The sequence below is a fragment of the Python bivittatus genome, unplaced genomic scaffold (assembly GCF_059951505.1).
Source record: "Python bivittatus isolate LINGU-HERP-01145 unplaced genomic scaffold, Pbiv_v1 ctg000020_np1212, whole genome shotgun sequence".
Classification (NCBI taxonomy): Eukaryota; Metazoa; Chordata; class Lepidosauria; order Squamata; family Pythonidae; genus Python; species Python bivittatus.
Genome location: NW_028277030.1, coordinates 101212118 through 101356296, shown reverse-complemented (window position 1 = coordinate 101356296; position 144179 = coordinate 101212118). Strand labels below are relative to the sequence as shown.

Below are 144179 nucleotides of genomic sequence, written 5' to 3'. Positions count from 1 at the left end.
CATTAACATTTAACATGCTAACTGAGGCCTGTAGAATCTGAGGTGCAACTCTTGGATTTTTTGCAGTTTCTCTGAGCATTGCACAATCTGACCTTGGGGTGAATTTGCTGGGACATCCACTCCTGGGAAGATTGGCAACTGTCTTGAATGTTTTCCACTTGTGAATAATCTTCCTCACTGTAGAATGATGGATTTAAAATTGTTTGGAAATGGCCTTATAACCCTTCCCAGATTGATGGGCAGCAACAATTGCTTCTCTAAGATCATCGCTGATGTCTTAACTCTTTGACATTGTGTTAACACATACCCCAATGCTCAAGACCAGCAAACTCCTAAAACTTCAGTTTTTATAGAGGTAATCACACTTGCTGATGATCAGTTGATCAAGGGCATTTGATTAGCAGCACCTGGCTGCTACTTAGCCTCTTCATACCTATGGAAGCAGTAAGGGTGTACTTAGTTTTTCACACATGACTTCTTCATTTTGGTTAAACAATGATTGCATGATACAAAAGCCCAACTGAGATACTAAATGCATATACCTCCATCAGTAGGTATGTTAGCAGTGGAGCTAATCAGTATGCAGAACCTGCTTCCAGACATCAGTATTATTCTTTGGGGCAAATTAAGTATGCTTTTGAACCAGGATGCTTGCAGGATATTGTTTATAATAGTTCTGTACCTAATCTCACCCCACACTTATGATCAATATATAGATAGTATTTAATAAATGTTTAAAAATTACCTTAATTCCTAACGAAATCAAAGTTGTTCACAAATTTGTAGCAGGTCTCTGGGATTCCTTTTGCTTAGCAACTTTTGATTTAGGTTTCCAGTGTAAGGCACCGCAGTTGGATCCTGGGACTAACTTTGGGTTTAATTTTCTGGAATAACTATATTAAAACATACTCCTATACAACTTTTCTTAAAGTATATGCTAGACAATTCTAAATTGTAATCAGTTATATTTTCCATTCTTCAATTTCCAGCTGGACATCTTGCAAAATTACATGTGGCAAATATGTGCTAACTTTTTCCAAAATTGTATTATTATTTTTTATTCTTCCATGGTTTAGAACTACTTTTTGTAATTAGTTATATCTGTGGAATTCTTTACTAGCTTATTTTTAATCAGTAGAGTTATTACTGATTTGATTTCAGACATCATCTCATGTAAAATTATAATGGCCATCCCATATTTCATGCAGGGAATATCACATATATATCTATAGCAAATGAGATTATGTCAAAAGGTGCACAGTGACATCATAATGCAAATCCTGTGTTTCTATACTTGCACCCTGATGTCTGTTGTAAATGCATCATGACATCATGCTTTGTTATTTGCCCCTCCCTCTCATGGATCTCTGTAGAATAGCCTTTTGGACCTTTCTCATTGTGGCCTCCTTTTTTTCTTCTTTTCCTTTTATGTATAAGTTCTCATGTGTACATTTTCATGTAACACATAGAATAAAAATATATATTTTAGCCAACACGTTTTTTTTTCCAGTAGAATAGCCATAATTAAAACTTATTCTGGAATCTTTTGTGCTCTCACATTTATCATATATGTTCCCCAGGAAGCTAGGAATTAGCATGGATCTTCTAATACTAGCAAAAACATTATTTACAATGAAATTATCAATATGATTTGAACCCTTATGGTGTATCTTTTTCTCCTCCAGCTGTAATCCAATGTAGAATATAAATGAATGCTCCCAGAAAGCTGTTTCAGTTCATTACATTTTTATGACAAGCAAACTGGATCGGGTTTTAGAGTTTTATCCATTTCTTAAAAAATGCTCTTTTTATTTAAAAAATAAGTGAGAGATACACAATTAATTTCTTCAGTAATTAAGTGCTTTAGATGGCATTTATTAAAAGTTTACAAGTGTCTTATGAAAGTTTGACATAAGGAATGAAAATTAGTATAGAATATATTTAGGAACTATTAAATGATCAGAAGGAAAGAAAACCTGAAGATCAGATTCTTCATGTAGGCCCTTTTTGCTTCAAGAGTATATATTGTGAGGCAAATTCACAGCTAGGCAAAATTCTGGAGAAGGGACTACCGCTCAAGTACTATTTGAGGGGAAGGACCACAGCTTAATGGTAGAGACAGATTAAGTCCCAAGCATTTCAAATTAAAAGGAACAATACCACAAACATTTATAATAGCCTTTGGAATATGCCATTATTTTAGGGCAGTATTGAGGCTAATAATGTAGTTTCCATTACTGTTGTTAATATGTTCCTGGGACTGCATGTTGCTTGACTTGCAGATTTTCATGTATATAGGTGTTATATAGCAACAAGCACCACTGTTGCCATTCTCATGGAACATTTATTTTCAGAATATGTACTAAATAATGTTTCTAAACATATTAGCATAGTCAAAGTAAAGAGAGAGATCTCTTTATTAGTAATCTCTGGGGTCAATGCAAGGGAGTAAAAAGTATACAAAGTTATTATTTAAACATTGAAATCTGAGATGCTGAAAATTCTCTAAGTGATTTGGACTCTGATTTTCACACAGATCATCTGAAAGAAGAGATAACCCAGCGGCACATGCAAAAGGCCGCACAAGGTAAATATAACATTCCAAAACAAAGTCCCCCCCCCAATGGAATTTAAGTTCACATGATGTTAATCTTGCGCTTCTTTTTCTTTCATGCATTTCTTTCATGTTGTTATAGGTCATGCAACAAAACTTTCACATCCTCTTCCCTCATTGTAGACAAATGTACCACCGTATTTAGATTAGCAACTGCAGCAGAAGATTTAGCTCTTTAAAATTCACTGGGGCTGCTCTTTACCACAAGTTACAGAGCTAATCTGCTGAGGCCAGTTGGGTCATGCTGATTTATGCCTGGGTTTGTTTTAGTTAAACGTTATCCTGGGATGAACTGTGACACAACAGTCTGAGAGAGCAGACAAAAAAAGCAGGTGCAATCAGTGTTTCCAAGCATCTCCATAAACAGGTAGCGTCTTCTCAAATGTTTATTATTCTCCATTTTTCTCTGAAGATGATGTGGGAAATGCTACATGAAATACCCATAAAGAAGTCTGCTTCAGGATCAGCACATAATTGGCAATTTTGAGCAGATATTGACCATCTAATAATTTATGCTTCCATCAGTATAATCAAATAATCTTCCTTCATATATCCTTCTTGTATATCTATGGGAAATCATAGTGTTTCATATATTAATACCAGATGCATAGTTGTTTTGCTAATTCTGCATCGCTGGGAATATCTTCCAGGCTTGTTGTTTTAAAAGCTCATTCATCCTTTTAAATATATTGTAACACAGTGGGCTGATATTTATTGTGTGATTTAAGTACTGTCATTTGCTTATTGTGCTCTGACAGATGAAAACAGGTGTCCATTCTTCTGATTTGTCTTGATAACTATAAAAGTATGAGGCAGTAATGAAAGAAACTGCTTACTAGTAAACATAACTAAACTATATTTTAAAATCCCAAAATAAAATGCAATATAATGTTTCTATTGGAGATCTTGGTGTTAATATTTTCCAGTTATCTTTTTTTTATTTTAAGTGCCTTTCTTGATGGAGATAGATTACCAACATTTTGAATAACAGCAATCTATTTTCCCTGTGGGATATGCTTAGGATGCAGAATTCTCATTTAAGAATAGATATTTATTCAGCCCTTTCTGTTTTTTAGAAAGATGATTTAACTAGAGATTCTTTTCATGCCATCTCCACATGCCAGGTGACTGATGGTTAGATAAATAATTGGCAATTCCCAGTAACATACTACCAGTTATGCAGGATATTAGTCTACATCTGCTTCCATATTTAGAATACAGGACAGAAAGTGTTGCGGTCCCATTCCCAGCCATTTGGAGGGCAGAGACCAAACTGCAAATTATATCAAAGTTATGAAAAGAAAATTTCCAATGATTTGCAGTAGACGACAAGATAAATATCAACACTTACTAAATGTGGGTTGATATTAGGATTCTAGATTACATTGACAGTGTTCTCTGCCTTTTGTACACTGACCACAGATAGGTAGTGCCCAGTGCAACATTTTTGTGTATAGTTGCATTGACCACTAGGGGACAGGCATTACATGACTGGTTTTGTCCTAAACATCCTTGAATTCAATTCCTGATGGAGGATTTGAACCCCATAGCATAACATCTAGCTACTTATGTCCCACAAGTCCAAAATAGGATAAAACCAGTCACATGAGGCCTGCCTCCTGCTAGCCAATAAAACTGAAAACAACACACAAGATACACACTGTGTAAAAAGGAATCTCCTTCCCCCTTCCAAGGGGTGGTGGTGGTAGTGGAGGTAATGTAAAATCCTGTGCATGGGGGCATAACATAATGACACATCCTGATCTCTGTGATCTGAGAGCTTAAGGGAAGACGAACTGTAAACACCATTTTGATAATTTTTATGCCTAAAAGGACTGTGAGAACATGAAAGGTCAATGAAGTTCTGAGCCCAGATAGTTAAATCCTACTGTCTGCAACAGCTGCTGGTTGCTAGGCAGGTTGAAATAATTAGTTAAATAGAATTAGAAATTTGACCAGGAAGTGGGGAACTTTTTATCTGTTGATGTTCTCATCTGTTGGGAACCACAGGTCACTAGTGGATAGGATTAAAACAAGCAGTAAGCTAGGGCAGTGCCAAAAGAAGCCCTATAACTTCTTTTTCTGAGGCTCCCTTTTCTTCGTTTTGACCCCTTTTTCTTCTATTTCTGATACTCTCTTATTTCACTTACAATAGCCACTAACAGAAGGGGCAGTTCTGTAAAATGCTTTTGAAATTCAGCTGAGGGTATGTTAAATTAGCTGAGAAATACATATGGTCCTAGGTTGCAGCTTGCTCACCCTAGTTTAGACTAACAAAAATTGAAAGCCTTTCCCGGATTTTTATTAATATTGCTGTGGTATATTTATATATTATTGCAAACCATTTTTATTTCATCATCAGAGGCTATTTTAGTATGTGCCCATAAAGGAGGTCTCTCCTGGAATAACATTTTATCAGTTATGGAAATATATGTACACCCTTTTTTTTCCCCCTGATTTTTGTTGAATAAGTGACAAGGTATGTAACTCAGAGCCCAAGGGGAAGTTACTGTGGAGCAGCAACATGGGGGGCCAAGCAATAGGAAAAGTAGTGATTGTGCTGCATGTGAAGATTGAATATGAATTGGATCTATCTCAGTATTTCACAGATAATTTCATTTCAGTGCTGTAGTACATTCTGCTGTTTTGAATATTTGTGTTTCAAATTGAAATAATAACAATCCACATCTGTCGGTGTTAGCTAAATATTTACAGCTATTGTTTATCATCACTTTCAATAGTGACTCCTAGTGGCATTTTAGGGCATTCCTTCAATATTAAAAAAAAATAATCATTTTTTCCAATATTTCTGTAAGTGTAGAATAAAGCAATTGGCATTACTTAGTTCTAAGGGTTATTCTTGGAATTCTGAGACTAAAAAAATAGGTTGATCAGATGATGTTTGTTAAGAACATAGATTTTCCATTAATTCTGGAACAAGATTGTGGTACCATATCTGGATATGCACCTCAAAACATTCCATGAATATTTGCCTTAGGGAAAATTTGAATTTATTTTGACTAATTTAAATGTTAAGAGGTTCACATTTCTTCAGTGCCACAGCAAATGAGTTTATTGGCAGGAAATCTGCAAAAACAGCAATATGAGGAAAAATAAAAAAGGCACAGAAAGTAAATTTACTTCATTAAAATGATTGCTTGTGTATTAAGCTTAAGTTTAAGATAATTCTTCATGTTCCGGGGAGGGGTGGGGAGCAGTACTATATGTTCATGTATCCTAGAGTAATAATTGTAATAATTATGTGCTTCAATTAGGTATATAAAAATAACTGCAAATCCATCATAATAAATGTGTTATCAAAAAATGTTGATTTGCTGAAATAAGTCTAAGAAAGCTGGCATTTTGGGACAAGGTTAAGGAGAAGCTAAGTTAACAAAGATGTTAATGGATTTAATTAATAACAACCTACTTCCAGTCAGTGTTTATATCTATAAATGCAGTGTTCACACTGACTTTTTACAGCTATCATTTTCAACCTGGCATTCTCCAGGTGTATTGAGACTGCAATTCCCAGAAGTTGCAGCCAGAATGATGGGATTTTGAGAAGTTAAATTCACATCAGACTTGAAGGCATCAGGTTGGGGAAGGCTATTACAGTACATTAGAATATTTATTAAAACTCTGTGTGTTAGTTGAAATTTCCAATAAATTTAAAATATAAAATGAATTAATTATAAGGGCAAAGCAAGGGTAAATGGAAGTGTTCCTCTGAATCGTACATATTGCTCTGCTTTTACAGTTCGTGTCAAATTTCAGAGAAAATTATGGCTGCTTCAACAGTTGCGAAGTGTTTGTCTCTTGTATAGCAAGGCTTTCCTCACCTGGCTGTTACTGGAGATATTGCTTTGGCTCCAGCCAGTAGATACACTGGGGAAACAAAGGTGTTTAAAATCCCTTCCTGGAACTATATTCTCATGTGGTAATGTGGCATCTTTCAGTAAAGAAAAATTGATCTTAAATGGTATAAATGTATAGATTGCATACACTTTATTAGTTAACCTATATACTGTGCATTTTAATAGACTTACCAGCTTCATTTAGGTGTAATGGACCACTTCTATTGTAATCATTGATAAGTTGTAATGGCTGGTGTGAATATATAAACATATCAACTGTGGAAGTTGCTCAGAGATGAAGAGATATGTCTAAGAGTTCAGTCTTGAAGTAGTCTCTAAACAAGACACATGATTGTATATTTAGACAAAAAGCATCTGACTTGCTTCATTGTAAATTCATATAACTCAGTACCATATAACTGAGGTAAGCAATGCACATTATTCTGAGCCATTTTTACATCTTTACCAATTCAAAAGATCAGCATCACTATATTAATTTTGGCATAGTATTTATATTACAATTTTAGCTGGAGTGTTTTCGTTTTAACCAATTGTTCTAATTTTTTCTTCGCATCTTTGGTGCAATCTTTCCCAAAACTTCATTGTTACAATCTTACTTTCCTTTTTCTCCCCCCCCCCAGGTTATCAACTACTTTATCAATTCTTTTTCTGTTTCTGTTTTCTTGCCTCCTAGTTTCTACCTACAATCTGAAGTAGTGATGTCCAAACATTGGTTTATTGTGTCATCTACTGTTTGTTTAAACTAGGTGATTCTATCTCTCCCCCTCCCCTCCTTTCTCTCTCTCTCTCCCCCCCCATATATCTCTCTGAGCCTCCATCTGTTTTCCTTTCTCTCTTTCCCCACTACTGTTCTGTTTCTTTTCAATTTCTATTTCTGTAACTCATCTATATGTTTAATGTATTCTTTAGCTTAAGTCTGGAGTGATAACTAGAATGTGAAGCAGGCTGGAAAACTGGTACCAACTGCACTGCACATGTCTCAGTTTAGGAAGAAGATGATCCATTCAAACATAGCAATCTGAGCCTTCTCCCATTCACATCGTACATTTGATTGGCTGGGTAAGCCTCAGATATTTCTGTAAAGAAGTAGGGAAGGACCATGAACAAATAGTGTTCTTGTGGGGTCACAAAGAGATTGAATAGGGCCCCAGCAAAAACGCTGCAGATCTTAGGTTCAGCAGGTCTGATTTATAATACCCTTGAAGTTGAAATTCGGTGAGGTTAATGTTATTTTACTGGCATAGTATTCTCTAAATAAATATCCTTTTCAGTTGGTGATTGGCCAAGTTCTAAGAATGTTGCTGCTGTAGCCCTTGAAAAACAGTTGTGATAAAATCTAATAACTATGTTGTGGTTTTTTTATTCGGGTGTAAATGAAAACCAGAACAGAAAAATAACTTAAGAATCTTATATACTACAGACTCCAACATCTTAGGTCTATACAAAATGGTCCTGATGCAGGGAAAGTTAGGCACTTCCCAAATGTGGCTTTCTCACACGTGGCCATAAAAATGTCTCCAAACTATTCATTCTTTATTTAAAAAAAAAAAAAACTCTTCTGAGTCTCTTTCAAAGGTTTTGGGAAACACTGTTTCATCCAGATGCAAGAACATTGCAGTAATGGGGCTTTTTTAATCATCTTGAAAGAAGCGGGAATAAAGAACAATTCTTTTGAACAAGAAAATATTCATAAGGAAGAAAAAACAAAAAGTCATTTGAAGGACTTTTAGAAAATGCTTGAAAACTAGTATGGGGCAATTCAGAAAAACAATCTGTATTGTTAGCATGAAATCAAACTTTATGGTATGTAAAGCATAACAATAGGAACAAAACAGCTCTATTACACAAAAATAATGTAAGAAGCATAAAAAGAAGCTCATTTGCCAACAAGTATGTTTTCAGTTTTGCATTGTCTTGTTAGCATAGCGTTATTCTGAGTCTAGAAGCAAAAGAGTTCCTCATCTTCACTTTTACTATATTATTGATTCTCAGTGCCTTTTGGAAAGATTTCATAATGTTACCATGTCTGTAGTTTGTTCAAATGTCTTCCAGAAGAATTTCTAATACCATTAAGTTTGCTTCACTTTTTCATTTTTTAGTTGTAATAAGGAAGTTAAAAAAAATTAGTGTACATGTATGCCTTTAATCCTGAAAATTATCAGGAATGTTCATACATTTGTCCTAGAGCAGTCTATTAATTTTTAATATTTCATTGAACCACTGTCATATTTGCTTCTTCCATCTATATTTCTTTATTTACTAATTTATATGGCCGTCCATCTCAAGTACATGATTGGGCAGCTAACACTTAAAAACAGAAACAAGAAACAAAATTATAAATAGCATAAACAGCAGCCAAGCAACCAACCTACAACAACACAAACAGTCATCCCAGTTAACACAACCAAGAAATGGGCTCACCCACACCATCAGAGCCTCAGGCTCGATGGCAAAACCCTGTCTCTAAAGCCTTGCAAAAAGCCAGCAGGGTTGGGGCAAGTTTGAGGGCAGATGCCAGAACAGAAAACCTACATTTATTGTATTATTGTTGATACCTACAAATGTATGTTTAGCAGATGCTATCTAGATATCATCTGATTCCAAATATTCATCTCCACTTGATCAATTTTGTGTAACGTCTTTGCCAAGAACAGAAAGGATGGAAGTAAAATTTATTGTAAAGGAAATCCCAGATCTTTTCTCAGCAGTGTCACTGGGGGAAAACCCATGCAAAATAGAAATGTTAAAGACAAATAATTTTGCTGTAGATGGGTAGGGGGAGAATTCTAGGAGACCAACTGGAACAAATAATCCATATAGAACTAATATGATATAATGTATCAGGTGTTGAACAAAAACTGGGGAGACAAATTTAAGTCATCCCTCAGTTATGGAAGTTCCAGGGCCAGCTACTTTGTCTTAGCCTACCCTATAGGTTTGTTGTGGGAAGAAAACTGGAAGAGAGTGTTCTATACACCGCTCTGTGCCTTTTTATAGCACCTCTTTCTACTGTGTGTGTGTGTGTGTGTGTGTGTGTATTCTCCTCTCACCCCTATGGGTGGTATGTATCTTCCTCAATCTTGGGTCCTCTACCAGATGCAGTATCTTAGCTGTTCCTAGCACTGCACTCTTCTGGACACAGAGCTCTGAAGTTCTTCCTGGGATCTGTTGGAGCCACTCTCCAAGCTTAGGAGTCACAGCCCCGAGTGCTCCTACCACCACTGGGACCACTTTGGCCTTTACCTTCCACATCCTCTCTAGATCCTCTTTCAGGACCTGGTATTCTCCAGCTTCTCATACTCCTTCTTCCTGATGTTGCTGTCATTTGGCACTGCTACATCTATCGCTACCACTGTCTTCTGGTCTTTGTCTACTACCATGATGTCTGGTTGATTGGCCAGTACCTGCCTATCCATCTGGATCTGGAAGTCCCACAGGATCTTAGCCCTGTTATTCTCCACAACCTTCTGTGGAATCTCCCATCTCGACTTGAGAGTGTCTAGCCCATACATTGTGTAGATGTACCTGTACACAATGCCAGCTACTTGGTTGTGCCATTCAGTATATGCTGTTCCTGCCTGCATCTTACACCCTGCCACTATGTGTTGGACTGTCTCTGAGGCCTCTCTGCACAGTCTGCACCTTGGGTCCTGTCGAGTGTGGTAGACCCCTGCTTCTATGGATCTGGTGCTTAGTGCCTGTTCTTGTGCTGCTATGATCAGTGCCTCAGTGCTGTCTTTTAGTCCAGCCCTTTCCAGCCACTGATAGGATTTCCCAATGTCAGCCACCTCTGCTATCTGTCAGTGGTACATCCCATGCAGGAGCTTGTCTTGCCATGGTACTTCCTCCACTTGAACTTCCTCCCATGTCTGCTGCTGCCTCATAGATAGATAGATAGATAGATAGATAGATAGATAGATAGATAGATAGATAGATAGATAGATAGATAGAGTAATTATTCCACTACATAAATTTTGTCCTTTGGCTTTATTTCTGTAATTGCTAACACTGAGTGATTATAACTTGCAGCTGTAGTCAGTCCTCGAGAAATGAATCAACCTGATCCAGTAGAAGAGGCACTTCGAACACAAATTGAACAGAAGAAAATAAGGTTCTCTTAGCTTGATTATTATATGTTAAAAAGTATGTATGTTTTCTGTGTACAGTATGTTGTTAAGAATTAAGTAACATGTATACATTTCAGATGTGCTATGAAGTTAGCTTAATAGCTAATTATATGTGGACCATATTTCAGCAATGGGAAAATATAGATTTGGCTAGATTGTCAGTCAATTTAAGAAAGATCATAAATGTTCTCTTTTCTCATAATTAGCTAATATCCTTTTTCAAGCAGAGCCTCCCCAAGCCTTGGTGCCAATTGCTTGCTTTGGGCTTCTTGCTAAACTGGAACACAGAAATAGTGGAAGCTGGCAAGAGAACAGTTGAAGGTTGTTCTAGGGGCAAAGACCAAAGATAGTTCAAGGTCAGAGCACATGAGAAAATCCAAGGCAGTATGGTGAGACTGAAATCAAAGAACTATAGAATAGACCTCATTCAAGCAACTCGTTCTATAGAACTGCATACACTTGAGTTCTCAGAGCCCTTCTCAGGGTTTAGCCACAACCTCTGAGAATAGACTTGGAGAGTTCCTGCTTGCCAAGGGGATCTTATCACGAGTATTTCTTTATTCAGTGAGAATTCTGTTTGACCTCTCTGATGGGCATTTCTTTGCCAGATGAGTATGCCACTAATATTTAGAGGAAGATGTTTCTATTCATATATTGCATGATTTGCTTTCCAAACTCTTTATAATTTTTTTCAAACAAAGGAGACAGAGAAAGAGAAATACCCAACAAGGAACAAATCAGTCTTTCCCATCTTGTCATCTATGGGCAGGGTAGCAAATGGAGAGAGATGTTAACATTTGGCAATAGTTTTTTTAGTTGCCTCAGATTATCGTTCTGTAATACCTTTTCTATTTTGCAGTTATAAAACAATGTTTACTCACTTGAAAGGGCTGAAGATAGAGATTGAACACTTGCAGCTCCTTATGGAAAAAGGAAAGCTGAAGTTGCAAAAAGACTTTGAAGTTTGGTGGTCTGAGGAAACAAGAAGCTTGCAGGTATTTTGGTGTCTTAATTTTTACTTTTAGAATAACTTTTGCATTTGTCAGCTGAAAACAAAGTTGGGATATCTAAGTTTGATAAAGTATTGAATGCAGATTTTGCCTCCATCTTAATTTGACACAAAAGCAGTAATCATTCCACAGCTGGAAGATCTAATAAAGCATTTGAACAACCCAGATTTTAAGCTATGTAAAATTCTATGCCCTCACAGTAAGTGACTCTTATCATCTGACATAAACTGATCCATTGCGAAAGTTTGAAACTTGAGTTCTATATTTCAGCGCATTAAGAATTTCTGAATGTAGTAATATAATGGGAGACATAAAATACATAAATTGTGTGGAAGTAAGGATTTCAGTACTCGGATTCAACATTAACATTAATGAGATGAGGGTTAGCCTATGGTTCATTCTTTATCCTATGGTTTCTTTAGAGCCAAGAAGAAAAGCCATTTTTGCAGAATTCAGCCAGTGTCTTAAAGACTCCTTCCTCATTTTTTGAAAATCAGCTACATCCTTGTACTATCAGGTAACATGGTTGTCTTTTTGCACATGTGTTTTCTGATATATCTGCGTTTCTGAGTGATGAGTAGGTAAAGTGATGAGCAATTCTATATGGCTATTTTGTAAATCAATACCATGCAGTGAATCCATATTATGGATTCATACAATGAGATTAGAATCATAGAACTAGAAGATGTCCGCATTGCAACATGTAACCCCATTTGTCCTCTGCTTAAATATCTCCTGTTTGCACTTCAGTTCCCAGTGCAGTTTATTTCTCTGTCAAATGTTTTGTTCCCATTAGGAAAATTATGCTGGTGTTCTGCTAAAATCTCTTCCTGCATAATTTTTAGGTTTTGGTTCCAGTCCTACATTTGGAGAAGCAATAGACATTTACAGTGCCTCAGTATTAAAAGACCACGTCTCTCTTTTTTCTGCTTCAGTCTTTCAAATTATTTCTTGCAGTAACTTGTTTCCAACCATCTCACAGCCCTTACTTTTTCTGTACCTGCTTCTATATGCTGATGTCATTCTTAAAATGAACATAGTACTTTATATGTGTCCTGACACAGAATACATTGCAACTATTGCCTCTCATAAGCTGGACATTATTTTTTTATTAATCCAGACTAATCATTCACTTTATTTTTTTTTATCAACTACAGTATATGGCTGTAGTTGTGGTTCATGCTCAACTAAGACTCTTGTGTCTGTACATCATTGCCATCTAACAAACTGGTCTTTCCATCTAGTTGTACCTTGGATTTTTTGTGTCTAATTGAAGGATATTGTAATTACCTATCTTAAATTTCATGTCATTGGTTTAAGGAAAGTGTTTCAACTTGTTATCCTAATTTCAAATTTATATTCTGCCTTCTAAAGTATTTCCTAACTATTTGTTAACTATACCTGTGATCTGGTAAATATTTCCTTTACGTTTTTGTCCAAATAATTTTTAAAATATATTGAATAGCATTAGACTATTTATTTATTAGATATATGACAAGAGGCCGTTCAAGACTTGTGAGGTATGTTTGTTCAGCTTATTGTAGATTCAGCTGTGAATCTACCTAATAGCAGTGACTTCTGGCCCATATTTTATCAGCTGATAAATAAGGGTTTCATGTTATTTATTAGATTTCTAAACTGCCATAATCATATGACTCCCAGCCTTATTTATTTATTTATCATATTTATATAGCTGCCCATCTCACACAAGGTGGCGTACAACAATTAAAAAGAATAAATACATAAAAACAATTACACATAAAAAACTGTAAAAACACACAAAACAGGAGGGGATAAAATTAATAAGGGAACCATCATAAAATCTCCCCAGTCCCCTGGGAGCCCCAGGCCTGATCACATAACCAGGTCTTGAGGGACTTACGGAATGTTAAGAGGGATGGAGCTAACCTCACTTCTTGGGGGAGAAGAGTCCACAAGGCAGGCGCCACAGCAGAGAAGGCCCTCCTCCTGGGAACCGCCAAATGTAATTCTCTAGCAGATGGGATCTGCAGTATGTCTTCTCTGCCAGATCTGATGGGACGGGCAGATGTAATCGGGGAGAGGTGGTCCCTCAGGTATTCCGGCCCCATGCTGTGAAGGGCTTTAAAAGTCAAAACCAGCACCTTGAATTGGACCCAGAAACAAACTGGCAACCAATGCAGCTCACAAAGCAGAGGTGTAACATGTACTGCCCTAGGGGCACACATAACTGCCCATGCATTTTGCACCAGCTGAAGCTTCCAGATACTCTTCAAGGACAGCCCCATGTAGAGCACATTACAGAAATCCAAATGGGAGGTGACCAGGTCATGAGTGACAGTGATTAGGTCCCTCTTTTAGGAATGGGCGCAACTGGTGCACAACACGAACCTGTGCAAAGGCCCTCCTAGCCACGACTGCCGCCTGCTCTTCAAGCAGGAGTCGTGAGTCCAGGAGGACCCCCAGATTGCGCACAGGATCTGTCTGGGGAGTGCAACCCCATTCAGTACCAAAGATGGCATAACTCTAGCACCAGAAAGCCCCAGAACCCACAGCCACTCAGTCTTGCCAAGGTTCAGTTGAAGCCTGTTGTTCCCCATCCAGACCCTCACAGCCTCCAGGCACCAGGATAAGATATTCACACCATTGCTTAATTCACCAGGGGCAGAGATGTATAATTGGGTATCATCAGCATACTGATGATACCTCACCCCATGGCGACAGATGAGCTCACCCAGCAGCCTCATGTAGATGTTAAATAGGAGGGGGGAGAGCACCAAACCCTGTGGCATCCCACATAACAGGGGCTGAGGGTGGGATCTCTCCTCCCCAACCACCACTGACTGGAATCAGCCCAGGAAGAATGAGGTGAACCAGCACCACAGTGCCGCCCACCCCCAATCCTCTGAGCCAATCCAGAAGGATACCATGGTTGATGGTATCGAAAGCCGCTGAGAGGTCAAGTAGGGCAAGGATGGATGCACAATTCCCATCCCGCCCTCACCAGAGATCATCCAAAAACACAACCAATGCTGTTTCCATCCCATACTCAGGCCTGAATTCCAACTGAAAGGGATCCAGATAATCTACTTCATCCAAGGTCCTCTGAAGCTGTTGCGCAACCACCTTCTCAATCACCTTCCCTCAAAACAGGAGGTTAGACACTGGATGAAAATTGTCCAGGATAGTGGGGTCTAGCAATGGCCTCTTGAGGAGGGGGCAAACCAAGGCCTCCTTAAGAGGTGAGGGAACAACCCCCTCACTCAAAGATGCATTAACCATCTCTAGAACCCACTCGCATGACACCCCCTGGACTGCTTTCACAAGCCAGGAGGGGCATGGATCTAAAGAGTAGGTGGCTGAGCTCACAGCCCCAAGGACCCTGTCCACTTCCTCAGGTCCAACAGGTTCAAACCATTCCCAGATAATAGGGCAAGACTCCTCCCCAGCAACTCCATGGGACCTGCAGTAAAGCCAGCTGAGAATGAATCTGAGCAATTTTATCTGACAGATGCCGAGAAAATTCCTCCACACGTCCCTGCAGAAGGGCCTCCAAGCCATCCTTACCCGGGAGGACTCGTGTCACCCAAAACAGGGCTGCGGAGTAGCTCTCTGTGGACACAATAAGAGCAGAGGAGTAATGATGCTTTGCCGCCCTTGTCGCCACTAAGTAGGCATGAATAGCTGCTCTAACCCGTGTTCAGTTGAGTTTATCCCTTGTCAAATGCCAGTGATGCTCTGTACGTCTCTTCTCTCGGTTCCTCTCCCTTAGCTCTTCCGTAAACCACAGAGAGTGCCGGGATCCCCGAGAGGAGAGAGGTTGCATGGGCGTGATCCAATCCAAAGCCTCAGCTGCCCCTTTATTCTAAGCGGCTACCAAGGCTTCAAATGGACCGTTCAGCAGACCAACAGGAACAACCCCCAGCTCCCACTGGAACCCATCCAGGTCCATTAGTCGGCGGGGGCAAACCAATCTAATAGGTCCAGCCTCCCTGCAGTGGATAGCAGTGCTAGGGAATCCCATTGTAATCAGGGCATGATCTGACCATGACAAGGGCTACACCAAAAGCTCCCCCAATTTCAAATCATGTAGCCACTACTGTGACAGGAACACCAGATCTGGTATATGACCACTGTTCCATGTTGAGCTCTGGGTGATTTGGGATAGGCTCATGGCTGTCATGGTGGCCATGAACTCCCGAGCCCCCTCAGACCCCATCCCTAGAGAAGACAAATGGAAGTCCTCCAAGACCATAAGTCTGGGGAATTCCACTGCCAACCCGGAAATCCCATCAAGGAGCTCAGGCAGAGAACTTGCTGTGCAGCAGGGAGGCTGGTACAACAGTAGCAATCCCAACTGATCCCTAGAGCCCAACTTGATGAACAGGGTCTCACATCCAGTGACCTGTGGTGCAGCGCCCCTGAAAGCTGCAAGAGATTCCTGGATGACAATTGCCACTCCTCCACCCCTGCCCCAGACTCTTGGCTGATGCCACACTCAAAACCCAGCTGGGCATAACTCTGCGAGGGCTACCCCCTCCTCCAAATCCAGCCAGGTCTCAGTGATGCATGCCAGGTCAGCCCTCTCATCTGGGATTAAATCGCTGATGTGGGATGCCTTATTACAAACTGACCTGGCATTTAGAAGCAGCAGTCAGAGACCAGAGCCTCTGAAGTTCTGCTGACAGGGTACCAGGGCTGAGACTGAGGAGCTGAGACACGAAACCAACAACAAACAGTTCCACGGTCCCAGGGAATGGCCTGCTCCCCATCTCCTGCCATATCTCCTCATGCCCATCACCACCATAATATTTTGGTTCACCCCCAAAACCAGGGAGCATCTGCTGTCCTTACCAGCCATACCTGGGAGGGGAACTGGGCACCCCGAGGCTCTTTAGATTACTAGCTCTCAGAGCCCAGTAACCACCTCCCCCACTTCATTACCACAGCCTCACACACAAACAGACACAGGGATCCCTCCCTTGCTGCTCCCACCAGCAGACAGTGGGCACCCTACCCATTCACCCTTCATCAATTTCCTCCTCCGATTCTCACCCAGAGAGAGGATGAATACATTCAAACCCACTCACACTCACACACACCCCACTCAGCATCCAGGACCTCCTACCCCAGCGCTCCCACCAGCTGGCAGAGGCTCTAACCATTCACCCTGCCCACCTCTGGCTCTCACCCACAGAAAGGCAAAGAGGGGGAATAACGTTCAATTTCCAATGGGAAGCCCACAGTCCAACTCCCAGGCACGTCACCATTAAATGGGAGTAGTGGTGTCTCCTTCTCCTTCCTACCAGAGGGAAGCAGAAAGGCCTCTGCAGGGGAGGGGGGTCTACAGCTGTCTGCCACTCCACCACAACCCCCCCACCCCACCTAGCCCCCACCGATACCTCCATACCCCAGCATCCAGATGACGAGCCAATGATAGATGGTAAAAGGCTACAACACCCCAGAGCTCCAAGGCACAGTTGGAGCAGCTCCTCAGTCCATTCCCCAAAGAAACATTTTGGGCAGTTCTCCAAAGCAGTGCAAAGAAGTGCCTCCAGCAGCAGCAGACTCCTCCAGCCAAGCCAGCTAAGCCAATCCAAGAAAACTGCTTATATAATACAGATATATTATTATAAACTTATAATAGTATAAATGTCCACAGTTTGATTATGACAGATTTATACAAAAATTAAAACCAATCTAATTGAAACAATATAAACATCCCTATGACATTCTCTTAGCTGATTAAAAAAAGCTCTCCAGAAGAACTCTGTTTAACTTACCTCCATAAGGCAAAAACTGTTAGGGCTAATCTAGTTTCTTGGGAAAGGCTGTTCCATAATATAGGAACTATCATAGAGAAGCATTTCCACCTGGCCGCAGTTCTCCTGATTTCATGGTAATAGGGAAGTAGAAGCAACTTTTCCCAAAATGTTCTTATCAGGCCAGTCAATTTTTCCATGCAGAAGGCTCTCTTGAAGGTACCTCAGCATCATACTATACCATACAAGGCTTCTAGGTCAAAATCAGCTCTTTGAATTGCACGTAGAACCTATTGTCAGCCAATGTAGGGCCTGCAGCACATATATAAAGCAATGCCAGTTAACATCTGGACTGCTGCATTTTAAATCAATTGAAGTTTCTGAATTATCTTTAAAGGCAACCCCACATTGAATGCATTGCAGTAGTCTAAACAAATGGTGATAACAGAATGGTTTTCTGTACACAATCCAGAGCTGGGCAAAGGCCCTCCTGGCCACAACTCCACCTGCCCATCTAGCTGGACCCCCAGTTCATAGACCTCCTGCCTCAGGGCAGTACTACTCTGGTAGAAAACCTTGTTGAATAAACAACAACTCCATCTTGCTTGGATTCAGTCTTAGCCTATTTCTTCCCATTCAGGCCCCAACAACTTCTGAATACTGGGAGCAGTGCAAGGTGGCAACGTTCACCATATTGATTATACCATTCCCTTAACCTTGGATGGCCTCTCCTAATGGCCTCATGTAGATATTTAAAACTAAAGGGAAGAGAACCAACCCCTGCAGGATTTCACATGTAAGAGGCTACTGGGCTGATCTCTCTTTACCTATAACCATCAACTGGAACTTTCCACTGAGAAATGAACAGAACCAATGGAGTAAGACTTCCATTAGATTCTGTACTGACATTAAGATATATTATTTCTATAATATAACTATAATCTGACAAGTTAATAACTTTATCAAAAGGAGAAGTTTAATGAGTTAATTTTGCTAAATCCACACTGGTTCCTAGCAATCAGTGCAATATTTTCCAAAAATACTTTAACTGCTTAATAGTGTTAGAATTTTGGTTGAGATGTCTATCAAACTAATATAGAGTTTCCTTTGCCACTTTTAAAATATACGTATAGTATTTACATGCTTCTAGTCTTCCACCATAGTTCCCATTTACAAAGAATTTTTGGAGATGACAGGGAGTATCTATCGTCTGGGTTCACTCACTGAACTAACCTACAATATAGTTTGTTTGGTTTTGGCTTAGCATGTTGCATGAACTCAGTTGCTGTGATTCTTAAACCATAGTTTAATAAATAAATAAAACCAGTTTTGAATTATTCAACAGACCATAGTAAAGCAAACCAAGGTTTAATATGATACGTGAAGTGCAAATTCTTTCAGCACCAAGTAACAGTATTCAAAGCTATTTTTTAAAAAGTCAATTATATCTCTCTGTTTTACTTAAACCATTAGTGTAACAGTTACTGGCACATGTGGAATTTTTTGAAGTATATTTTGAAAAGGTTATGTATCTGCCTGAGATCTTAAATACACTGATTTATTTTTAAATCATTTCCTGAAACAAAAAAAGGATCTTTCTGTTTTTTTTACTAGAACACATTACTATTAGAAGTTAAAGTAGACTAAAATTATTAGAAAGTTAGCTTAATACAACAGAACATTCACACAAACAATAACATATTTCTGCATTAGGCTTCTAAAGTAATTGTTTAACAGCATACACAAGTAAGAATTTAACTATACACAAGAATTTAAGCATACAGAAGTAAGAATTTATGTTGTCCATTTCATATAGATCAAATGGCTTTAGCATAAATTTCCTTTTTATACTTTTTTCCCCAATCTAATGTTTATTTAATACTGTAGTTTACATCTCATTTTTATATTTATGGGTAAATAAACTAAAAGAACATTTTCTCTCCAAGATGCACGTCAAGCATCTTTATCAATATATATTTTCCTGATAAAGATAAAAATCATATTTCCAATATCTGTAGTTTCCTTAACAATTTTTGTCACTTTGCAAAGATCTGTATATTTAAGAATCTAACAAGACATATATGACTTTCATAGTCTTTCCTGGCTCTCAGTTCCACTAATATTGTGTCATTAGATAACAGAGTCAGAAGGAAAATAAATGTAGGTTGCTGTCTGTCTCATGGCTGACAGGTTCTTCTTTCAAGCATCCTTTTTATTTCTTTGGTCTGTGATTAAACTGTTTTTCTTGGAGATTTTTTGTATTTGATCTACCAATATTCTAATTCAAATTTGCAATCCTTCTCTGGCTTTTGTTGGGCCACTGGGGATGCAGGTAAGTGCTGGTGCAAATGCTTCTTTAAGAGAGAACAAGATGCCATCAACTTTTATAGAAATGATGGGGTACCCTCATTTGAAGAAGCTAACTCTTGATCTGCCCTTGTTAGATAATTGTCACTCTATCTCTAGCCTTCTCTCTCCTTCCATGGAAAAGCTTGTGGAAATGACAGTGGTGGCTCAGCTACCACTGAAGAACATTCAGAAGCTTCAGCTGGTTCAGAATGCAGCATCATGTACAGTATTAGGCGCTCCCTCGTATGCCCACATAGCACTGCTGCTATGTGAGCTGCACTGCCTCCCAGTAGACTTCTAGGTACAATTCAAGGTGCTGGTTGTCACTTTTAGAGCCCTACATGGCATACGGCCTGGCTATTGCAGGACTGCCTCTCCCTGATTGTATATGCCTATCCCATCAAATTGGGCAGAGAGGGCATGTTCCAGGTCCTATTGGTGAAGCAATGTCACTTAGTGGGCCTAGGAAGTGGGCCTTTTCTGCCATGGTGCATGTCCAGGTGTGCCTGATATGTGGACACTGAGATTATTTTAGGGGCCTCAAACTGGTTTTTCTTCAGTGAATTGTAAATTTAGTTTGGCTTTTATCTTTGTTCACTGCCGAGGGTTTCTTTGGTAGATATATGCCCATATCTACTTACTAAACAAGGGAGGGAAGGAAGGAAGGAAGGAAGGAACCATTGTTTTTGGAAACTGCAATAGAGTATTTAGCACCAACCAATGAACACTCAGTGGTCAGTGGCTATTAGCCATTCCTGAATGTTATTCCTGGCCACATTTTCTATGGCAATGCTACCATTCTTTCTTTCTCTTTTATATCAACTTTCTTAGTGTTTGTGATGCATGGTACTCAGCATATTAATTAAGTCATTCTGGGATTCTGTGGCTTTGACTTTACATGCAGTTATTTGAGGATTATAAACATAATTTGTAAAACTTCTACAACTCTGAATTGTACAGTTAAAACATGCTATCAACTAATTTTTGTATGTTTTAATGACTAATGACAGCAGAAGCTGGTTTGTAGCTTTGTTAATTTAAGTCAGTTTTCCTTAAATCCCAGTGACTGCCACATCATCCTTCCACTCCTTCCTTTGATTTTTTTTTAAAGATAATCATCATAGCCAAGGACTTTTGTGCCTCATTAACTTTTATGTTTGGTCATAATACAAAGAAGTATAATTTTATCTCTGCAAAACTAGTTCTGGCTTCTGTGAACCAGGTTCCATATTTTCGCATTAAATATTTCTCAAGTCAGCACAATCTCAGAGTAAACTCTTTCAAGCTAATTCTCAAGAACTCTAATATATGCCTAGAGTTCACTTATAAGAAGTGCACTTGCACATAAAGCAAAAAGTGTTCCCTTCTACATAATTAAATACTGTACTCCTCACTGAAGGGGTTCAAAATATATATTGGGAACACCTATGTAAACAAGAAAATTCAGAAACTCCAGTAGTGATAACTGCTGTAAAAGTATGCAGATCAATACATTTTATGGAGTTCATTCCAGTTGTGAGCCAGCTCATGTGACTTTTTGATATGCTAATTGTATGGAATGTCTAGAGATTAGGTACTAATTGATATGCCTATTTTTCTTGACTATAATTTAAATATACGGGGCAAGCAACACTTACTTTGGCAAATGCATCCATGGCTAGGTATTTCTGTTGTTGATCTTGGTCCTCATTTTTGGCTGCTAAGTACCTTGGAAGTTATGATTATGATACATGTAGAAGATAAGAATCCAAGAGCATGAATCAAATGTGAGATTCTGTGAGAGGCAGACTGTAGAGTTCTGTTTTTATTTGCAGACATTTGATATCTATGTTGTTACACTTGTAATGACCCTTTTAAGTTTGCTATGAACATTTTCTCTTCAGATAGTCCAAGCACTTTTATATTATTGAGTGTTAAGTCTTATGCCCATTTTTTGCAGCTATGTTCTCAATGTGACAAGCGAAGAATTTGTAACGGAGCTCTTGACATTGTGATAGAGAACAGCAACCTATATCCCGCTGTGCTGAAAATTTATTCTAGACCTCTTGAAGCCTGTTTGAGGCATTAACAATTCATAGCAAGGTTTCTGGTTTCCTACATTTAAGGATATAAAATAACAAAACACTCACTTCCTAAGGAGTGCATTGAATCTAAGTGACACAGTGAACTTATTTATTCATTCTCATAGTTACATATGATGAGATTTTTGGGCTTTATATGTTTCCTCAGTTCCTTGGACTAGAACACAAAAACCTCTTTGTTGCTAAATCCATCCAGAAGCAAACTGGTAATTTACTCAATGAACAGGATTTAATCATAATCTTCTATCTGTCAAATAAATTGTAATAGTAAAAATTTACACGAAGCATATGGTATGTAACAGTTGCTGTCATTCAGTATTTATTTGAAGGAATTTAGATAGCAGAAGAGAATATAAAAGTTAAACTTTAGTAGGCCTGATGTGAAAACCATATGAATATACCTCTACTGCTGAAACAAGGAATAACATAACTTTTTATGACAATTTAAATCGTAAATACTTGTGCTTAAACACTTTTCAGCACTCTGAGATATAGAGTGTGTTTTAGTGCCTATTACAAACTATGATATATAAGCAAATGGTGGCACTTTTCAATATTCTAAAATCTACATAGAATTTATAATATTTAGTTTGACATGTACACTGTGTATATCATTATACCTTAAGTCAGGTGTTTATGTCTAGCAAATAATAATAATAGTATTCATGGAACATGCCATAAGCACAATGGATTTTTAAAATTGTCCTTCCCTTATACCAGCCCCAAACTTCCCACAAATATATTCTGGAGATTAAGGTTGGCTTCCCATACAATTTCTTACATAGTGTAAGAAGGGATGGGCAGAAACAAAGTTTTATGTAATTTAACTAATGTCAGTTTTAGCAGTTTGATGTGGTATTAGCTGATAGCATTTAACAGTCATGGAGAAAAAGGAATAAAGCACTTTAAATTAAATAAATTATCTAAAATAAATAATGTGACCCATAGTATAACTTTGCAAATTATACATTGCATTGAACAATAACTAAGGGTAAGAACTGGATTCAGGCTATAACCTTATACCTATTTGCTTGGAGTAAATTCCATTTATTCAGTGGGAGTTAAATCTCATTACATATGGATAGATCTGCACTATTAATATTGCAGATGTATTTAAAACATATAAAAGCTATTTGTAGCACACATATAGTTGACACAGTGGAAATTCAGTGAGGGCACTACAGTATGAAATCGAATCAGGCAAAGCATAAGCAGGAAATATTACAGCTGAGATATTGCCTTCAAAGGGATTCAGACAATCCAACAATGAGAATTCTTGTTAACTGGTAAGTGATTATAAATAAATGAAGAGTAAAGAAGCTAATAAAGGTTAACCTTCCATTTTGGTATAATATGGGTTCTATTCCTTGGGTAGGTAAAATAAATCATACTATTAAAAGATAATTAAAATACAAGGCACTTAAGTAGAGCATGATAATGCTTTATGATAAGGGTTGCCAAGGCATAAGGTGGGAAATGTTAATGTATGTGGCAAACAGTCTGAGCCTTGATATTAAGGTGCTCGTGTCTGTGAAGTATTTCAAAAATATTGTCAATATTCGGTACTTGGTTAGGAAGTCTAAGAAAGCTTTTAGACATTTTTTCATCAATGCTCGAGCTGAATCATATTTAAAGCTACCTTTCACACAAGTAGCTTACTGAAGCAATAACTCTTTCATATGCCCAGAGTGAAGTGACTAAGTTATAGTGATGGTCCTTGTGAAGAATTTGACATAGAGAGAAAAGTTAATAAATCTTTTGTGTTTCAGTTTCCATTTGGATTTCTCTTAGCAACCTATTTTGAAATATGTATATTGAGAAACTGAACAAAATAGTGATATATTGAGAAGAGGGCTTTTTTTAAAAAAAGAATCCCTTCTTATCCCTCTCATATAACCCTCAGACTGCAACCTAAAATTTGATTCAATAAAATTTCAAAGGATACTGCGGCTGAGCTCTTCCTTCCATGCTACTATTATCTTCACTTTGATTTGTTGGACATAAGAGGGCAAAATACAAGAAAAGTTCACAATTTCTTTCATTCATTTTGGTCTAAATAGCAAACAAGAAAGCAAATAGAAAGGTAATGTGACCATCTCTGCCTTATATCGTTTTTGCTGTACTATACCAGGTGTGTTACTTCTCGTGAAAGAAATCTCATATTGTTGCAAAACCAGGTTTCCAATGGAATTTACATCAATTCCCAGATTTTCCTATAGGTGTTGTAAATTAAAGGTAGAACTGTAATTCTCTTTAATCCTGTTTGATATTACAGAATGGCTTCAGGAAGTAGATCATAATATATTTTGTTTAGTCAAAGGAAAAAATTTAAGGATACACATATCCAGAATAGACATACAATTTTCTTCAAACTTGCAATAATAAAGTACCACTTTAAAGGGTATATTGATGTTATATTTTTTTTAAGAAAACTTGTGTGGCCACCCTTAAAAGTGTAAGCCAACAATATAGGTATAAAGTTTTTATTTTAGAATGCATTGGTTATTATTTCTGGAATTGTAAATATCTCCAGTTATAAATATTATCCCCAATAATATCCTACTCTTTTTGCTCTCTAGCAACAGAAGCTTTTGAATCTGGTTCCATATTGTAATCATGATTATTAGCTGCTTATACACTTATCCTAAATGAATGTGTTCAATTTCCTTTAAAAGCCCTTTAAATTAATTATAATGACACTTTATTGTGAAAAGATCTGTAAGTTAATTAATATATTAAGTTAAGAAGTACTTTGTCCTGAATTATCTGCCAAACAGTGATCTAGATGCTACTAAAACTCTCATGTTTGTTTGTCTGTTTGTAACCTTCAATTGGGCAAAACAGTCCATCATACGGCAATAATTTTTAAACCAAGGTACCTCAAATGGGCTAATTTACAGAATGTGTACAAAATCCAGGAGCCATTACTCCCTTGGGACTGGAATTTGGCAAAGTTGTGGCTGCTTCAGCACCGCCACACTGCCGCTGCTTCAGTGCTGCCACAGTCAGCCATGGTTAGATGATAATTATTTCCAGTGTTCCTGACAACCTTCCACAAGTCAGTGGGGAAGCTGGCAGGAAGTCTAAACTTGATCGTGATTGCCAACTCTCCCTGCCAGCTTCCCACAAGCAAAGTCAGTGGGGAAGCTGGCAGGAAGGTGCAACTCCAAGGCCAGCAGGCAAGTAAGTGGCTGCTGCCAGGTGGGGGAGGGAGCGAGGGAGGGAGCAAGGGGGTGCACAAGAGGCATGGTGCAGATCAGGGAGGGTGTGTGGGGGTGCAGGTCGGGGAAGGTGCACTGGGTTGTGGCATGGGTTGGGGAGGGTGCACTAGGGTGTGGTGCGTGTGGGGAAGGGTGCGCGGAGGGGAGGGGAGGGAGGGAGGGAGGGAGGGAGGGAGGGAGGAAGGAAGGAAGGAAGGTTGGTTTCCGACAGTCCCTGCCAGCTTCCCACAAGGAAAGTCAGTAAGGAAGCTGGCAAAAAGTCAGAAGTTACTCCCGCTCCCACTGCTTTTTTGCCCACCCATGGTCATTCTATTTCTCTGTTTAGATAAGGAAATATCTCTGAAAAGTGAACCCAGTGGGTCGCAGGTTGTCTAGTACTCAATAATTACACATTCCAGTTTTATGAAAGAGGAGGGAAATTTATTTTTGTCCACTTTTTCCATTCTGTACATATTTTATAAACATCTGTTTTCTAAATGAGAAAACACAAAATGCCGCAGTCTTTCTTCATAAGAGAATTGTTCAGGTTCCTTGATCCTTCTATTTGCCATTTTCTGCATCTTTTTTGACAGTGCAGCACTTGTTAGGAAATGGAAGAACTAGAACAACATTCAGTATATTAAATGTGGTTGCATTATAGATTTTATAGAAGGATGTATCAATAATACTAATATTCCTAGCACTGAAATAAGGTTTTTCACATCTGCAGTGCATTAGATTTTAATGGAATAATCTGTTATATCTAAATTATCTTTTTCTTTCTTTCTAAATCTTCAGCTTACTCATGCACTTGCAAAAAAGAAAATGGTACTGCTTTAAAGAGTCTACCTTTTAAAGTTAATTTCAGAAGTCTGAAAAAAAAATTAGGTTGCTTTTATGAAGAGCAGAGAGAGTGCCTGCTTTGAGAGGTCCAAAACATTTTTTCTGAGTAATTTTCACAGTCCTAGTTTTTCTCATCTGAATCATTTGGTATTATCCACAGACCTGGATGCTACCTTGCTTACTTTAAACTCCAGATAATTTCTGTACAAATTAAGTATTGCAGATCCCAATCCAGAATCTTGAGAAACCATTTTTCATTTCCTTCCATTATAGGAACTAATTCTTACTATTAGTATTTGCTTACTATTAGTATTTAAATAATTACCAAATAGTTACCATAAAAAGACACCTTCTTTTATTCCACAACTGCTAATTTACTCTAGTAAAGAATTTTGTCAAAAGCTTTTGACAAAATCCATAGATACAGTACAAGTAGTCCTAGTTTAGTGACCACAATGGGGACTGGCAACTTGGTTGTTAAGCAAAGTGGTCGCTAAGTGAAATGGCAACTGTACTTGTCATCCTAGTTCAGCTTTCCTTTGCTTTACAGACCAGTGAAGATTATAAAATGCAAGGATTGATTGCAAAGTTACTTTTTCATCACCATCGTAACTGCAAACAGTCACTAAATGAGGACTAATTGTATGTCAGATAATCTTTCTAAGAGTAGCAATAACAATAAGTTTATTGAGGTATGAATCCTTTTGCAAAAGCCATGTTGATGCTTCATAAATATAACTAAATAAAGTAAATAAAGGTTTTTTTCCCATATATTGAAATTCAACAAGCTTTCTTAATTTATCCTGTTCATATCAGTTGCCTTTTTAGGTCTGTTTTGAGCTATTTTTAGCCCATTTTTAAAAAAGTAAAATTACACTTGGAAAATTCCCATATCTTGTCAAGGATCTTTTGTCTTGAGTGGAATGGAGAAAGGTTATTTTAAAAATTTTCCTAACTATAGAACTGTTGAGAACTAAGTCTATATTCATATGAGTAATATCCACTTGAAATATCTAGCTATGTAGTTGGAAATTAAATTGGATGTTTTAGGATTTCAAAATTGAGCCACATACAGTACACAGGTCTTCAGATATCAGCCTGCAATCTTAATGCTTTGAGTTCTCAGACCAAAGTATCAGGGCAGTAAGCCAGAATTGTACCTGTTCTTATTTCCACACTCTGAGCAACTCTGAAAATGAAGTACCATCACTAGCATGCACACTGGACTCTGGCTGTTTTCCTCAGGTAAGCAGCTGGTACATCTTTCTGGAAGATGCATGCACTAAGATGGCCCTGGAATCCAGGTATTGTACATGAATGGCTATCTGCATAGTCAACTACCATGGCCACCTCACAGTTTCTCACTCTGAAGGCTCGTCCAGGCTAGACATGATGAATAGGTAAAGTAGTGAGGAGCAGCAAGAAGTTTTCTTGGCTACTTCAACTCAAAAGTTGTTAGTGTCACTAAATTTGTCACTAAACCTCTTTGTATACTTTCCTTCAGCAGACATGCATGAGCAAAAGTCCAGATAGAAAAAAAGCTGATGTTCAAGCCTCAGTGTTAATAAACTGAGCAGTGGCTCTCCCAGTGACCATTTCAAAGACAGCAATAACAACACAAATACTGATCTTGGATCATTGCATTCCCTTCCAACTGCCTGCATTTCTTCATGGAGTATTTCCTTTCTTTCAAGATGAATTGATTTCAGTCAGGGCGATTTAAATCAGTGATTTAAGTCAGTAGGAATAAAGGATGATTTAAACAGCCCTTCAGTCAAGACCTCCATTGATACTACTTTATATATTACCTAACAATGTTGCAGATCATTAGATTCTAGATACATAATACTATACAAATACCAGAGTATTAGTCACACTTTTTTATTCTTGCAACGTGGTCTCACATTGGTTTGTTACAATATATTTTGGGGGTTTACCTACAAGAGGAAAGTTACAAACCCAGCTTTCTATGATACATGGCTGGAAATTTAAAGGTATATGGGATTCTAAAAATAGAATATAGTTGTATAATTCCATACTATAGAATGCTATCGTTTATTTAAAAAATGTAATTGATCTCACCATCATGGATAAGATTTTCTGTGGCAAGAAACCTGAGTCTTTAGGTGTAATTCTTTCACAGCCATCCATTTCTTATGTTTCATTATCCTTAAATTGAAATTAGACTGGCTTGCCTTACAAAATAAATGATGCTTTTAAATCAAGAATTGTCTTTGACAGCACTTCAAAGAGAAGGCTATCCTCTGTATGCTAAGATACACAGCTATTCTATTTTTGAAATATATCGTAGTTGCATTTTGTCTTTTCTTCTTTCCAATTGTGTTCTATTCTGCTTCCCTCTGCCTTGGGCCAGTTCTACTTTTGGAGAAACAGCAAACAAAATTAATTACATTACAGTGACTGATCAGTTGAAATACATTACTAGCCAAAATAGAGCAGTCTGTTTTCATCAGATAAAAATGAAATGTTTTTCATCTTTCATTTAATAAGTAAAAAATGTCTTTGAGAAATTATCAAATTGCTTCTTCATTTACATAGAAAACCCCCTTTAACTCAGTGTCTTCTTTCATGTAATACACCTAACAGAGATAGCCAATAATTCAGTCATAGTTACCTTACTGCCAGCACACAATTACACTAACCAGGTCAAAGGCCATCATTTTAGGGAATATAGAAGTCTCCACATATCCTCCAATCCTGCTTGTTATCCAATGAGCCCTTGCATCAGGAGAATACTGACAAGATTTCAGTAGGTTAATATTCCATTCTCCATTATTCAGTTAGACTACTGTGAGTGGGAAAGGGAATGGGGGAAAAAGCAGAACTCCAAACCCTGATTGACCCAAAATTTAAAATTCCCATCCACTCTGGCTGGCTTTGTTGTTACCCCTCTAACAACTTCTGATTCATCCCTCTGCACATCATTGATTCTTCTATTCTCCACCTTCCTTTTCCCTCTCATCAAGATGACAATGGGCAGGGCCAATCTACTGCAGTAAATACCCACAATAGATCAAGACTCCCATTTCTCCACTATTCCAACCACCTACCCAGCCCTATGAATAAAGCCTATGATATGAAAACACACAGTTGGTAAAGAAAATAACACTAATGAAAAAAGCCATGGAAGCTGGGATAGGAGATGCCATCTCTCTCCAGATGAATCCCCAAAAGTGTAATAGACAACCTAGGAAGGAAAGTAATGGAGTTTATTGGAACACATTCTAACAACCCTACACATATCTCTTGAATCCATGACACACAGGCCAAAGTAATGTGCTTACCAAAACACAAACATGCTTATAACAAATCCTACAGAAATTCTCCAACTATGCCATATATGAGAAGTGGACCCACATGAAAGCCATAAGCCAAGAATAAAATACCATGCCCTTCTCAGCAGGGATCTTTAAGAATCTATATCTTCCAGGATAGTATTATTTCTAGAAGTCAATGAGTAAACTAGAAGCATATCCTAGCAAAACATTCCCACCCCTGTACTCCCAGATTATTAGGACTATAGTATCACATAACAGTGATCTCAGGGAACACATCTGATTCCACATCAAAAGTAGTGCAGAGATTACCATCTGATTTTCAATTGCTTGAATGTGCACTCTACCACCAGTATGCATGTTCAGATGTGGCAGCTATTGAAGTGTGGCTGCTCCAGAAGAAAAGTAGTGTAGCATCTGGATGCCATACCCAGTCCCTAAAGATGTTGGTTCACACCAGCATTTCATTCACCAGTTTGGCCAGCAGGCCCACTAAAGAAATTTCCATTTTCTACCTTCTCTACAAAAGAGGAGGATCAAAAGATCTCAGTATAATGAAACTGACTGGACATGCCTACATAAACTTACATGAAATGCCTCTTGGCATCCATCACAGCTTAAAGCATTATATTGTATATTAGTACTTCCTGTTGTAGAACTTTGGACCATCTTCCTCCAGTGTCAGGAGATGAAGGTGCATGGAATCTAATGAAAACCTCTGCTCTGGGAAACCCCCACCTTTATATCATTTTGCATTATAAGTTGTAGATTTATCCAAATGTGAACTTGGACCTTGGATTTCAGGAAGACAAACTTTAATGGATTTAGGCAAAAGATTGGCAGCCGATGAGTGAAATCCTAAAGAATAGACAAGTGGATGAGAGATCTGGAAAATTAGATAATGAAAGTACAGTTAGAAACAATCCCCATGAGCAAGAAAACCTGCATGGGTGAATACTGAGTTCACTGATGAGCTGAGAAGCAAAAACAAGATAGAGCAGAGGCTGATAGCTAAAGAGGAGTACTGGCAGCTCAAGACTGTAGGGGTGGAGTCAGAAAAACTAGACTCAGAATTAGAAGACATTTAAAGAAGCCAATGTGGTTGAACAGGCAAGTTATGAAGGAGTTGAAGCTAAATGAGGATGTTTATTAGAAATGGAAGGAAGAGTTTATGACAAAAGAAGTCTACAGCCCAGAAATCTAGGAATGAGGTAAGGAAACCAGGTAGAAAACAAGCTAAGGCTAGCAACACAGGCAAAATCTAATAAGGAGGATCTCTTCAAATATTTCAACAGCATTTGCTCCTGACCCACTACTGAATATGTGCTATGAATTGTGGTATTTGCTTGCATTTGTAAGTGGCAAAGAGTAAGTTTCCTGTGCTTGGGCTCATGGAGCTCTATTCAGTTTCTTATTTAGTCTGTTGTACTTACTTCCTGAAGAAATGTCTGCTGGGAGCCTGATGGACTTGGGCACTGTAGCTGCAGTAACGGATATGTTCTGGGCAGCTTTGACAATGGTGTATCTTTCATTTTCAATTGCTCTGTTCCTCCATTTCATTCCCTTCAAGGATTGACAGAGTGGAACAAACCCCAGAAGTACTTGATTTTGTGGGTTTGCACAAAATGGCCCAATAGTAGGAGGGTATTTTGATTAGTAATTATACCTAAGATGCTTTGGAGAATGCTCTCTCCCTTGATTATCCACTGGCTGGGGTTTGCTGAACTTAGGTGTGAGTCAGTTAAGCAAGTTGTGTAAATGCAGCACTACATCACAGCTGTTACAGGTAGTTTCCAGGTTAAGAATGACTAGTTCAAGGACAACCCATAGTTAAGAATGGAGCCTATTGTAGCAAAATTCAAGTTAAATATACAATGGTTCAAGTTGATTACACAATACTACTTATACAATATTATACAATAATACTGTTCCGGCTTACATATAAATTCAACTTAAAGACAGACCTTGGGAATGGAATTCGTTCTTAAACTGGGGACTACTGTATTTATATTTCAGGACTAATAGCAGAGGTACTGTGCTTCATTAAAATTCATGAATAAGATTCATTAAAATACACAATACTATTTTAAAAGACACCATAATTTTTACAATTAAGCAAATTTAAATATTTTTCTATTTTTAAACAATTTCTTTTGAAAACAGTCTGTTTTTATCTACTTTGCAGACTCTTTCTTCCTTTTCTTTTGTTCTTTTTTATAGGTTCACAAGCATGTCTTTACTTCTGATTGTAGATATCAGTATGACCTATTTTTTTAGTAATAGGCAATATTCTTGTTCACTCAATGTGATACTATATTACTTAGCACTAGTTTTCTCCTTATGAGCAAATGGACTTACTATTATAGGTAGTCTTTGCTTACTGACAGCCCTGTTTAGCAACCATTCCAAGTTACAACAGCACTGAAAAAGTAACTTTACAGCTGGTCCTCACACTTATAACTATCGCAGCATCCCCATGGTCGCATGATCAAGATTCAGGCACTTCACAACCAGCAGGCATTTATGATCATCGCAGCATCCCATGGTCACGTAATTGCCATTTGCGCACTTCACAGCAGGCTTCCAACAAACAGTGTCAATGGAGAACCTGGCAGTAAAATTGCAAGTTGTGGTCACCTGATGTCTCATTTAATGACTGTGTTGCTTAGCAACAGAGTTGCTGGTCCCAATTGTGGTTGTTAAGCAAGGACTACTGTAGTCCATCTCATATCTTTCAATAAGCCTCTTAATATCTGTAGGAAACATACTTTTGCTCTTCATCCCACTTGCGTGGTTGCTTTGTCACTTCATGTTTTCATGCAAGAAAAAAAGTGAAGACATGCAGCAAGAAGTTATGATGGGCCTCAAGTTCTTGGCGCATCTTTACCATATAATTGCAGACCTGGCTCTTCCATTCAACTTCCATGACTGTTCAGTAGGACACATTTAACAAACTAATGATGGTGTCTGTACTATATGTATTTTAAAAAGAGAATCCTGTAGGCATTGTGGGGTTAAAAACTTGTTCCTGCTTTCTCAGCTGTGTGGGCAGGAAATCCTTTGCTTCAGTAGAGTCAAAAGTTTTTGACCCTGTTCTCCAGTTAGAGAGAACTGCTTTCTCGGCTCTTCTGACACTATTAAGAAATGGTATTTTCCATTCCATCATCATCATCATCTCCTCCTCCCTTTCAGACTATCTATTTGGAATTCAAAGGGAATGAACTTAATTTCAGCACAGAAAATAAAAATGCCTCACGTTTGCCATCTAGTGGTTACATCCTGACACAGGCATTTAAATTCCAAATTAATGTTTGAAATAAGGGCACATTGGTCAATCCTGATGTTAGATTTACAGTCAGCCACAATACTTTGTCACTTTGGTTTCTGAGTCTTGTATATAAGGATTCTGGGTTGCAGACATGCAGTACTTTTACTACAGACACAATAGTAAAGGATGAGGAGCTTTTTGTATGTTAAAATATTTACATCTGCTTAGAAATTGAAGGGAATTAACTTAGTGATACTTTAGAGAGTATTGGAGTTAAAATAGAGGGAGGAATTAATAAAAGCAGAATTCCTATTGGTGTCTACTATTGCCATCCAGCCATGATGATTGCTTTCTACAATCAAATTACACAGAGTAGCTTTCAAAGAAATATGAGGTAGATGTAATGGGGAAATTAATTTACCCTGCAACCATAATACTTCCAGGAAATTCCTGACATGTCTTGCTAACAACTTTCTCCTTCAGAGAATGGAGCAATGCATAAACTATCAGCTGTTCTTGACTTCATTCTAAACACTAGGGATAACTTAATTGTAAGTATAAGTAACAGGATAATGGGGAAAAGTAACCATGTAATGCTGGAGATCTTAATTTAATGGCAACTAAACCTGAATGTAGTCAAATGCATATCTTGGACTTAAAAAAAAACAGATTTTAATAAATCTATGCATATGTAGGATTCTATAGTATATCAGAAATGGAAAGTAGGCCAAATCACCAAGAAAAAGTATATAGAAATAGTCTGGATTTGTACAAATAATGTCAAAAAAGCTGAAACTCAGAATGGGCTGCTACTAGTAAAAGATGCTAGAAAAAATGACATAGGCTTTCTTAGATATATTCGAAGTAAAAGAAAGAAAGAAAAAATAATCAGCTTCTCACTGAAAACAGCAAGATGTTACCTGAACTTGAAGAATGTGCTCTTGCCATCCAACACTACTTCCCTGATGTAGCTTATGGACCATGGTCTGATAGGGACTTTCAAGTCCTACTACATTCACTCACCTTCTGTCATGGCCCAGGACTCAGATTCTGACTCTGAAGAAGCTGCTCCAGCTGAACCTGTGGACTATCAGCCTCAGGAGACACAAAGCCAAGAATCACCTGAGGCTGATCATACACAGGCTTCACCTGAACAGCTGGAACAGTCAGATGATGAAGGTGTAAGGCCTGCAAGTCCTTGCACCTGGTGAGTAGCGTGGAGAGCAGAGCAAAGACAATCTATGAGGCTCCTTGCCAAGCAAGGCAGTAAATCTCTTGATTAAAGACTGCTGGCTGCAGCCCATTTAAGAGGCAGCCCTGACCCCTGTTCCTTAGTTGGAAAGAACTGTCTGATCTTTTGCTCTGTTTTTTTCTGTGAATCTTGCTTGTGAAACTCTGACATTGGACTGGCTGAGAAACCTGATTTGGCTCTCTGAACTTTGGACTGGATTTTGACTATTCTTCTATGTGTTCCTGTTGAAAGCAAAACCACTGAGGCAAGCTTTCTTTCCAAGAGACTTTATTTTATATTTCTTCCCTTGTCTGTTGTTATCTGTTTAGCCTTGAAGAAATTGCTTTCCTTACCTAGCAACTCTGTGAGTTTGAGATCTGAAACAGGATGCCTTCAGGATGATGCTGGATCTCATGAAAATATTTTTTTTTTCCTGTCAACATCACAAGTTGCACTGAGACAGACCATCAATACATACCTCTCAGAATCCATGCCCAGAGCATGGAATACATGGTGAAAAAAGTTGTGGTCTGGGGCAGTCACCATCTGCTGTAACTGTTTCATCAGTAGCAGATACAATTGAGTGGATTGCTAATCTTGCATGCCCCATAGTGGGAAAAGTCTGGAACACATCAAGCCACATGAGGTGCAGGACCAACTCCAACCCCATTAGGTAGAGCTCTTAGAGGCAGAATTGGAGGTGGTTCATACAGGTTGCTCCTGAGAATGAATAAGAAGAGAGACAGTCTCCAAGCCCTTCACTATATTAGGATTACCTGAGATCCCTATCTGGGGAATGTTTTGCCAAATCAACTGTTTGATCTTGAGAGCAGCATCAAATTCAAAATGTGGAGCTGCTTTGCAACCCTAGAACAACTACTGGGCTCTGCAAAGCACCATCAGCTACGTTGCAACTGTGGAATCATCAGAAAATGAGACCAGTGCTTTCTGCAGCTTGGAGGAGCGGGGAAAGAATGCATGTTCTCTTGCTTCCATATTTTGGTTTTTCCTGTGGCAGGTCACAGACTGTAGGGATGGAACGTGTTGACTCCAGGAAGAGAGTGAAAGAACACCACTACTACTTTATTCTGTGTTCTTTAGTTAGAATAAAACCTGGTATTTAAAATATTTATATCTTTCATTTTTGCTGAATTATTCTTTATTTTGATCTAAGCTAGCCAAGTTATAGAAGAGTTTCTGCTTTTTCTTTGTATTTTCAGTAATTTATCAGTCATTTTTTGGGGCTTTGGAGCCTCCCCATGTTCCCATATGTGCAAATTCTTGTTATCCATGATTTGTCATCTGCTGTCATGTGCTGGAATGTAACCCTGACAGATAATGAGGTCCACCTGTATAAAAATATGTGCTTACTGAAAGTTGAGTGTATGAGGTTAACTCAAACATACAGATTTCTTTTTAATGTTTTAAGCATATCTCTGCTGATTCAGAAAGTGATATTTCTTCTTCATTGTGCATATAAACCTTCCAAGCTGAATTAGAGAGACAGAATGCATTATAGTGTTAAGAAAAAGAACTAAATATTCAGACTAAATTACTTAAAATAATGATAAATATCCTGATGAAGTCTCTTTGATAAATGTATTTAGATAAGGCTAATTTGCTGTTTTCAGCTGTCAAAATATTTAGATTTTCACTGTCTTAATTTCTCATCTTCATGAATTTAAATGTAATTGAGCAGAGTTAATGATTATTTTCATAATAAAAGCTCTATGGTTTGACTAATAATTACTGTATAGTTTTAAAGTGTGCATTAGAGTAAGAACAGTGTAGAATCTCATGCAGGCAAATTATGTTTTCTCTAGATATGATTGCAAAATGGAATGTTCATACAATTTACATTATAACTTAATAACAGCATGATTGATAAGTAGGCCCTCACCAGAATAACTATTATTCAGATACATAAAGGAAACAAAATTTTATTGTTCCTTATTGTAATAACACTATTCCAATGCATCTTGGTGTCTCATGCTGTAAATTGTTGTGTGGCATTCTCTTAATTTACCTTATCTTCAGTTTATGGCTGCATCAGCAGTGACACAACTATCTTTTGGTAAGACAAGAAGAAACTGAGTATAGGAGAAAAGAGATAAACATGTCACATGAACAGGGCCTTTAACTGGGTTGGGAAAGTAGCTTGTCAAGCAAATAGGAAAACTAAATCAGTTATGCCAGTCAATTAGCCGTGGGACTGTTTAGGTTTAAGCTAACTCCCCTCCTAGTTACTGTTATCTAAATGACTGCTCTTCTTTCCCATCCTCAGCAGAGCTGCTTTTGGTTCTCTGGAATTTTCAGTTTTCATACACAGCCTACAGATGAAAAGGGAACAAAATGGCGTGAGGGGTATATATGGCCCTCCCCCCACATCTGTGGTGTTGCCAATCCAATTATGTTACCGCTCTGCCCAGCAACTTAAGACATCTTGTTTCTTTGTTTCCATACCAGAATTTGCCGTGATGGCATACAGTTTCCCTCTGAATTAACAGTTTTATTCCAAAGAGCACAGGAAAAGGAACTGAGGCTGCTATAATGTAAAAGATTATGTTCTAATTTAAGTTCCATTTGTTAGGCCTTAAAAAGAACAATTTGTGATCATATTGTCTATTGTATCACACCAAACTAGTTTTTGAAGTGAAATGTTCATGAAATGAAATACTATTTTCAGTTTTTATCCATTTTTGGGGTAGAAAATACCATTCGTAAAATACAGTTTTGTTATGACAAGCTGAAATGAGTTCAATTCTTTCCCTTTCCAGGGTTCCAAATAACAGCAGAGCCAGCGCCAATGAAGAGTCATTTGTAAAGAGCAATGTGAACAGACTCAGCAACTCAGCTTCAAAAGTGAGGTATGCCATAGCTACAGGTTCTGAGAATCTAGTGTATTCACCAAAGTTGCCTTCCTCACAAGACAGCATGTGGAGTAGGGAATGGGGCTGTGCATGCTGCCCTTGCTCCCTTGTCACAGTTCTCGATTGCTAGCGCTGCATCCAGATGTCTATAAATCAGGTAGATGGTCTAAATCAGGGAGACTATATGCAGTCAGCTGGAGCTTCTGATTACATGGAGAATGATTACATGTAAATTCCTTCTTTAAAACTGATTATCCCAAGAAAAGGCAATAGAGCTCATAGTCCCCCAGGCACTGTTGATTGCAACCATCAGTGCTTCAGATTTGATTTCATAAAGGCACTTTGGAGTATATGGGGACAGATGGAAGAAGATACATCTGGTAGAAGATACATCTGCTTTAAGGAGCTGCAGACCAGAGCTTCCAGCACACACCCCCATGTCCCAAAGCAGCTTTTTAGAATCAAAAAGAATATGTAACCTCCATTCATTTCAGTGGCATTTGTCAATGAATCCTATATTAACCTAGGTGAAATAAATAAGCAGAAGTCAGATGGATGAAACTGATGCTCTGGATAAGGAAGTTCAATATTCAACTCAGTCTGGAACAGCAAAGACAACAGATAACTCACCTGAAAATGTAAATGTACTTGGTTATTTCAGGATTTCACCAGATCCAAGTTCTACCATCCCCTTCACAGGAGATCGTCAAACTGATGCTGATATTATAGCTTTCATTAGAGCTAGAAAGAACCTCTTACATAAAAAAGGTAAGCCTTATTTAATGTCTTAGCTGAACAAGTGATCTGTACTATAGGATTAAAAATTTCAGTGGTGTTATCCAGATTTATAAAAATAAATCAGAATTTCTTCAGAAATAATTACATATTGGTTGTGATTTACACCGTTTCCCCTTGCCTTCCTCTCTTAACTTACTTGTGTTGACTTCTAGATGGTATAGTCTTTGGGCAGGGACCCATCCTTCTATAATTTATAAACAGTGTGACAAAATGAAGAAAGTAAATTCACTCTGTCATCCTATCATGTGATCTAGATTGTACTTGTGGTGATAACTTGAACCTGGGAAAGAGCTGGGAAAAACCAGATAAGGTTTTTCACATAGTCTTTCATGGGTAGGGTAAGTTGAAAGGGGCTAAGAAGCTTGTAGGAAATTCATAGTATTGGAATCTCAAAGCAGGAGAACAAAGGCTAAGCAAGCCAACATGGAATTATACAGTCTTGGGGTGCTAAAGAGATGCAGTTACCAGAGTGATTCAAGACCACGTCAGAGGAGTTGGCATAGAAATCACTTTGCAAAGAAGGCATAGTGTGGAATTTGCCTACCTGATAACCAGCAGAAGAGAAGGATCCAATTCTGTCTACTAAATGCAGATATCCAGAGGATATCCAAAGATTTTGAAAAGAAATTCAAGTTATTACCAGCTAAGTTTTAATTGAAGCCCTTGATTAATTTTTTAGGGAATTTATTAATAGCTACACACCTCACTAAAGTTGAGGACAGGCACCCTATTGTATTAGCAGAAACAACACTATTGCAGACCGATATACAGTTAATCTCAGGATAGTAAAGCAATTAAGCCATAGAAGATTCTGCTACATTCTGTTCTCCTTGGAAGACAGATGCCAGAAGAGAGAGGGGGAGCTGAAGTGTTATTTGCATACATTAAGTTCTTGCATGCTGCCTTAGCTTGATCATTCATGAGAACTCACAACAAACAAGGATGTATAAGGATGGCTCAGTATAAAAGAAACCTATCTTCAGAGGAAAAAGTCTCATGTGCAAATATCCTATACATGAAATACTCATTAAAACACATTGTGAAAAGCATTTAAAATACTCTTGAAACTAGAGAGAAAAGGAATATTTTAATGTCTTGCAACCCTGATAGTGCCTCTACTGCTATAGACAGTAATATATTGTAGAATCTTGAGTTTAATAAGCAAACAGTAATATTCTCTTTAACCCATTTGACAGAATCTGTCATATGCTAATAAGGAGAGTGACATGTAAATATTGGGAACCATGTTTGTGTGCAAAAGCTCTGTTAGACAAGCTATCTCAGATTTTAGAATATCAATGAAGTGTAGTAAATTGGGAGCATTATCAGGATTTTCTGCTATACTGTATGCCTTAGAGACCTTGATCATTTTTGGTTTGAGAAAAATCAACAATCATATTCATATTCTGAAGGATTAATGCTTCTCAAATCTGATGACTCAAAGTAAGGTGAGATAATTAGTATCCTAGAAGATGGGGGGAAATCAAAATGATCAATAGAAATCAATAGAAAGTAACACAATAAAATTAACCAAATTCAACACTTAGAATGTACTTCTGTATAGCCTTACAAACAATAGTTAGATTATGCTCATACAACCTATCTCAGCCTCCTATATTCTGAACTTAATTTAAATATAAATTGGGTCCTACAAATGTCCCCATTCCGCAGATAAAGTATTTAGGAATTAACTGCATAGTAAATAAGCAAGTAGGACTTAACTGCTTATACATTTACATATTTAGGTTCCAGCTCATATTAAGTATTATTTCTACAGTAAAGGAGGATCCCTGATCTTGGCTTAAGTCTCCTAGATTTGTCATATTCTGAGTATGAATTAGGCCCTAGATGACAAATATATTCCATTTCATTCTGGTAATTATAAATAGCAAGTGTTAGGAAACATACTCAATATTAAAGAGACAGCAGAATCACTTAAAGGTAACAAGGGAGCTATTAATCTTTATAAAGGAATAAAATATTTTTAATAGTGGTTTGTAGGGACAGGAACAAATTATATAGAATACTTGAAAGCAGCTTAATTACTAAAGCAATAGCTTTCCATCAACTCTTGAGTGCTGATGACAGCATTATTCATCAAGCTAGTAGCACCTGACCTGCCAGATGGTGTTAGCATTATCCCATAGTGGTGTTTTAGTCTATCTCTTTGGTTATCAGCAATAATTGTTGGGTGTAAATAGAGAGGTTGCAAAACCAGCCACCTTCCTCCATCCAGAGCAAACATTCTACTCACTTAGGCTTTAAGGTGTCATATGTCTCAATTTAATAAATTTCTTGTGAAGCTCCTTCTGAAGATAGAATTCTGTTGAATTAATGTTTATTCCTTGACGATCATAGAATAATCAGAGGTTTGCTTGATTTTTAAGCTACCTCCTTTTTAGCTTATGAAAAGGTGCATGTTTGTGAGAAGAGCAGACCTGGCCTTAAATTTGTTACCTAATTTCAGTATACTAAAATAACAAAAAAGGTTCACAGGAAATCAACCAAAGTACACCGTTAGAGAAACTGGTGGGACCGTTCTAAAGTCAGTTTCAGCAACTACATAGCATGAACAGTATGGGAAAAGAATATCTGAGCAAGGAACTTTAGTTTGCCCAGATCGCTTCCAACATTTAACTTTAAAATCTGTTCAGGGTACAGAAATCATTTGCTGTAATACGGTTATAAAAATAGCTAATAAAAACAAGGTAATCTTAATGGGTTCTCTGCGCTGCTTCAAATTCAGATAGTCCCCGGGTTAAGAACGCCCAGGTTACAGATGACCCATAGTTAAGAACGGAGCCTATTGTAACAAAATTCGAGTTAAATATACGATTCGAGTTAAGTACACAATGGTTCGAGTTTATTACACAATATTACTTATACAGTATTATAATACTGTTACAGCTTATATACAAATTCGACTTAAGGACAGACTTTGGGAATGTAACTCATTCTTAAACTGGGACTACCTGTATTACAGATTTTTTACACGGAAGTACTCAGTATTGAAACAAGAATCAAAACTGTGTGATAGTGATGAAAAAGAATGAATCAAAACCACTAGCTTGTATTCTAAAAAATGTATTTTAAGGAAGGCAAAATACATAATTTTTTCCTATATCCTCCTCCCTCTAGCAGCTACTTGTGCTCTCCAAAACCACCTTTAGAGGATCAAAGGAAGATTTCTGAACAATTTGCACTAGACATGTGAACTGCTAAAAGAAAAAAATCATTCAAATTTTTGCTGTCTTCACCCAGTTTCCAGCAATTCATTTTCTTACCATAGTTTCTCATGGACCAGTGGTTTGCTGGTAAATGTATAACAACTGGCTCTGCCAGCTCCATTGCCACTGCCATGCTGCTAGCTACCAAACAACTGATCATCATGCTAGGTGTCACAGCTCAGCTCTGCTCTCAACCAGCTCACAAAATTCCAGAAAATTTAACAGTTGGCTTTCTCGAGCTGGTACAAGCCAGCTCCAGCACACTACTGCCATGGACTGCCCGCATAGCTCAACAGGATTCCCATTCCATTCAAAGAAGCTTTTCAGTAGGAGAGAAAAATCTCCTTTCATGAACTTCATTGACTTCACTAATCTTAGAATCCAATCCATTGTTTATAGAAAAGGAGGAGCTGAATGCTGTTTGACTGCTGTACTATCCTGACCATAAGCATGAATCCCCAAAACTATGATTGATTCCCTGAAGATGGCTTGATCAGAATAAAGATGCACATCTTCAAATAGCTCCAAACAGATAGTTCCAAACAGTCAAAATTTGGAGTTAAGGGAGGTCTGTTATCCCTTTCTGAAGAAAGTGCAAGGAGATCTTAAGAGGATCTGAAGTATCACAGATTGCCAATCTACACAGTTAAGGCCCTGGTCCAAAAGCAAACTGATTTGTATAGGAAAGTGATTCAAGAGATTCTTCCTTTGAAAGCTCCATGTGCAGGGAGAAGGCTCTGGCTCAAAGCCTTATTGCTCTCTAGCAGCTTTAAGTTTATTAACCATAGATGAAATTCTACCAACTACAGTCTTTTTCATGATAAACTAAAGTTAAAATCTGAAATTATTGTACGTTCCAGTCCTACCTGGATGGTTGTTTCCAAAGTATACTGAGGATCCCTATTCTGGCCCATTGCACTGCACTATTATCTGTAATCGTTTTATCTTTTTTTTTTTTTAATGCTATTTGATGTAAAGCCTCTGAGTGAAACCATGCAGTGATTTGGAATGAGGTTCAATCAATCTGCCAGTGCCAATTCCACTCTGTTGAATCTGACTACTTGAGTCATTCCATCACAGCCCACTTCTTGGTAGCATCACCATCTGAGATAATCAGGCAGTAGTCAGAGAGATCACTTTTATTTGCGTGTGAAATGCCATTCTCAGAAGAGCTCACGTAGTGCCCACACAAACTATTTCTTAAGTGCTCAGATTTTATTTGGTTGAATAACTTTTAACTACTCTTCCATGATTCACCCTGTTTTACATTACGGATTTTGTTATTTCTATAGGAACTTACTTTTGAATTTTATCTCCCTCCTTAGTATCATTTTTAATTTGTTTATTAGAAGTCTGCATGGGCCTGGAAACTTATCCAAATTTTTTCACCAGTTTTCACCAATCAACAGAATTCTGAACAGTATTTAGAGTCCAAAAATAACTTGTTTGGGCCATTCTCAGAATATGGTTTCTTTACAATAAACACTGGAAGAAGAATGGTTTTGATTAATTTAATCATGCTAAACTATACAAGTGCAACTTCTTAATTCTTTTATTCCTACATCTCAGCAATTCAATAATGTTACCTCAGTAGCCAAAATATAACCCAAATGTACTGTGTTGCATACTCTAAGAAAAGAAGTACCAAAAATCAGGCCCCATACACAATTTATTATATAAATCACATTAAATGTTCAAATTGATTGCCATTTTTTTTGCTAAACGCAACTTTACTAGTCTGATGCATGACCTTTGAACATTCCTAAGTAGAGTAACATTTTCTCTGATGTTTGCAAATTTTAATGGGATGATCTTTATATCATCTGTTGGCCTATGGAGTCTGAATTTTGGTACACCCTGGAAAATAACTTCATAAATAGGAAAGAAGCACAGTGTGGGAATGCTGAGTGAAGTTGAAGTAATGCCTACTGCAAATGATCCAAGGAAGAAATTGAAAAACACCTAATCTCATTTTGTAGCTTTCTAAAACTTCAAGGTATGCAGACCAAAGTGATTAACCACTAATAGCAAAGAAGCTGAAGCTGATGGGTTCTATGAAGATCTACAACACCTTCTAGAATTAGCACCAAAAACAGATGTCCTTTTCATCATAGGGGATTGGAATGCTAAAGTAGGAAATCAAGAAATAATTGGAATGACAGGCAAGTTTGGCCTTGGAGCATAAAATGAAGCAGGGCAAAGGCTAATAGAGTTCTGTCAAAAGAACAAGCTGGTCATAGCAAATACTCTTTTCCAACAACACAAGAGATGACTCTACACACGGACATCACCAGATGGTCAATACCAAAACCAGATTGATTATATACTTTGCAGCCAAAGATGGAGAAGCTCTATACAGACAGCAAAAACAAGACCAGGAGCTGACTTTGGCTCAGATCATGAGCTTCTTACTGCAAAATTTAGGCTTAAATTGAAGAACGTAGGGAAAACAACTAGACCACTCAGGTATGACTTAGATCATATTCCTTGTGAGTATACAGTGAAGGTGATCAATAGATTTAGGGGATTAGACTTGGTAGACAGAGTGCCTGAAAAACTATGGACGGAGGTCCTTAACATTGTACAGGAGGCAGCAACTAAAACTATCCCAAAGAAAAAGAAATGCAAGAAAGCGAAATGGCTGTCTGATGAGGCCTTACAAATAGCTATGGGAAGAAGGAATGCAAAAAGCAAGGGTGAAAGGGAAAGATATAAACAACTGAATGCAGATTTCCAGAGAATAGCAAGGAGAGATAAGAAGGCCTTCTTAAATGAACAATGCAAAGAAATCGAGGAAAACAATAGAATGGGGAAGACTAGAGATCTCTACAAGAAAATTGGAGATATCAAAGGAACGTTTAGTGTAAAGATGGGCATGATAAAGGACAAAAAAGGCAGGGACCTAACAGAAGCAGAAGAGATTAAGAAGAGGTGGCAAGAATACACAGAAGAACTATACAAGAAAGATCTTAATGTCCCTGATGTCCATGCTGCTGTGGTCACTGACCTTGAGCCAGACATCCTAGAGAGCGAAGTCAAGTGGGCCTCAGGAAGCATTACTAACAACAAAGCTAGTGGAGATGACAGTATTCCAGCTGAGATATTTAGAATACTAAAAGATGATGTTGTTAAGGTGCTGCACTCAATATGCCAACAAGTTTGGAAAATGCAAGAGTGGCCATGGGATTGGAAAAAGTCAGTTTATGTTCCAATTCCAAAGACTGGCAATGCCAAAGAATGCTCAAACTACCGCACAGTTGTGCTCATTTCACATGCTAGCAAGGTTATGCTCAAAATCCTACAAGCTAGGCTTCAGTATGTGAACCGAGAAATACCACATGTACAAGCTGGGTTTCAAAGAGGCAGAGGAACTAGAAATCAAATTGCCAACATTTGCTGGATCATGGAGAAAGCACGAGAGTTCCAGAAAAACATCTACTTCTGCTTCATTGACTATGCAAAAGCCTTCAATTGTGTGGATCACACAATTTTGCATATAGCAAACAGTTTCAATCACATAGTTGTGACCTCTGGCAAATTCTTACAGAGATGGGGGTACCAGACCACCTTACCTGTCTCCTGAGCAATCTGTATGCGGGCCAAGAAGCAACAGTTAGAACCGGTCATGGAACAACCGATTGGTTCAAAATAGGGAAAGGAGTACGACAAGGCTGTATATTGTCACCCTGCTTATTATGCAGAGTACATCATGAGAAATGCCGGGCTGGAAGAATCACAAGCCGGAATTGAGATTGCAGGGAGAAATATCAACAACCTCAAATATGCAGACGATACCACCCTAATGGCAGAAAGTGAAGAAGAACTAAAGATCCTCTTGATGAGGATGAAAGAGAAGCGTGCAAAAGCTGGCTTGAAACTCGACATTAAAAAAAACTAAAATCATGGCATCTGGGCCCATCGATTCCTGGCAAATAGAAGTGGTAGAAATGGAAGCAGTAACAGACTTTATTTATTTGGGTTCCAAGATCACCACAGACGGAGACTGCAGCCATGAAATTAAAAGACTCTTGCTCCTTGGGTGGAAAGCTATGGCAAACCTAGACAGCATATTAAAAAGCAGAGACATCACCTTGCCAACAAAGATCCACATAAGCAAAGCTATGGTTTTTCCGGTAGCAATGTATGGCTGTGAGAGCTGAACCATAAGGAAGGCTGATTGCCGAAGAATTGATGCCTTTGAACTCTGGTGCTGGAGAAGACTCTTAGGAGTCCCTTGGACTGCCAGAAGGTCAAACCAGTCAATCCTAAAGGAAATCAACCCTGACTGCTCATTGGAAGGATTAATACTGAAGCTCAAGCTCAGATACTTTGGCCACCTAATGCGAAGAGAGGAATCTTTGGAAGACCCTGATGCTGGGAAAGATTGAAGGCAAAAGGAGAAGGGGATGGCAAAGGATGAGATGGTTAGATAGTATCACTGAAACAATGAACACGAAACTGGGCAAACTCCAGGAGGCAGTGAAGGACAGGAAGGCTTGGCATGATACGGTTCATGGGGTCACGAAGAGTCAGACATGACTTAACGACTGAACAACAAAAATAGTTGTGTGGTTTTGCTCTGTTGGAGTATCCTACTGCATCAGCAGCATTTTTCTCTTATTTTTTTTTTAAATCAAAGTGGGGTTTTAACTATCTCTTTTGAGTAACTTTACTTTCTGTATTACTGTATTGTTCATGGATAATTTTATCTCGACAGTTTTGAGATCTCTAAAGGACCCCTCTGTGATCATTCTTTAGTCTCAGAGGTCATTCTCTGGGTGGCAGTAATATTGTTTTTAAAAAGACCAGATTTCAGACGAGCTCTAAAGATTTGCGATCATTAAACCGTCAGACTGTGCACAATATAATTCATGTCTGACAGCCTTTTCTTTATCTCTTTTCAGGATTGGGAGACAAGTAAACTCTGATTAATGCAGCAAGCTCCCATTTCAAAACTGGACAAAGTAACCAACATTACAACAAATGGAATTTTGAACTGCAGCTATATTTACAAGGGGGAAAAAAGAAAAAAAAAGGCTTTCTGCAAGGAATGGCATTCAGCCTGTGCCTTCATTATTTTTGCAGTGGAAAGAAAGAAAGAAAGAAAGAAAGAAAGAAAGAAAGAAAGAAAGAAAGAAAGAAAGAAAGAAAGAAAGAAAGAAAGAAAGAAAGAAAGAAAGAGTCCAACTTGGCAACGTCAGCAACAGAAAAACCAAAAACATTGTGACAGGAACCCTAAATGCATTTTACTTGAGTTTTATGGGTGTTTTATGTGATTTCCAAATGCCATAACTACTTAGCCCAGTTTCTGTACCAAACACAGAAGGACTCCTTTTTATCCCTTGGAATTTTATGAGATAATCTTGGACTGGAATGCTTCGTTAAACTTGTAGGGGAGGGTTCAGATTGTAGTGTCTCACTAAGAACTCTGCAAATATAGCAATCACTTTTTTTCTATCCTTAGTGCTGTTAAGTAAGGCTAGCATTTTTTTAATAACATACTTGGGGATCATGTACTAAATTGTGTTTCAAAACCTGTCCCCCCCCCCCCAAAGATTATTATAATTGCCCTTCAGGGCTGGAACCCTGCATCTATATGGACCAACTTCTCTTCTATTCTCCTTTTATTAAATATAAAGAGTACTAGAACATTATATCAGCTAACAGAAATCAGAATTAGAATAAGAAAAAAATATGTTGATTTTCCTTTTTTTCTCTTGAAAATAATCCATTAAAATCCATAGCCTAAAACTATTAGAAAAGGTACTTCATTCAGGGGCTTTTAGTATTTAACAGCTGGCCTTCTAAGTATGTTGCCATGTATGTAGTATATTTATTTATTTGACTGAGTAAAGCAAAATAATGACAGTTGCTTAGAGATACAGATCTTGTTTGCTGAACCATGATGGCTTGAAAATAATTTTTAACCATGGTTCCTAGTAGTAGGGTTGCTGATTTTACTTATGGTTGGGACTTCTTTTTCTGTCCTCTGAATGTAAAATCAGTGAAAGAAATTGCCACAAATGAGGCTACTCCACCATTCCTCCCAGCTCCATTTTCATTCCCAATATGCTTTCAAGAGAGGGCCAGTTTTTAATTACATACTTGGGGATCATGTATTGAATTGTGTTTCCAAACCTGTCCCCCCCCAACCCCCCAGATTGTGTGGGGGTTGAGCACTAGGCTTCTTCTGTTCCATGTGTCAGCCACACTAGGTAGACCAGGCAAGGAAATGAATTCCATGGGAAGACTAGAACTACTTTTATTGAGATGGGCTATATCAACGGAACCTTGCAGGTCTGATTGTGCTGTGCCTCCCCCCTCTTGCATATTTCCGTCAAGGTCATTTTCCTTAACTCTCTGCAAGGTGCAGTAGCTCCAATCTTTTCCAGCATTGGCTTGTTGGCTTGTTCATTTTGTAAATGCAATTTTTTTGGTGCCAGTTGATGAGCTACTATAAAAGTGCCTGGGAAACCAGCCAAGAATGCGGGGAACCATCCAACTGTCATCTGTAGCATGAGTAAATCTGTATGGTAAACACGAGTGATGCCTAAATGAGGAGGACCAGTAATATATAGTTAAGTTAACTGCAGCCTTTATTTGAGTATTTGAGGAGCCTTGGTCTTGTCTTTTTTTTTCTCCTAGGAAAGCTGCTATGAGCTGGATATAATTTGGCATTCAGAAATCATATGTGTGCAGAGAAGTGGGTTTAACCTTCTCTTCTACTACCTCATTTAAAGAATATCTTCAAAAGAATCACCAAGGTTTCGCAGAGGAAAGGGGGTACTTGTACACCTTCTGGTTTGATTCCTTTCTTAATGCTGGAAATAGAGGCCTAGAGCATCCCTGAAATGGCTAGCCAAGCCCTGCTTGAAGAGCCTGAGGCTTTGAGCATTCTGCTCCTTGGGAAAATTGGTTTGATCAAACTGTTTTTATCACGAAGTTCCTTCTGTTCCACAGAAAAATACTCTAACTTAAACCATTGTGCTGAGTTCTGGTTCCTGGGCAGCCAAGAATAATCTTTGGCATCTGCTATATGACAGCCATTCAGATTTCTGAACAGTGCTAATGTCCACACTCTAGTTCTCCGGGTTAAATATATACGTCTCTTCATTTTTTCATACACGAGCTTGCCCTTCATACTGTTGACTCCTTTTTGCCTTTCTCTGAACTCATTATAAATTATTGTGTCCTCCTTCAAATGCAATGACCAGGACTAGACTGATAAAGCAGAATTATTACTTTCCGTAACCAGGAAATTCTAGCTCCATTAATAGCTCTCAATTGCATTAGCTTTTTCGGCTACTGATCGTACTACAGATGTTTAAATAATTCCTCTTAGGAAAATTTAGGATTCAATTAGGCTGAATGTGCATAACTAGTCTTCAGAGCAGTGACCTCCTCCCTCAGAGCTGTAGTCAGATGCTGTCTTTAAAGGCAGTCAAGTTAAATCAGTGCAGAGGCCACAGACAGGACTAAGGGGAAGAGATAAATCATGCCAAGTTTCCAATAAAGTCAAGTGCAGAGACCACAATATCAGAGCATTTATATTTTGTTCTGATTTACCTGGTGTTTTTACTCCCCCCTTCATGGCAAATGTTTCAACCCTATTCTCCAAAGTCACAGAATTTATGTGTTTGATTTCTATTCCATCAGTCTACTCAATCTGAGCGCTCCAGTGACTAATGATCAAGAAAATGTAGACTAGGGCTGTGCAAAGCATTTGAAGAGAATGAATTTGCCAAGTGTGCCGGCCTGTATAGCTGAGGAAGGCCTGAGAAGTAACTCTGCCAAACCTTCCAGAAGATGCAGGTGCTTTCCATTTTGAAGTGGGGTGCTTTGCTTGCACTGACATGCTTAGCAAGGAACCTCTCTTGAATGTTTTGGATGGCCATTCAGAGGCCTAAATTAAAACCAGTGCTATCATTCATTCATTAATAAAAGCCTAGTGAAAGAGATGTGTCCTAGCTGTTCTTCTAAACCAGTGTGGTCCAAACTTGGCCACTTTAAGATGAGTGGACTTCAACTCCCAGAATTCCCCAGCCAGCATGGCATGGCTGGCTGGGGAATTCTGGGAGTTGAAGTCCACTCATCTTAAAGTGGCCAAGTTTGGACAACACTGTTCTAAAAAGGGGGGGGGGGCAAACACAAATGTGTACATTCCACAGCCTGGAAGCAGTGCAGATGATCCTGCTCTGCATCTCAGAAAGATAGACCTTTAAAAATGGGACATCTTCAGAAAGGCCCCTCTGGCAAGCTAGCATGCCCAAGTGGGTTTATAAAGAGAAAGGTTGGCTTTTAGATAGCCTTAAGCCACTTATGGTTTTAAAGGTCAGTAATATTTTAAATTGTGCCTATTAAGCAACTGGCCCTGCAGATCTTTCAGTGTGGCATCACATAACCTTTGTAGTTTGCACCAATTAAGGTAGCTGCTATATTTCACACCAGTTGCAATTTTCAGACTTGTCTCAGAGTACATTGCAATAGTCGACACAAAATGTAACCAAGGCATGGATAATGAGCACTAAATCTGAGCAGAAATGGTTGCAACTGCCACACTATAATTGTACAAAAGTGGTCCTTGCTATGAAAATCCAAAGACAGCTGAGAATTGATGAGAACTGCCAGATGATGAACCTCTAAGTGTAACTCCATCCCAAACAGGCTGAATCTCCAGTTTCCTATTAACCAACAGCACTTCCACTTTCTCTGAATTCAGTTCCAGCTTGTTCTCTTGCATCCTGCCCATTATTGGGGGGAGGAGGAGGAGGAGGAGGTGGTATATGAAACACTTTCAGATTTCTCCTTACATTTTCCAGGACATGTATAGATATTGTAGTTGCATGCATTCCTGTAGGATGCTTGATAACTAACCATGGACATTTACTCAGAAGAAAATGCCATGGTTTTAGAAAGGATAACTCTGCTAAACGTATAAGAATCTTTAATCACAGAGCAGTGGTGTATGTTCATTTAGAAATACCCCACTATGCTTAATAGAGCCTACACCTGGGCAACATGCATAGGATTGCAGTTTTTTAATGTATATACAGAAATGACTTCAATTATTTCCCTACTCATTGGAAAAATGATTCAGTGCTTACTGAGCAGAAGCTACAGCTCTAAGCATAGGTTTATATTTGTGTTTCAGCCAGCTTAATTGCCAGTGGAAAAGTTTTCCTAGTAAATAATCTCTCATGCATGTGAATACTAACCAGCAACCATGATATCAAACCAATGGCTGTGTAAACTTGTCAATATAGTAAATACGATTTATCGTTTCCAGTCAGCGCAAATTGCTGCTTTGTTTGCAGAGAAGCCCTGGGTGAAAAGACATGGAGTGCTGAGATGAGCAAGGATTATAAAGGTCACACTCCCCTTTCCCTTCTGAGATTCTTATCGGCAAGGGGAGCAGAAGGAAAGCAAAAACGGAACACACATGACTCTCATTTCAAACTAATATATTAAGATATTTGTAAAGTTTTGAATGACTACAGCTTGTAAGTCAGAGATACCTTGTAGTGACCAAAGTAGGAAGCTGTAGAGGTATTTGATGGTTCTCTCTAATGCCCTTAAATGTGAAAAAGCTATTATGTTTATTTATTTTATATTTTGAAATATGCCTTTGCTAAATCATAGCAAATCATAAATGGAGGTTATCTTTCTAGTTGAACTGATGTTTTTCTTTTCTTGAAAAGAAAAAGTCTTCCTTTGATTCGGTATAAAGAATTCAAAAAGAATTGGTGAACCATGGGTTATTTTCCCCAAGCTTTCGTTGTTGTTATTGTTGTTGGTATTATTATCCTAACCATCATGTAATATTGATAATATTATCCTCATCATTATATAATATTGATATCAACATTATTATTACTCGATGCTTTTACATTTTCAAGTTTTGCTGAAGTATTAATTTTACATACCAATCATATTTGAAATCATTTATATGTTGGGAAGAATCTCAAAGAAATTCTAAGTTTATACAAATAAGAATTGTTTTATGAATTGTATTTCTGGTATCTCAGCCAAATACTTTTCTGTAATTGGATCTGCCAAAACTGTGCCTTGTGGTTTACGTTATAGTGTATATAGTTATAGACAAGCCTATTACTTGTCACTATTCTATAGCATTTAATATTGGGGGATTTTCCTGGGATAATCTAGTTACTTTATGTTCTTCACAAAACCCCATCCTAGACTCTGTGGTATACTTTTATGTCATTAAAAATACCTAATTTTATTTTTAAATTAGCATTATTGTTCCACCTCCAAAGTTTAAAAGAGGAATTCAGAAGCAGTTCAAATTCATTCTTAGTTAAATTTAGTGAGTTGTCTCCCAGTAAACACTGAGATACATTTAATGGGGCTACTCCCTGAGCAAAAGCAATCTCACAAATACATTCGAAGATGTGAGTAACCCTGTTCATACCGCCACTCTTTGGTTAGTAACCATTTGCAAATACAATGGTAATAAACGGTAATAAAAAATTCATTTTCTGACCAATGTGTACATTTCTGATCAAATTTCATGCACCTCATAATAAAAGCCTTCAGTATGAAACTGATTAAGGGCTGGTCAGTTTCAGGCAGCAGCTGCAAGGGGGCCTGAGGGTTCTAATCAACTAATAAAGGTCACAAAGCTGAGCTTGTTAACTTGCAGTTAGCACTTTTAGGGAAATGTTGCACTGCAGAGAAAAGCAGCTCAGGAAGAGATAGTTCACTCGGGCAAAAAAAAAAAAAAAACGGGTCAGGCATAGGACACTGTAGGGGAAAACTTTAAGTGAGATGGCAGCAACCACTGATTTTTGCAGTCTCTCAGTCACGTGTTCACTTAGTGACCATTTCACTTAATGACAAAATTGCTGGAACGAATTGTGGTTGCTAAACGAGGAGAGGGTGTAGTTTTCAGTCAGCAGCTGGAATTGCATAAGAGAAGCATTTTTTAAAAAAATGTAAAATCCTGGCTATGAACTATTCCAAAATGGGAGTTCAGTGCTAGTTTCAGTTTCTTCAGGACAGTCTGCCTGTCTCTCCTTCCTCCCCTCCTCTTTTCTACCTCCTTCCTGCCAAATAATTGACAAATACAGTTCTAGTTTTCAAAAGATTCTGTGCACCTAAAGTCTTTGTTGCATACCTTTTGCTGGAACAGCTTGTCAAAAACAAACCCCCAAAGATGTGTCACAAAGATATTCATTTTACTAAGACAAACTCTTTCATATATTGGAACCCTTTGGGCTACTTGAAACACGATTTGCATTGGAGTGCCAAACCTGAACACAAAAGAGCCCCGACACAGCGACTTGGTTTGGTAGGAAGCATTTAGCGCAGTTTCATTAGTTCCATCTTCACATGAGGTTCTGTGCAGCACAAGGTCCAGCTCCACAACCCAGGCTCTGGCTAGTTTGCCTCCTTACATCTGCAAGCCTGACAAGTTCCTTGTCCTGCTTCAGCAAAAGCTGATCATGTGGAATATCTTGCTACTGTGACATGGAGGGGTGGAGACCAGCTCTCTTGCTCCTCTCTCTCCCAGCCAGATGGTTGTTTTGCTCCTTCCCATTTGGCCCATTTAGGATCCCTTTATTGGCTGATTTGTACTGTGTCCTAGGCTTGAACTCCTAAGTCTGAATCTTGCACAACACTGCAGATGCCTGTCAATGCCAAGGGCTGCCTGGATGCTCTTTTGCTTTCTAATCGGGTGTGGGGGAGAGGGGAGGGGCAAACCAGAGTGAAACCTGCAGGCTTCATGTCCAACCATCCCCTTGACCCACCTCTGTCAAAAGCTAGTTGGCTCAGTTTTATCCACTCCTGGTGCACTGGCCACCTTTTCTAGTAGGTAAGCTTGCCATCCCTTTCCTGGTGTGTGAGCTTCACCATGACAACCCAAAGAACATATTCCCAGCAAATCCTTTTGGACTGGTTTCTGCTTTCCACACTTCACTGGAAATGAATACAAGATGTCCCATTTTTTCATAGGGGACCTTTTTTTGATGTTGAGATGTAGCACGATTCAACAAAGGCTCCAGCTGATAAAGTTTCCACTGGAAAAAGGTCTTTCCTTTTCATTCCTTGTTGGGGTTTCCTGACCACTGTTGTTTGTCCTCATTTTTTAAATAAAGGAGTACCCTGCTTCAGTGTTAAATAAATACGAATCAGTAATGAAGCTTCCCTCCATTTGTGGAACTTATATTAAAACTAGTTCTTTCTGACATGGGAAAAGTGAACCTGACAAACCCTCAGCATGTGTGGGGAGGAGGTTGTGGAGACAGATTGAAGACCTTAGGCCAGTGTTGTCCAAACTTGGCCCCTTTAAGATGAGTGGACTTCAACTCCCAGAATTCCCCAGCCAGCATGGCTGGCTGGGGAATTCTGGGAGTTGAAGTCCACTCATCTTAAAGGGGCCAAGTTTGGACAACACTGCCTTAGGCCCTCTTCATATCCTCACCATGCCTCCAACCCAGAGAAAATATGTCCCATTGCTTCCAATGGAGATAAATAGGTTGTTTAAAAATCACCTCCAGAAGAAGACAGAGAATCATTTTCCATCTTCAATTCCATCCTGCACACTCAAAACATTTCCAAAGGGCTTCATTTGTGTTCCCTGAGGCCAATCAAAGGGCAAATAACTAGTCTGCAATTATTCCTAATGAAGAACTTCAAAACCAATTCCCCTAAAAGAAATTTAGGAGATTTAAAATGAGAAGTAGTTGACCTCTCCATGCTGAAATAGAAAGTATGGCAACTCTACTTTATTACAAAAACAAATCTCATGAATTGGATCTGAAGACACAGGACAACGCTGAACCTATGAAACCACAATGATTTGAGAGCAGCTTGTCTGGGTTCACAGAGGTTATTCAAACTAATGATCACTAGCTTCACCCAGCCATTGTCTGTCCTAGAATGAAGAAGCTTAAATGAAGTAACCATAAAATTCTGGAGCTCTATTAGAGGAATAGGTTTTTATTTTGTACCTCTGTAGGCCTCTGCTTTCATGTACCCCAAAGGCCAGGGACTGTAAAGAGAGAGACCCCTTCACTACTCCTGAATCTTGCTGCCGAGATAGGACAGATTGATTGATAACATGGTCTTGAGTCCCAAATCTGAGAGATGGTCTGCAGGCTATAACAACAAAGAAACCTGCAAAGAGCCCCCAGGATCATTAGCGGCAGCCCCCTCTCCCCTCTGCTCCCTGTCATGTCTTAGCCGTTCAGCGATCAAAGACGCACGGCTCTCCTTTTGTCCGGTCAGATTGCTGTTATCCCTGTCTGGTTGAGCTTTTCACTTTGACTCAGATTATACCCTCCCTTCACCGGACTTCACATCCAGTGCCAGCACACAGCTCCAGCCCAGTATTTCCAGCTATTTTTCCCCTCTGCTGTAACCTTGCAACAATTGCTGCTTCTTTGGCTATTCCTCCTCCTTTCCACTGTACGAAACACACCAACAGATGTTCAACATGAGATGACCCGGAAGGCTTCTTTATCTGCAGAATCAGGACAAAAAAAGGTGCTTTGGGAAACTGGCTAAATATTTCAGTTTCATCAAAGAACCAGAGAAGTACCATCGTATCGAACAGCTATTCAGTTTTGACTGACTTACAAAACACTAATCTAAAGAGTTGAAAATGGCATGGGAAGCACTTGCAGGAGTGTTTCTAGAGCTTGCCTAGGGTGCCTCTCGGGGGGCCACGGTTTTAAATCACCCCCTAAGGGTCCGTTCCCAGAATAGTTATTTAGGTGTTGTATTACATTGACGGGTTGGTTAGCCTTTTCTGTTTTACAACCCTGCCCTGAGCTGTTACGACTTCTTTTGTTTTTTTGTTGTTGGAAATTTTATACTCTCGGGGCTAGGCCTTAACAGCGCTTCTACAGAGGTGCAGGTAGTGGGGAATAAGGAGCCTAGGGTCTCAGTTGCCTCCATGGCCGATAGGAGCATTGCTTTAACTATTTCCAGTTTATTCAAAATCGATTGCTGTTCCTCAGAGGTGAGGGTGGCAAACAATTGGATCATCTCTTCCTCATCTTTCATTAAATTATCCATCACCTGAGGTTTTGAGGTTGATTCTTCCCTTTGTGTGTCATGTTCTGGCCTAGGTGGAGGAGGAGTTTTTCTCTCTGCAGATAAGGGCTCGCTATCATTAGTGACTCCAAGGCTTATGCTTGCCTTCCTCTCATACTTGGTTCTCCTCCCGGTGTTTAACAGAGGCTGAATACAGTCATTATGGAACACACGTACTGGGAAGATATGATATTGCCATAGCTGCTTCTTGAGCCCGAAGAGCATTGCTGGTAAAGTGGGTTGCACGAAAGTTAGAAGTATTCTTTTTACTCTATATCTACTAGGCAGCCAAGAAATTTCCGTAAGCTCATTTCAATATATCCTGCAATGGATTAATTGAGCAAGTGACTTTAATATTGCCCCTCTGTGGTAGAGACAGCAGAACTGCAGACAAAAGAGGGGAACTTTCCTTTTCTGCATTGATAATTGCTTATTCTGTGGAAGGATGAAAGTCCCATCAACACTAGAACTATAATTTCTGACTTCTAGGCTCTTTTTTTCATCTAAGTCCAGCTTTAGACTCTAGATTTCAGGAAGCATACCCTTGGCAAGAACAGGTATTGTTTTGGTCGCATACCTGAATTCTGAATATATATGGAGATGTCAGTTTCTGTTGGTGCTCATGAGGGAGTGGAGAGGAAAATAGGCTGAAGAGGAAGAAGTGAGAGAAAAGGTACTTGCCTTTTCTAAGAAGTTTCCAGCTGAGTAATGTTTTTTCAAAAGCGCGCCAAACTCATTCTAAAATAGTTCTATGTATGTAACTATATGTTCCAATGGACCAGTGGTATACAAGTCCATGCATTATCTTTTCAGTACAGTTGACAGGTGATTTACACTCCAATACGTTTAATGCTTAGAGTCTACATATTTAACTTGGTTATTGAATTAGTCCATTCTTGGAATGAGGCAATACACTGAACCATAAACTAGAGCAACCAGATGGCCCAGGGTGTCCCAGTTTTGTCCTATTCAGGACTTATCAGACCTACATAGCCAGATATCTTTTCTCTGGGTTCAAATACTCTACCAGGAATTGAACTCATGGCCATTGCACTTTAGATGACTATATACAGTGCCTTGGCTTTAGGAGCTATCCAAACCCTGGTGCCCAGCAATGTTGCAGGAAGGGATGTATAGAGTCTATATTTAGAATGGTATACACTGTCCACCGACTTTTTCTTAAGCCCTCAGTAACATCCATCTCTCTGATTTCAGAGCTTAAGAAAAAGAAGGTGGGCTATATATACTGTTCTAAAGAGAGATGCCCCAGGAAAATGTCCCAGTTTCTGGCCAGCTAACAGCAGCAGTGCACGTAGGAGGCTCACCTTGTGTGAGCAACAGTTCAGGAAATCATTCTGGTGCTTTCCATTCATTGTGCCTGTGTAACTACTTGAGGTTGAATGGGCAACAGCAGCACAAGATGCAGGAATCATAGAAATGCCATCAGGTGGTCATGCTGTCTTGATACCGCCTGGTTTCTCTTTCATTCAGATTTCCTATAGTAGGATGGGAGATGGGTATGGAAAAAAGATCTACTCTGCTTTCTGGACTGACTGATTGATTCTGGGGCCCAGTGCTTATTAGTCATCCATTCGCTTGGTTAGACCAGGAAATGATTTTGCACACAATTTAAGAACACAATCGGGAACAGAAAGTGTTTGGAACTACTGAAAGCTGCTTTATTACAGAGGAGCCCTTTCAAACATTAACTTCATGTCTTTCTAATAAAAGCACAGTGATAAAATGTATTTGCAATCTGATTTTTTGGTGCCATGCATGTCAGATGTGGGCAGAAAGGAGGATAGAAACAATGTAGATTTTATAACTAAATAACATACACATTAATAATTTAAATAAACCCTTGGTTCAGTGGACTTTGGATACAACAGACATTTTATCCCCATCCTGTTAAATCAAAATATTATTGCAAATGATGCCATTTATATTAATTACATAATTACAAAATGATGTAAATGGATGCAAAAGATGCTAAGCCAGACTTAATGGACCTACTGATTTAACAAACATCCCCTTCTTTTGAACGGTCCATTAACCTGAGATTTTACTAATACAGACATATATGTTCATTATATTTTTCAATTATTACCTAAAGTCTCCTATATAATAACTAGTAGAAGAGATGGTAAGAACTTCTCCTGTGCAAGCCCTATTCAAATGAATGGGATTTATACAAATTGCAGTCTTCTGAGACTTCCATTCATTTTATTCCTATGTAGAAAAAGCTCCAGTGGAACTTATTTTGTCATTTTTTTCTTGGAATTCATACAGAAATATTTACTAGCATGCAATAATTTGTGCCTGTACTTGCTGCTCATTGTGCCTGGTAAGAAGCCTTTGGAATCTGGTATTTACTACTGACAGCTGTAGTAAGTAGGATAACACAGAAAGTAATGTAAGCTGCGTGGATCCATCTGGGCAAAAAGCGGTTTTAAAAGTTAAATTCTTCATTTAAGAATGCATAGAACTGATATAACTTATTTTATTTTTCAAAATGCATCTTTTAGTTTGAATGCAATGACCAAAAATCTCTGTGGGTGCAGTTCATCTGAGCAATTTGCTAAGAAAAAAAAAATGCCCCCAAATCTAAATGTTCATTTAGTGAAAAAACAAAAGAAAGCCTTATGCATTTAAGCACCATAAACCAGCATTTTCTGTTGTATATGTTGGCAAGTCAGACATTGCTGACATAATTTAAAAAAAAAGAAACCTCACCCAAAAACAATCAGTTGAAGATGGAAGCACCATTGTAGGAAATATGTTTTGTAAGGAAAAAAATAGTAAGAGCTGAAAAGCAGCTGAAGGCACATTTGTTCCCCTGATGGAAAGCTGTGGTCGTGCATTTAGTCACTGGACTGTTCTGCTTTGATTAGAAAACTGTATGATGAAATATTCTATTGCACTCATAGAAAGCCTGAATCTCTGGTTCTTAATGTATTTACAATTTTTGCAATGGGTGCTTTGAAAAACAACACAGGCAACACTGATTATATAGTACCTGTGTGTGAACTGATGCTTCCTATAGAAAAGATGCTGATACTGTGGAAAAATGTAAGTAATCTGAATATTAAAAAGTGTTTTACCATAAGGCTGCTAAACATAGCCAGAGTTTTAAGTATAGCAGCCATTAATGAGCAAGCTTTTAGGATAGCTTCACCTCGGTATTAGCAGTTCAGCTTTAAGAGGATGTTGGTCAGACAGCTAGAGTCAACTGAAGTTGTAATTTGACATTTACAGGTGTGTAAATCAGAACAGAATCTATTTTAAACTTTTTGCTTTTTTATGATCAATTTGTAACCAATCTCGTTATTCTCCTGTAGTTCCTTGTTGTTCATATTATAAATACACCTCATTTTCTCTGTTTTGAGGTCTTGCTTGCTTGTGGAGTGTTACCAAACATGTCCACGTGTGCTTGACCTGACTTTGCAAACCCATAATACATTTTGGAGACTGAAGGACTCTGGATCTCACTGACTGAGAAGAGAAAATGAACCTCACCTTCTCCCTCAAGGGGAAGTGAGAAGGGAAAGGAAAAGATAAGTCAATATAAATGGAAATGGGATATAAATGGACATGGGATATACAGGTAGTACTCACCTAATGACCACAATTGGGAGCAGAATCTTGATTGTTGAATGAAGTGGTCATTAAGCAAGACACCCACATGTCTGCTTTGCTCAACAACCACAATCTGAGCACTCCCGGTTGCAGTCATTAAGCAAACTCTTGGATTGTTAAGCGGAGAAGCGAAAGAGCTGCCTGCTGAAGGGTTTCGACTCTTTTTGTTCTCAAACGTTCCTGCAGCCTGTTGAAGGGTTTACCCTCCCCTCTGTGCACAGTAGAGAAATCCTTCATGGGGCTGGAGGAACAGAGCTCACATCTTCAGGATTTGAGCTCCATTCCTGCACACCACTGAGGTTTCCCTCTGTCCCCTCTGCTTGCAACCTTCCCTGCTGGCTTCTTCAGAAAGAAGATTGCAAATGGCAATCACAGGGCACTTGGCAATCAATCATAAATGCAAGCTGGTTGCCAAGCGCCCAAAATGCAGCCACATGACCGGGGGGGGGGGCAAGCACAATGTTGTACACCAACTGGAAGTGCTTTATAGGTCATAAAGCATCCTTTCCAAGGCTATTGTAACTTTGAACTGTCATTAAACAAATGGTCATTAAGCAAGAACTACTTGTAAATAAATTCAGAATTTCTTTCTTACAGATTTTTCTCCAACAATACCCAGAGTTTTACATATTGTAAAGCAGCAGAGATAAACTTTTTGAAATTTATCTTTATGTCAGATGTAAATTGTACTTTACTGTGTGTGTGTGGAGAAATATGGAAGGCCTTTGGTAAGTACTGTACAGTTTTCAAGAAAAAAGTGATTGAATTGTGGGCTGAAAACACAAATATTAATTTGGTGGTAAACTAAAAGTATGAAGCAGGCCAAAGTTCCCCAAAAGTACTTTAACTTGGTGGAGTTGCAACTTACTCTGACCATAATGCAATACAAACTGCTGCTGACACGCTACCCTTGATACTGAGTGTTTTGTTGCCAAATTTTATAAATACCCCCATATTCATTCAGAACCATGCAAATGAAAGAATGCTGTGATTTTACTAAGTTGGAATTCTTCACACAAGCAAAACTCAGGACACTGAAGGTCCTTCTATTCCCACCTCTTACTTTTCCTCCTCACAGGAGTTGACTCCAACAGCCCTTCTTGAATGACCCTTATGATGAAATCTGGCTCTGGTTTCTGCACAATCACTTCTCTCTATTCAACAACACAATAAAAGTGATAGGGGAAAAAAAACCCACTGAGACATTATTATAAAATGGAGAAACCTGAAAGAGGATTAGGTTGAAAGAAGAGAAAGAGGTTTCATGGGGCTGCAGGCTAAAGCTGTTCTTAAATAACACCACAAGCAATTCACATCCAGAAATAGCCCCCTCTTTCTATGGCAGTTGTATTGTTGATGTAGAGTAGAGGTTCTTAAACATTGTGGTCTCAGGACCCCTTTAGATTTTTAAAGTGATTGAGGACCCCACAGAGCTTTGGTTTATGTGGGTTATATCTATCAAATACTTACTGTATTAGAAATTAACACTGAGAAATTTTAAAATATATATTTGACTCCACAGACCCCCTGAAAGGACACTTGGAGACCTGCTGATCTGCAGAAATGGGATGCACATTTTCATGTTCTCATGGACTCTGCTAAACAAGAACCTAGACTAGAAACACACGGAGAGAGGCTATTCTCTATGGTTTCTAATTACAAAATGGCAAAATCAGTGAAGCAGAGGTATTTTGACAAATTTAATTGTAAAGAAATATTGTGCAGGTAAAACAGCAGAATGCAACAGAGGAAAATAAAAGCTGGCAGATGAATGATGTGTAGAAATTTTGATTTATTTTGGAAATATGGGCATTACTTTCAAAAACATCGGCCTTCCTCCACAGTTTTCCATATATCTACCTGACAGAAATGCACCTGTAGAACAGATTTTCTTCATTATGAATCATAATGAAAAACCAGGTGGAACCGGCAACTTTAAAAACCTTGCTTATATTGAAGGAGCAACTGTAATAGGAGCTGAATTGAAGCTACATTCTATAAAAAAAAAAAAGTTAAAGGAAATTATCCTATCCTTCTTGTGGAGAGCTGCTATACTCTAATGAAGGTGAAAAACTTGATCATGTCGGGGGTTGGTGGGGGAGCGTCGCTGTAGAGTCTTATAAATATGTACATTTATATAAGGAAATGTAGCTAGTTTTTACTCTTGGAAACTCGTCCTCCAAAGGCACCAGAAGGCTGTATGGTGTTCACCAGGCCAAGCCAAGAAACATAAGGCTGATCTGGGATCACGTCTATGGCATGTCTTGAATTAGCAGAACTGCAGAGACATCAGCCAAGCCAAGAAAACACTGTGACATTTTATGATAATGTGCAGATTCCAAAGGCTGTTATTATTAATCCCTCCTCCTTGCACAAAACATCTTTATTCCCCCTCCCTGACTTCTATAGCAGAAGCAGGCAATATTTTGTACCCAGAAGGTGGGCTTAATATTGGAGGAGAAGGCTACTTAGTGGAGGGCTATATGCAAAGGGAAAATGTCACGTTCTGGGGAGCTGAAGTTTTTCCAGAGTTTCCCCCCAGCTGGTTGTATTAAAAAAACAACCCTATGCTAAACATGTAGTAGAGTTTGCACTCAGGTTTTTGCAGTGTCCATTATTACTTAAGGGCAGCTTTGGTGGCTGGAAAAATGGAATCCCATGGCTACACATTGTCCTCCCAATTCAAAGTAAATGCTCATTCACCCTTCATGCTAGAGCTTCACCAGGGCACAGCAACAACTCTCTCTAGAAACCCAGCCAACATTCCAAGTTGCAATCTTCCATACACTATGGCAGTGTTTCTCAGCCTTAGCAACTTTAAGATATGTGGACTTCAACTCCTAGAATTCCCCAGCCAGCATGGCTGGCTGGGGAATTCTAGGAGTTGAAGTCCACATATCTTAAAGTTGCTAAGGTTGAAAAATACTGTGCTATGGTCACCACCAGATAGGCTAATAGATATTGGCCTTTAGTGTCTTCACTGCTCCGCAGTAAATTCCTCTCTAGGAACTCAAACCAGCTCTCAGGAAAGAGTCAAGGACAATGCCTGGAGAGGCATATAGTTTTTACTGCTGATCCAGGAACCCTAAGAGTGGAGCAAATTGGGCACGGCAGAATCAGGTGATCAAGCCCTTTTTTTTATAACAGCCCCAAGTTTTAAAGCGTGCATGTCTTTCTCCTACCCTTATATGGGAACTGACTTTTTGCCACTCATTTTTTGGCCTTGAACGTGAAGGGCACCTGCACTGTTTTGACAACAGTTTTGTCTCACCAACTTCACCACTCGCACTTCCCTATGTTCGTTAAATTTATAGGCCACCTAAGGCCATCACAGGACATTTGCCCCTTGCAACTGTGGGTATATGAAGCACTTCTGGGTAAAATGTGGATTTTTGAACTTTTGTTTAATGTTCATCTTTCTGAACAAGATCTAAACCATTGGCAATATATAATATCGTATGTAAAGGGCAATATTGTATATAAATACGATAAATATTTTTTTTAAAAAATGCTCAGCTTGCCATTCTGTTTCAAAAGATATGCCAAATCATTTGAATGCTTCAGGATAACAGTAGGGAAGGGCAGGAGGCCAGCAAAAATGGATCAAGAGCACAATAATAGAAGGGGGCACACATGCTGAACCACAATTCAGAGCAGCCTCAGCCAGCAGGGTTAATAACGATAAGCACTCGGACACACAGCGCAGGCAAATTCTGGAGAGACGGCTGCACAGTGTGGACTGAAGCAGAACAGAAGCAGACTTGTCAAAGGAAAACACACCCAAGCTCTAGGCTGAAGATCAAATAAAAGGAAGCACCCCTATTTTCTGAATGGAAGGGGGATGATCCCAAAGAAGAACAAGGAACAACTCAAGTTTGTCAGGACAAGCTTATGTCTTCCATTTGGGTTGGGAACCACAGCAGCGTATACAGCTTTGATCCTGCTCACTGAAGATGGAAGGAAACTTCAAAGAAGGAGCACATCTTCTTGCACCTAAAGTAGGGAGCACAGGAAGGCCAAAAAGAGAGAGCACATGTCAGAGGGTGGCTAGTACACATAGCAATAGAAGGGAGAGGCAGGTGGCCATGATGGGCCCTTCCTCCTCCAGGAGTCTTGGCAAGAGATATTTTCCTCTTTCCCAATTTCCAGTCCAGTAGTCTGAAATCATGATGTACAATCATTCTCAGTAACATTTTGGCACTGCCCCCTTTTAAAGAAAGAAGACTATGCCTGCCCCACTAAAACTGGAGACTTCCATATCTGAAAGTTATCAAATATCTCCCATCGCCACAGGGAGACAGTGGTCCCCCAAAGGCTGGGGGCGAGAAATATCGATCTATTTACTGATTTATTTTGCAGTACTTATAACCCAAAGAACTCTGGACAGCGTACAGCATCAAAGAAAAAGAAAACAAAACAAGAAGCATAATAATAAATAACTAAATCAGGAATGCTATCAGAAACAAAAAAATAAGTCCGGAAAACAAAGATAAAACCTCAGTAAAATTCCAGATAGGCACCTACAGTCAGATAGCTGGAACTGAAAGTGCACTGGAATAAAACAGCTTTAATCTGCTTACAGAACTGCAACAAGGTGGGGGCTGTGCATAGTTTTAGGGGGAGAGTATGCCCTGTGGTTGAGCTACTACAGAGAAGGCCTGCTGTCTAACCTACCACCTGTGAACCTCAACGGGAACAGGACTGGCAACAGGCCATCTCTTGATGACAGGACCAGACAGACAGATTTGATTCTGGCAAAGCGTTGCCCGAGGTATCCTGGTACTGCATTGTTTAGGGTTTAAAGTAATGACCAGCCCTTTGAATTGGGTCCAGAAGCATACTGACAACTATTGCAATGACTTTGGTATAATATTATTCTGTACTGGTGGGGCTGTCCGGTCAATCATCTTGCTGCCCCATTTTCTACAAGCTGCAGCTTCCAAGTTGTCTCCAAAGGCAGCCCTACACACAACACATTGCAGAAGTCCAAACAAGTGGAGATTGAGGTATGTCAGCCTTTTGAGGTACACCAGACAGGAAACAGAGTCAGATGAGTTAATTTCACTTTATTATAAGATTACATTAACAGAATCTTTTAAGTCTGAAACTACATTTCTCCCTTCATCCCCTTTACAGCCCAAGAAACTAGGGAGGGTCCCTTCTGAGCCGCTTGCCCCACCCACATTCCTGTTGCAAGCTCAGATGCCTTTTATCTGACCATTCCCTTGGCTGCGTCTCTTTACCCTGTCTCCCAAGGTCATTCCCACATATCATTACAAGGTATGAGCTCCTGAGGTCAGGGCATCCTGGTAGGTAGTCCTTGACTATGACCATTTATTTAGCAACCGTTTGAAGTTACAACAGTGCTGAAAAATGTGACTTACAACTGGTCCTTGCACTTACAACCATCACAGCGTCCCCATGGTTATGTGATCAAAATTTCGTTGCTTGGCAACTGGCATGATGGTTGCAGCATCCCGGGATCACATGATCACCATTTGTGAGCTTCCCAGCCAGCTTCTAACAAGCAAAATCAATGGGGAACTGAGTGATTCACTTAATGACCACGTGATTTGCTTAATGACCATGTGATTCATTTAACAAGTGTGGTGATTCTCTTAATATCGTGAAATTGGGTGCAGTCATGTGATGCCTCACTTAACAACTGCACCACTTAACAACAAATTTTCCAGTCCCTATTGTGGTCATAAGTTGAGGACTGCCTATAATTGGTGCATCAGCCAAAGCTGAACAGCCTAGCTTGCCTTTATTTGTGGAAAGAGTGTGACAGATCCCATATTTTGAAATGGCAAAAATAGGTAACTCTAGCAAGCCAGCATATTGGGGAGGGGGGAAGAGGGGGGACCTTTCTGACACACTTGAAGATTCATTTAATGTTTCTAATAATTCACAGATTTCATTCATACTAAACCATAAAGCGTAAGTGTTACAATGTTAAACACCTACTGTGCCGGTTGAAAACACTGTCAAATCATTGTTCCTATTAATACATGGATAGAGATAGAGATATGAAATATAAATACAGAAGCATCCAATTTTTTTTAAAGAGCAGGGAAATATCTTGGAGTATTATGTCCTGTATTTTCCTGCATAGGAAACTTTGGAAAGGCTAGCTCATAATAGATGGATTTTTTAAATTTCAGAATTTACATCCTTTTCACAGGTTTGTCATTGGCAATGATGAGTATATTTGTAGCTCAGGGTTGGACTGTGGAGATGATGCTACCTAACTGGATGCACCGGTGATGTTACCTTGTCGGGTAATGGAATGTCTACAAGCAAACAACCAAGCTCAGAGAGCACCAAGGACGCCACATTGGCACTAAAATCTGGCATTTGGGTTGCAACCTTATACCCACTTACCTGGGATGAAGCCTCACTAATTTTAAAATTAGTCATGCTCTTCTGAATAAACATTTAGGGCTGTGTGGTTTAATTTAATCCTCAGGCCTTTCTCTGGCATATCCATCTTCTCTCTTGCCCGGACAATGGATTCCTTAAAAATATATATTTCTCCTTGTCCTCTTTCAACTGAAACCTGATTGTTAAACCATCTCCTGACTATCTTATGCAGGAGTCTTTGTTCTTGTTCTTTTTCCTTTTTAAAAAAACACCTCTGTGATATATTTTGTTTCCCATTAATTGATTTGTGGTGCCTGCTATTTTAACATCCTTTTAACATGGTACTTTATTCCTGTCATTAGAGATAATAATCCTGTCAAAACACATTAGAAATCCCTGCCATTCATCTGACTAAATGGGTTTATTTCTGCATCAGCAAACAGGCTTTGGTTTCAGCTATGAAATTCTGGCTAATGTGATGTCCAGACCTGAATGAGGGAGTGGTAGTAATTCAAGGAAAGATCCAGGACGCTTTTAATAGCCACTGGAAGCTGGATTTCACTAAAGAAAGCCTCTCTGGTGCCAGTCATTCCACTGAGGCTGACCGCCATGACCTTTCCTTCCTCCTTCCCTTCCTTCCTTGTAGTAAACCTACATGCTGCCTTTCTATTCAAACACTTCCAAATGGCTAACAGAATGAATGAATCAGAATGAATCTGATGCAGATTGGTTGTGAAAACAGGCACATTGCACTCCTTGATTTTTTCTTCCTGTTTCCTTCAGGCCACTGGAGCTATATTTTTTGTAAGCCAGTGATTTCTACATTATATCTATAAAATCCCTTCTCATCCCTATGGGTGTGGCATATGTCTTCCTCAATCTCAGGTCCTCTACCAGAGGCCTGGGAATTTGAGGGTTCTGCACTGTATCTTAGCTGTCCCTACCATTGTACTCTTCCAGAGAGCTCTGATGTTGTTCCTGGGATCTGTTGGAGCCACTCTCCCAGCTTAGAAGTCACAGCCCTGAGTGCTCCTATCACTACTGGGACCACTTTGGCCTTTACTTTCCACATCCTTTCTAGTTCCTCCTTCAGGCCCTGGTATTTCTCCAGCTTCTTATACTCCTTTTTCCTGTTGCTGTTGCTTGGCACTGCTACATCTATTACCATCACTGTCTTCTGGGCCGTGTCTGCTACCACAATGTCTGGTTGACTGGCCAGTACCTGCTGTCCATCAGGATCTGGAAGTCCCACAGGATCTTAGCCCTGTTATTCTCCATGACCTTCTGTGGAATCTCCCATCTGGACTTGGGAGGGTCTAGCCCATACACTGTGCAGATGTTCCTGTACACAATGCCAGCTACTTGGTTGTGTCGTTCTTATAAAGTTATAAGAAGCCCCCAAAACAGAGTCCTTGAAGAATAAGAGCTGACAAGGGCCCCACTGCCAAACAAGATTATCAAGATCTGGGCCCCTAAGGAGCTAGCCCTAAGTTGTCATCTTCTCAGGGTTCCAAACAACTGGAATCTCTCCCTCACTTGCACATAATATTGACTGATGCTAACTTAGGATTGGCTGGACTTGCTATCTGTTTGCTTATTTATTTAAGAGTTGTTGAAACTTGGGCAACATACAAGTTTAATGTATTATTATTAGTAGTATTAGTATTAGTATTATTAAATATGCTCTGTGACCAGCTATTAGAAAAACAATTAAAAAGAAATAAAATACAATATAATAGTAATACAGTTAGAAATAAAATAAAAGCAAGAAAAGGAAAGGAAAGGAAAGGAAAGGAAAGGAAAGGAAAGGAAAGGAAAGGAAAGGAAAGGAAAGGAAAGGAAAGGAAAGGAAAGGAAAGGAAAGGAAAGGAAAGGAAAGGAAAGGAAAGGAAAGGAAAGGAAAGGAAAAAGGGTAAAGCTAGAGAGTAAATATACCGGAATATACCGGAAATGCTGTGCTCAACACTTGTTGTGTGACAGACTGGGTTTATTGATCCTTTTGTTCCAAGCCTAGCTTTTGCTTGTCTAATATTTTGATCTTCGTTGGCTTCCCCACTTCTGATTTATTGATGATTATAACAACAACAACAAAAAAGGATGGGACTGTCAGCCCTACTAGACAGACCAGACCAAGAAATCAGCTCCACTCCAAAAAGGGTAAAACTCGTTTTATTGAGATTGGCTATAATAGCAGAATCTTGCATGTCTGATTGTGCTGTAACTCCTGCACCTTCTTATACTCCAGTGAATTAGAGAGGTGAGCTGCTTCTGATTGTTATCGCATCTCTTTGAACTTAAAAAAAAATGTTTCAGCCCCTTTCGTCTTTAATTTCCATCAAAGTCCTCCTCCTTACTCTCTACAATGACTGAACTGTGGACAGCCATCTGAAGAAAGCCAAGAACTGAGAGTGGGCAGCCAAGGATCAGAAGGTAGGAACCAAGAGCCAGGGGACAAAACAAGAACTGATTTGGTTTTGTTTCTTAAGGCTAAAGCAGGCAGCAGGACTTTTGAGCCCAGCTGGCAAAAGATTCCATTTTGAAAGGCAGCAAACGTTTAAAAAATAAAATAAAAGACAACACTAAAGGATACAGGAGCACACTAGAGTTCAGGAAAACCAGATTGCTCAAGCAAGGATGTATTAAAATAAGCCTTCCTGAAGTTCAGTTAAAATGGTCACTACCTGAATAAATCTGAAAACCATCCATAAAGTTGACAGGGCCATTCATACATTAGAAAGGTTTACATTCACTCATGCCTTCAACCCCATGTGGGGAAGGAACGTGGAGAGGTCTAAGGCCTGTGGCCTACTTCCATTATTAGCCACCATGCAGCAGGTTCATACTAACGTATTACAATTTAGGCACATGAAGAAACTGTTTGTATTTACCTCAATATTTTGAAAAAGCTCAAGCGTGTTTTTGTAATGCTTATTACTTCATGCTTTATATGTTTTTGCATGTTAAGATATTTAAAGATATTTCAGGTTTTGTATGCCGTCTGGAGTTTATTACATGGCAGTCCATGCATTAATGTTTAAACGAACAACATAAACATTTCAAACCATCATCAACTGGAGTGGGAAAAAAATTCCGGTTGTCCATGTGGGAACAGGCTCTGTAGAGGGTGGAGTATACAGGTGGTGCTTCTCCGTGTGAAAAGATGCTGGCCTGTGTTACGCTGAAAAGCTGCGTCTGTGTACATGACATGAGGAGAGAGCAACCACGTGTGCAGATGGCAACAAAGCACTCCCACCGTTGGCAATTAGAGAGGATGTGCTGCCACTGTACTTTGGCACCAGGGACACATATTGCTTATTTAAGCTCTTCACTCTCTCATGCGTGCTCAGAACAGGTGGGTGAGGAGCAGAGTAGGTTATGGGAGCATCTCTTGCGAGCCTTACGGAGGGAAGGATTTCAAATCCTGCTCAGGTTTCCCATTGCCCCAGGGCTTGGGTCTGATGGCAAGAAACCTAATGTCGGAGTGTTAGCAGCACTTGAATGACTGAAACTTGGTTGCCCCAAAGTACTTCTGTGCCAATGTTTCACATTCGCATGTGACTTTTCGAGTGAAAATTTTGGAAAGGTGCTTGGTTTCTAATTCAAATATCACCAGGGGCTTGTTATGCCTCATTCCTGCCCGTAAGTGCTGAATGATAACTGCAGAGATTAATGAAGTTCCAAGTTAATAATAGTGTGGAAATGGAAAACAAACAAACAGAAGGAAATCTGCACCATCAGGCTAGGAATTATAGCAGTTGATGTTCAACACATCTGGAAGGCATCAAGCTGGAGAATACTATTATAGCTAATCCTATTATTTGTCCCTGGCTGTACAGCAACTTGCAGTAGTGCTAGTTAAGTCCATCTATAGATCTTTTAGTCCAATCTGCCCATCTCCAAACCTGAAAAACACTGAGTTCTTACAAAATTGTCTTCTATTGATTGTTAATGAAAATGCATCCCTGTTACCTGAAATGTGGCAACACAGCAGTGTAGTTCTGCTCCCAACTGAAGAAAAGATAAAAGGTGGGGGGGTTAAATCTGTTTGCATTAGTCTCATGTTGTCTAGACCTGATGTTCACAAGCTGTTTAAACAGGATCTTAGCTGTGTGTGCTGAAAAGACAGCTGTGCAATTCTTCCATGCCTCTTGGAGGAGGAACATTAACCCATGGAATAAGGCTTGGCTCCACTAAGTCAGCCCTGCCTGCCCACCAACAGCCATGCCCCACCTCACTGTGTGCAACCGGCAGCTTAGCTGGACTCTGACACTGGTGCTAGGGTATCTCTTTTACCTCCTCCTGGGGGCCATGGTGTTCCAGCTGCTAGAAAAGCAGGCAGAAGCCCAGAGTCGAGACCAGTTCCAAATGGAGAAGCTCAAGTTTCTGCAGAACTATACGTGCCTGGATCGGCAAGCTCTGGAGCAGTTTGTGCAGGTAAGAACAGCCCTCCAGTTTTAGTGTCTCTCCACAAAGCCAATATTAACTTAGAACTGCATCTCTGGGATGGATGGCTAGTGTATAAAGAATCCTGGCTTGGACCTGGTCCATCATTCTAAAGAGTTTGTCTACCAAATCCATCCCCAGATGGTCAGAAAGTCAGAGAAACTCATATAGCAGCAAGTACTCATGCTGGGAAACCCCCTCTTTACTATTCATTCCTGACTGTCAGTATTTGTGGCTATTTTGTTTTCTCTCTCCATGTGGTCTGGTCAGAGCACCTACTCTCTGTTGAGAAATAATTCAGTCTTCATAGTACCTCCTTTTATCCAATGAAAATGCTACGAAAACAGAAGGACCTTTTATTATGGTAAGGCCTCCTCCTACAGTCTGATTGACTAAAGTGCTTATGTTTATGGACTTTTTCCTGGATGTATATTGCAATTTCCCTCGTTCCAATTTCAATTCTCCTTCCTTTTTTTCATCCCACCTGTGCCAAGCAATGCATGCATTTTTCTTGGGATTGCTATGGGGATGACGAGGAGGCCTGTGCTCTGCCAAGCTACTGCACCATTAATGAATATTTATACTTTATTTGGTTGTTAAACTGGGTTAGTGGCACATTATATCACTGATTAGTTCATTAAGCTCCATTCATTTATTCTATTTTAGATCTCCAGTCCTTTGGAGGTAGATTATTCCCCCATGAAACAGGGAGTGTTTGCAGGGAGTTTTTCTCTCTCCTTGGACTTGGAAAAAGTTGGGAAGCTGCTTCTGCTGTGTTCTTCCCACTGCCTCCCCCATGTGATTTCCCCCACAACATTGTAATTTTTGAGAGCTCAGCACACTCCTTTGTCTTAGTAGATTGTATTGTGGGGCGGCAGGAAGCATGTTTGTGTAAAGTATGCTAACAAGATTGTGATTATCCCTCTGGAAGAAATACAAATACAATACAAAATATTAACTCCCTTCGTCCGTTTTCTCTTGGGAAGATATTGCACTCCTATTCCTGCAGAAACAAACAAGCCACACTTACAACCCTCAAACAAAAACATGATGGCGGCAACACAGGTGTACCTGTGACAGCCCGCAAATGCCTGAAAAACGTTGACTGGACCTCATTACATTAGTGACATACATACATACTAAAAGGAAAGGGCATCATGGTTACCTGTCACTGCTTCTATTTCTGAATTTTTGGATCCTACCCACAGGCATGTACCCTGTAGGACAGGAAATAAACATCACACATCAAAAAGTCTAAATGCACTCTGTAGCTGGATGCACACATCTCACTCAGCCACAGCTTTATAGAGCAAGTTAGGGTGGCCTGCTTTATGCATGACTTTAAAACCCTGGTTTACAAACCACAATGCATGATGACAAAACCAAAGCAGACACATTATGGCTTACTAAGATGTGTGACCTTGATCTACACATGTAAGCATTGTTCACATATTCTGTTAACAGTGCATGAAACAGTAATGCAAAGGAAGCTTTTTCCTCCAACAGGTACACCCATAATCCTAATGCACCTCCATCTCCACCATTGTACAAGTCATAGCACGGGCACAGAGCTCCTGCCTTTCCAGTTTTGCCTTCCAGTTTAGTCACGAAAGGGCTTACAGGTTTCCATTTTCTTTTATCTGCAGCTACTGAGTTAAATCCGTGGGGGAACTGTCATCACCTTTGATCAGAAGCTCTAAATTGAACTGTTTAGCTGTTCTGTCTTCCAGTCAGGCTTCTACTAATCTCTGAACAACTCCATTCAGTGAAATCAATTAAGATAAAACTATAGGCATTAGAAATAAATGTTGTTTAATTAACAAAAAACATCAATAGAAAAATGCCAGCCCCAAATCCCGAAAGCTCTGGATATCCATCCCATAATCAGTTTTCCAGTACTTTACTGATACTAAGTGATGCAGAACATTTGTCTAGAGATGAGTGAATGTAAGGAAGATTTGCAGATAATATGGTAAATGTCACATGAAGTAAATAATTAAATCCTAGATGCAGTTTTAAAAATATAAATTTTGCCTTCATTTTTAAATATTCTGGTGGTTTCTGAGGAAAAAATGGCTTGACCCTTTAATATATATGAAAGTGTCATATTTTGTTTTCTTTGGCCCTTGCTTTAAACCATAAGTTTTGCATTTGACCAAAGTGCTAATTATTAATATTTCTCCAACACCAAGTTCTTAATGACAGCAGCTTCTCCTCCAGCATATTTATAACCAAACTATGTAGCTTGTCCTCTGAAAAACTGAGCATTTTGTTCTCCATAATATAAAGAGAAATTCAGAAAATTCCACACATTTGCTGCTGTTGTTAAAAGAAAACTCAATTTTCTGAGGTAAGCATGCTGCATTTGGGTGTATTATTGTCCCTGATCAATGCTGGTTGATACTATAGAAAAACACCAGAGGGCACCAACATTTCAGCTATAACGTAACAGTCTCCCTAAATATAATGCATTTGCCAAGTATCACCATTCCAATTTGAATCCTTCTTGTTATTATCTTTGGCTTATTATTATTGTACTTTGGCCAACACCCCTACTCAGTGTGGTCCTTTCTCTGCTTACACCAACCATTGCATCTGGGCTTATGTGCTAGGTTACCTTCTCAGCACCTAATTTCCAGTGAGATGTAACAAAGGGGTTTTGTAGGCTAGACCCCAAGATAGCATTGGAGGGTTTCATCACAAGCATCATAGAGAAGATCAAAACTGTAGCTAGCACAGTTCGCCCATGAAAGTACATTCAGACGCAACAGCAGGAAAATATTTTTTGTTGCAGTCAGTTTAAATGTCACAAAAGAATAAGTGAGTACTTTTGGCACAAACTTGATACAATCATCTTGCTAAGCCAATACCAAGCAAACACATTATGGCTTACCATAATTTGTAAACCAAGTGACTGTATTGTATGTATGTATGTATTAAATTTACTCAGCTTCTCATGGGAAGGCTAGAAAGGTTCCTGATCAATAATGGACCTTGTTTTCTCAGTGCTTTCTTTCAAGACTTCTAAATGTTTGTCTAAAAGTTACAACCCACACCCTTGAGCTTTCACTATAATCCAAGAATAAGGTGTGGATACACTAAAGTTTATTGCAGATATAATTGACCCTAATCATGATAAAAATCAATGTGTACAAAGTCTAAGAATCTCACTCTCCACATACCTACGTCCCAAGGGTTTAAACCCTGGGTTTCTCCTGCTTAATGTTGTAAGGGACTGGTAATCACTCCTTACTTAGACTTTTCTGTTACAGCCAGCTCTAAATTGTTTACAAATGACCCTTTTTGCAGTCACCTCATTTCCCACGATTCCAGTCTTTTCCTAAACCCTTTCTTTCATTATTCTGTATTAAACAGGTACTACATCCCTTCCATCAACCCATACAGTTTCAACCAATGTAGTTGATCCACAACTATCCAGACAGTTTCAAACTCCAGTGAAACGGCTCCCCTCCAGATCTTGCTATTACCTACTAAGGATAGTCGAATCTGCCACCTTTAATTCTTTTGAGTTTCTCATTTTTTTTATCTTGAATTCATTCCACATCAATTTGAGATTTAATTTAAAAATCCACATAACATTTGTATACATTTCACAAATATTTCTCCTAATAGACAAATTTCTCATAGTATAGTCTTTTAAAAAGGAATTTCCATTTGTGTATTTGTATGCATTCTCTACAATAAGAATTTTTGTGCACTTTCCCTTAATCTACTTATTTTTATCGATTAACCATTTGTAGATTAACACTTGATTTATCTTTTTTTTTTTTTTAAAGGTGCAAGCTATGTAGCAGAATTTGGGAGAAGAATTCAGATCTAAACCATTTTGCTTTCATTCATGTATACATTTGAGAAGTGTGAATTCTCCCCCAGCTCTAAATACAATTATCTTACAATGGTTCTCAATGAAAGAGTGTAGTGAGTTGCGTACAACTCTTAGTGCATCTAGCAGTCCTATTTCACTGGCAGAGTAACATGGACTCTCTCATCATTCCTACAAAAGAAACTAACAATAGTGAATATAGGGAACTGAATGCATTTTACTACTTAGTTGCTATAGTCTCCCAGTTTTAAACAATCCTTTTCTTCCCCTTCTTTTACAAATGTTTCCATGACAGATCATTATGGAAGCCTGGGAGAAAGGTGTCAACCCTGAAGGAAATTCAACCAATCCTAGCAATTGGGACTTTAGCAATAGTTTCTTCTTTGCCGGGACTGTGGTCACTACCATAGGTAAAGTGAGCTAGGTTTGTTTTTTTCCCTTGAGGATCTTTCTTCTTTAGGTTTCCACAACATTTGGGGGGAAAAGTTGAGCCACGTGTGACTGACGGTACAAAGCAGGTTGCAAATCTGTGTCAGAAGAGTTTCAGACTTTGAAATATATATTTTAAAAGCCATATATTCAACTCACACCCATTTTTAGGGGTTTTTTTTCTATAATTAATTGTCTTGAGTACAGAATATACAATATCAGTTGTTTATTTGAAAATCTGCTTTTGTATACTCAGGGAAATCAGAAAGTGCATGAATCAGCCAAAATTCAGTTTTAAAGTCCCCTTGGTTTTGTCAGGGGAAAAAGGCTGCTAAAATTTTCCTCTCACAGTTTCCATCACAGAATCAATAAAGATCCTGCAAGTGTTTAATTTTGGCTAGATCAAAATAGGATGAGTTATGAAATAACAAGCAGAATTCTATTAATAAAATAATATTATTTTTTCATATACATTGAGACTTATTAAGGGATTTGATTTCTTTTCTTTTTGCAGGTTATGGGAACTTGGCCCCCAGTACAGTGGCTGGACAGGTCTTCTGTGTATTTTATGCTTTGTTTGGGGTCCCTCTTAATTTGGCATTTCTCAATCAGTTGGGGAAAGGACTCAGCGCACACCTGATTGACCTGGACAGATGGGTCCACAAGCCAGGGCGAGCTCAGGTACAATTGCTCTTTTATTACTGTAACACATTACAGAGGTGATTTTCATGTATTCATAGGACACATGAGGGATCTTGGACAGTCCAGGGACATCAGGAGCCTTTATTGATTTGAACTTCTGAATAGTGACAGGTTATATCAAGTTATACATTGTTTCTGAAAGGTCCAGAAGACATAATCTGTTGAATGGAACTATGGAACTAAGATAAGTATCTTGGAAACTATGGAATGCTAAGATAAGTATCACATTGTGGAAATGGAGCCATTTTAAAGGGCTAAGTTGCAGCAATTGGGGATACAAGCAAGACTAGGAAACAGTACAGAAAACCTAGAAGGCCCAGAGTTCAATACAAGGAAGGAGGAATGTCACCATCTCTTTTGAACTCCTCCATCCCTCTTTTCCACTATTCTTTGCTCTTCAATGGTGCCTAACATTTAGTCCTGAATACCTGATAGATGTTTTCACACATAATTTTTAAAGAAGTATGTCTAATATAAATGATTTTCAGACATCTACACAGCCTTCTCTCTTCATACCACTTAACTCAAGTAATTGGGACTCAAAAGGTTTTGGGACATTTGAAAATAGCAGTCCAAAAATAACATTAAGAAAGAACTGTGCATAGGCTCATCTGTCATTTCACCTAAAACTCTGGAGATCAACAGATTTCTTACTTGTTCTAACTGACTTTATGGATATGACTATAGTTCTCTGAAGCCTGGGATTAGGCTCAAGAACTAGGTGTACACATGACTTTATCTCTGGGTTTTCAGGCACTCACAAGCAGCCAATTGTTTTGCTACTTCAGTTGTTCCAACATCTGATATGTTGGATGAGAACTTCTATAAACTAAATGTTGGAGGACTCCAGGTTGGAAAACTCTGTGCTACTTCCTAATACTTTCACATCTCAATGGGAGATCAGAGACAATAAAGTTATCCTACCTCTTAAGCTAATAGCCTGGAGTAGCTGGAGGCCATGGCAATTTGGCTAGTCAAATATGTGGTTGTTTCCCTGAACTTTAGCTTTCTATAGCCATATAATTACAAATATGGCAAAGCAGCATCATATTATTAAAGTTAGTGGATTATGGAGGAAGATAAACAGCTTTGACCAATCAAGGGCCTTGGTATAATTTGCTGGAGGCCATATGCAAGTAGGAGTCTGAAGCAAGCAGCTGACAAGGACATAGCCAGGAATACTGAAGGCCACCCATTCTGTCTCTTTCCTTAGCCTTGGTATCTGTTTCCATATCATTTCTTGGCTCTGAGCATATAATAATAGGCCCCTGAATTCTTGCTTTTGCAACAAAATGATTGCAACAGAGTAAGAGTATATAATATATGCTCAGATAATCACACAACTTCTGTTTCATAGCAGCTGAATGTATGGCTGTAGAAAATGGAACAAGGGAGCATATAAGCTTGAGGGTAGTCTATGAACCCCCCCACCCTCCCCCTGCCCCCCACATATAGAGATGTCAAAGAATTCCACCATGAATTTATCAGCAGCAAACCTGGACGTTCCACTCCCATCAAAAAAGGAGCCTCACCCGCACCCCAGCAGCCTCTGAAAAAAGGTTCTCTGTTGAAAATTGTGTCCAAATATTGATAATTACTTTTACATGAATAAGAGAATGATTTCATGCTTGCTGGGCAATTTACATGATGAATTACAGTACATAAATTAGGGCAAGATGCATACCAAAACTCCTTATGTTGCAAGATGTAAACATTATGAGGTTTATTATGATTTTTCTTAATACAGAAAGAAATGCTAGATCAGAAAACTGACCTACTAACACAGATAGGGTTTTTCATAAGTTACACATCTGCACAGAAGAGATCAGAGGACATGGGAGAGGCATCATGAATGTCCTGCTAATGAATGGTACAAAGCTTGGCTGAATTCCCAAACAGATGAAGACAGAATTATTACACAACTCTTTGGCCCTCTGCCTTTGATGTTAGGGATGTACTTGCCTGGGAAAATAGTCATATATAGCATTGTCTGCTAGGCTTAGTGTACATTTCAGCAAGACTAAATTTCATATTACATAATTTAAAAAATGTAGATGATTCATGGTATTTCCCTCTATAAAAATGCTTTCTATGTTTAAGGGCATAATTTAGAGGGAAGGGCAGTTTCCAGTATTTCCTTCAAACTGGATTTTCTTCTACTTTGATTTAGTAGAACAAAATTCCTAGCCAACCAGAATCATGGTAGGTAGAAATCTTGAATTTGTTGTTACCTTGTAGAAAGAGTGCTCAGAAGGAAAAGTAGACAGGGTTCCTGCACATTTAGCATTTGTACGGAAGAACAGTTTTCAGTGACTGTAGCTTTTTGGGAGGTAGAGTGGAGAATAATTTCCTCTTTTATGGAACTATCATAAAGAAACTGTATCCGAGAAGCTTTCTTTTGCGTCTAGTCACATAGCCACAATACTTACAAATCACAAATTTCATCCACATTTCCATGAAAACACCATAATCAGGGTGACTGACACTGGATGTAGCAGCAATCCTACTCATCAGTCTTGGCAACCTCATACACATACGATGCTTTCTGATGAGAGGCTGCCCACCAATCAATCAACCTTCTCTACTGCCAAGAATCTTTCCAAGCTGCTCCACAGTTCCCCTTGATTCCTAAATTTTGCTTTTCCGTTAATGACTGATGGACACTTTTCCTCACCCCCACCCCTTTGAACCAAAGAGTTATTTCAGGTTAGTGTCAATTCCATGTTCTGGCTTTAAAACCATCTCATTTGTTTTACTGTGTGATACAAACAGACTATGACCTGGGCTCCCTACACAGCTAGTGCATTAGGAATCTGTAGGGAAATAGCTACTATTGGGTAGACAGAGATGGAGAAAAGAAATCCACAGAAATGGGACCATTACTCATACATATTAAGGTTTGGGTTAATTTCTACACCAAAAGCCCTTGTCTGTTTGATTGTTTGTAACCTTCAACTGGGCGAAATGGTGCATCACAGGACAACCATTTTTGAACCAAGGAACCTCAAATGAATTAATTTACAGTATGCATCCAAAATATGGGATCCATTAGTCCTGTAGGACTGTAATTTGGCAAAGCTGTGGCTGTTTAAGCACTATGGCCACAGTCAGCCACATTCACGTGACCATCATTTCCAATGCTCCCTGCCAGCTTTCCATAGGGAAAGTCAATGGGGAAGCCAACAGAGAAGGTCGCAGTTCCTTTCCCAGGCCTCCTGCACTCGCACACATGCATGTGCCCTCCTTCTTGGGCCTCCCTGTGCTTGCACACAGATATCAGCACCCTCCTTGCCAGCCTTCCTGCATTTGCACGCACCCAGCGTCCTCTTCCCCCCACATGCACCGCAGCACCCTCCTCCTCTTCCCCCCTCATGCACGTGGATTGCCAGGGCCTTCCCCAGAGCCTTCCTGTGCTCGCATGCACCCCATACTCTCTTTTCCCACATGTACCACAGCACCCCCCTCCACCAACTTGCACATGGTCTGCCAGGGCTCCCCACCCCCCTGCAGCACACCTGCACTCCTTACCTGGGACTTCCTCCGCTCCCCCCCACCCTGTAGCACCCCCAGCACAGAGGTATCTGCACATCACACCAAGCCAAACTCAAGGGCAGAATACGAATATGATTTACAACACAAGCGAGTGTGTGCGTCAGAGAGAAAGGGAATGGCATTTAATGGCGTATACTACATATTTATAACAATGATTAAGAAAACAGAAATATTAAAACTGGAAAATTAATGTTTTAGCCTTCATGTTTTTCAGTTCTTCTGTAAACAGCAACTGTTTTTTCAGTAAGAGGAACTGAGAAAGGCAGAAATCAAACCATTTTTCTTTAAAAAGGGGTGTGTGGATTAAACCATTCTAGGAATTCTGTAAAAATTAGCATGAATGATAAAAATATTTTCAATAAGCTAGATAAATAAATATTCAGCAGTGGATTTCACTGAATTTGATGGAATTTATGGAAAAGTGGTTACAAGTTTATTAGACCATACAGATAGCGTTTGTAGGAACAATTTGTATGAATTCTAGCAGTTTATTTCTGCTATTCAGGATTTAAACTTTAAGTATAAAGAACATAGTTTTCAAATATGTCACTAATACTGTACCCCAAATCCTACATTCCAATCTGCAAGTTTAATATATTTTTTCTTCATTGAACTGATTATCAGATATGCTTCTAATATTTTAGAAGTCATTTAACAACTCTCTTTTTGGGAGGAATAAAACAGGATTTTTTTTTAACAAAAAGTTCCAATTCTACAATAGAATTTAATTAGAAACATTAGGCAAATTCCTACCTTTAGCTTTCTGGGGGTTTTCAATGTACACATTTAATTTTAACACAAATTAATAAAACACATAACATTTTAAAAACAATTTAAGATACCTACAGTATGTATATTTGCTTGTGGGTCCACACTTGCCATCTCAGTCTCTTCCTCTCACTTCAGCATCATGTTTAAAGTTTTGCCTGATCAACTATTCTGGATTGTGAGGCCATGATGAATCCAGGCCATACACCCACAGCACTTTCTACCTCTGTATGAAGATATAATCAGATATGCAGAAAAGACAAGTCGAAAGCTAGATGTGAAATATTTTGGAAATAAGCCAAGAAAGCAGGAGAGGGGATAGTTTTAATCAAAACTGCAATACTATATCAAGTTTAAAATCGAATAGCATTTTGTTTACAAAGGTCAAATCCATTTGTCCATTAAAAAAAAAATCCAAAGTACAAAAAAAATGCTAATAATTTAAGCATAGTTTATAATGATAAATGAGTACTTAAAAGTGTTAAGGCCCCTAATTTTCATGATAACTCTGTTTAGGTAAGGAAATGTCTCTGAAATGATGACCCAACAGGCTGCCGCGATCAGCCGCAATTACATGATTGTCATTTACAACGCTCCCTGATAGCTTCCCTCAAGAAAAGTCAATGGGGAAGCCATCAGGAAGTTGTAAGTCACTCATGCTCCCACTGCTTTTTTGCCCTTGGTCATTCTGTTTCTCTGTTTAGGTAAGGAAATATCTCTGAAACAATGACCCAATGGTCACAGGTTGTCTAATTATATATAGAAATCGAAGTATAATTTATGGAAAGGGAGTTGACATCTATTAATTCTCTCTGAAGACTACTTTCCCTCCTTTTTGTTCTGTAAGGTTAAAGGGTTGCAAATTCTGCTAATAATCCTAGAATCCTTCAGGGGTTACATCAGTAAGGTTGGTTCCCACAGGTGATCAGGCATCACCCCACACCTTTAAATTATTTCTTAGCCTACTCTTCCTCAAATAGAATGGATCACCAGTGTCAGAAATGTAACCAAATATATCCAATTGTGGCTCCTCCTTGGCTATCACTAAGCATCATGGCAAGAAGGAGAGTCAAGCAAATCTCCATTGTGATTTGGGGCTTTCATTTTTATCAATGTAATATTTTGTTACACTTATTTCTATTCTTTGATGACCAAATGAAAAAACAAATCCTGCATCCTGAAATGATAATAGACATGCCAACATTTTAAAATAACTATATAGGCCACATATGAGAGTATTTCACTGGATTTCACCCCTGGAACTCAGCTACATGCCATTAGGGACTAGTGAAAATAGCCTTCAGGTTTGCAACCACATCTTAGATGGAAGCATAGCACTACTGAACAGTCATTCCCATCCCTGTGTTTTTCAGGTGGTGCAGACATTAACAATGGTATTATTTCTGACGGCTGGGACTTTGCTGTTTCTGGTTTTTCCACCAATGATCTTCAGTTATGTTGAAGGCTGGAGTTACGGAGAAGGCTTCTACTTTACCTTTATTACCCTCAGCACCATTGGATTTGGAGATTATGTAGTAGGTAATGATAAGAATGGTACTTAAGTGTTGCAAGTAAGAGCACCCGCTACCCCAGACCACCATGTCAGTATTGATTAGAAGGAATTCTTGTGAAATCTGTGACACTTACCACAATGTGGCCAGGGCGTGTAAATTATAGAATGTAAATTATGTTTACAGTGTGCTTGTTCATTCACTCATTCAATCGGCTCTGTTAAGAGCCAAGGATCAACATTTTTCATTTTTTAAAAGAGACAGATTGAAAGAGAAATCAGAAAACTCAGGGGCACATGGCAAGGATCTCTGCTTGTAAAAAATTCAAACACATTTTAATTCGGCAGCATCACACAGTATTTTGGCAAATGTATTTCTGGTATCTGATGAGTTCTCATGTAATGAAACTGAGTTCTCATGAGATTTTAGCTTTTTAAAAACTTAATTCTCTTTTCTTTAAATGGAGGGTTCCCCATGGTGGGGGCCATGTTATCTACAAGCACTTCATTGACAGACTAGAATTTAAAGTATGCTCTTATTAAATCCTTTACCACCCATGATGGTAATGGGAAATGATACAATTAGCTAAAATTAATGGTAATTATTTGCAACTGGTGTTTATTGTGATAAGCCAGTAGTACACTTTATGTAGGATTGGATGGGCAGATGAAGCTCTTCTTCCCATTCTCCCAGTTATCTATAATCTACGTCTTCCAGTCTTAACAGGGGGAATTAATGTTAGAACCAATCATATCGAAGTGCCACTGTTCTCTTTCATACAAATGTATCTGGGATGCACATGAATGGAGTATCATATGTTTTTTCCTAGCATGTATGAATGGGATTCTGTAGGTTTCGTTTGCTTTGTTTGTATGTGTATTGAGCTTGGGATGTTTTCCTTTATCTCACTTCATATATAATGTTATTTATAAACTCTCTCTCTACCCCCCCCTCTCTCTATATATATGTGTACACACACACATATTGTGTGTGTGTACACATATATATATATAGAGAGAGAGAGAGAGAAGAGGGGGTAGAGAGAGAGTTTATAAATAACATTTGTTGAATAAGTCACCACTGGCTTGGTTCTTATATATTGCTAAGCCACAGACCGTAATTTACAAACTATAATGCCTGAATTCACATGTGTCAAGCTAAATGACCATACCTTGGCTTTATAGGTGATATTAATCTACCCAATGAGAAAGTTGTGCAAAACACTGTGCTCCAAACATGTCACACGTAAGAGTGCTTTAATGTGCTACATATAATATGGACAGTGTATTTTTAAAAGAACCAGACTCACATTAATTGACTGCAGCTGAATAAGAAATGAAAGCGTTACTGACAAGCATTTGTGGTTTCTTTGTTCCCTCTCTATAGATGCAGACTAAAATATCTGTTCTGAATTATATTTATTTTGGAGGGAAAGGAATCTATTCTCTGTTCCAGATAGATTTCCTGCAGTAAATCAAGCTCCAACTCACTGGGCAGATCAATTTTGCATTCATTTTCACCTGAAATTTGACATTACAATTCCCCCTGACATAAAAACAGTCAGCCACAAATTACACTTTATAGACATAAACAAGTTTTTTTTGAAATACATTCTTCATTTCCTCTTTTTCCCCAAGTCATACTTCCTGCATTTCTGGTTTGCATGATGCTGTACTAGCAAGATGTGAAACTATTCTGTAGACAAATGTTCTTCTCCACGCTAGTCTCTTCTTCCTTCAGCTCATGTGGGAGAGATATAATAATTCAATGGCAGCATTTCTGCAGAAGGTACCTTATCATCTCCCATTGACAGACGCAGAGGGCAGGGGAGTGCAGTATAGTATAGTTTTGGATTTGGACTGGAGAACTCCAGATTCAAGTCCTTCCAAGACTTTGCAGCTCACTGGGTGATTTCAGGCAAGTCACTCTCTTTCAACCATCCTACCTCACAGGGCGCTTGTGAGGATGAAATTAGGGGAGACCCTCATGTACCTTGATCTCTACCTTTATCCTTCAGAAAAAAAAGTAGGAGGTAAACACACTAAATACATTTCTTCCTGCCCAAGACCCTGAGGCATTGCAGTCAGTTGGACCAGGCAGTGCTAGAGTAGACAGAGTGAACTGAAGGGAGGAAGCTTCTGGTGCTGAGTTCATTAGAGTAAGAAGGTCCAAGGACAAAGAATTGCTATGCAGAAGGGTGGTTCTGTATAGACTGCACACATGCTGCCAGTGGCCACATTTAAGAGGTTAAGTAGCAGCCTAAGAAAATTGATAGAGGTTACAGGTCAAGATGCACATAGGAGGCAGATCACATGCATTTTTGAAAGGAAAACAACATGTCACATAGGCAATTCACCAAATCTATTCTATATGTGCAAAAGTAAAACAGTGGCCATGTTCTCACAATGTGACTGAATCATCCCCTTCCCCAGCCAACTGATTTACCTCTGTAGGCCAGCAGTTTATGAGAAAGTATGATTCAATCACCCTTTTTTTAATCCCTTCCACCTGCCACAAAAAAGCCTGGAACTTCTTCAAATTCCTGATTTCCCTCTCCAGGAATAAATTAATTTTTTCACCTCAGACTGAGAATAATGAACATTTCATAGATTTCTAATATGTGGACAAGTGGTCTGGTTACTGTGTCTATTCTTCATCTTACATCATACATACATGTGATAATGCAGCATATATATTTATTTGTCTGTGCGTGTGTATACATGTTCCAAACATGGTTCAGAAGAGGTATTTTGAATAAGTGGGAGTAGCATTTCTTTAAAGCAGCAGTATATTTTTCAGGCTTCCATGCAAACATGAAATAAGACTCAGCTGCTTTAATGCACTGACTCATTAAAACAGCAGTCTTTAATATGGATCATTGAAAGAGTTGCACCTTTTGTGGGCTCATGCTGAAGCCTGAAAAAATATGGTAGAGGAGCTGCATTCACTCAATTCCATTTCTGAAGCATGCTTGCATATATGTGCCCTGTATCCAGGCTATTAGAATACTTTTTCAGGTCACTGTCTAGGAGAAACTAAGCTTGCCTCTCCCTGTTTGTTTTCATAGGCACCGATCCTAGCAAGCACTATATTTCAGTGTACCGAAGCTTGGCAGCAATTTGGATTGTCTTTGGCTTAGCCTGGCTTGCTCTGATGTTCAACCTGGGAGCAGACCTAATGGAGAAATTCCTACAACTTAATTGGCAAAAGCCAGATCCAGAGACGGCAGAAGCAACGGTTTCCAAAGGAGAGGATAATCCTGATCAACCCAGGATCCATATTCCCAGCTGAGTGTACCTAGTGGATAGGCAGCTTAGAAGAACTTCTGTGTGCAGTCAAAGTTAGTGGGTATGATATACTGCCTTCTACCCACAATGACTGAGTAATTTCATAAAGGATAGAGGGACTTTTTTCCAAGAAGAAGTAAAACCTTTGTATAAAAAGCAACTGAATGAAAAGCATGAAGGAAAATGCACTGAGAGCATAATTACTACACATTTTCCATTCAACCAGTTATCTCCCACTGAACTAATTATTAGCAGGCCTATCAATACATCAGCTGGCTTATGGGCCTCTGGGTTCCAGAATAACTTTTTTTAATATTACTGGAAGAGATCAGGGTTTGTTTTTTTTCTTCCAAGTGAGCCCATCGTTTATCTCCACTTCCTGATTTCCCTTAAGCAAGTGTTAAACAGGTTTTTTGGCAGAAAAACGAACACATGTTACTAATTCCATCTGTGAAGGAAATTTCAAACAATGCGTAGTTGCAAACTACTGGATCTCAATGACAAGAGCTTTTCTTCTCCTATCCTTCTTCCATTATTAGACCATGAAAAGAAAAGAAAAGAAAAGAAAAGAAAAGAAAAGAAAAGAAAAGAAAAGAAAAGAAAAGAAAACCTTAAACTTAGTTTCCTCAGTAATTCACTACAAAGGTTAGTAGACTCTGGTTAGTCCTTCCTCCAAGCTACTCAGTTCTCCTGAAATCTACACTGGACCTTTGAACATTCTCAGTGTTTTTTCCCTGAATATATCCCAAGGCAGAGATTTAAATTCTCAGAGTCCAGAATACCAATTTCAAAATGTAGATTGGCCTTGGTGCTTACTCTGGGGGAGAAGGAATACAATGCATGCAACTGGAAATGTCCAATTTAAATGTTCACATTATTATACTAAGCAGCTGAAGTGATTGGAGGAAAAATAGAATTAAACTACAATTTGTGCATCATCCAGAGCTGGGGTCCCAGGCATTCTGCTGCTTAGTCAGGTAGGTGCCCCCTCTCTATCCCATGTACTGATGCCAGCTGGACTAGCAGTTGAATATAATACAAATATCCTCCACCACATCAGAAGGAACATGTCTAGTTCAGGCAGTCCAGATCAGGTTGTGTGACAGAGCTCCATCCACCACTGCCTCCTGGTATCACCCACATGAAACAGACATTAATAGTAAAGTGCCCTGTTTTTCCTTCTTGTGTTACAAAAGGGTTACAAGAGGGTTAGAACCATCCTGATATGTTACATTTTGAACTGCACCATTAAGCATCATAGGATCATGCCATAGCTACAAGTGTACATTGCTGAATAAGAAAGGAAGGTAAAAGCCGGAAGAATGAGCTCACCTTGGTGGATTTCCTAGGTGGATTGAGTTAAATTGGCAGAATTTCCACAAGTACAAACGACTGGCTCTTCATGAAGAACAAAAACAAATGCTGCCAAGAGGTCTGGGATTTTGAAAAAGGTGGAACTTTCTCCATCTCTTTCCAAGCAAAGAACTTCAACACGTGCTGACAAGCAGGATCCAAGAAATTATAGAATACTCCTTGGAAGAGCTATGAATTATTGCTAGGCAGGTTGAGATGGCAAGCACTGACCAAGAATTAAGCTCAACTCTCGGACACCTAACGAATACAAACAGCAGCAGACATTTCTGTTAAATAAGGTCAGCATGGCAATCATTCTATTTAAAGAACCTTCCTTAAAAGTCACAATAAAATCAGGCACAAAAGAAGAGATTAAGGTTGTAACTCACTTCTTTTTCAAAGGCTCTTTCCTTAAAACTAATGGTGGTCAAATTTGCCCATTCAAGCAGGACAATGCTGAACCCCTGGAGCCTTTGGCTAAGCCACAGCCAGCCAACCTGTGACATTTCAGCTGATCTGTAGAAGAGTAACTTTTGATAACCTTGTCCTAACTCCATTTCAAGATAAGCAATGTGGAGCAGTATCTGGCCTTTACAACCTTAACATCTGATCTAAACATCTAATTCAGATGTACAAATGAAACTGTGAAATTAAACATGAAGGAGCTCTCATGAGGCTCATATGATCATTTCAATAATAATTACACGTTTATCATCACAGGAGACTTGTGGCCTATAGCTTAACGGTACTTTGTCCTAGATGCTTAAGGAGCGTTACAAATTTTAAAACAGTGATACATAACATGAGATTCCAAGGACGTATGTGGTGCTGAAAGCTACATGCAAAATGTCATTTTTAACATGTAAGAAGGGAAAATTATTTAGTATATAGTCAATTTAATGCAGGCATGGGCAACCTTTTTTGGCCTGGAGAGCACACTTGGTTTTTTCCCCTGTCTTGGTAGGACTTTGGCTCACAAAGTCTTGCCCAATTTGGGGCCCCCTGAGATTTGCCCGTGGGTTGTTAAAGGCTGCCCACTACTGATTTACTGTAACTATAAATAAATGTAAATATAAACTGTATTTATATTTTGGGGGGAAATGCAGCCCACAGCATATTATCCAAAGGCCAATGTGGCCCTTGGCCAGTAAAAAAAAGTTCTGTATCCCTGCTTTAAAACTACATTATGGAGCTCAAGGCATTCGTTTGTGGCTGTTACTTCTACAAGAAGGTCCTATCAGGTTGAGTAAAGAGTTGTGCTACTGCATCCAGTCTATTTTTGATCCCACATATTATGGCTTGTCATCAGCCATTTAGTAGCATACCAGATTCATTTAAGAATGTAAGAAGTGCTTTGTCAGACCAATGGCTAATCTGATCCAGGTTTCTTTGCCACATTTTTGCTAACCAGGCACTTTCTGAATGTCTATAAAATGGATGGGAGGGGGTAAGAACCCCCTTGAGCTGTTGCTCCCTAGAGACTGGTATAGTATTAATATGTTCAATCACATATTAAGATATTCTGTCTTGATACAGAGACAATATATAACACAAGATCAGTAGCCATTGACATACGCATTGCTTTTCACCAAATGTAGAAATCCATCACCACATTCTCATTCAGCTAGAGTATAATATTTTAGAGATGTTGAATATTATATATGATCTAATACCATGCAGAATATTCTTCTCAAAATATCTGTCATTGGTCTACAGAGGAAATAACAATATCTTCTTTGAAAGATACATTCCTTATCTTTTTTAAGACAGCTTACTACAAGCTCTGAACTCACTGAGCTATTCTCTTAGTACCAATAGATGAGAATATGTGTAGCTCAGGGTTGAACTGTGGAGTCCTTGGGATTCTCTGAGCCTGGCAGTTTTCTTGCAAATGTTTCATTACCCAGCCAGGTAACAACTTCTCTTAGTTACATAAGTCAACTGGATGTTATGAATGGTAATAATCCTGCATTGATTCTTCTTTTGTGGGATATTGTTGGATATTGCCATCATGGCTACTTTACAAAGCATGTGGAAAACAAGTAACCCCTCAGTCATCCTTTTCTACACACCTTATTTTGCAGTGTAAAGGATAAACAAAGAAACCGACTATGTGCAGTTTGAGGCTGGAAAGCTATGTTAACTAATTCTATAATAGTTCATTATAGTATCATTGCTGAAATTCTATATTTGCCATTAATTCTTTGAATTCTAGCCAATATCAGCAAAGTGGGATGGAGTTTCAATGTCAATATCCTCCTGTAGATTATGAAGACACCATAGTCTTCATGGAAAGCTCAGGGCAATTGTCTGGTTTACACATACTGCTAATTGATCATGACATTTGTTTTAAACTTAGTGCCATCTGTGAAGTACTTATTACAGCTTAATGTTATGCATGACCCATGCCACCATAGTTTCCTCAACTCACTATGTTTTATAAAAACTTGGCTTAGCATAATGTGTGAATGAAACCATCATTGCACAACAAGTTCACTTTCTAGTGTCCTACTCTTCTCCTTAAAAAATGGCTAATTCATATGATAATTTGAAGAGAGAAAAACACCATTTTGCCATTTTCAGGGGATTAAACTCATTTTAAGAAAGAACCACTCAGTAGGGAAACCTTTGGCTTAAAAGCCATCAACACTGTTAGAGAACCAGCTATTTTCAGTTTTGGCTTCTGGAGTACATCTGAAAGAGCTTCCTGCTCAGCAGATTAAGTTCTGGAAAACTGCCAGATCACCCCCAGAATAGCCATACTAAGATAGATGGTTTTCCAGAATGTCTTGTCCCCAGAAGGCTGGGTTTTGCCTACACTTAGCATTTTAGGATGTCCTCTACTAATTCTCCTTCTGGTAAATTGATTTTCATGACTAGCCATGGCCACCACATCAGCCATTTTATAAACAAATCTCTTATACCAGCCATTCTGGAAATTCACCCACATTTTCAAAATTGCAAATGTGCTCCAGCCCAAATTTTATATTACGGTTTATTATGTTATGACAACTGAGCCATTTTCAAAATAAGTCATAACTTAGTACAATATGCAGACCACGTCAAGAAGTTATGGCCATAGGAGAACAAGCCTTGGCCAAAAAAATCATTCTGGCTACCTTTCACTGTGGAAAAGCATATAGCATTGGAACTGTACCAGTACTTAGTTTTCAAAAGGAGAGGAGCTATGGCCTTGGCTGCTGTTTAAAATTCTTTATTCCTGTTTTCGTTCAGCATATTAACCAATGGTTAACTGAACCTTGGTTTCCTAAATTTAATCCATTTGTTTAAATTCAATCAACACACTGAGCTCTAAATGAACCATACTGGCTGGATTTGCATAATATATTTAACCACAAACTAGCCAACTATCTTTTAGCCTAGCGTGTTATGAAAGCTCAGATATCAGTGGCGACTAATACCCAAACTCATCTGCCTATCTTTAAGGGTCCTATATCTGGGCTGCAAGAATCTGGATGACTTTCCAACCAGAGTTGCAAAAAACGGTGGATTTGGTTCCACTTAGTGCTGACTGGATGTTCACATGCTCAGACTTCCTCTCTGCTCTCTCACTTTTTTTTTTTTTGGAGCCTTCAAGTCACTCGTGACTCCTGGCGACTGGTTTTTCAGAAGTGGTTTGCCGTTGCCTGCTTCCTAGGGCTGAGAGGTTACCCAAGGTAACCAGCTGGCTTCCTGCCAAAGGCGGGACTAAAACTCACGGTCTCCCAGTTTCTAACCTAGTGCCTTAACCACTACACCAAACTAGCTCCCATCCACATTTAAATCCAGCGCAAACCTACTAAACTAAATGATAAATTAAGTCCAGGTCAGCGCCTCCTCCGGGCGCAGCCTCTGCGCTCTTATAGGACTGACCCCTGTCAAACCTTGGCTCAGAAGTTCAAGCCCAAATGGTACGTTCAACAACAGGTGGTTGACTTAAGTCATGCCTAAAACGCCCCGCGCACAAGGACGCTCGTTCTCCCCGCTTAGCGGGGCGAGCGAAGGCTTCTACACACGCGAGACTCAGAAGGAAGCCGTGGGGTTGGCCGCTCAAACTGAACGGCTCGCTCTGTTGGGGAAAGCGCTCGGGGATGCCTGGCCCTCGGCCCCGCCCAGGGAGCGGAATCCGGGCGGACGAGCGCCGCTGCTCGGGTCCTCCTCCACAGCCTCGGCCCACGGGCAGAGCTTCCCCCGCGGCTGCTTCCTTCACCGCTCCTTCCCTGGCATCTTTGCACCACTTCCTCCTCCTCCTCCTCCTCCTCCTCCTCCTCCTCCTCGGCCAGCTCGCCGCTGGCTAGACGATGGACGACGACGGCGAGAGCATGGCGCCATCGGAGGCTGCCTCGACGGGATGGCGCTGGAGGATTCCCGCCACGCCGCTGCTGCTGCTCACCTACCTGGGCTACTTGCTGCTGGGCAGCGCCGCGTTCTGGGCGCTGGAGTCGCCCCGGGAACGCGACTCGGCGGATCGGCTCCTGAACGAAAAGTGGGACCTCCTGTTGAACTTTACTTGCCTGGAACGGCAGGCTCTGGAGCGGCTCGCGGAGGTACCGGCGAGACAAGTGGCTTGGAGGTTGGGGCGGGCTGAAGGAGGAGGAGATGCGGCGTCCCGGGCAGATTAGCTCCGCCAAAAGGCGCTCCGCGGGCAGCTGGAGGCACCCTTTCCTTCACGTGTTCCCAGCTAATCTGTTCTGGCCATGAGATCAGGCTGGGAATCAGCTCTTGAAGAACTTTGGTAGCAAGGAAAAAGATCTTGGGAGAACTGGCCTGCCTAGTGTAATCCCGTAAAGGTTCTTCCATCCTGGTATATTAGAGACACTGGGGAAGAAACGGAGGTCCCCAGATCTAGGGTCTGTGTCAGAGTGCAGAAGGAGATGGGAGATCCTTTTCAAAGCATGATAGATCTTTTTCTGAGAAGCTGTCAAATGCTGCTGTCCTTTAGCTTTTGTTTGTCAACACAATGACCTACAACAGCCAACCAAATTTCAAACTAATGTATTGTGCAAACCCAGCATGTGTATGATTATAATACAGTGTGTTATGTGGACCCAGGTAATTCAGCTATATGAGCAAATCATAGTTCAGTTAGTAAAAACATCCCGTAAGCATTACCTTTGTATCAATTTATCGCTGAAGAAATCAGACACTGAAGGAAGTAAGCAGAATTAGGTATTTCTTTCACTTCTTTAAAAGTGGAATCTGTACTTTGCCCTAATACTTGGAATGGAAAGGTTTCACAGGACTGTTCCCATTTTTTTTTTAATATAACATGTCATTGTTTGTAATGCTTAATCTGTTTTGCAAGTTGAGTATGACACAGAAGGAAATACCACCAGGTTCAGTGGAGTTTAGAACCTGATAACTATGCATAGGATTGCAGTCACATCCCATCAATGGGTTTTTATGAGTGGTTGGTTGGTTGGTTCCTTTGTATTACTATGGAGGTTTAACAAGAGTTAAAAATAATTATTATATAAAAAGAAAAAGAATATTTTTGGAGGCATATAGCTATAATGTTGATTAGGTTGACTGGATTAGGAGGTGGAAGGAAACTTTTCCACATGGCAGAAGGAAAGGAAACTAAGGACCAACTCATTGCAAATAGTTTAATTTATTCATTTATTTTTATTTATCAAATTTCAAGACCACCCAACTCCTTGATGACTCTTGGCAGCTTACCAATAAAAAGACAAAACATTTTAAAAAAAGAACACAGCTGACCAGAAAAACAGGAGATCAACTATGAACCAATTATAACTAAAGGGGGCTCCCTGGGAGAACAACTAGGTCTTTAATGATTTCCTAAACAACATAAAGGTAGGAGCCATACAAATCTCTGCAGGGCCGGCTCTAGGCTTAAGTCTAGGGACACCAAATTTTAAGGGGCATCAAAAGGGAAAAGACTTCTGAAAAACACAATAAAAAAGTGAAAAGCAGTAATGGTGTACTCCGTAAGTCAGCGAGCCTGCTCAAAGGTTAAATATAATTTTGCAGCGTAAATAGGGTGAAAATGTCTGAGAATATTTTTAAAAAAATTGTCCAGGGCTAAAAATCATAAGTGTAAAGCTCAAAACCTCAAAGAATAAAAGAAACAAGAGGGCGCCTTTGTGAAATTGCTAACAAAATCAGAAAATGAGTCAAACCATAGAGGAGGCCATAATATGACTTCGCCTAGGGCACCAAAATATCTAGAGTTGGCCTTGAAGGGCAAAGGACAGTTATTGCAATAGAATAGGTGTTCTTCCTGGGTCCCGCAAGATGATACTGTTTAATTGATGAGACCTAGAGTGCACTCCCTTCAATTGATGATACCAGATGGGTGGACACAACTGAAGATAAGTGGTCCCTCAGATATTTAGGCCCCTATGCCATGAAGGACTTTAAAGGTGATTACCAGCATTTTGAATTCCACCCAGAAGCCAACTGGTAACCAATGCAGCTTGCAAAGCAGCAGGATCTCATGCACATAACACAGTGTTTCCACCACTGCCTGCTCTGCTACATTATGGACCAGCTGCAGCTTCCAGATTGTCTTCAAGGGCAGGTGACCAGGGCATGAATAACTGTCTGAAGGGCCTCCCAGTCCAGGAAAGGGTATAACTGGCACACCAGATGTCCCTGTGCAAAGGGTGCTGTCTGCTTTTTGAGTAGGAGATGAGAGTCCAAAAGGACCCTAGCTTGCACACAGGTCTCAAATGAGAGTCAGTGATGGAATATTCGTGGATCTGGGGAGCCCAAATAGACATGACCACTTGGTCTTATCAGGATTGAATCCAGGGATGTCTTCTTGAGGAGAGGGCACACTACATCTTCCTTCAAGGCTGAGGGGACTACTCCCTCCATTAAAGAAGCCAACACCAATCCATCGACCCAACCATAGGTCACCTTCTGGGAAGCTTTAGCCATCCAGGAGGGACTGGATCTAGCAAACAGGTCCCCAAGCTTACAGATTGGAGAACTCTGGCCTACAGATATTTTGGACCACAATTCCCACCTTCCCAAGCCTCTGACCATACAGCCTGGGGACATCACATTTGCCTATGCTACCCTAGACTTAATAACTAGCTAGAGTGGTAGTGCCACTATCTGTGATTGCATAACTAACTAAACCAGAAGCTCATCTTTACCCTGGGTAACTGGATTGTGTGAACACAGCCTATCATTTGAGTTCTAAAGCTGAGAAATCTTCCATGGAAAAGATTATAGCATTGGGAGATTTTTTGGAAACCATGGGATTATTGGGGAAAGAAAAGCAAGATGATGGAATCTCATCTTATACCTGAAACTTAATAGAGAATAACTCCAGATTGTAGAGTCCAGTGTTGGGCTGAAGGTATATTGTTCAGTTTTACATTGGATTACTTCATAGCGTTGCATAAAGCTTTAGTCCAGTTATTTGATTTGAAGCCAATTTTCTTGAATCATTAAATTGGAAAGTCAAATTGGATGCCTCTGGATTTATTTGATGTGTCCTTTTTCAAAACTGATTTGGAAAATTAAATTGACATAATTTTTTGAATCATCAAATCAAAGGCACAGATCCATATATGTCTTCTCCAGCGCGCGTGCTATTTAGCACCTGTTGGTGGTTGGGATACTTGTAAAGAAAAATAGATTAATTTGACTTTGATCCAATCCAAGCATCAATATATGGTTGAAATTTGGATATTAAAATTCAAATTACCAAGGTTAATCCAAGATACTTGCTCCTGTGGCAATGCTGGCATTTCATACATTTATGGAAATCAACTGAACAGTCAGATGAATCATACTTCAGTACTGATGGTGGAAGCACCTTTGAGTGGAGTCTGATTCAGAGGCTCTGAATATATTCTATTCTCTAACAGTGGAGAATAGCTGAGGTCTCAGGGGGAACAGTTGGAATAAGGCCACTCTTGGCATCTGCATCTTGTGAAGATAATCTCAATTTCCTTAATGCTAGAGCCAGGTCTGTACATTCTCAGGATTTCTCAACATTTAGAATCTTGTTTTTAATTTCAGTTATGTACTGATATTATGGATCACAGATAATGTTGAAAATGTCAAGTGCTCCCTTTTCTTGTAAGCATATACTGAAACGTTGGACAGAATTCCAGTTAATTAAAAATAGAATAATTTATCCAATTAATAGGGCTATCACTGAGATACTGAATCAATGTGAGCTCAAGGAGTGACTAAGCATTTGGACAGACAATCTCCAGTATGTTGCCCTAGCCATGACCTATTAAATTGCCTTGGATAATTCATTACAGCTAGATTCATACATTACATTAAGCCATAGTACCTTTTTTTTTTAGTGCTGTTGGAGAGGCCACAGTAACTGAGCTTCCATTAAGCCATAAACAAACCATAATGGATCGGTTCACATAATGTGCTATGCCAACGCCAAATAATCCACTCAGTCACTATCTAATGCTTGCTGCTTGAAGTGGGTTACCAAATGGTGCTGACTTCCTATAGTAGAAGGGAATCCATTCATAAACAAAACATTTTTTTCTGGTATTTCCCATTCTGTTGCCTGAGCCATCCCCCTCACTTTTTGTCCATGGCTCCAGTTCTCTTTGTGTGATATGGAAACATTGATTGGAGACTAACCTGGCATAGGATTTTGGGAATGCATCATAGCTCAGAATTCTCATGAGCCTGGCTGCTTTTAAAGATCTTTATAAGTTTAGAACATGGATGTGCTGTTTGTAGTGAAGGATGCTGGGAATTATAGTTCCTGCAACATCTGGAAGGTCACAGGTTACCCACTTCTTAGTATGAGAGACAGGGTAAGGCAAGCATGTTGATATTTTTCAAATCGTTTTGCTAACTGCATGAATCCCTTTGCAAATAGGACATTGATTGAGGGTGTTTGCTTATGTTCCCCAATCCTGGTTAACCTTATTTATATGTGTTATGCTGGCAAATAGTTGTTTAGAACTAATCACCCCTGAGAAACCTTTCTGAAGCAGTATGATGTGCTATATGAAAACTTTAGAGTAGCAAGCAGATAACTTTAAAAATATCCTTATTGTCACACTAAATTGAAGACATTGTTCTCATATTGAATGTGTCTCACTGTGAAATATCGTTTGAAAATCTTAAAATATTCACTGAGAGCTATTGGTGGATGATATAGATGGTTAGATATTTGGGGTGAACACCTCCTTTTCAGAGATTTGTATGCTAAGTACCTAAAATGAAGTAGGATACAGATATGTTAAGTCATGCTTTGCCCTCTTGAGCTATTGCTCTATTATTATTGATGCACCCTCCAATGTGTTCCATTTGCTTTACAGCGTAGATACAAAAATATAGCATTTGCAGTATAAATGGGATTTTAGATACAATTTGCCTTATGAAAATAACAAAAGTGGTTATGGGCATATTATATCTGTACTTTTGTGGATGAATATCATTTGACTTCAGCAAAGCATTGGACACCCTGACCCATAATTACAGTAGTATTACATTATTATCTTTATGCATAATTATGCGTAACTTGGGTAGGATAGCTAATTTCCTAGAAATCAGAAATTGAATATAAAACAATCTCAGTAGGATAGAGAAATGGGCTAAAATTATCAGAATGAAATTTAATAGAAACAAATGCAATGTTCTTCACTTAGGAAACAAAAATCAAATGCATAGTATAGGGTGGCAGAAACCTGACTTGGTTATGTTAGCTATTTAAAAGATTTTGGCAGAATAGTTGTTTGCAAACTAAATAAGAGCAAGCAGTAGGAAATGGTTGCAAAAAGCAAGTGCAGTTTTAGGCTCAATCAACAGAAATGTAATTTGCAAATTAGGAGAGTTCGTTCAAATATCTTCTCGTACCATACACAGTTCAGAGCAGAAGAAATTGAACATGTTCAGAGAAGGACACAAAGAATATTCAAGGGCTAAAAACTAAGCCTATGAGGAGAGAATGGAGGAACTGAATATGTTTAGCCTTAAGAAAAGTTAGCTAGGGAGGAATATGATGATACTCTTCAAATACGTGAAAAAAGGTCACACAGAAGAAGGTGCCATCATCCCAGAGTGCAGGATACAGAATAATGGATCTAAGTTGCTGGAAGGCAGATTCTGATTGAATGTTAAGGAAAAAAACCTCTAAAAATAAGAGTTGTTTGACAGTGAATCATTTATCCAAAGAAGTAGCAGGCTCTCATTGATTTTGTTCAAGGGTAGGCTAGTCAGCTATTTATCTGAGATGTTTTAATTTGGATTCCTGTGCTGAGCAGGAGTTGAGCCTGATGTCCTAAATATCTCCTTCAAACTCAATATTTCTCTTAATTGGTAGTTTTGTATCCCGAATGCAGTTTGTTAAATAGGCTTAAATATCTTTATTTGAAGTCAACAGCATGATATTCAGCCTGAAAGTGTGTGCATGCACTGGCTTAAAAAAATTTATAAGTAATATTCTGGTTACTACAGAAGGCCATATTTGAGAAGTCTTGCATGGATGTTAAAGATGTAAAATTATCATTTAAAATGTCAGAGTTCACAAAATGTTGGATTACTGCTTTTGTGAGATTAGAGACAGCATGTATAAAATGTAGAATCTTCAAAATGTAGGATTTGTAAAAAATAAATAAAGATTATTGACTGGATTTATGCATCCTGCTAAGCTATGAAGGTTTTTTTTTACAAACCATGGCTCATGGCTTCATGTGGTACATAAAGTGAGCCAGTAATTGCTTATGCAGTAAATTGTGATTAAACTGTGGCTTAGGATGACATGTGAACTGTGTTGTCATTTACACTAAATCTTGAGATTTTACATAAGTAGTGCTGTAATATTGTAACGTAATAATGAACATGACATCAATTCACATGTTAGCAAGACAGCACAACTAGCTGTGGAGCTTCAAGTTATGAAACACATTAATATCCTTTGGCTAGTGAATCGTGCTCTGCCGATCTCGAAGAATAGCAATGACTATGTCTTTACTTGGACTATGTCTTTACTCGGCATGTTTGGTACATTCTCTGCACAAAATGTCTAATACTGAAGTATTTGAAATGGCTGGACTTACATATTATGCTAAGCCATGGGATAGTTTGTTAAATTTTGGGCTTATATAGATGCAGCCTTTGTGGTTTCTAAATCATGGATTGTGGCATGGCATTGTGTGAATCCAGCAAATGCTGATTTATTCAAGAATCCATCAATAAATAGTGGTGTATCATGCCATGTGGACCATGCCATTATATGTAGGTTTTTCCAGGATAAAGGTTAATAAACTATATGGAACTTTACTTTTTATAGACTGGATCAGCTCTATAAAAAATGTCTCCAGTTGCCTTTGGCTTGGTAATTGGGAATCATATGGTATTCCTGCTTTTGAAAGCAATCTCTCACTAAATAGTAGGTAGGAGAGGTCAGCTGCATTGTGATGTAGAAAACTGCATTTGTATAGCATCCTTTTGCCTTTAAATACTTAAAAAGCAGAAGCCTTTATAGCCCAGCTGGTGGCTGTCCTTATATCTACTGCTACCACCATATTAAAATTCTTGAAGAGTGGAGGAATTGGCTGCCTAACTGAATGAAATAATGAAAGAAGGGAAAGTGAATAAAATCACTTAGAAGTCTTCCTGATGTGCTACAAACTGAAATCTCCCCAAAAAGAGAGGTATAATATTGCTGGTGCATTCATCCCAGCTACATTGTGACATAGTATTGCTAAAGATTAATGCCATACAAAAGAGATCACAAACCCACATATTTGAGTCCACTAGAGTTGGGTAGTCAATACATTTCAATGAATAAAATGAATAAAAAAATATATTATTTGTGAAAAGGAAATGGGGAAGACTGCTTCCATGTGGGCCACATTTATGCAAAAATGTCAGCTGGGGGCTCTGCAAAATCCTGCCTAGTGTGAAGGGACAGTGTGCTGATTCATGAGCATATTTAGTTCCTTTGTGCAGCATGAGCAAGTTAACAAATCTGAAATGTTCAATATGCTGTCCTAACCAATAAACCCAGCTTTTTTATAATCCAGGTTCCTAAGCTTAGTTTTATAATTTCCAGTTTAAACAACATACTACTTAAATGGTTTGTTGTTCTTGTTTAATGGGATGAGACAAATGGAAACAAAGAGATCACACATTCATAAGAGAGGATTTCCTGGAATCCAGGTTTACTATTTATTATGCATGTCAGCCTAGAGCTAAAGTTTATGAAATACGACAGGCTTAGCATCCTGTCCCCTCTCTCCCATAAATATGCACTAAATTGCAATTTTAATCACCCAGACATTTTGCTGCAGGTCTGATGGTTACCTGTGAGTAGGTCTGAGGAAGACCTGTATGTGTGTACTTTTCTTAGACATATACAGGCACTGAATTCTCAACTGCAAGAATAGTTTATATCATGTTAATGTGGATCTAATTAATGGGTTCAATCAGAAACAATGGGAAACTTTCTCAATGTTGTTGTATGGCTTTGACACTAAACATTTTATTGGGAGCCCAAGGATGTTTTCATGTACCCTTGTTTGTTGGATTTCTCAAGTTTGTTATCAGTACAGAAGAGATCTTGAGGTACAAGCTCTGTGATAAGAAGCAATTAAAATGTATGGCCTTTTTCCTATGCACCTAAACATAAACTTAAGGTTAATATTCACCTTGAATATTGTTATTCTCTATTTTAATAGGACTAAGAAATCAAAAATGCACTTAGAAAGGGAAAAGGCCACTTACCTTCAAAACAATAGCATTCCTGACTCACCCCATTCTCAACTTTAAAATTTTCTTTAAAAAAAAAAGCTTTGATTCAAATGTGCTTTACAGCATGCATTGTAATCTCAGAAAAAAAAGTTGCCTAATCCAATGGGTCCAAGTATGTTGGGGACTGCATCCTTAGATAAGCCATCTTTGGCTTTATGTTTGGCTTCGTGTTCATGTGAATGAAAAAGGATGATGGTTAGACTGAAGATGCTGACCAGGCTCCCTATGTCCTATGTGTACAGGTTCTGCCCTCTAAAACTTCTCATATTTGGTTGAAATGTAACTAAAATTCCATTCTACATCTTATTATTCTTGGCAAGGTTTAAGATTTGTGGCAGAAGTGTTAACAGGGAACATGCTCACTTTAACATGCTCACTTTAACCTCCATATGTTTGGGCATATAAGAAGAAGGATAAAATACTAACATGGCAAAAGATGATCACATACAGATAAGGAATGAAACAGCTCTAATTTGAAGGAGGTTTTGTGACTTTACTATATCAAGTGGGCAGTTTTTCCAAAGCACATGTCATTCATAGCTATCATTAAAGACACTGAGAAAGGATGCAAGCATTCACTTGCAGCATGTGCAAGGCTAACTGGAGAAATGATATGTAAGTATACATGCGAGTCTTCATTCCAGTGTTTCCATGTGCCTGGCTGCTTTAGACATCTTCATGTATGTTTATGCAAAGATTTGAAGGGTGGTGATAAATCACTGTTCCTTCACAATCGTTAGATAATTGCTGTGTATAAAACAGCAATAATTTTATTTATTAATGTCATTGTGTTATAATACAATGTGTAATGTGTGCTTTGTGCAAGCATCTTCGGTTACCCTAGGATTGGGGAAAAGCTGTCACGATTATGCCAAAGGCTTCACTACTTTTTTCAGTGATATGTCATTAATATACGAATGAATCCCACCTTTTCAGCTTTATAAGTAAGTCAATAGATGTGCCAAAGTGGAGTCTAAAACATTAGATACAGATGAATAAACCTTTCAGTTTGGATAAGATGGAGATGCTGTCCAAATAGAAGGTCATGTTCCTTACCTTGTTCGACCTTCAGTTTCTAGAATCCCTTGCCAGCATGGCATCAGGTTGGGGATGACAGGAGAAATTATGAATTGAAAACATGGAGGCACTAGGTTGCTATTCGTTGCTCTAAAGGGTCAAAATCTTATTATCCAAGAAGTCTATGCAGTAAACAAACTCATGGGAAATGCTCTAGCCACAATGACAATCAGCCCATCTCATCAAAAAGTAAGATAGCATAAAACAAGACAAACTCATACTTAATCCAATGTATAAATTGCACCCCATAGATCATAAAATCATAGAATTGGAAGGTAGTTTAGAGACCACCCCCTGCTTGGTACATGATCTACTGCAGCATCTCTGACAGATGACCATCCTGCCACTGTTTGATGATCTCTATCAAAGGAGAACTCACTACTTCAATGGATCCCAAGTGTATCTTCTCTTTCAAGGATATCAGGAGGTTTTGTAACTCCAGTTTTTCTCAGTTTAGTCTCTCTGTTAGCCTGATCCATTATCCACTGTGCCTTGATACAGAATCAGATCAGAAGTAGTTGTTGCTAAATATTGTCAGTATTACTGTAAAACAATGGAAATTCTTTCCTACCATTCATATAGCCAGAATCTAATGTTTATGGGAAAAGAGCAGGGTTCTTGGTGGCCATCCTGTATGACTTTAGACAGAAAGGACTGAAATTCCACAAGCCACTAAAGGAAATTGGGGACATTTGAATGATCCACAATATCAATAACTATGATCCGATGGAAGTTCTAACAAAATCACAATTGGCCTTACAGATTGTGCTTTCCCTTCTTAGCAGTCGCATTTCTCTAAAGTCAAAAGACTAGTAAACATGTTTGCATTATGCCAGCTCTATCCCAGTGAACAGGGAGCCCAGTTTTAATGGCAAAAGTAGCTCTAGGTGGCTTTGATAGAACTGTTTATCTGTTTATTTATTATATTTATATTTCTATGGAACTCAGAGTCTGATATACTGCTTTCTTACTTTAACCCCATTTTTTATCCCCGCAACAACTCTTGGAGTTAGATTTGGGTGAGGGTTCTGGCTCTTTGCCTTTCTGTGTTGCTAAAGGGTAAGTGAATCAAGAAAAAAAAAAGTCTTATTTCTAGAAATTGTCCCAATACATCTTTGAAAATAACCTTTCTTTAACAAACATGTTTTTACAGAGAACATAAATGAACCATTGAAAACATAAATGGCATGAGGGCTGCATTTCTTTGGAAAGAAATATCTGGCTTCTACCAGCCTATGCATTAATTAAGATCATAGAAGATATCCCTTTCTGAAGGCCTTCCAAAGAGAAGACCATTCTGTGACAGAGCCTCATTTCTTAATCTGCTTCTGGGATTTACATTGTATTTTAGGTGCCATTTAATTAGGGATTTTTCCCTTGCCTCACATTGTAATTGCTTTTTAACTATGATATGGTTTCAGCTTTTCTCTCTTTGTTTCATCTTTTATTTTCTTTATACACTGCCTCAAGATCTACTTCTCTGAGAGATGGGCAATAGGGACTACTTTAAAATAAAGACCATTCTGTTAAGGTTTGGTTGGTAGTTTGTCACTCGAGTTATAATTTTTTATATTTATTGTTACAAAATTATATAGCAGGAATTCTGCTAATTCTTTAAAGGGGAATGGTGGTGGTGGGGGAACATATTAAATTCCTGTCAAGCCAGCTAAACAGAGAATATTAACTAATTTACAAAGGAAACTTACATATCTTGATGCAGAAGTGAGTCTTTGTTCAGTTGAACTTATTCCAGGAAAGTGTGAATAGAATTGCAGCTTTGGACCACCTTGTGGACAGAAATCCTCATCCATTACTTCTCTTTTTTTAATCTTTTTCACAGAATATCATCCAAGCCTACAAGAGTGGACTTTATCTTAAAGGAAATACAAGTCTGGGCAGATGGGACTTTGCCGGCTCCTTCTTTTTCTCTGTTTCTGCAGTAACAACTATCGGTAGGAGTCCTGGTGTACTAGTTTGGAGAAAATAATGTAAAATAAGTTATAGTACAAAACAAAGCCTTTTTTATCTCAATCCATAGCCAAAAGAGGTACACCTGAAGAAGCAAAGTTGGGGTATGACTTGGAATATTCTTGCAGTCTTTCTCCTGTTGCTTTGCTTTGTATTCAGTGGAAAACTTACTAAAATGCATGATAATCTGCAAATAATCTCTGCTCAGGGCCAAACTAGATTTGACCCTAAAAGCATCTTGGCATTTAAGTTGCACGTTTTTAGCCATGCATACAGCATCAGCTGGGTGATCCACATAGTACCAGCAGGAGACAGTGAAGATTTCACTCAAAGCAAACACCAGTTTCAGAAGATGACTTTCACAGGACTATAACCCCAATAATTAGAAACATATGCTGGATCATACCAAAGGTTGATTGAATCCAGTTCTTTTTTTCCAGGTATGACCAATTAAATGCCTTTGAGAAACCTACAAGCAGGAAGGGCAGGACATGATTTTAACTGCTGCAGTTTTTTTAGCAACAGGCATTTAGAAGCATAATGCCTCCAAGTCTGGAAATAGCATACAACCAGCACAATTAGTAGTCACAGATATTGTTATTACATGTAGTCCCTGGGTTAAAAACGCCCAGTTTACAGATGACCCATAGTTAAGAACAGAACCTATTGTAGCAAAATTTGAGTTAAATACATAGTGATTCCAGTTAAATACACAATAGTTTGAGTTAATTACACAATACTATTTATACAGTATTATGCAATAATACTGTTCTGGCTCACATACAAATTTGACTTAAGGACAGACCTTGGGAATGGAACTCATTCTTAAACTGGGGACTACCTGTATTTTATTTGTGCACTTGTATAAAAGAGATTATTAGCTATGCTGTCTGCATTTTAAAAGGCATTCCTTAAATAGGACAAGGCTCTATTTAAGGGATGCCTTTTAAGCTCTCTTTGAAGAGAGCTCTGTGTTCAGAAGGCAGGCTCGGTTTCCACATCATAAATTCAGATCCAGAAAGGGTTAGTACATACTCCTGTACTGCATCCACCTGGTGCATCTCTACTAATACTAGCAACTAAATGAAAAAAAGAAATCTCTTTCTCTGGTTTATTTAGCATTAAAGGTAAATAAATCAGACTGGGATCCCTGGCATCTTGCTCACCTTTCTTGCCAAAATCTTGGTTTATAAATCTAACACATTTTTAAGAAAGTTACATGCTAAGAGATCTTGGCCATGAGAGGGTATGACCCAAACCCATGCAGAGTGACCTGGATAGGGCAAAATGTGCTGCTCGCCCACAGACAACTGCTCCTTGATTATGGTTGTTTGTTCACAGCCTTGAAGATTCCTTTAGGAGCCATGGAGTGAGGTGTCCATTTCATAAATTAAAAAGCCAACTCTCTCTATTTATAATCAAAGTGCTTGCAGCTTTTGGTTCTCAAATATTATCTTGGACACTCTTATCCCCTTTGAATACAAGAATAACCTGAATGTGGGCTACAGAGGATAAATCATTCACCAAAGGCATGGCCTAGGGTGGTAATACATTCCTGTCTTTGTATCTTATTACTCAGTCCTTTTGATGGCTGATTTTTTCTCTTTGGATGTAAATGCAGGCACATACGTACAGTTTCTCGGATTGTGAACAGCATCAGTAATATTGCCATTTCAGGCTACAAGATCTGAGGGGCATGCATTTTTGCATCACTCTGCAGCTTGCTCTTGTGCTGTTTGTTGTCTCCGTCATATTTTGAATCCAGGCATGTGGACGCTCATCCTCTGTGGATATAAAACCTATACTATGCACAATAGAGAACCAATAAAGAGCAAAAGAGTAAGGAAGAATAAGCCTGTGGACATTACACCTCTCCCCTTCCTATGTCATAAAAGGAAAAACAGCTGTATGCCATGCATGTCTGTATTCTCATGGTAATGTCCATGTTTACCTACCAAGATCTACTTTAAGATGTGTGAATTGGGCCTCAGAGGGATATTGTGCAGCACATCTTACATGGAAAAAAATCAGCAATACACATGGCGTTTTAACTCTTGGCTATGTACTTAATGAGTCACAAGATGGCAGTGCTATCTTACTCTGCAGCTGCATTCTCTAGGCATTTAATGATTAACCATCATTTGAGCAGCACAAATAAGACTAAATTAGAGGACTTGAGGCTTATCATGGGCCATATTCTGTGCTTCCCCAAATTATGTTTTTTCCATGCACAAATATGTAGGGATATATGCAGAAAAGTCCTTTTCTGGAAACTCTTAGGGTACATAAACTAAAATTCTACTTCTTGTGCAGCTATTCCAGTGTTTTAAAAATCTAACTATTGACTCCCAGTTAAGCACAGAAATCCTTAAAGAAGCTAGCAGCAACCATTTTTCAAGCGCTTTAAGGGAAGTTCATATGAAGCCATTTGGAAAATGAGAACATTTATCTGCTGGCAGTTCAATTTGGAGAGCAGAGGTGCGGCATCTGGAGCCCTTTCCAAAGTTTACACCCAATTAACTATTTTTAATATAAGAGAAGGGTGGAATTATTACATACATGGGGCTTTATCATGTTAAATTAATTTCATTAGTTTAACTAAATCACATTTAGCTTTGATTGTGTCTGCTGATTCCTTTGTCCTGGCCCCATCCACTTACTGGAGAATGTTCTCAACACACCATAGTTAAAGTTCTGTACAATGCTTGGCCATACATAAGATTATATATGCCTAACTTGGGGCTGAAGCAATGCCTGGTTCCCAGCACTGCACAGCCCCCTCCCCTGAAGCTCAGTCCAAACCAAAATAAAGGACAAACAGATTAGAAGCTGCTGTATCTTTTCCATATTCTTACCATTGCTTACTTGCTTCCAGGGAACAACTAAAAACACATCAACTGGCCCTACCCTTGATTCCAGATTGGTAAAGATTTGATGCAGTTCAGTAGCATAATTTCTTCAGCACAGAACTATTCTGAGCGGAAAATAGGCTTTGCTGCCGCAGCCACTGGCACTTCCTTGTAATGATTGCTTCCCATTCTCACTTCCTGTTGATCATTTTATGAAAATGCATGCTATATTAAATATCATTTATTTATTTATTTATTTATTTATTTATTTATTAAATCAATTTATATAGCTGCCCATCTCACCACAGTTGACTCTGGACGGCGTAGGTAATATAGGTAGGAAGAGCAATAGTTACTCACTGCAGAGGAATGTTCATTATGGTACCAGTATCTGTAAAAGGAGATGGAGATGGAGAAAGAGAGAGGTCCCAGGCAAGTGTAAGTTTTCATTACAGAAGTGTAAGTTTTAGTATAGAAGAACTGAGATGATATATATGTATTAATACAGATTCATCTGATATCAAAGTAAAATCTTTTTAATTTAATGACAATTGTAGAAAAACAGTACAGCTCTCTGATAATAAAAACTGGGAGTTTCCCATCCAGTGGCCTGGGTGCAAAATAAAAGGGGGAACAGTCTAAAGATTACCCCCCCCCCGCCGCCGCCGCCGCCGCCAGTTGTCAAGAACTTACAGCTGTGAATTGCAAGCAGCTTTCATATGGTTTTCAGCTTTGGCAGCCAGATGAAAACGTTGCTTCCCTTAAGTCTGAGGCTTCAAGGGAACAGATTATTGTTCTCAGAAAACTTAGATTCTCTCAACTGTGTAGCTTCTACTCAGCAGGATCCTTCTAACTGGGAGTGGGTGGGGTGGGGTGCTAAGCTGTAGATAAAGAAAAGGGGTATACCCTTTGCCTTTGAAATCTTTTGCTTGAGCCAGCTCAAACAGAAGAATGGCAGCAGGAGTATTAGGACCATCCTTTCAGCCAGTTTTGTAAAACAAGAATGTTGAAAGTGCACAGCAAGTGTACACCTGAGTGCAGATCTCACTAGCTCCATGGATCCAGGCCTCTTAGTCCACTTGTGGCAGTCTTTGTGAGTAACACTTGCTGAGTGACTGTTGAAGGTGAATCCAAGGGAGATCCACTTTCTTCATTGGACTGATCTGTGTCAAAGGCATGTGCAGTCTTCATCTCAAGCCAGCCTGGGCTGAGCATCTCCCTTCATAGTTTACTCCGTTGAGACATTAAGGAATTTGGAGAGATGAAATGGAAGAAAAATGCCTGACTCTTCCCTGTTGCTTTATGAAAGTTTTAGTATAAGATCCATTCTTGTGTTTGAGAACATGCATTTGAAAGAAAGATTGGAGTGTAATACATAAAATGATGTTTCGGATTTGGGTTTGCCACAAGTATCCCTTTGTAGTACACTAGATGGCAGCACAGGGTTAATGGGAATGTTTAGTATTTGGTCATTAGTGTTCCAGGAATCAAATATATAATCATACATCCTCTTTCCTACGTCTGCTGGTTATGAAACAGTGGAAGTTACTGAGATAAAAGCATTACACCAAGCCTACTAATTGCATCTCTAAAATAAGGTTGAAATTTAGTTATTTGTGGATCTGGAAAATAAAAGAAGTTGTCCTGGTCCAGCTTATGGGGCTATCCCATCTAGCAGTCTGCTTCTCCTTGCTGGTCTACCAGATGTCCTGGGAAGCCTAGCACATGACATCAGCCCAGTAGCCCTCACTCAGTTTTCCACCAACTGCCTTTGCTTCTGAAGAAAAAGCATAAAGCTATTGTGGCTAATTACCACTGATCTTATGTAAACCTCCAGTTTACATTTTAGATTTAAGGAGGAAATCCTTTTTAATTTTGGGTGCAATGTAGCTTGGGTCTTGTTCGGATATGATTTTCAGGAGGTTCAGTTGACGATATTCATTGCTCATAATTGCATTGATTAGATTTTACCATATAATATGTGACAAAATAATACAATAAAACCTAACTTGCCAAATTAATGTAATACAAAAGAGGTGGGCATGCTCATTGTGTTTTAGAATGGGAACTGAGTTTTTGGAAAATTTGGGGAAAAATGAGTTATCCCAAGAGTTCTGCAAACTTCAGAAATAAACTGGTAGATCTCTTCTAAGTTACTTTAACTTCCCTTACATATTCCCAGCCATATCAAATTGGGGGTAAGGGGAGAAAAGAAAGGAAACTAGCTGATAAACGGAGTGGTAAAAATAATGCGTTCAGCACTCTTTGTAGTGTGCTTGGTGTATCCTGCCAACAGAAGCGGTAGGAAGGTTTTTCCCTACATATGTATTCTTTCTAGCAAACTGATCAAAGAAAGAATTGGCACAGAAGCTATTTCAACAGGTATTCTTTTCTGATGTGCATGTATTAGGGCCACCATATCTGGGCTGCAAAAAAATTGGATGACTATTGGATGGACACACACAAATACTGAACGTTAGAAGTCTTTTCTTCCCTCTGTTGGTCATCTGGATTTTTACAGCCCATATATGATAGTTTTAATGCACTATAACTAGTCCAATGACAATATATAGTCTTTGTTCCTTGTTGACTTGCAAAAGACTCCTTGCATTACTCAGTCAAGATCTCAGAAAGATTGCTCTGTACTTAAATTTAAGAAATACTTGGAGCTGAGTTTAAGAGACATTTTAGAACTGCCCAGTGAGATTAGATATGCTTGCACCAGCAATAGCAGCAAGTGGTTGGAAGGAGGGAATGGTATAGTGTACAGATGGGAGAACTGGAGAAAGGATCAGGCCATTCTCTTAAGTCTCTTTAGAGCATGTGGCTTAGTGAGTGATAGGTAGGAACAGACCAGTGAGATGAAGAATTCTAGGATCCAATACAGTGTGGCTCAGTTCACACAACAGACTAAGCCAAAAATAAGCCATGCTAGAGCTTTTTGATTGCTCTGTGAACCATATAAATTTAATAAATAAATAAAATAAACCTTTGTAAACTAGGACTTATGGCTTAGTGCAGTATTTCTTGAAATTTTCAAGACCAAAGAATGCTAATGTATACATTGTTAAAAAAATAAGGAACTCCTATTACTGTTTCTTTAAAAAGGAAATAAATAAAAGGAATATTGAAATAAAACATCTTTAAATAATATTCTTTATTTTTTCTTCCATTTAATATATTAATTAGAAATATTAATGGGATCCATAAGCTAGAATATGATGGTGTATTTCATGAATGTTGGGAGTGAGACTGTTAAACAAACCTTAGGCTTCATATTACACTCTGTTTCAGTATGTATTCTTGGTTGCAGTAAGTGTTTACAATCCAATGTTCACAAAGATATATTGAAGAAGAAGGTAGTAAGACCTACAATGACTCTAAAGGTACTTGCAGAATATCTTCAAGTTATTTAAGAAATGTTAGTGGTCCTTGGAAGATAGCTTCAAAATTGGCTTAATGTGTTGTGCAGACCCAGAAAATATATCCCAAACAGTTCTATTAAACAAACCATGATTTAGTATATGTGAATCTAGTTTGTGACTTAGCTTAGTTTTTAAAAAGTGATGTATCCATATGCTCAGTTCTCTGCTGTGTTTGGACATGCTCAAACATTTGCTGACCTTTTTGCAGCCCCAATGGATAATCTTACCTACCTAGCCTGTTTTTTCATGTTCTATACATCCACTAAAGTAATATATCAATGACAAAAGTGTCAACTCAGCTGATAATATTTTTCATTTTCAACACAGAGTAGTTGGCTTATGTTATATTTACCTTGCAAGTCACCATGACCACTTAGTAGATCCAGTCTTACTGGATAAACACCTTATTCTTTCATTTCAGAATCAGGTGACACCCTGAGTTAACTTTAAAGAAGAACAGGCTGTAAAAACAAGGAGTCCAAAGTACCACATTGAATAGAACACTTCATTGATCAAATTGGAACAGCCTTCAGATTATCTTGAGTAACTAGGATTTTTGCAAGAGTGACTAGAAAGATAAATTTTTCTTGCATTTCTTTGCTTTGTGCCTAAAGATCACATTTCAGTTCTTTTGTTTAGATTTTGTTCTTCTATCTATCTATCTATCTATCTATCTATCTATCTATCTATCTATCTATCTATCTATCTATGAATTCAGTTATTCCCAAGTTCATCATCCCATAAGCTCTCCATTCCATGACTACAAGCTAACCAGTGTTGCAGATGAAGCTTGCTTCTACTCTGGAGAGGCAGCTAATTAATCACAGAAGGGAAATATTTGATGTAATACAGACTGTGACAGTTAGATTTGAGCCAGGCAGAACCTTCCTCCCAGTTGGTAGTGGGGGAGATCCAAAGGTAGAAGAACTGCCTTCTCTAAAATGGTGTACAGCTTCTGGTAGCAGAACAGAAAAGAAGATATTATCCTTCTTGCCTTTCCATTCGTTTGTTTTTACCCTTTAAATAGAAGTGAGAAAACAGGATGGAAGGGAATATAGAAGGGTTTTATTTCTTGTAGATTCATTATTTCAGAGTGCCACCAGAACTACCCAACATCAGATACTCCCAAGAAAATTTGGTTATGAATCTATCTATAGCTGCATGAAAGGAATTTACAAGCTCCCCCTTTTTTTCTCCAGTCTTGAAGAAATCTAATGGCCTCAGGTTGTTATCCGAGGAACTATAGGAATGCAGTCTAAATATATGGAAAATCATTATGGTGCTCATTCACAAGGTGGTGGTGATAATTCAAAGATCCTGGCTCTTGTAAGCAAGTTAACATATGTACTAGAATAAATGTTTCATTTCACTGATGCAGGCTACAGGTGACCCAACTGAACTTTCTGATAAAATTGCAATTCAACAATTTAAAACTCACCACCAAGAGGTGCTAAATGAATATCTGCAAAAATTCCAAAACAGCTATTTCAAAGTGCTGCTCTTCAATAAGATAGGGAAAAAATTATTATATTGGCAGAGCTTGCCTAGCCTAATTTTTAAGAGCCCTTTGCATAAAAAGTACGAAATTAGATCACTAGCTTTGTGTAAGTATGGGCCATTGCTCTATTCTCTGCCTTACTCTTAAAACGTGACATAAGTGGAAGGGAAAAGATATTTAGGATTTTTAGTGTCATTCTAATCTCTTGTTGGAAAGAAAATCAAAGTTGTGATCGAAGTGTCATTGAATACATTGGTCTCGGCTATGGGATTTTATGGCCATCCTGTATGCATCTTCGTTTTGCACCCTGAGGCTGCTTTTAAAGCTGCTTTTTTAAATATACCATATCCTTTTCCCACATAATCCAGTTTTAGAACAGCTTCTATTTGTGCATTGTGGATTGATGTCATAATTGTGCTTTTAGTACAGGGCTTGCTATCTTCACCCCTTGTACTAACAAAAGTGCATGCCAATATAAACTAAGCTGATCAAAGAAAATCATACTTGTGGTGTAGTAGTACAGACCTTCTGAGTTTCACCCTTCTAGAGAGCTTCATTTAAAATTCTTTCAGGATGTTAAAAATGGAATTAAATTTTATTGGAGCCACAGGCGGAAATTGGTAGTAAAATCTCATTTGGGCTATGTTGCTTCACAATGCAAGTGGGTGGAGAGTTGTCACTTTGAATTCTGTTCCACAGTTTTAAAGCCTTAAATCTAACATCTTGGATGAGGCTAGGCTACAACTTGGCACTACTTTTCCACTCCCAGAGTTTGTGGTATAGAGAAAGATTCAGTCATGCAAACTAGTATTCTAACGTAATGTGTCTGTAGGAAAAATGAACTATTCTTTGCTTTATTGATCTATCTAGAATTTTTTAGAAGTAAATAACTAAGACAGATAACCATTTTTGGAAGACCAGTCTTTGGAGGATTGCTTAAACTGACAATCTAGAAACCACTGCATGAACATGCTTTAATAACCATTATCTTATGTGATGTCCTCATGGCATTACTGTTGATTCATCCCCAGCCCACATCTGAGACAGCTTGAAAGTCATCTTTAGCTATTCCAGTTTTAATGTAGTATTTCCCCTCTTCTCCTAACACAGTTTTTGCCATGGACACAAACTTTAGTACAATGTTTCCTCAACAGTGAGATGACTCAGAGGCTTGGATCTGCCAGCCTCTCTTGTCCACTTTAGGCTGCTGTAGGCATGTCCTCTTCTGATCATTGCTTTCCATTGCCATTTTTGCTTGGACAGAGAAAAGATGGGACACCTGGTTTCCACAGAAGCTTCAGTCCATGCTATGCCTGACTGGGACTTTCCAAAGCACTTTTTGGGTCTTTTGCAGGCTCCTTATATACAGGGATTTAGTATTCTTTTGAAAGATTGCTAATCCTGTGGTATATAAAATATCAATTGAAATTGGGGAAGAAAGTTGGGTTCTATCTGTTGTGCACAGCTGGTTCTATCACCAATGAGTGTAATTGCAAGATTTCCTCTGTTTCTGCCAACAAGGGATTTTGTGTAACTGTATTTTTTATGATCCTTCCCTGTTAGAGGGATGTGAGAATGAGCCCTTTATTGTGGCCATCCAGCTGGTGCCCACAGTGCTGTTAAGCAGACCATTCTGACCTGCTTCCAAAAACTGCTTCATTAAGCATAGCACAAAGTCTATCTTGATCCCTAAGCTCCTTCAGTGATTTTTTTAATATAATTTTATTAAACATTTTAAAAAGGAAGATAAAAACTAATACTAATATAAAGTAAGAAGATAAGAAAAAGAAATTAGAAAGAAAGCTAAAAGTGCAAGAAAAGGAAAAAAGTAAAAGAAAAATAGAAAAGAAAGAACAAATACAAAGAAGTGGCTTCTGATCATCTTTACAGCAGTTATAAGTACAATTATAACTTTACCTCTTATTCTGAGGTTACAACATGATTCTCTTCTTTCTATTATCTATCCTGTATAATCATCAGAACCATAAATCACAAGTTCATTTTTTTCTTTTTTATGCAAAAAAGCCATAAGGGGTTTCCAGTCAATAATAAACATAGATATTGTCTTTTCTCTGATCAAAGAAGCCAATTTGGCCATCTTAGCAAGTTCCAGTATCTTCACCAACCATTCCTCCATTGTGGGTAATGCCAAATCTTTTCATCTTTCTGCATACAATAATCTCGTTGCCGTTATCATATGCAAAAACAAAGTTCCATGACTTTTTTCCAGCTGTTTGTCCATCAGTCACAAGAGGAAGGCTCCTGGTCTCAATTGTATATTAATCTTTAAAATCCTCTGAATCAGTGTATGTCTTTGAATCCAAAAATTTCCAGCTTTTTTACACATCCACCAAGCATGATAAAATTTCCCTTCTTGTTGTTCACATTTCCAGCATAAATTTGAAATAACATTATACATTCTAGACAATTTCTCTGGTGACATATACCAACAGTACATCATTTTATTAAAAAATCTCTTTTAAGATTATAACAATGTAAATTTCAATCCTTTCAACCACATATTTTCCCATTGCTCCATCTGTATATTATAACCAAACATTTTAGCCTATTTTATCATACATTCTTTCACTTGTTCTTCTGTTTCAAATTTCAATAAAAGTTTATATATTTTAGCAATGACATGTTCATCATTTGTACACAATTCTATTTCAAACTCAGTCTTACAATGTTCAAAACCATAAACTCTTTTTGTCTAGTTTAAATCTTTCTAATAACTGTAAATAAGAAAACCATTGGCAATTATATCCTTCTGCCACCGGTTCTTCTCTTGATTTTATTTTGTATTCCCCTTGACAAAATTCTAGAATCTCACAATAGGTTAGCCAGTTATGTTTGCCCATTATTTCTTGTCTATGCAATTCTTCTGCTGAGAGCCACAAAGTTGTTTTTGGGCACAATCTGGGTTTGTATCTATCCTATATTCTCAATATGGCACGTCTAACATAGTAACTTTTAAAATCCACATTAACCTTGACTTTATCATACCACAGATATCCATGCTACCCAAATCTCAGCCTGTGTTCTTCTAACTCCAAGAGTCTTCTGTTTCTCAGCAGCACCCACTCTTTCAAACCAAACAGCAAGCTACAAAATACAATTTCAAATCAGGTAGACCCAATCCTCCTCTTTCCTTTGCATCTTGTAACACCTTATATTTAACTCATAGTTTTTTTCCCCTGCCACACACATTTAGATATATCCTTCTGACACTGTTTAAATGGTGTCTGAAGGCATTGTCTGAATGCCTTCAGACATTGTCTGAAACAAAAACATCATTCTAGGTAAGACATTCATTTTTATCACAGAAATTCTCCCGAGCAATGATAACTGTAGTTTCTCCCATCTCAACATGTCTTTTTAAGCTTCATTCCATGTCTTAACATACAATTCATATTTGTCATAGTGATACCCAAACATTTTGCTTTCTTCTCATTCTTGAAACCTGTTTTATTTATCAGTTCTGTTTGATCTTCCATTTTCATGTCTTTTGTTAACATGAACATCTTCATCTTCTGTTTGTTGATCTTAAAAGCTGTTAATGCCCCAAATTCTCTTAGTTTTCTGATTAATGTTTCAATTCCCTTTAAAGGATCTTCCAAAAATGACACCAAGTCATCTGCAAAAGTCCTTAACTGATAAGTTTCTTTTTTAATCTTTACTCTGACAATCCTCTCATCTTGTCTCATATCTCTATTCAGTATTTCAAGAACCAAAATAAGCAAGCGACAAGACAGTGGGCATCCCTGTCTTGTTCCTTTCTGTATCTCACAAGGCTTTGTTAGATCTCAGTTAACAATTATTTGTACTTTCTGTGAAGTGTAAATTGATCTTACCCATTTTATAAATTCTCCATTCTGTCCAAAGTTCATATCTTCCAAACTTTGAACAAGAAAGCCAAGTTCAAATTGTCAAGGACCTTCTCTGCATCTAAGAAAATAAATGCTGCTTTTTTTCATTATGTTGCTTCAAATATTCCAAAATGTCCAACACATTTCTAACATTGTCCTTTAACTGTCTTTTAGGTAAAAACCCACATTGATCCCCATGAATAAATTCTTGCAAAATTATTTTCAGTTTGTCAGCTAGAATTGTTGTAAACCACTTGTAGTCATTATTCAATAATAATATCAGCCTATAGTTTCTTATTAAAGTCAAATCTTGTCCCTCTTTAGGTATTAGTGCTGTATTTGTCTCTTTCCAACTCTCTGGCATCTTTCCTCCCTGTAAGATAGAACCCATCATGTTTTGTAAAGGTTGTAGAAGTTCATCCTCAGAACATTTATAAGAACCTGATAATCCATCTGGTCCAGGCACCTTTCCTAGTTTATCCTTTTTTATAGCTTCAGAAATTTCCTTTATTGTTATAGGTCCATTCATAATCTTTTTCTGTTCCTCTGTAATCCTTGGTAAATTTGTTTCTTTAAATATTCATTTATTTTCTCCAGAGAGATGTCACTTCCTTTATACAAGCTGGAATAATGTTGATGAAATGCTTTTTGTATAGCTGCACTATCTGTTAATGTAGTATCTCCCTCTTGTAATTTCAATATCTTTTTCTTTTCTTTTTCTTTTCATAATTTATATGCCAGCCACTTCCCTGTTTGTTTGCAAACTCAATTTTGTTTACATAGTTCATTTTTATTTCCATTTCTCTTACTGTTAACATAGAAAACTGTTGTAAAAGCTTAATTTGTTGAGAAATACTTATCTTCTCTGAAAATGTCTTTAATTCTTCTTCTTTTCTCTTGATCTGATCCAAAATAGCTTGTGTTTTCTCTGGAATCTTTTTTTTTGAGTTCACTGTGATGTTGTATAAAATAACCTCTAATAAAAGCTTTACTTGCATCCCAAACCATTCTTAAATCAGTACCTTTATCTAAATTATTTTCAAAACATTGTTTTAATTTCTTTTTACAATCCTCCACTATTGCTTCTTTCTGTAGCAACATTTCTACTTTTCTGAAAGACATAGATCCTTTTCAAGAATAGACATGATTTGGATTTCAAAGAATTTGGCTACTAAGGTTTCTAAAGTAGAGATACTACCAAAGATTTTTTTGCATCATAATCTTGTGAGCGTAATGTTAAGGTCCTTCAGTAATCTAGAATCTTGGCTGCTGGCATCTACCTAACATGTTCTGTCATTACATTCATCTTGTTTCTTGTGAACAATCAAGTGGCTCTCATCAGATGCTTAGCTAAGATGGTAAGCAAGTGGAAAATAACCTTTATCTGCTAAATGGTAATAGAGCTTGGCAGAGGTGTTGATATAGGTAAAGCTAGGCCATTTCCGTGCATATTTTTGCATGGAAAAAGCTGGAGTAGTTTTCCCCAACTTAACAAAATTCAACTTTGTTGGACTACCATGCCTATCATTTCCAGCTAAATGGGATGATGAGATTTACTGTTCAACATAACTGTAGGAAACCAGGTTGAAGAGGACTAGAATAGAAACTCAGTGGGAACTGATTTGAATGAAAGTTATACTGATAGAAGTTCTGTTTCCATTTAACACTAAATTATGGTTTAGGATCATGTGGATAAGTCTCAGTGAAACTTGCCTATGTGTTCCTCTCTCACACTGGGGTCTGGTTGTAAGGAAAACTTCAGAGCCACAAATTCTATGAGTAACTGTAAATATACAGTATGTTGCTTAGTATTTAGCCCTCATTAATGCTACTAGCTGTATTTGTTTAAATAGAGTTACTTTCTGTAACTCTGGTAGAAATGCAGTACTTGCATTGAAATTCAAAATTGTTAACTTGACATGTAAATCATTTTTTCCTCTCATTTCTGTAATTCTAGCATTAGAATATTTCTCCCATATATCTGCTCTTTTTTGATGTCTGAGAATCTTCTGATATCTTGGCTTTTACTCTGCATTTGGCTTCCAATTTTCACCCTTATCTCTAACATGACGGAAGAGAATCTTATTAAGCTGAAATTCTGCAAAGTCTTTCTGCAAAGCCTGCAGATAATACTCTTGCCAGATATCGTTGACATAGATTACAGCTACATTATCATGATAATTCCTGTTATACCAATGATCAATCTTGTTCTTCCCCTTTCAGGCTATGGCAACTTGAGCCCCAGTACGGTAGTTTCACAAGTGTTCTGCATCTTCTTTGCCCTCTTCGGGATTCCCTTAAACCTCATTCTTCTGAACAGGATAGGACAACTGATGCTCTCTGGGGTGCATCTATGTGCCTTGCATCTGGGTGAGAAGTTCCACTGTCAGGTAAGTGAGGTGGGTATTTTTTTTATCTATCTATCTATCTATCTATCTATCTATCTATCTATCTATCTATCTATCTCACTCAGTTGTCACCACCCATCTCTTTGAAATGACTCTGGGCAGTTTACAAAACAGTTAAAATCAATTAAAATTACAAAATTACAATATACTATTAATAAATAGAAAAAAAATAGATCCAAGAATAATTGGCAGTCACTCAGGGAGTGTCATCAAGGCGCCAGCCACCCCCAGGATTGGGATTCTTGTCACCCCACGCAAGCTGGCAGAGCTAGGTCTTTAATCCTTTCCAGAAGGCTGGGAGGGAAGGGGCCTACCACACCTCTGGGGGGAGAATATTCCAAAGGGTGGGGGCAACAGCAGAGAAGACTCTCCTCCTGGGCCCTGCCAGCCAACATTCTCTCACTGACGGGGTCCGTAACATGCCCTCTGTGCCCATGCCATATAGGACTTTAAAGGTAATAACCAACACTTTGAATTGGACCCAGAAGCAGACTGGGACCCAATGCAGCTCACGCAGTAAAAGTGTTATATGTGCTGTTCTTGGGGTACTCAAATTGTCTGCATGGCCGCATTTTGAACCAGCTGTAGCTTCCAGATACTCTTCAAAGGAAGCCCCATGTAGAGCACATTGCAGTAGTCTAGCCAAGAGATGACCAGGGTGTGAGTGACTGACCGGAGAGCCTCCTGATCCAGGAAAGGGCATAACTGGTGTACCACATGAAGGTGGGCAAAGGCCGTCCTGGCCATGACTGCCACTTGTTCCTCAAGATTACCCACCAGGCCTGTCCGGGTCAGTGGAACCCAGTCCAAAACCAAAGATGGTAAATCCTTGGATACAGAAGGGCCTCCAGTCCGTAGCCACTCCATCTTACCAGCATTCAGCTAAAGCCTGTTGCACCCCATCCAGACCCCTACAGTCTCCAGGCACCACAAAAGGGTGGTCACAGCATCACTCACCTCACCCGGGATGGAGATGTATAACTAGGTATCATCTGCATATTGATGATACCTCATCCCATTGTAGCAGATGATTGCACCCAGTGGTTTCATGTAGATGTTAAAAAAGAGCAGAGAGAGTACTGAACCCAAGGGCACCCCACAAAGGAGGGACCGAGAGCTGGACCTCTCACCCCCAATCAATACTAGTTGGGATCAGCCTTGGAGGAAGGAAGAGAACCAGCACACAACTGTGCTGCCCACTCCCAACTCTCCAAATCAACCCAAAAGAATACCATGGTCGATGGTATTGAAAGCCACTGAGATGTCAAGAGCAACGATGGCTGCCTTGTCTGAATACCAGGCTTCCAAGAATTCCCTCGCATTTTTGGATTTAGCTTGGTCTAAGATGCTGACAGTTTCCCAGTCATCTACAACATACAGTGTAAGGACTGTAACAACCACTATGTAGGACAGACAGGCAGAAGGCTTGCAGAGCACATCCACGAACACCAAGTAGCAGTCAGAAGACACAATGAAAACTCCTTAATCTCACAATACATGGACAGACTTAACCATCATTTCAACTGGGAAACCGTCAGCATCTTAGACCAAGCTAAATCCAAAAATGTGAGGGAATTCCTGGAAGCTTGGTATTCAGACAAGGCAGCCATCAACAGGCACATAGAGATAAACAACATCTACACACTATTCAAAAGAGACAATAGAGAGGAAAACAAAAGACCAGAACATCTCCTCTCCAGCAATCATCAGCAAGATAAGCAGAGATTAACACCAAGATTATCACCAGACACACAATCAAGTAGTAAACAATACCCTAATCAAGGAACTACCAGAGGGAAAAAATAAAACAAAACCCCCACCAACACTGGCAGGGCATGCCACAGTATATAAACAGAGAGCAAATCCCATTGCATTCTAGCACTGAAGATGTTACCTAGCCAGGTAAGGAAATGTTTGTAAGAAAACAACCAAGCTCAGCATACTCCACAATACAAGTCAAGGAATCCACAACACACACACACACACACACACACACACCATGGGCAATTTACTCATGCCATTTTCTAAAAAAGCAAGAGTGCCAATTAAAATGCCATTGACTTAACTGCTTTGACTTACATTTGTGGTAGACAGATCTACAGTGTAGCATCAAGAGTTATCCAGATCAGCATGTAATTCTGTTCTGTTCTTCCTCTTGTAATAAAGCCTTCAAATGTCAAATGTAAATCTTGTTTGTCTTCATATTTAAATGGCCCATTTCAATGTGTCTACTTAGAATAAATTCCTATTGAATTAAATTAGGCTTATATATATGTTTGTTTGTTTCTTTGTTTGTTTAGGATTGCAGACCTAGCAAGCCCCAGGGAGTTGCTAGGTCTGCAGTCCTAAACAGCAGGAAGATCACAACAAACTCTGTGTAAGAGGGTTGAATAAGCATAATCAATGCACACTTGTAAAAAATGTTTTGAGCCATAGCAGTATTTTTTAAAATGAAGACTAAGGAGAGCCTAGTAGACTGTTTCTACAGTGGCCAGTTAGATGCCTCTAGGAAGCTCATAAGCAGGGCATAAGGGCAAAAACATCCTTTAACTCATGGTTTGCCAGCTAGCAGAGTGATAGCAGAGATGGGAAAAGATTTTTCTTTCCAAATACTTCATACTTTGGAACATTTTGGGGCTGCTGCTATATTGAAGTGATGAACCGTTATACAAAACATGAGTCATAGGTTCCATTCAGAAATGCCCCAACTTAAGAGTAAGATGTAGTCAGTGGAGCAAAAAAGAGGCCTCACCAAAATATACTACAGACTTTAGTATATTTTGTAATTCCACCGACAGATAAGTCATTATTAAAGAGCAGGGTTTTTTTGTTTTTTGTTTTCATGAAAAAGTTGGTTCATCACCAGTTGCCTTCCCCCTTCCGTGTTTTGTTCTTATATTATGCCTGGACAAGCCTCGCATTCCTCAGGTTATCTACCACTGTCTTTAGCTCCAAGTATCCAGAAAACATGACGCACATACACACTCCTGTTCCCTCCCTGAAAGTAGCAATGATAAAATATAATCTGCAGTGTTCCTGAAAAATTGTGCAAGTCTAGGCCTTGCTTGGACCTGACTACTGTATCAACATCAGGTTCTGCAGAGAAATGCCAGATACAACCCAAGTTCAGGCTGTCTCTCTATTCCACTGACTGCCTCTAGTTGGCATGAATCACAATCCAGAACTTTAACATTTAAAGGATCCTTCTACCTTAAAGGAGGAAGAAATGGACAATCTGCACATATCCATTTTTTAATGCAATATGTGGTTTTGCTAATACAAGTGGAAGTTAGAGAATTTTAAACATTTCTGCTCTAAAATTGGTAATGGTATCTCATTTGTGATACTTTTCTTTCAATACATTTTTGTGGAAATATCTTATTAATCATCTTTTAAACCTAGCTTAGGTAGCATTTAATTTCCCTGGAAGACTTTGAGAAGAATACTTGAAGAAAAAGAAACTTTGAAAAGTTTCTTGTTTGTAAAGTTGAGGTCTCTGAGTCACAGGATGACCAACCAAGTCCAAACCTAGAAAATTTGAAGGGAATCAGAGGGCTTCTTTGAATCCAGATAACCTATCCACCAGCTCTTCTCCATAAATAACCCAAGTAGTCCCAGCCACCATGCAAGCACAGGCAAAAGGTTGCTCTGCTGACACAAGGTTCTAGAGCAAGAGAACATGGCCTTATGAGAAAAGGTGTAAGCTAACATCTTCACATGCTAGGTTTTAAAAGAACCATTCAAGAACCTTCCAAAATGTTCTGATGTTTTTAACAGACAGATGCTTTGCTATTTAAAGAACTTCACATACATGAGGTTTAGAAAGTGTTTTTTAGATAATGTAAATTGAGGACTTCTGCTGCTGTGCCTAGGTGTGTCATATCTGGGGTGCAGACAACCACTAGATAGAAGCAAAGAGGCCCAGAAAGCTCTAACTCTTTGCTATTGTCTAATGGTCATTATGATTTTTGCAGCCCAGGTATGGCAGCCCTAGCTAGGCTAAACATTAGATACTCTGCAGACCTGAATGAGTTTTGAGGTCATACTTAATATCTAAAACCAGGATATATAAGACCCACAGTAGCCTAATAAGTCTAAATATATAGAACCAGGAATGAATGTCAGGGCAATTTGTATCTTCCTGCTATTTTCCTCTTTCCTGATCTCCCCAAACCACAATTCCCCATTATGTGTGAAACTGAAATCTATTGACTAACGTTGGTTTACTCAGCAGGATAAAAGCAAAGTCTAATATTTGTATTAATAGACTAACATTAACCACTTTCCTGTTTGGGTCATCCTGTGAAACACTGATTTTATAAGCTCAGGAAAGCTGATATGCAAGGGTGAATACTGTAAGTATTTAAGCCAGATCTCCATGTTTAGCTGAACTAAATCATCATTTAGGAAATTAGAATGTTGCATCAAAAAAAGACCAGTAAGTTCAGATGGTACACATTGAACTTGAATCAAAATGTTCTTTGGACCATGTTCAATGGGCTAAACACAGTATTATGCAAGGGCTCTCATGCAATGAACCTTTCTCTTCCAAATGTCTCCCAAATCTGTTCAGGAAAGTTTTCCCTGGAACAAGGCAAAATTTCAACAGTATATTAGGTGATCAGAGAAGGCTGAATCTGTCCTGAATAATACTGCTCAGTCAGCAGAAGACATATTTGTCTTCTGCCCTCCTCAGAAATTTAATAGGGTTTAATAATTATATACCTGTGCTGCAGATTCGTTCAATACACAACGAATATACAATATACAACAATATAGTTATAATCTATATCCTTCTTCCTGTTTAATTTAAGTTACATTCTTTGTTTCTTTATTTCTTGCTAGAGGGGAGCAGCTATCTTGACACGGACCTGCGCCCTGGTTACTGGCCTTTTATTATTTCTTTTATTACCGCCTCTATTGTTCACTGCCATAGAAGGCTGGACTTATGAAGAAGGGTTCTACTATTCCTTCATAACTTTAAGTACAATAGGCTTTGGAGATTATGTCATTGGTAAGTATTCTACACCAATTAAAACTTTATTTGTTGGGTGGGTGGAGTAGGGGTGGATAAACCAATAAATGTATTTTATTTACAATTTCCCCAGTAATTCAAAGGAAAACATGGACAAAAAAAATGTCTTCTCAAGTTTAAGTTCAATAATGACAATAAAATCCCAATTCATTCTATTTTAAGGCTGAAGTACAAACATTTGCTTCTTTTCCAGTGAAAAGGTATGCCCTTGAATGTGAAATTCTCAAGAGCAAAAGGCCCTTTATGTGCTTGTTTACACAGTTCTCTTTGGAGATAATGTTTTTACTCCACATTTCCAGAGAACTTGCTTGGTGGAAATACCCTCCCTTTTTGAGGGAAGTTTTTAACTCTCTGGTCAATTGTGGGAAAACAAGCATCTTATTCACGCAACAGGAATAAATGGTTTAAAAGAATTCTGATATGTTAGGTGTTTTACATAGGCTCAATCTGGGATGCATTTATGCTAATAGCAAGGCAGCCTGGCACATCTAATGGACGTTTAAGTTGGAAGAAATGGATAAAATTCTAGAATGTGGGCTTGGTTGGTAGCCATTTTTATTCCAGTCTAATAACAATTATACAATGAAGGCTAATATAAATGGCTGCATACTTATAAGAATTAACAAGCAAAACTTGTTAAGTAATGCACGTAAATCCCATTTATGAGGCTCCTCTAAAAAGCAGTTTCAACATTTTTACAACTGTGGGGAAGAAAGACAATCTTAAATTGGAATTATGTAGGCTGGAACAGGATTGATCTACAATGATGGTATCTCCAAGATCTCATTTTAACCTTCATCCCAGTGATGTTCCTTACTTTCTCCAGGTTATTTGAATGGTTGTATTTTTGTTTCTGGAGAGAGGAAATGAGAAGAGTCACTCTTTGTACAAAGCCATTATGTTATTAACCATGACTTGTAATAAACCACAGATGGCACTAATCTCCTGTTCTATATCATAAACTATGTTTTGTAAACCACAGTGGCTGAGTTCACATAACATGCTAAGCCAGAACCAAACAAACCACATGATGACTTAAGGTAAAATGTAAATGCAGTCACTATTGTAATAAAAATAATAATTAATTAATCTTGGATGCTGCCCAACTCTCAACAGCTCTGGGTGGCTATTGTGATGAGTTCAAGGATACTTCCCTGACTTTGGATGCTGTCTCCCCCACACAGACAGAGAGGGCATTAGGAGAAAAGGAGAGAACGCATATTCTGCATGTAGAGCATGTGAAGATGCCTTGCATCCCTTGTGAGGATCAGAAAAGCCTGAAATATAAACCATCCAGTTAATGTGTAATAGGCAGTGAGAATAACCTTGAGGAAGAAGAGGAGGAGCTGCAGCCAAGGCAGTGCTCAGATAAGAGCAATCTGGGTCCAAACCGGGAATGGAATTTGCGAAAGCGTCTCAGACGGGACCCTCCCTAGTTCTCTTCAGGATAAAGGCAGGAGGGGGAGACACATTCAGAGTTGCAAGATTCTGTTACTGTAACCCTATAATATAGTTTTGTATTCATGACTTTGGTATTCAAGTCTGGTCTACCTTGTAGGGCCGACATAATGGGATGTCTGTTACTTTGTTGTAACGCTGTTGTGTACAGTACAAGCATTTGAATCAACAGTTAGAACAATACCTCTCAGCTGCAGCTCTCTCAGGGCTTATTTTGTACTCACAAGTCAATATGTCCTTTGGCTTGGTTGCTGACCTAAGTGGTATCCCATTCGCTCTCGGATTCTCCATAGGCTAGGTACAGCTTAAGCTTTAGTTTTCTTGTTATCCAAGTATCTTTGAAATTGCATGCTAGATTTCTTCCTGCTTTTTCTTCCTCACAGGCATGAACCCCGAGCGTACTTATCCAGCCTGGTATAAGAACGTGGTGTCTCTGTGGATTCTCTTTGGGTTGGCCTGGCTAGCCCTGATCATCAATCTCTGCATCAGCTTGGTAGAAAATTCTAGGACCCTTTGCCAGTGCTGCAAGAGGAAGAGTCACAACATAGAAAGGGAGTTAATGAATGGCAACCAAAATATTAATTTGGAGCCAGAAGATGGGCAGAAATGTGATGTGAAAGACATAAAACCTGTGGGGATGGACTGAATCTGGAATATTCATTCTTCTACTGAAGAAGGGGAGCATCTGACAGACACTGGTAGATGATTTGCTTTGTCACTAGCAGAAATGTTGCTACCTGGGGGGTCATCTAAATGGAGCTGACTTGACACGTAACAATGGAAATCCACATATATGTCCTTGAAATGGTCTGGAACTGCTTTTTCATGTGATACCTTTTCGGTATGGGAATAAATTGCTTTATCAGAGGAGTGAAATAATACTTGCTGCAGGATAAACTCTGTTGTGAGCATCCAAATTGGGAATCTGTGACCATCACAATCCCCACTGATGTACTTATAGTTGCTATATGCATACAACAGTCTTCCACGCCTAGGGACCTCCATGCTTGCTGGGACTTAATAAAGACCAATACTTGTGAAAGGCATCAGCTTATAGAAGATGGATTACAAGATTCCATCCATTACCATCCCAGTCCCTCAAAAGTCAAGGTTATTTGTGCACAGGCTAGAAATCAGTACTAGCAAAATAAAGAAAGTGTGCAGAACATAGCTGCTGGAATTCTTCCAGTTCTCTTTATTAACAGTGGCCATAGGACACGTCTACATTTTCTTCTGTGTAACAAAATTAACACATTGCATTTGTATGCATCTATATGTGTATGTTCTGGAAAGCACAGGCTTCTGGGTGATGACACCCAGCTTAGAATGGAGGAATCATCAGCATCCTGAGCGTTTGCCCAAGAGTTTTCCCACAGGCCTGAACTGGGGTTTTTTTTTCCAGGATCTTTTTTTTTCCTCAGCCTGACTTGGTCCATTTTCAGCCCCGAATTTCTTTTGCTAGGTTCTCCTGCCACCCCAAATCTGGTCCCTTCTGTTCAGTTTTTGGAGAGTTATCTGCTGATTGACACAAAGACAGGCTGACTGAGTGCTATTACATAATATCTTTCTGACATTCCATTGGGTTGAAAAGGAAAGAAAGGCTGCCTATATTGTGGCATGTTAATTATGGAGGGTGGGGTGGGATTAATCATATAATTGCACACTTATATTAGATTCTAAGTTTGTTCAGATGCCACTCTTCTCTTTAGTATTTTTTGCTTATACTTTTCCAAAGAATCCCTATGAGGGGTCCTACTATATATATATAATACAAAGCATTTTTAAAAAATGATGGTGATGATGAATAAGAGAACATTGTTATTTATTATATATACTGTCCATCTTTCCTTTAAAACTGTGCTCAAGATAAAAACAGTAAAACCATTGAGGCCATGTGCTTCCTCCAGCTAGAGATATAAAATAACTCCTTTCACGGGGGGGGGGGGGAGCCCAGCTGGGGCCCCTTCCTTGTAGCCCTGATAAAGGGAATAAATAGGGAAATGTTCCATGAATGTGCCATCTGGAACATCCCCCAATCTGTGCCATCTAGGCCATCTTCTTCAATTTGGCATTCTTCAGTACTGATTCCAGATGGGAATTCTGAAAGTTGCAGTCCTAATATACTTGAAGGATACTAGATGTGGAGGACAGGTCTCTCATCTTACATTTTATCCTATTATAACTTGACTCTTGACAATTTCTGCTGTGCCAGTCTTTGTAGTGGGATAACGTAGCCACAGCAGAAGATTGTAACTTTGATTAAAAAAAAGCAACATCATCACCCACAGAAATGTTATCTGCCAAAAATATGGAAGGTCATTCGTTCAAGGGTGACTAAAGACACACACACACCCTGGCACACTGCTGCTCAAATTGTCACAGCTGACCTGAATTCTTTCATAATCTGCGCTGGAAAATTACTGGAGATACTTGGAGAGTTGTTAAAAGATTTCCTCTGCAATTGTCTCTCTCTGTTTTTTCTATCTGTATGTTTAATAATGTTCTTATTGAAAGTTCAGGATCACATAATAAATTTATACCCTACAAAATATGTGTTACGTTCAAAATAAAAATAATTTTTAGGGAAGTTCAAATACTTTTTCTTAGATTTTAAGGATTTTTTTTCATTCCCAGAATCTTTTAAGTGAGCTATATATATTGATCCACCTGAGTGCATCAGTAAGAAATGTATAAATTATAAAATAAAATCTTCAGTAATATTGAAATTTTCCCTTATTGGGAAGACTTCCTTGCCTGGGCGAATCTCCAGGTACAACATTCCACTTGGTTGCATTTTACAAAAGGGTAAATGCAAGACAGGGCAACCGCCCTCCCCCTCCCAAAATACATTCCTGAAACATGATAGCAAAATTTTGATGGAAGACTTAACAGACATATTCTGAGTAACTTTTCCTCCAGTCTTAACAAAAAGGGAGAAAAAGATTGACCTTCTCCTCTAGTGATACCACTGTTGATTTCCATAGCCAAAATATAACAAATGCAGTCCCCAAACAGGAGAAAAGTTGGTTAACTCTTATTCACTTATACACCAGACTTGTCTCTCCCAAGAGAGTGCTTGCTCCCTCCCTCCCTCCCTCCCTCTCTCTCCAGTATGTATGTACATGTGAGTGTGTCTCCCTTTTTGAGAGCTGCTGGGACGAACCCTGCTTTTCTTCAACACAACACCTGTCCAGGTGCCCTTTGGACCATTCTCTGCAGTTTCAGTGACATCATGCAAAACTTAGCTAGATTAGTTATAAAATACAATTTAAAATGCCTCATGCACTCCAGAGACATAAACAGCAGACCTTGCAATGCTTCTGTATTTTAATAGCTGCACAGGATGAGGGTATTTGATTGTAAAGCATGCCTACCCTGTAATTATTAATAGTATAGGAGCTCTTTGGGGGGGTGTTGATCAAGTGCTAGCAAAATAGCCCCCTAAATGTTCCAAAACTGCTCCTTAGTTCATTAATTTTTGCAGTTTATATATGTTTGAATTGCAGATTGTGTAACAACTCTGAGCTGGGAATCATCCCCATTATTTTAAAAGTAAAAAGCTGTTCAATTCTGCAATCAAATTTATGGTCCCACTGTTTTTTCTTCCTACTTTTATTATTTAGAACATTTTCACAATTTCAAAGAACTTCTTCACCCAGAATGAATAAACGAAATACTGTCTAAACATTAATTTAAATCAATACACCTTCATTTCAGACATAAAAATAATGTCCAGATTTCCAAAGTTTAGTAACTCAGTAAGAAAATATATAAAGCAGGGGAGCACTGTATTTAAAATCAGAAATTGACAGTGGTTATTTATTCACTTGTATAGTGAAGGGGAAGAGTGAAGTGCATAGCTCCAGGGCTTTTAAGTACCAAGATAATTGATTAATCTGCCTTTCTCTGGCTAGTGAGAAGTGATAACAAATTTTCAGTTTTGCTAATGACAGATTGGCATCATCTCTGGAGAATACTAAAGCAAGGGCTGGGTACTTCTATAATTTCATGGGATTCTTACATCATGATAACTTTAAGCATAGTAAGTATTGTTTGCACTTCTAATGAAAAGCTAACAATTTCATTTTCATTTCCTGAAGATGTTTGAGGTGTTTTTTTAGTCGGATCCAGCTGCCTTTCCAGTAATGGATGCAGAATACATTCATGATTTGATAGTGGATGAAGAAGCCAAGATGGCTTGGACAGCAAAGACCAGAAACAGGAAACAGGAAAATATGTCCAGCTTTTCGTAGTCAGGTCCTCTGTAGCAGAGGTATAGGTGGGAAGATGATGTGGTTGTGAGACAAAATATTTTCCTTACCAATTCTGTGACTGAATTGATTCTTAACAAATATGTGTACCTCAGTCTTGAGATCAGAGAGAAATGGGAAATAATGCTACTGTACCACCTTCCACTTTTTTTTTTTTTTGGTGCCTGAGTCAGTCCCTGCAGTTTTCTTGGTAAAATTTCACAAGTGGTTTGCCATTGTCAATACTGGGGCTGACCCAGAAGATGTGGTCTTGGAGCTGATGTCAAGGTACTGGGTGACCAGTATCCACTGAGGCTAGTTTGTCTGGAATACCCAGGGGGTACATTGCAGGTATAATTGTGAATCCATCTCAAATGGTCACATGTTTGATCTGAACTTTTGTTCTGATCAAGGAGGCAGGTGATCTGTGAGTGAACTTCAGATCTAAAGGTACTGGAACTGAAAGCGACAGGATGCAGTTGGATTTTAAGAGGTTTGAGGTTTGGTTCCACTTGTAATAGGGATGGATCCTGGAAGCTATTTTCTTGCATATATTGCATTCACAAGCTTAAAATGTATTGCTATATTTCAGCCTGTAAGGACATTGGTTTTTATTCCCACCTGCTTCAATTACAGAATCCTCTTCAATTGTGTGATTTTCAGAGGCTTATAATAACATTTTCTCATGTTCAGTCCAATCTGGTTGCCACTATTGTGGCAGAGTCAATTATCGAGCTTCGAGCTGACTGATATTCCTCTCATGTAATTAGACTATATCAATTTCAATCTGTGACATCCAAGGACATGAACAACTTGGAGCAGTACATTTTAGCATTTATCATCTGGATCCTTCCCCACTTTGCTTGTAACTTTTAGCTGGTTACAGAGATACCTTAGTAAATATCATAAATGCTTTTCAAAGGAAGGATAACATGTTCTCTTATTTAAAGGAGACAATTATTAGATCTTTTCCTAAAAATGCTATATTGGATCCCTTAGAGATGGGCAATTGTCAGTTGTCTCAGACCCACACCAGCCATCTTACATGGTTACATCAACTGATAAGGTGCTGGTTGCTCAGCTGCAGGCAATCTTGGAGGAAGCTTATCATATGGACTCATTTCAGAGTGGGCTTGCATCTGGGAAACTGCCTTGGTGATCTTAATAGATAATATTTAGGTAACTCTGTTGGTTCTTCCTGACTCTCAGCTGCTTTCAGTACCATTTACCATGATATCTTTCTGGATTCTATAAGAGTTGGGAGCAGAAGGCCCTGTTTTGCAGAGACTTATTTCTTACATCTCTGGTAGACTCTAGATGGCATTGCTTGATAACAGTTGCTGTTCCAGTAGGAGGACTTTTATGGAATCTTCAAAGCCCTACTTTGTCTCCAGCCTACACAGAACTGCTTGGAGAGATCATCAGTGGGACTGGAGCTGCAGGCTAACAAAACTGGTGGCATCCAGTCCTGGCTAAATCAATTTTATTTTTCTGTAACATTTTCAAGTAATGTTATGGCTCCCCTGAACACCTGCCTGCAGTCAGTTTTAGGTTGGATAAGGAACAATATAATAACAATATAATGAGATTTTATTCTCCAAGAAAGAGCAGGCATGCAATTTAGGAGTGCTTCAAGACCTTGATCTCTCTGGTTTCCCACCTCAGAAAATAGCCAGGAGGACCTTTCACCAGTTTTGTTTGATATGCAGTTGCTTCCCTTTATAAAGAAACAACCTTGATATTAGTGTGTGCATGTGCTAGTAGTGCAAGCTTGATCCCTCTAGCTGTACATGAGCCATGTTTGTGTCTAGTCCTGAAATTTCTTTCAGCTCTCTTAGGCAGCCAGATTAGTCTCTGGGAGAACTGAGAAGAGACTACTATAATGCCTGGGCTAAAAGCACTGCATTGGCCACTTATTTGTTCCTGAGTGAAATACAAAATGCTAGTCTAAACCCATTTAAGACTTGGGTCTGTGCTTCTTGAATCTCTTCCTATATAACCCCCATCTCTACCATCACTTACTGAGATCGTATGAGGAGATTTGCCTACAGCTGCCATGGGGCTTTGTCTTTAGACTCTGGCCTTTGCTGCAGTGAGGGGCTAACCTCTTCCCTCTCTTTTGATAAGGCCCTGAAAACAACAAAGCAAAATTTTGAAGTATTGGTTTTTCATTGTTTTTAATATTTCTCTTTTTATGATAAAGCACTGAGAGATGTTGGCAATCAACAGTATAGTAACTTTAATAAACAAATAATTTATTCCAGCTAGAAATGTTTTGCTGGTACAAAAGGGAAGGAGTTAACATTAGGTGTTAGTTCTCTTTTGGCCCCACCATCTCTCACTGTTCTGTGGGATCCCCAGCTTGAAATGCATGGCCAAGGAAGAGGGGGAAATCACCAAAAATACCTCAGTGACAATAGAGACCTCCTGTTTACGGGAGAGTTTTGATGGTTCCACCCAATGGGTTTCACAAGTAGAACTGTGCATTTGTATATGTATCTGTGTATATGTATGTCTTTGGGATATCTCTGGGGATTCTCCTCTGGGGGTAGTTATAAAAATTGATGTGATGAACTCAATCCTGTTCTTCGAAAAGTTTCTCCTACTACATTGCAGGTTATTTTCAATGTAGAGCACAGTCAAAAGACTGGTTTGTAATTACTAGTTACTTAGAGTTCAAGTGAAGGGGAGCTTCTCCAAATAAAGCTGCAAATGTCAGCCAGGATTTCAAAGGATTTCAAACCTAATACTTTGCATTCCCAAAACAGACCATTTTGGCTACTATAATTTCAGATTCATCCAGAATCTGATACTGAATTTACATTCATGGAACTTTTGGCTTTCTTTCTTTTTCTTTCTTTTTTTAACAGCCCTCGTCGGAGGAGAAAGGGCTGTCCCTCAAAGTCCCCACTCATTTCCATGCTGTTTTTCTGGAAATTGCATTCAGGCCAACTTAACAATTAAAAAAGAAAATACCAAGCAGCATAAAATGCACAGTACAAAGCAGCAGGAGAATAAAAGAACTTGCAAGTCTATAGAATTAAGCAGAGAGAAGAATCTTGTTCCCACTGCTGCTCATTTATTCCTACTTTTTTCCTGCACCAGCAGTTCTTTTTATGCATCCATTCTAAGCAAACTAAAATCTTGAGACCAAGACATTCAAATGAAGAAAGATGGGCTTAAATGTAATAACACACTTTTTTAAAAAGTTCTTTGGAGCATAAGCTTTATCATGCAATAACTAAAGTAAACAATCAGTGGAATTATTTTGTACAGGTCTACTAACGCCATGCCTTTTCTTAAATGGTATATGACTAATGTAACCCACATATATTGTAGAAAAGTTAAATTGGATCCTACAATGCCTCCAGAGAATTCAGTGACTTGGATATTTTTTTCACCAATAACAGTTCTGAAATATTCTGATATACTTTGTACAGTTTTTCTGATAGATAAGAAATACATTGCACTGAGTTCAGGTTTTAATAGTCATGCTATTAAATCATGCTTCATGCCATTCAAGCTATTAAAGTTGTTTAACTTACAGCTGGCAAACCTATAATAATGCTGAAAAATGATCTGGAGTGAGCCAATCTGGCCTTCCCTGCCCTACCCTGCCCATGGCCTTTGATCTTTTGTCTTCAGGAAGTTCTCAAAGCCACCAATACGAATGGAGGCTCAAGCCCATCCCACGTTTAACTTATTCTCAAGCCAGCATGGAATCCACTGATTAAACAGAAGATCCTAGGGCAATGAACTCAAATTTGGGTTGAAACATACAAAACTCCACAGCGTTGGCTTGATTTCTAGTCAGTACACAATTGTTGACCTGTGATGCTTACTCTTATAAAAGGAAGGGCTGTAGATTGATGTACATCTGAAAAGTTGACTTAGCCAGTCTGAAATTTAACTCCTTCAGGTAAGAGTTCAAGTTCTTGATAGAATTCTCTGCCAGAGATTCAGGATAATCATTTACAATTCCCAATTGAATGTATTGGGCTAGAAATTCAGGCTCAGAAAAAGACAGTTGTATGTGTTATCAACACACAGGGAAGTAATTACAAAACATTCAAGACCCTGAAAACAAAATGAGGGAAGTCTAAATACAGAGGAAAGTCTTTGACTTGAAATCATTAGTTAGGCTAGATTGCATTTTTAATGATAATGCAATATGCTGAAGGTCTTTGTGACCTAGTTTCCTTAACATTTAAGCTGAATGGTATTCCTGTTTCCAGGATTTTTTTCTGTAAGAATAGAAAACAGAGAGCCCTCAGTAATCAATTAATTAATTGCATTTCTAATTAATCCACTAACAAAGTTCTCTAGCCACAATATCACTGACAATTACGATATGTTTATCGGATGATAGAACAGATGGTCTGGAAATTACAATTGGTCCTACAAGGTTATTAGTAGAGACATAGCATTATGAATATCCCACACATGCTTCAGCAACTGCACTGGAGCCAATTTCATTTCTGAAATCACTTTAAAGTAAAATCATAGAATCACACAGTTGAAAGGAATCATTTATGTCATGAAGTTCAACCTCCTGTTCAATGCAGGAACCCAAATTAAAGCATCTCTGACAGATAGCTGTCCAGCTTCTGCTTGAACACACCCAGTAAAGGGAAGGCCATTATCACATAGATAATTGGTTCCACTATTGACTTCTTATTACTGTTGGAAGTATTTTCTCCTAATATTCAGCAAGACTCTGCCTTCCTGTAATCTTAAATCCATTATTCCGTATCCCATACTCTGGAACAGGTTTGGGCCTGTTTTTTTTCTGGGCTCATATGGTGCCCATGCAAACCCAGGAAAATACGTGTTTGATTTAAAGAGAATGGGTACGTGCACGCTGTTGGAATTGCCTTCACTCAAACATGCATTTTCCAGGAATTGCACGGCTTCCATGAGAAACCAAGGAAAGATGGAAATTTTAAAGGAGGCACCTTTTTTGCTTTGGATCCAGATTGCTAGAGTCTGACCAGTACAAAGTAGTGGTACTGTTATTATGATTTGGAAACTGTGCTTGCACTGATGCAGCTTAAAATTAAAAAAAAAAAATTTTTTTGGCAGACACATCATATTGTTGATTCCTATCCAGGCAATAATGAAATATTGTTAAATGTTACATTGTCAAACTGATATTTTGGATCTTAAAACCTTTAACTGCTAGGGATCCAATTACCTGGATGACTATATGACACCAGATGCAGCTACTCTTTGGTCTTCAGCATAGGCTTTTTCCCATTGGCCCTCCAGGTGACCCCTTTGGAAAGGAGAGGAACATCTCACACGCTCTTCCAATAAAAGTCTTGGCTCCTGACTACTTAGATGTCATATTGAAACTAGAAAAGGACTGTTCACACGCGCCCCGCCACAGGACTTCTTACTCTTTTCTGCCTTGGTTTTGTGCCGCTTTATATTTGTTTTTAACTCAGATGACTAGTTTTATAGTGCTCTTTTTATACAGTGGTGCTTTCAATATTTTGTTCTATTATTGATTTAATGAAGTCTCACACCACAGTCACATTGCAAAGTGGTTATTATACAATATACAATATTATACAATAATAAAAAAATAAACTAAAGCAATATCAAGAAACATTCATTACAATGAGGAAGGAAAAGGAAAACAAAAATGAAGAAAAATTTGTTTCAGACCAAAGAATGGTGACACAGAGCTTCAGTAGGTCTCCAGAGAGTAGCCGCTGCACAAATTTCAAAGGGGAGAGCATTTCAGGGTCTAAGTATCATTTGCATAATGTTGTAATGACAACATATAATGCCACCATGGCTTCCCTCTGACTCCTAACGCTGCAGAGATACCACCTCTCAAGCACACTGCCCCCCCTAAAAAGTTATGTTTTAATTTGTTTAATCATAATGCTAACTTTTCAAAAGCTATACTGGGAACCTATCAAAGGTTATAGTTATAATTCAAATCCCATAACTACAAACATAGGTATATACAAATTCTGATAGTCATGTGGAAATTTTCAGCCGGCTATCCTAAGCAGTCTTTCCTGACAATAAGTCTTATTGACCTGACAGTAGGGTTTACTTCTGAGAAAAGATGCTTGCTGATTCAATTTTGTGGCCCACTGCAACTTTGGTGTTTTGTTGTGGCTCACATCCTCTTGTTTACTTTGGAGTTAATAACTCTTCTTCATATCGTAGGGCAGAAATGGGAAACTGAATTCCAGAAACTCTGATACTGTCTGTGGCAATAGCTTTTGGACACACAGGTTTCCCAGTGCTGTCAATGCCCACCAGTGGTTACAGTAGCAAGCAGCACCAGCCAGAGACATGTTGCTGCTTAGATGCAGAGCAGAAAATGGTGTCTGCCCACCCATCTATCAGCACATGGGGGGAAAATATAACAATAATATATTGAACCACTAACAATTTACCTTCCTTTCATGACACACAAATTCCTGCCTAAGACAGTCAGTCTATTGGTAGAGTTGGCCCTGGCAGCAAATAATGACAAGGTTCATTGTAAGTTTGGGACAACACTACCATTACAGCAGACAGGAAGAGGAAGGACTTAGGAGAAGGGTGGAAAAGGAGATAAAATGGAGAACTGTGAGAGTGCTAGGTCTAAAACTATTATTTAATAAAGAGTTCTCAGTTACTGCTTACTCTGGACTCTTTCCTATGAACACCACAGTGAGAAGTACTATCAGTCCCTACAGAATGGTTTGGGTGGTGGTACAGGAAACACCCTTCCTACTAAGAGGCAGGAGTGAAGACAAGGGGACCTTTAGTTAGTACAGGGGAAGGAAGTGATAACTGAGGGTGGCTAGTTAGTCATACCCCACCCAACAGGGTATGGTACAGCCAAGATTTTTGAAAAATCTCATCACTCTTAATCACCCTGATGCAGCACCTAGAGACTTACTCTGGAGTGAAGGAAGGAAGAAGGAATGACATAGTATATAACGGACAAAGCATGTAATTTGACCCTCAGTGCAATTAATATATTATAGTTATTGAAACATATCAGGGATAGGGATTCTTTTTGGGCCAGTGGGAGGTGTGGAATTTGGAAAGCAGCATCATGGCATAAGCCCTCCCCCTTTCGTTCAGGCAAGCAGTGTCATGATGTATGCACAATGCTGGGGCAGGGCTTGCAGCCCACTTCTGCAGCATTATTTTTATCATTTAGACCCCGCCCCCCTTGCCCCACTGCAAATGCCACTGACCGTCACTCATGATGGCACATCATACTAGGTTTCTGTAGCATGTGATGCTAGGTGCTATATACCGGTACTTTGCTTTGCCACATGTTAGCTTTCTATTTTTTATTTTTATTAAAATAATAGTTCATTTAATTAGAAAAGGAGTCAGAGCTTGGGAGCGCCAAGTTCCTTCAAGCATTGTGGAACCCATAGCATGATGCTGCCTACGCTGATTATACAGTTCTCTCTTCTTACTATTGATAGTAAATATTTCAGTCATAACTTTTCCTTCAGTAGTTCTGAAAGTGGTAGTGTATGCAAGTTCAAGGGGGATGTGTGCAGTAAATAATATATTACTAATAGTTCATAGCGGCAAAATACTGCACTATGTAGGGGAGTGCTTCTATGACCAAAGGTTGTTTCTCACCATCAGTGGAGGAGAACCAGCCCCGGATATCACGATGACCCAGTCAATTCTGTACTTTAGGAAACATCTCAAAATGTATGTTGTTGTACATCTTGACAAAATTGAGTTATTTTAATTGTGTGTTTCTTCCTCTTCCTCCTTTAGAAGAGAATATTGTGTATTTCTTCCTCTTCCTCCTTTTTTCTAGTGAATCTATTTAGTTTCAAGTTCCAGAGGGATATCTGTTGCAATAAAATGATCAAGAATATCTGAACACTTTAAGACTAGGAAGTCCATTGGAGTTGGGTGCCTTATAAATTCAAACAAATAAACAATAGATTTTTGAATCAGATTGTAGTCTGTGAACAATTATGCCATATTAAATGTTAGCCACAAAACTCTGTGGTGCTTATTCATAGCAAAATTCTGATATGCTTCTATGTTCTGAACTCAATAGGATTTTAGGTACTCAGGAGATAATAAACAATGTTTTTTTTCACCTTGATAGACATTTAGTAAACAAATACCTTTTATTTAAAATGAATATGATGTCATGCTCTTTGATTATAAGTTTCCAGTGATGGGTTAGAAGAAAGGAAGGAAGGGCATTCGTGATTTTGAGCAGATCATTTATTTGACAAATGAGCAAATCATGATCTGCAGTCCACATGTGATCTCCAAAAGATTGTGTGAAGTCCACAGAACATCTCCCAAATCACTGCTACAGCTTGTCTACATATACTGCAAATGTATGTAGAACCACAAAAGAACTTAATGCTTGGTTCCTCCTGCCACATAACCACATGTTTCTGTAGCAGTAAACCTCTGCCAAATAATGCCAAGGCATAAGAATGTTGTGAGTACTCAATATCTCAGTTTCTTTAAGAGTTTTAATCAGCTTAAATTGCTCAGTTTCTTTAAGAGTTTTAATCAGCTTAAATTGCTTGATAACAATTTCTAATGTGTGTCTGTGTGTGTATGTAAATATGTATGTATGTGTGTGTCTATGCTTGTGTGTATACACAGAGGCATATATATCATGGAATAGAATGTGGTCTCATCTGGTGACAATGCAAAATACCTGGAGCTGAGTTTTCCTTGAATGAGACTTTACCTTAAACTGAAATGCAATTTAGGATTGAGCTGCAAAAATATTAAAGACCATTGGATGACAGCAAAGAGTTGCAGGTTCTAATTTCCAATGGAGGTTACAAGCTATGATTCATATCTTTTTGTTCACCAGCAGGTTTAATTCCAAGTTAATGGCTTGAACTCTATGAAGTTTAATTTTGCAAAACATTTTTTTCATCTTTACCCCAGAATAGAAATATGAGGACTCAGTTGCAGACCTTTAATATATTAAATCTTCATATAACCTGGCTGTGTCTGGATTGTTTTTCCTGTGTTTTCCACCCATATGAAAACAGTTCAAACTAACTCCAAGCTTCTAGCATCTGCAGACAACCTTGATTCATCTGATTAGTGTTATCTCAGTTGCTTTGCAACTCTGAGTACTGTGCTTTGGAGAACACTTAAAGGTAAAGTACTTCTCACATTCTTGAGATGGCATCACTAGAGAGAGGAGCTGAACTACCTGATTGGATATAAATAGCTGGTAAATGAAGTAGGGCCAACTTGGAGATAGAGAGGTTGTGGGACATCATTATAACCTCCCCACTTCCAATTAAATTGAATTAATTAGGCTTCCTGTCCAGAATGTGTTTGTGTTAGCTATCTGGCAATAGCACAGGAAGAACATGGGCTTTGCATAGGAATTTATGTAGTTTATCCCCTGTGGATTTCCAGGCTTTGTGGTATGTCTCTAGAGAAATGCTTATAAGGAGAATATCAGAGGAGATTTTACAAATAAGGAAGATTTCAAATATGACTGTTTTATTGTTGTTTCTAATACTGATGATTTGTATGCACAGTGCATTACCTGCAAACAAAGTAACATAAACAAAATGATAGGTCTGTGCCCCAAGGAATTTACCTAATAAAAAGTACAGAATTTTGACATAGCAAAATCTAGAGTACAGCACAGAATTCTCATTCTGCTTTATGTATTTAATGTTTTTTTATTAACCATGTCTCATGTTTAAAAGATGTTCAATATGCTTGTTCCACTACACAAATATCACATTGATCAAGAACATAGAATGGTACCATTTTTTACAGCTGGCCTCAGGGAATGAACAGAATTTTTGAAGTAGAAGCTTCAAATAATGAACTACTTCATTACTTTGAGGGGGACACTAGAAGGTCTCATGCACAGATAATTATACCAGTCTGTAAAGATTTTAATTAACCTAGAAATACCATTCACCATTCCCTATTCTCAGGGCCAAACTAGGCATTGTTATTGCATGATAGATCCCCATTTTTAAAAATGCAAAATAACATCCACCCCTTTTAGGAGTGCTGCATGTACAATCATAATCATCTAATTGCAGAATTGCATCCATCATCTTGTTTCTTTTCTTTTTTACCCCACCCTGCAGACACCCCTGACCTTTGTTCTTATTGTGTTAGCTCTACATTAGGAAATAAAAGGAGGCAAATCTAGACTGGTGGCATGGGTGGAGGCAGAAAAATGAATGTCACAGTCTCAGCCCGGATGACAGTCTCTTCTGGTGGATTCTATTTAGTCAAGAACAACCACCACCAGAATGCAAAGTTCAACCAGTTGATTGAAATTATTTAATGCTAGAATTCTTGAAATGTAGGGCTATTAAAACTGAATGTAGTCAAAAGTCTATTTTGAGTTTTACAAAATCTAAATTTAATAAACTTAGAGCAATGATCAGAGGATTCCATAGAAGGATAAGCTCACAGCAGAATAGAAATTCCTTAAGAAAGAGATACTGCAAGCACAACTATAAACAGTTTTAGCGAGGAAAGCATGGAAGCCAGCAGCAGAAGTCAATGTGGCTATATGAAAAGCTTAGTGAAGGTCTGAGTACAAACATTAATACATATAGGAAACAAAGTGATCAAGAAAGGGTACAAACAGGAGGCCCAGAACTTCCAGTGATTTGGAAGAAGCATTACAGACTTGTGTGAGTACTTGGTTATTCATTAAAAATTCCCTCTTCTTCTAAGATTCCATGTTTGCCTCAAAAAAGGGTGTTGCTTTAAGAGCTGACAGAAAGTATGTGTTTCATCTGGAAGATCTGAGTTAGTCCAGTTAATCTGACATCAATATGGGGGAAGATTGTAGAAAAGATCATAAAGACACTGGTTTGTAAGCATCTTAAAATAATAATCTCAGAATAGATTTGTCAAGGACAAGTATTTTCAAATCAAATCAGATAGTTTTTATTGCTGTCATTGACCAACACTGAAGAAATTTTAAAAATAAATAAAATACAGCAGTTCCAACACATTTACAAGGAAATACCTAACAGTCAGATGAATAGTTGGACCTATTCCACCTTATGTTAGTAATAGTTGCTTTAATCTGCTGTTAATAATGCTTGAATCCTGGGGTTCTTGGTGTGAATTTGGCTGTAAGAAGTGTTATTCTACACTTCTTCTCCAAGAGTAGGTGATGCACATAGACTTCATCTTGCCACCCAGGGAATAGGTTAAGAAGAGGTGCTTAAAAGTATTGAGTCTTTGTAGAAATCAGAACAGAGCAGGATATGAGCTAATGTTTCAACAGCAGCTATACCTCAAGGACAGGTTCTTTCTGCAAAGATCTTTCTGCGTCTACCATCAAGAACTGCTGAACAGAAGAGAATATCTGTAGTTCAGGGTTGAACTGTGGAGTTCTTGGTGCTCACTGAGCTTGGTTGTTTGATTGCAGATGATTCATTCCAGACTAGGTAACATCATCAGTGCAAGCAAACATCATCAGTGCAAGCAAACAATCAACTTCAGAGAGCACCAAGAACTCCATGTAAAACCACATTAGCATGAAAGCCCTGTGGTATATGTGAACCGTATGTTTCACAAAATATTTAGCTAGTTTACAATGGCTTTTACAGTTTTCTTTATAAAAATTCTGTTAAATCCAATCTGAGATTCCAAATCCAGAATTATTTCCTTAATTTTGTAACTCAAAGGCCAGCCACACCTTAGGAGAATATCCACAGCATTGTAGCCCATTGGCCAGAGTTAAAGGGGCCAAGCTTTGTGGAAGACCTTTTAAGTTCAGCCAATAATTGAAGGTGTGTGTTCATATCTAATTTTTTATTAATTTCCTTAACAGATTGTAGGAATGCTTTAGGCTTTTTTTTCTTCTTTTTTGTGCCTTTGAGTCAGTGCTGACTCTGAGCGATGCCTGGACAAGTCCTTGCAGTTGTCTTGGCAAGGTTTTTCAGAAGTGGTTTGCCATTGCCTTGTTTCTAGGGCTGAGAGAGAGGGACTGGCCCAAGGTCAGCCAATTGGCTTCGTGCCTAAGGTGGGACTAACTCATCGTCTCCCTGTTTCTAGCCTGATGCCTTAACCACCACACCAAACTGGCTCTCATAGGCATAATATATCTTGATTTAAATCAGATATTTGACAAATTACCCCATAACATTCTGATTAACAAGCTAGTTATGAGTAGCTGGATGGCAGGATATATAACTGTCTCAAAAAACATACTGAAAAAGCACTCTTCAATGGTTCCTCATCAAACCAGAGAGAGGCTTTAGTGGTTACATGGTTTAACCTTGGGCCCTTTTTCTGCAGTTATATTTACTTAAATTAAGAGATGGAGAAAATGCTTAACAAATTGGTTGGTTGATTGATTGATTATGTGCCATCAAATTGGTGTCAACTTTTAGTGACCACATAGTTTTTTTCCAGGATGATCTGTCCCCAACTTGGTTTTTCAGATCTTCCAACAGTATAACCATTGCCACTATAATTGAGTCCATCCATCTTGCTGCTGATCATCCTCTTTTCATTTTTTTCCCACCTTTCCCAAAGTTATAACTTCTCCAGAGAGCTAAGTCTTTGCATTACGTATCCAAAATATGATAATATGAGCCTGATAATTTGTGCCTGTGACTGAGAAGTCTGGATTGATTTCTTCTATGATCCTTTTGTTTCTTTTCTTGGCTACCCATACTATTCTCAGAGGTCTTCTCCAATACCACCATTAAAAGTGCCAATACTCTTTCTATCCTGCTTCTTCAGAGTCTAACTTTTGCTTCTATAGAGTGACAGAGGGAAAACCATTGCTTGCACAATTCTGAACCTAGGTAATATCCTACAGGATAGAAATAAAATGCAAAACACTCTTGTTAAGTTAGAGAAATGGGCTGAAAGTAATAGAATTAGAGTTAATCAAGACAAATGAAATGTTCTCCACTTCAGAAATAAGCTTCAAATGCATAGGTTAAGATAGCGGGATACCTGATTTGATATTGAAAAGTTCTTGTATTAGTAGTTGATTGCAGATTAAATGAGTCAGCAGAGTTGTGCAGCTGCAAAAAAAAAGGGGGGGGGGAATGTAATTCTAGACAGTATAATCAGAAGCATATTTTCCAAAATAGAAGAAGTAATAGTACCACTTTATTCCTACCTTAAATATCATCTACAGTTCTGGGCCTTATATTGGAAGAAGGATTCAAAGAAGCTGGAATGGGTTCAGACAAGGGCAACAAGGATGATCAAAGGATTAGAAACAAAGTCCTGTGAAGAGAAGTTTAAAGAGCTGGATATCTTTAGCTTTAAGAAAAATGGACTGAGGGGAATGTGATAGCACTCTTCAAATATCTGAAAGGATAAAAAAGGTTTAAGACCTGCACTCTCATTCCAGAAAACAAAGCATGGAACAATGGATTGAATGTTATATAAAATTTCCTAACCATAGCATTTGACAGTAGACAATTACTCAGAGAGGTGATTGGCTGTCCTGCATGGAATGTGTTCAAAAATAGCTATCTATAATGCATGCTGTAATTTGGATTCCTGCAGTGAATAGGAGGTTGGACTCGATGACCTAAATGTCCCTTTCAGTTCTGTGATTCTATGATTAAATTGATTTCAGAAATGACTATGATCCAGTGCAGTTGATGAAGTGTGTGCAATTAGTGTCCATCTGTTATATCATCTTCATTATACTTTTGTTGTTGTTGCCCAGATAATTTCTGTTTTGGAATTGATTGAGAATATAATTAATTAATGTATTAGGTAATGGTAGGCATTATTCACATTTCTAGCAAAAATCCTCAAAATGTAAAATAATATTGAACTCTATGATTCCATGACTGAAATCAAACTAATTTGATCCTACATGTACAAATAGGATCGCTTCATGCTTTTTGCTCATCTAACCTAAGTTTATTTATTATTAAATTTATATCTGCCTTTCTATTTGTGTAAATACTCAACAGTTAAAAATGCAACATATAAAACATAACCATAATATCAATACCACTGAAATGTTTGCAAATAAAAGTACAACTGACACTGCAAAATCTGGTCAGCCTTACTATAGGCATTTGATGCTTCTATTTGTTAAATCAGAATTAATAAACCCACCAATATACATACATTAGATAATAGATTCATGAGATTATAGATATTGAAAATGAAAGAAACAGTTGAAGACCAAAGGAAACTAAATTTGCAGATGTGAGCAGATTCTATCCTAAATGGTACACAACCTGCTTCTTTAATTCTTTACTAGCTCATTTCTACATCCTTCAATATTTCACAGGTAAAAAGCAAGACTGCTGCAAATATTAAAGTATTTCTTATATTAAAGTATTTCTTCACATTCTCAACCCATCACATGCTGCAGATGGAGGCACAATATTACTAATTTCTTTTACCTGCATTAGGTCTTGAAGTGTGATGTGTTAATAAATTGATTATGCCTTTCATTCCCTGACGGATTTGTTTATAATACTTAACCGAATGGCAGCATATCACTATTAAACTAGTGTCTTTGTGGATGTCTGTGGGTGTAAACTACAGAGAACATTGTGTCTTACACACAATCACACAGAAACAATTATTGGACACCCTGGGGCTTGATTGTAGCAACAGCTAATATACATCAATCTATCTCCCATTCTTCCACAATCTAACAACCTATCCAAAAGACTATGATTGGAGTGGGTTGTTCTGTCTTATCCCTGTTTATCTTTGAATCCAGTACTTCTCCTCATAGATTTTGAGCAAGTACCTGAAGTCAGAGTCCACATAAGGCTCATTTTCAGATGTCCTTTCTCCTCTGGGACTACAGTAAAAATGAAGTTATTTTGTTTCAAACACTTTTGGGTATGTGGCACAGCTCTCTCTTCTTTTTAATACACCATACTGCTGAATTACCTATCAGGAACAGAACCTATCCAAGATTTTGAACTGGAGACAGGACAGGTTAGGCAATTCCATTCTACTTCAAGTGATTAATGCCCCCCCCCCCAATTTACTGCATTATGCATCGGATTTGCCTTGATTTGTGCAGATAAATAATCCCACTCCCTCTGATGATATGACTAAGGTTGATTATATCACCCAACATGGTGACAGAATTGGTACAAGTTCAGGGGAGTGCAATTGTTCCTGGACTTGCATCTTTATTAATTGGTTTTCGCTGGTGAGCTGCTAACTGAGATTTGTCATAGGGCTTATTTGTTAGCAATGATACCTAGCATTCCACATTCTAAGATGGAAGGATAGACTGGGCTGCAGAGATTTCAGCTGAGAATTTCCAGGAGATATTCTCTAGTGGGAGGTGGAGAAGCTTTTGCCCTAATAAATTCATGTTGTCACAAGCAAATACATTGGCCATGACAAATCCTGCAAAAAATATATAGAATTGCTTGTTTCCCTTGGAGCAGCGTTTCAAGAAGGCCTTAAGCAAGCTCTGCCCTGTTCCAAGAAGTGCCACCTGTACTGAAGCCATGCCAGATTAATTAAAGGGAGGACTATTTCTCAGAAATGATATCAGTGACCAAGTCTTATAGAATGACTTGCAGTACTTGTTTAGCATATAACCAGGAAAAAAAAAACTTCCTTGAAGTTAATAATCATTGACAGAGCAAAGTCCACTGTTTTCATGTACTTGATAACCTGCTTCTTCTTTTCCTTTTTCGGTAACTCCATTTTTGCTACTGATCTAGAGGAGAAAGGAGGCCTGAAAATGAGCTATATGTGGACTTAGACCAGGAAATGGAATATCTTTTGGCCAGGAATCACATGTGGCCTGTGAATGATGTCCTTTGGGTCACATTCCACGTATTCATTCTTGCCCAGGGGAGTGGCGAGGAGCGCACAGCTAAAAGGATGTTTTTTTCTTCTATGTAACATAGCTTTTTTACCCATAAACTAGTGTTCTTTTATTACGTTTCCACACATCTTGCAGTGTGCATTTGTGTATTTCAAACTAAAGCAATATAAGAAATAGACTTGGGTTCTGTTCACTGACATATTATGGATTTCATTTATAACACCCAATACCATGCAGTCAGCACGTTGTTGATCCATTTGGAATAATTCCTTATCTTTAATACTATTTTTGAAATAATGTCTGAGCCCATTTACCAACAATACTGCACTGACAACATAAAACCCTTTCATTTCAGGATTATTATATCTCCTTTAAAGTAATCCATCACTGAATTAGCACTTAACCCATATTCATAACATGAATCAGGAACTTGAACAAGCTCCAAATATTGGGGCAAGATAACTAAGGTTTCCTCATTCTCAACCCATAATACTGTTTTCTCTTTCCCCACTCCCTGTCCTGTGGTTTTAATGGTCAATCAATGTTTAATCCCTCAAATTCCTATGGGACTAAAGGAATGTGCTCACAGAAAAGGTTAACCTCTGAAGGAGGAAGAAGTTAGGGAGGGCTAGTGGCACAAACCAAGCTGCGTTTCAGAGTCCTGCTTCTAGCATGGCCCTTAAAGGCCAAATGTGGTTCTTGACTTGTTTAAAAAAAAGCAGGGATCTCTCATCAAGGCGCTTCCTAAGCCACAAGAGTCTATCTTAAAAATATATAAGATGCTGCTGAGAATATCTAGGGCAGTGTTTCTCAACCTTGGTAACTTTAAGATGTGTGGACTTCATGGCTGACTGGGGAATCCTGGGAGAAGTCCACACATCTTAAAGTTACCAAGTTTGAGAAACACTGATCTAGGGGCTACAACTCTAGATATCTTATATGTATCTTTGAGAAAGGAACAGTGGTATCCCAGTGGTCTCCAGGTTTCTTTCTGAGGCTGATTTCACAAAGGGTTCACTCCCTCCACATGGAAGCAAGCAGAGAAGAACAAATTATCTGTAAATGTTGTCAAGGCTCAGCTTGTTCTTTAGTGAGCAGTTCACAAGCAGTTTCATTGAGGTAAATACATTCTTGACCTGGGAACATTCTCTTTCTGATTAGGACATGACTAATTTGTTAGAGTTACAAATGCATATGTTACATTTTGGTATTTAATCATCTGCATCACCATTATGTGAATTCTGCTGGGGAATGTTTTTAAATGCTTGGCTGTTGCAGGCTTCACCATGTTGTTCCTTTCCCCAAAACACAATTACTTAACTTCCAAAGTTGAATAACAGATTTGGACCACAGCATCAGAGGTTTTAAGTATCTTTAATAAGTATAATAATTTTAAGTATATTGAATCAATACCTACATTCGGTCACCTGAAAATTTTTGATAGACTTGCAAGCCTTCAGATTTTCAAACCTTTTAGGCATGATATTGTGGCTGGCATTACAGCCTTGTCAGTAGCAAATTCTTAGAAATTCTCCAGACATACAAATTGGATCCTATCAGATACAAAAGTGAGGCGAGGTTGCACCAGACATGCCTCAAAATTTGCTCTTTCCCCATAAAATAGGGGCATAATTTAAAAATCAATATTAAAATTCTACCCCTTATGTAATTGCATGTGATATACTGGAAATATGGAACGGCAGAGGTTGCATCATGACACCACAAAGCTTATTTACTGTAGGTGTCATTATGGCTAGCTCCACCTACTTCTATCCCCAGCCCTTTTCACATGCAATTTGTGCTAGGTTTAATCATTTTTATTGTGGAATTGTTTCTCTGGAAATGTATGTGCCATTATTAAACAGAGTGATATAACAGCCATTGTGTATGGTATGTTACATTTGCATATCAGACAATTTGAGCTCTTTTCTATGAGGTACAGAACAGTCCTGCATAGAGCCAAATGGTGTTCCCACTAATCCCAGCTACATAATTTGCAATCAGAAGTTCTGGAGTTTGCTATAATTACAGCTTCTTGCTATGAGCTAAATAGCTTGCTTATTTAGTTGTGTTTTTCTTGAGTCTTGCACTGAAAATGCTAACAAGGTCTTACAGAGCAGGTTTATCTGACATCAAATACCATCTGGATGACTTTTTATCTAAAGCAGGAGTAGGCAGAAAGTAGACCAAGATCTTCTAAGAGATTTCTGGAATTCATTTATATCTCTAAGAGTTTCTAATGCCTCACAGTGAGCTTGAAACTTCTGGAAACTGTAGAAGATGCCATTTTATTTAATACAAGACAGAAGATGACACAGAAGGTATATAGGGCCTAGCTCGGGTTTTAATTCAGGAATCTGTGAATGCTGTTGAATTGGAAACCTTACCACCCTTTATCATTGTCCATAATGGCTTTGGATATGGGAGCTAGGAATTCAGCAGTATCTAGAAGGCCTCAGTTTCACCACTTCTGTTTCTGAATATACATCAGTTTCATAAATGAAACTAGTTTCATATAAGATGGAGACTGGAATTAGATACCATATAAGTGACATAATACATTACTGCAATTGTGGTTTTAACATATACCCAATTTGTCAGTTCCTTGTGAACAGCAGTAAAGCTACCACATATGGGCTGCAAATAGCGAGATCACAACAAGATGGCAGCAAAGCAAAGCAATGCAGAAAGCTCCTTGCTACCATCTAGTGGTTGCCTGGATGTTTGCAGGCAAAATCTGGTAGCGTTACTCATCTAGACTCAACATTATGCCTATTGGCGTACTGAGAATAATACATAGGTTAAACACTACAACAACACACATAACCTATACATAAAGAATGATGTGTTCTGTTTTCTTCCTATTCCTACTGCGGTAGGGGGGTAGCCAGCTGAACATCTGTGATTTCATTAGTTAATGAGCAAAGATTATGGAAGCCAGTTGTTGGAAATGTAAATTATCATTAGGCACCTGCCAGGAGGGCTAATATCTGGTTTTTAATTTTATTCTGAGCTGAACATTATTTCCTCCTACAAAACATTTAATTTTAGCTTCAGAATAGCCTAAATAGACTAAAATCAGCAAGCTTTAAAGTGTTTACTTCTTTGTCATGCTCTCTTTTGTGACACTTGGCTGGATCAATTTTTGAAAAATGTGAAAGACTCACATATAAAATATAGTATTTATACAGACTCTGTTGTACAGGTAAATGCAACATTATATAAAGCATAATGATTAAAAATAAATAAAAGCACAAGAATAAATTAATTATTAATAATATAACTAGAAAATTATATGCATTACAGCATATTCATCTAATATTTGATTATGTTAAAATATCACTGTCTCCCAAAATTTAAATCAGCTTTCC

The 144179-nt window shown here is 38.6% G+C and overlaps 3 protein-coding genes and 1 long non-coding RNA gene across 5 annotated transcripts in view; 3 read left to right on the top strand and 1 right to left on the bottom strand.

Moving 5' to 3' along the window:
- KIF6 (kinesin family member 6) overlaps positions 1-46215 on the top strand; it is a 166145-nt gene extending 119930 nt beyond the window's left edge. The window contains exons 16-22 of the mRNA XM_088131852.1: positions 2537-2587; positions 10522-10603; positions 11479-11614; positions 12052-12146; positions 36416-36505; positions 37170-37276; positions 45438-46215. Coding sequence (XP_087987978.1) covers positions 2537-2587; positions 10522-10603; positions 11479-11614; positions 12052-12146; positions 36416-36505; positions 37170-37276; positions 45438-45454 — 578 coding nt within the window. The 3' untranslated portion in view covers positions 45455-46215. The remainder of the gene's footprint in view (positions 1-2536; positions 2588-10521; positions 10604-11478; positions 11615-12051; positions 12147-36415; positions 36506-37169; positions 37277-45437) is intronic.
- Positions 46216-61159: 14944 nt separating this feature from the next.
- On the bottom strand, positions 61160-88948 carry LOC112540779 (uncharacterized). Its single transcript, XR_015796999.1, has 3 exons — positions 88877-88948; positions 78407-78554; positions 61160-62220 (listed from the first exon to the last, which is right to left on the bottom strand). It is a non-coding gene; the product is annotated as an uncharacterized LOC112540779 (long non-coding RNA).
- On the top strand, positions 68661-85139 carry KCNK16 (potassium two pore domain channel subfamily K member 16). The gene is made up of 5 exons (XM_015888283.3): positions 68661-69024; positions 73173-73287; positions 73821-73987; positions 79702-79867; positions 82907-85139. The coding sequence occupies exons 1-5, from the start codon at positions 68812-68814 to the stop codon at positions 83128-83130; spliced, it is 885 nt and encodes a 294-aa protein (XP_015743769.1). The 5' UTR covers positions 68661-68811; the 3' UTR covers positions 83131-85139.
- KCNK17 (potassium two pore domain channel subfamily K member 17) lies at positions 88601-123433 on the top strand. 2 transcript variants are annotated; one of them, XM_088145463.1, is made up of 5 exons: positions 88601-89026; positions 100117-100228; positions 114109-114284; positions 119139-119307; positions 121170-123433. In XM_088145463.1, the coding sequence occupies exons 1-5, from the start codon at positions 88781-88783 to the stop codon at positions 121430-121432; spliced, it is 966 nt and encodes a 321-aa protein (XP_088001589.1). In that variant the 5' UTR covers positions 88601-88780; the 3' UTR covers positions 121433-123433. The 2 variants fall into 2 exon arrangements, with proteins under 2 accessions (XP_088001589.1, XP_088001590.1); XM_088145464.1 differs by having other exon boundaries at positions 88603-89026; positions 114109-114275; positions 121170-123431.
- Positions 123434-144179: the final 20746 nt, after the last annotated feature.

Coding starts and splice junctions, on each gene's coding strand:
- KCNK16 (XM_015888283.3), top strand. CDS start 68,812: ATGCCCCACCTCACTGTGTGCAACCGGCAGCTTAGCTGGACTCTGACA. Junction 69,025..73,172: donor CTCTGGAGCAGTTTGTGCAG/GTAAGAACAGCC, acceptor TTTCCATGACAG/ATCATTATGGAAGCCTGGGA. Junction 73,988..79,701: donor ACAAGCCAGGGCGAGCTCAG/GTACAATTGCTC, acceptor TGTGTTTTTCAG/GTGGTGCAGACATTAACAAT.
- KCNK17 (XM_088145463.1), top strand. CDS start 88,781: ATGGACGACGACGGCGAGAGCATGGCGCCATCGGAGGCTGCCTCGACG. Junction 89,027..100,116: donor CTCTGGAGCGGCTCGCGGAG/GTACCGGCGAGA, acceptor TCTTTTTCACAG/AATATCATCCAAGCCTACAA. Junction 100,229..114,108: donor TTCTGCAGTAACAACTATCG/GTAGGAGTCCTG, acceptor TTCCCCTTTCAG/GCTATGGCAACTTGAGCCCC.